This window comes from Manacus vitellinus, unplaced genomic scaffold, assembly GCF_001715985.3.
Source record: "Manacus vitellinus isolate BGI_N305 unplaced genomic scaffold, ASM171598v3 scaffold_4_pilon, whole genome shotgun sequence".
NCBI classification, from domain to species: Eukaryota; Metazoa; Chordata; class Aves; order Passeriformes; family Pipridae; genus Manacus; species Manacus vitellinus.
In genome coordinates, this window is record NW_021940604.1 from 17072998 (window position 1) to 17217176 (window position 144179).

At 36.5% G+C, this 144179-nt stretch overlaps 1 protein-coding gene across 1 annotated transcript; it reads left to right on the forward strand.

Annotated features, from left to right (window-relative positions):
- The first annotated feature begins 29256 nt into the window (after positions 1-29256).
- Positions 29257-109214, forward strand: TBC1D32 (TBC1 domain family member 32). Its single transcript, XM_018078247.2, has 34 exons — positions 29257-29335; positions 31477-31631; positions 34514-34675; positions 35861-36038; positions 36631-36702; positions 37852-37977; positions 38851-38929; positions 39054-39154; positions 39241-39302; positions 39787-39931; positions 40643-40702; positions 42459-42558; positions 42830-42967; positions 44334-44426; positions 44677-44819; positions 48869-48993; positions 50118-50319; positions 53646-53728; positions 55794-55932; positions 56641-56728; positions 58216-58334; positions 58959-59075; positions 62429-62517; positions 72456-72578; positions 73862-73970; positions 74798-74891; positions 85026-85151; positions 92011-92094; positions 100647-100716; positions 101512-101627; positions 102553-102707; positions 104114-104254; positions 106067-106255; positions 108519-109214. The coding sequence occupies exons 1-34, from the start codon at positions 29267-29269 to the stop codon at positions 108636-108638; spliced, it is 3972 nt and encodes a 1323-aa protein (XP_017933736.2). The 5' UTR covers positions 29257-29266; the 3' UTR covers positions 108639-109214.
- The last annotated feature ends 34965 nt before the right edge of the window (positions 109215-144179 follow it).

The following is a 144179-nucleotide window of genomic DNA, read 5'->3' on the forward strand; positions in this document are numbered from 1 at the left end:
ACCAGTATCAAAGAAGCAGATGAAAGACCTGGAAATACTTTTAGATTTGTTCAAAGGCAATGCAGCTATTCAATTATTACGGTGAGTTGAATCCATTACCCTCTTGTTATGAAAAAAAATCTCTTATTTTAATGTTCAGTGTGCTCAGTAGAGACAGGCTGTGGTCTGTGTGTGTATACATAAGAAAAAGCAAGAGGAAGACTTGCTAACCACAGGAAAATTAAGGCCCATATGTTCTCAACAGCTGCACAAGCTGAAAAACTGTCAGCAGCTGGGCAAAATCAGTCTAGCAATGTCTCCTGCCTGAGCACCTAGGGTGCATGGTTTTAATGTCACAGTCAAATTGCTGCATATGCTGCTGTCTCAATGATAGTTGTGGAGATGAAGCCTGTTCCACAAGTACCCTTCATCTTCTAAATTATTTTAGTGAAAAGAATAGCATTTTTCTGCCCAGGAACTCCTACAGAGTTTTAGTGAGGTGACTTCCAAGACGAAAGATTCTCTGCTGAAAAAAGCCGTCAGTCTTTGCTATGGAGAATGAATCAGGAGCAAAAAGGTGAGGAAAAACTGAGGGATAAGCTAATACTTCTTTACAAATAACAGTTTCTTTGTCTTTCTGATAATTTGACATCAGCAAGGATTATAATTTCTATCTGGACACCAGGAATGTTAGGAGCTCCACTGAAGAAGTTTGTCACCAAAGCACTATGACTTTGTATTGGAGCTGTCCTTCCAGCCACCACTATCTCTTCTGATTGGACCTACCTCTTCTGTGGCAGCAGCTGCAGGGCATGGATTTATTCTTGTGGAATGCCTCTTGTGGACCACCCCACAGCTCTGGGACCTCGATGGAAGCAGCGTGGTGCGCAGTTATCAAGCACCAGTCACTTGATGGTGCAGAGTAATAATCAAATTTACATAAGTACTACATGGAACTAAATTACTTCCCAATTTGTCACTCGAATATTAGAAAATGGTTTCCATTGACACATCCTAAAGATGTTGCTCATTTTGTCTTTGAGAAGCTTGGAACTAAGTTTCCACTGTGAAACTCCCACCATTTTGATGTGCACTGAACTGGAGCTCTTCCTAGAGCTGGGTAAAGCATTTTTCAAAATGAACTGAACTGTGCAGCTTCAAAGTATGTTTTTGTATCAGGAACTTGACAAGTATCACATCTCTGCCTTGTGCATTCATATTTTGAAATATAACTACAATCAAATGCTCATGTGCCAAACATTCAAGCCTCCTTTTCCTGTCACGTATGAAGGAGTATTTTCTTGATATAGAAAATTAGCTTTTTGTTTGTTTTTTGCCTTTTCTTCCCTGGAAAACAAAAAATACAAGTTCTAATTTGAGTAATATCACCTCAAAATGATGAATCATCACTTTACCTGGGAAAATTCAAAATTTCTAAGACTAACAGACTATAGTAGAGACGTAAATTTGAAAACAAAAATTCTATGACAATAGAGTTTTTTTCTGTGCTAGAAAGCACATTAAAATAAGATGCTCCCAAGGCTAAACTGACCCTCCCATCAGAAATCATAAGCCTTGTATTTTATTTAAAACATAAAGAAAAGGAGTTCACAGAACCATGCAATATGCTGAGTTGGAAGGAACCCACAAGGACCATCAAGTCCAAATCAGCCCTGCACAGGACCATCCCCAGGAGTCACACCATGTGCCTGAGAGTATTGTCAAAACACTTCTTGAACTTCATCAGGCTTGGTGCTCTGATCACTTCCCTGGGAAGCCTGTTCTACTGCCTAGCCACCCTTTGGGTGAAGAACCTTTTTCTAATATCCAAACTAAACCTCCCCTGACACAACTTCAAGCCATTCCCTTGGGTCCTGTCACTGGTCATCACAGAGAAGAGATCAGTGCCTGCCCCTCCTCTTCCCCTCACAAGGAAGTTGTAGACTATGATGAGGTTTCCCCTCAGTCTCCTCTTCTCCAGGCTGAACAGACCAAGTGACCTCAGCTGCTCCTCATATGACTTCCTCTTAAGGCCCTTCACCATCTTCACTGCCCTCCTGTAGATGCTCTCTAAGAGCTTAATATCTTTCTTATACTGAGGTGCCCAAAACTACACACAATATTCAAGGTGAGGCTGCACCAGTGCAGAGCAGAGCGGGACAATCCCCTCCCTCGACTGGCTGGTGATGCTTTGCCTGATGCCCCCCAGGACACGGTTGGCCCTCCTGGCTGCCAGGGCACTGCTGACTCATATTCAACTTGCTGTTGACCAGGACCCCCAGTTCCTTTTCTATGGCAGTGCTTTCCAGCATCTCATTCCCCAGTGTGTATGTACATCCAGGGTTGCCCAGTTCAAAGTGCAGAATCTGGCACTTTCCCTTGTTGAACTTCCTATGGTTGGTGATTGCCCAGTCCTCGAATTTGTCGAGGTCTTTCTGCAGGGCCTCCCTGCCTTTGACGGAGTCCACAGCTCCTCCCAGTTTTGTGTCATCTGCAAACTTGCTTAGTCATCTACAAACTTGCTTAGTATCCCTTGCAGTCCTGCATCCAAGTCATTTATGAAGATGCTGAAGAGAACAGGACCTAAGATGGAGCCCTGTAGAACCCCACCAGTGACAGTTGATTGCCTCTAATTTTCATTTGCTTAACTTCTGTGTTCTCCCCTCTGATCCCATGCTGTAATTAATTTATGCATTAAGTGCCTCAAAGTTAAGGGAGATGAGTGTATTAGTGAAAAGAAAATAGACTGAACTTATCTGTTGGACTTCAGTGAGAAGTATGATTTCATACACAGGATGAAGGAGCCTAAACAGGAATTAAACAGATGTTAAGGATAAAATCTAGTTGCATGAATTACACATGGTGAAACTGTCTATATTTGCAGGTGCCTAGGGCTATTTGGAGCATGTAGGATATCCATTAGACTAAGAGAAAGATAGACTAGATATATAGGATATATGCTCAGCCCTCTGACAAGAATTGTCTTTTAAGTTCACCTGAATTTTTTTTTAAGTTCCTCTTAAACCCAGCTTCAATTTAAGCTCACCTAAAAGAAATACAGAAAGGTTGATTCAGCAGACTAAAACAGGTATGTAGTGCCATTTGGGATGCCTGAGGGCAAATCACACCCGCACATGCATCTGGCATATGTGACACAGGACAAACAGGATGCCTACACTGTTCTGGAGCATCTGGATACCACACAGCATGCCTGAGGACATCTCAAACTAAATGCCATTTTTAGACAACTGAATTTGATGTTTATTGCCCCAAAAAAGCTTTCAAAACCATTATCCACAATAATGTATTGCAGTATAGCAGAAGAAGGCCCCACTTAATCTGGGAATTTTCACATGAATTGCACCACAGTAAAAACTGGACTTTGTTAACAGATGGATTGTTTTCCCATTGATATCTTTACGTGGTTCCAAATCATGTTCAGTACATCTGCAGGGTATTTTACAGTCCTCATTGCCAATGACAACTCACAAATACCAAGCAAGATGGTTCTGCACTGCTCAGTTCTGCCCAGCAGTGTGTTTCATATAGCCAACAGATCAACATTGCCTGTATGCCACCACTAAGAGCCCAGATAGGGACAGAAACAATTTTATGAGATTCCTTTGAGTTCACTAAATGTTTTCATCAACTGTCAATTGTACTTTCATTCTTAGCACAGACGATGTAGAAATTAATGACCCAGATGCAGACAGAGCTGAAGCAAAGGCTAGTGGTTGCTGCAGGAGCCCCTGAACACTTGAGCACTTCTGTCACAGGCAGTCTGTCAAGGAAAAGGGCTAAGCAGTTACATTACAGAAGAGGTCTCACAGAAAAGCTCTTTAACGTGAAGTCTATGAGTCCATGTCTTCATATGGACCTCGCCCTGGGTAATTCAGTTTGTGTTTCCTTCAGGCTCCTGGTTATGTGATTCATACTTACAAAGATTTTGAAAGTTTATTTCAGACAGATTCTCCCATCAGTTACAATATTATAAATGAGGCATGACTTCCAGTGGACTAATGTATTTGTGTAACATAAGCAAAGACAAGGAGAGAAAGCAAATAATTTTAGATTGCCTACATGCCTTCTATCCATTTACTGGTATGCCACTAAATCCCTTCTGAGGTTGTTTCATTTATTCTTCTAGTTAGCAGCCTCTCAATTAAAGAATTTATTTTTGCCTTGTTTGCTATTCTTTGGCCCCTGGAATAATCTAAAAGAACTGACTTCAGTATTTTATAAACTACCTGGTTTATAATCCACTTCCACTGAGGAATTTTCATTAATGTAAATACTTTAAAGAACTTAGGTGTTCTGCCTTTATCAGGTTTGAGATTTACAGTTCTAAATTCCTTTAGATTTACCCAGCAGAATACTTTATAGTAACACGAGAGGGATACAAATCAGTGAGTTTAAAGAGTTAAAAGAGGTAAATTAAAGAATTTTGAAGGTTGAGAAAGTCATAGGAAAATATTAAACTGAAAAAAATAAATATCAGAGGTGTGACACTTTTGAAAATAGGTGCTAAACTTATGCAAACGTTTAAAGGGTAAAATATCTGCTATGGAGAAAGCTGTTTTATAGCTGTACCAAGCTGAAAAGCACAGGACAAAGCTTGTGAGAGTATGGAAACAAAGTATTCCTCACTGAGAAAATCCTGTTACAGTGAAAGAAAAAAAATTAGAAGATATTTTAATCTGACTTTCCTTAGAAAACAGCAAAGCCTTAAACAGAAGGTCCATCCAAATATTGTGATAATAAATTGAGTATAAAACTATATGTACATTGGGAGTTATTTTTAAAACAGTAGCAGTAAGTCTGGCTAAACAAAATGTAAATCTGATTATCTGAACTCTCATGAAGGTTTGTTTTTTTCCTGCCACATCAAAAAGAAAACAAAACAAGACAAGCTTGCACTAGAAAACCCTCTTCAAATATTTTGAAGGCGAAAAATCCTTGACGGACTTTAGGACAGAGGGTATGACCTTAAGGGACAGCTTTCAAAGGGCTTTCAGCTTTGGCTGTAAATTGAGTACACTGCCTGCAGGCACAAACAGGATCTATGCTTGTGGATAAGATTTTGCTATGTTCTCAGATCACTGCTCGGTCAGTCACTCGCATGCAGTAGATCTGCAAGGGCTGGTAAGGACTCTTACAAGGTTGGTATGAGAGGTCATTTCCCTCTCTAATTCAAGCATTTCTGTGACAGACCGTGCTGATCTAAAAACAGTTTAGTGGCACAGAACAGATGCCATTAGTTGGAGAGAAAGGGCGTACAAACAGTGGCTGGAGTGTTTTATTCACAAAAGATATTTCTTGTGATGCTGCAGTGGCTCTTTTAATTAGTTAGTTTTGGGAGGTTTCTCATCATCTAGAATTGATGCAAGTATGCAGCCTGAGATTTTCAGCAGCGACTGGTGAAGGAGATATGAAGGGAGCTGCAGGGTATGAAGACACAATGCTTCCTAAAAAGCATGCCCCACCAAAGTTTCCTGAAAATACTTAAAACACTCCAAAAATCAACTATCTTTTCTGAAAATCCTTGTCTGCACCTTTTATCATGCTCACACTATGTCACCCTGAACAAGCGCTTGGAGGGAGCTCTGAACACCCATCCCCTTTCTCCTTGTAGTGGAGCCTTCTTCCATACACTACCTTACTGAAGTTAGTCAAGTCACTTATACAGTGATCAAAATTAACAGGAGAACCACACTGTGGTTTGTTGCATTAAAGAAGCTGCCACTATCACTTTAAATAACGAATTTAAGTGTTTTGTTTCAAGCCTCCAGCAACCACTGCAAAATCCAAGTGGCAGAAATAACCTCATCAGTCAAGCACAAATCCAGCTTCCTGCCTTTCCTGTGTCCTTGATATGACCACTTATTTCTTGTCACTCGGGCCACAGATTCTGCTTTCTTTGTATCCAGTCTTGTACAAAATGCATGGAGAAATCACTGTGTAGCTATAATTCATTTTTTGTTCTCCCTGCCCTCCGAAGACATTCTTAGGTTGCAGTGAGCGCTGACTGTTCCTTTAGTGTTACAATTGCATTAACAATGCCAAAGCTCAGAATTAAGAGAAAGTATTAGCTAGAAGTACATGAAAAAATGAGGTTAGTGTAGAAAAGACCACCAAGGATCTGTGTTGGAGCAGACCAATCAGTACCTGCAGTATCTCTACAGCTTTTTTTAATTAGCAAAGAAAAATCTTTTTCTCACATTTCATTGTATTCTTCATAACATATATCTATAATGTGCTAATGGTTTCTAAAGCAAACACACAGCCCCATCAACTTTTCATGCTTCCCATGGTTTTTGTATCATTACAATGGAAGTTGTACTATGGCACAGAAAAGTCTTCTCAGTAGACTGAGGGGAATGAGAGGATGGTGTGACTTTTTACTAAATTGCCTACACAGACAAGGTATACCTGGCAAAGTGTACCACCAGCACTGGCCAAACACTGGTGAAAAAAGTGGGAGCTTTATGGCTGGCTTGCATGCTCAGTCTCTCTGATCTGTCAGAGGTTCATATAGCTCACAGGACCCAGTACAGCTGCCTGCTTGTTTGTTCAGTGGACTGTGGTTTTCTGTTCTACACACTAGTCAGGCACAAGCTGAATGTTTGTTTTGGCACAAGCAGGAAAGGTTATATTGTTATACATTAATGGTCTAAACTTTATTTCTGACACACATAATAGAAAATTAAAATGTTTGCCATACACTTGTACAGTGTGTGACTAGGAATATGAGTCAGTATGATGCTGTGCTGAAAGAAAAGCCTAAACCAATGGAAACACCTATTTCTTCTTAAGTATTTCTGCTACCATCACATCAATATACCGCCAGATAAAGCAGCTGTTGTTAATCTCCTACTCAGTACATGCATAATCAGGGTGGGCCTAATGACTACTATTTGCTACCAAATCAGTGGGCACAGGCATTGGCATATAGACAACTGTATGATATTTGCTGTACTGTGCACATTGTTAGGCAGACCTTATTACCAAAGGAAAAAATGCTCCAGCCCTGCTGGGTAGGCAGGGATCCTATCCTGGTTTCCTGGGACCAGTTTTCTATTGCAGGCACCTTCCATCTAAAGAGCACAACCAGGATTTAGATTGTGAATGGTTTAATTTCTGTGAATAATGTTCTTTATCCTTTGGGTAAACAATAATGTTTTGCAGTTTAAGACTTACATTGCTGACTCTGGGCTTTTCCACATTGAAAAAAAATATCAAGGAAAGGAATCCACTGTGCTCAGCCCCATTGACTGTACTGAAAAGCAGCTCAGCTAACACTGCAGCACCATCTCCCCAGGCACATTAGGCTTGCTAAGTGCTAGCTGCAGATCTGCTCAGGAGCACTGAGAGCAGAAGCTTTTACAACTAAGAAAAGATTTTGCAGCCTAGAAAAAAAAAAAGTAGGGATATGAACGAAATAAACTCCAACTTGTCCAGTAGTCATCTAGTAATTCTTAAGAATAAGAATTTCTTTTAGAATTGTTCTCCATTGTCCCCCCAAAATCTGAATCAAATATTCATTAGCTAAAAAACTGCTTTAGATTTTGTGTTTTGTCCTGAAGGTTTAGGCAAATAAAGATTTTGTTGTTTTTCACCCTTCCAACTTTGTGCAGCCTAATTCAGTTCAGTAATCTTCAGTTCAATTCTATCTTCAAAATAGATTTAATAACTTAATTTAATAACTTATATTTTCATGTAAAATTAGCTTAATTTTCCTTACTGTCAATAAAGCCACTTAAAGCATCCTTCAGTAACATAGTGAAAACAGGTCTATTGATTGACTCTTCCCATAACACAAGTTATCAATTGTCACACATGTGGAGAGGGAAGAACAGTTCAGTGAAGCAAAATGTCTGTTCAGGAGGAGTACATCTATGATTCAACAAGCAGGGTATCACTTTTACAAAGCACACCCATCCTTCATTCGTCAAATGTCTGCAAAGAATTAATAAAATTTTTTTTCAATGCAGTTTCAGCTTTTTAAGAAAGATTACAGTCAGTGAGGCATTGTGTCTGATTTCATGCTTCTCTCTTCTCCCTCATTTCAGCAGACCACCAGACCACAACCACAGGCACAGTATAGAAATATTCCTGTGATGTGGTTTCTGAAATTTGTTTGTTTTTCTTCACTTGGTAAAGGCTTATTCATTTCCATGCTCTAAGCCAATCCTGTTCCCAGTCAATGACAGCTGTGTGAATGCATTTGAATGCTGAATTTGGCTTTTTGTGTTCAGCTGGTTTCATAATACCTTTTTCTGACTCAGTGCTCATCCTGGCAAATAAGTCCAATCTTTAGGAAGTAGAGTTACCAGTTAGCAGGTCTTTTTAATAGTAAATAGATCTATTCCTACTACTTTGATTCTATTTTCTTTTTTTTCTTAAATTTAAAATCAAAATCTTATTTTTAAGAACTGTTTAGAGTCCGCACTAGATTAAATTTTCAGGTGTAAATAACATATTGTTCAACCTTAACAGAGCTCAGTCATGCCGGGTGCCTCCTGTAAGCAATTGACAAAGCTACTTACAGAATAAGAACAGGCTTTCAGAAGGAAAAACTTAGCATAATTTCTAAACATATCCTTTACAGAATGCAGACATCGACAGTTTAACAAAGGCTAAAACATAAAAATGCTTGGGAGGTCCTTGGTCCAGCTCTGCTACAGGAGGCTCCATTCTGAGGTCAGACTGGGGTGCTCCTGTGACATTAAACAGGTGCTGAGGCAGACACACTCATGGTACTCCACTGTCACCAGACTCCTGGTAAACACAATCCTTTACTCACTATCCTTTGAGCACACCCATCCAACTGCTATTTAACCAACTAGCTGTTCACCCATCCACAATGTAATGACAACTTAGTTACAGGAATTTTTTAGGAAACTCTGTTGGAAGCCTTGCTAAAGTCATGGTAAATGACATCCACTTCCGTCAGCTTGGTCAGGTATGATCACTCCCTGGAAAATCCATGCTGTCTGTTGCCAAAGACATCTTTCTTCACCTGCCCCAAAAAGTCCTTCAAGAGGACTTGCTCCATGGTTTTCCTTGGGATCAGTGTTTTGGAGACTACTCTATGTGTAGAAATTGTTCCAACATCCATGTAAAATAAATCATATTGCGTTTCCTTCTATGCTACTGGATGGATTTGAAACCTTCAGAGTGGATACAACATTTGGTTAATCACTGAACTTCATTTAAGTTGGTATCTTCAGGAACCCCATTCATTAAATTCCATTTCTTTCATGAGATCTTTTGTCCATTGCTTGACAGCTGAATTTAAGGCTTATGTTACAAAATTCCATCAAAGCTGCTGAAATCTGTGAATATAGGCGAGGGAAGCTTTTTTTTCCAGAAGACAAGTGATGACCATAATTCATTCATTTAAATTCATTGTTAAAACAATGCCTTCTTTTAATTTATTATTAGAATTGTACATATACATTTATTTGCATACTTTTAACTGTCTATTGCTAAAGAAACCTGAGTTATGCTTCGAAATAACTCAGTTATGCTTTGTGATAACAAAAGAGTTAGAAAATACATTGTTTTGCGTATTATACCTGTGTTTGGGATAAATGCTCAACCCTAGTATGAGTGTCCACTGAGATGTCTGAAAGCTGGTTTTGCAGGAAAAGTTCACTTGATATTTCCAAATTCCAAGTCAAAAAGTACATTTTTTTTTTAGCATATAGCTTCTCGCTTGCTCCTGTTATTTTTATTCTGTGATTGGAAAGTCTGTAGTCAAAAACCTCCTCATAAGAGGAAGAGGAGGGGCAGATGCTGATCTTGTCTATGGGGTGACCACTGACAGGACCTGAGGGAATAGCCTGAAGTCCTGTTAGGGGAGGTTTAGTTTGGATATTAGAAAGAGGCTCTTCTCTCAGAGGGTGGTTGGGCACTGGAACTTTATTTTCTTTCTTCCTTTCTCCATACCCTTGTAGTTTCATATGATGAAATAGGGATTGAAATTATCCTGTCTGTCTGGGAGACCATTAACAAGAACTCAGATTTTCTTCTCCCCCCCCCCTCAATCTCTATGTCATACTGCAGGGAAATACGTAGATTTTGAGGGTCCTGCAGTAGATTTGGAGATAGATCTAATTCCAGTCTTAACTGTGTATTTTGGGATTGCACGTGGATTCCATTAGAAAGAAAAACTGTTTTCTGCTTTGGCTTCTGAATCAGACCAGCCACCAACCTTCATGGTCTGTGAATATTTCAGCTCACTGTCATAGTCTTTTCTTGTGGTGCATGTGTTAAAGAGGGAAAATGACAATATCAGGCATTTACATCTCACCAGAAGCTTGCCAGAGTTTAACAGGACAAAGAAGAAATATTTCATTAAGTACTCTTACTTCTCAAAATCATCCTGCAAATTATACATATGTATATTAAAAAAGAGTCTTGTAGAAAAAGTTTCAAAAATGTTATTAGTAGAAAGTGTATCAAAGCCAAGATATATCCTCCCTACTATCTCTTTCTAGTGATAAGGGTAGACAACATCCTAATACTTTGCAGTTAGGAAGATTTAGTTCAGTCTCAAGATACTAAAAGGAGAGTAACTCTTAATTAAATATTTGAAGGCTATCTGTAACTGTGCCATTAGCCAACAAAAATGAGGATGTGCTTCATCAACTGTGTCCAGCTTTCATCTTCGCAATTCAAAAAAGACATGCACAGGTTGGAGAGGGTCCAAAGGAGGGCCACAAAGATGATCTACAAGACCTACAAGAAAAACTGAAGGAGTTAGATTTTTCTGTCATGGAAAGAAAAGGTTCAGGAGTGACTTCATCACAATTTTCTAGTACTTAAAGGGCAGCTACAAAGAGGACAGAAAAGTCACTCTTCACAAGGACCCACATGGAGAGAACAAGGGACAACGGGCACAAGTTACATGAGGGCAGGTTTCATCTTGATATAAGGAAGAAATTTTTCACAGTGAGAACAATCAGTCAATGGAACAATCTCCCGAGGCGTGTAGTGGAGTCTTCATCAGTGGAGAGGGTGCTGATATCATCAGGGCTCCCTTTCACATGAAAGTTTGGACCAGATGAACTTCCTATGTCTCTTCCGACTTAGGCTGTTCAATTATTCTGTGATGCAATCTACACAAAGGTTTTTGTTAACACTTAGCCATGAGTTTGTGCTGGTTTTGGTTTTTTTGTTGGGGTTTGTTTGGTTGGTTGATTTTTGTTTGGGATTTTTTTTGGCAGTGGGTTGGTGTTTGGGTGGGGTTGTTTTGTTTTGTTGGGGTTTTTGTTGGTTTTTGTTTTTAATGCAGGAATTCCATCCAGCCTGAAACTGAGAAGCACATGGGACAATTTACCATTTGCTTGCCTGAACAGAAAACATCAGAGATCTCTCCGAAATGTTTTATTATCTCCTTTATCTCATCCTCTTTACAATTCTCTTGGACTCTAAATCAGAGTGGATAAACTATTTGAGGATTTGGTTCTGACATGAATGATTGGTTCTGTCTTGGCTCCAACTCATAGTCAGTGCTGAAAAAGAGGCTTTTGTGCCACACATTACCATTCTTCATGTGACTTCTGGCTGTCTAAAATAGCAAAATTATCAATGTTCCAGTGACCTCTTTTTTCCTTGATGAAGGATCATGCTTATTTTCTAAACTAAATTACTTTGAACATTTAAGTTGGCAGGGATAAAGTAGGGGGAAAATTCCACAGTTGAGAAATCACAGTAAAATGAGAGGAAAGGATTATAAATATCAACCAACAAAATGTAATTTGTGTATTAAACTTGGATAGATTGTTTACTATCTTCATTTGACGTAACTTTAAAGCACATTTCCAGCACATGACCCACAAGGATTTAAAACCATATGAAATTCTAGTTATCAGAAAAAAATAGATGACCCCAGAGGATATTCTGATTTAGTTTTAAAGGCTGGAAAAATTGCAAAATTGCATCTTGAGGTCAGAAGTAGCTGGAAATACCCCCAACATTTACAGAGGAAAGATCTTGTGAAAATTTAGCCAAAACCTCATGAATACCTGGGTGTACATAGTCAGAAGATACATGCTAAGAAGAAAATTAGGAGTTCCAAGCTTTGCAAATTAATGTCTTCAATAGCTCATTAAAATTAATGATGCATGATGCCCACCTTGTTACACAAATTTACCAGTCAAATATTGAAATCTGAATAGGACAATTTGGCTAATAGGCTGAGAATTTTTAAATTACTTTTAATAAGCAGAAAACATTAGTAAATGAAGAAGAAGTTCAGTGAAGAGTAACAGAAATGTTCAGAAGGTTGGGACAAATTATAAGCTAAAATTAAAAGTGCTGAACATAAAACTTAGCAAAGGTTTACTGAGGGGCAATGTAACCAGTCTCAGATATTTTTTAAAAAAGATTAATTTCAATATGATATGGATAAAGTAATGCTGGAAACATCAGTGTAAAAGTGCAGATGAATTATATGAATCAGTTGGCCTCTGACTTAAAAAAAAAAAAGAGTTTTTTGTGAAAAGGGAGGGAAAATTCATAATATTACCATCACTGGGAAGGTAATTACATTTCAAATAGCTAAAGAAACAAGTCAGAAAGAGTTTCTCACTGTTGCTGTAGTTACCACTGACTATAACAGTGAGCAAGTGTTTCAGGGAATGAGGGTGAGCCATGGTGTTCCCTTGACTTGCTGGATAAGATTGCTACAGAAAGACATTCTGACCAACACAACTGTGGTCTCACAGCCATTATCCAAACCTCTCTAAATTTACTGGAGTCTTTCCACTGACTTAAATAGACTCTGACATTCTCTCATAGTGAAATGAACTTATGGCTAGCACCCAAAGTTCAAGAAAGCCCAGGGGACAAAGTCTTGACCTCTCTCTGTCTAACAAGGGGAAGAAAAAAAAAAGAACAGTAGGGGAAGAGGGCAGGGCAGGCAGAACTTATAAAGGAGAATAGCAACTTTGGGGCCATCTCCACCATGGATAAAATTATAAGGAAGGGAAGAGTGATCATAGGAACCTGGGTCAAGGAAGAGTGAGGAAGAATAGCCTGGCACAGAGAGGGAATAATACAGTTGGCAGCCCTGTCATGGAGCTCTGATAAGAGCTGCAGGGATTTAAGGTCCTTCAAGTACCTCTCCCACTTTCCTATTCCCATTGCAAATTCAAATAAAACTGAAAGCAAAAAAGCAAAGGATACAAAGATGAAAGGTTTTGCATTGATGGCAAGAGAAAATAAGTAGGCCAATTATGAGAAAAAAAAGTAATGCAAATCACAGACATATAAAATGCAGTGTCCTGTATTCATAAGTCAACACTGAAGAGAACGTTTTTGCTCAGAAAAACACTTTCTGGTTAAAGTGAAGGATAGATAATCAGAAAAGATGATTAGCTTATGGGAATGGTATAAATGGTCCTATATTACTCAAGGGATTCCACCAGCTTGGATGAAGCAGAATGGATGTCCTTAGAAAGAGATTATGAGAAGAGATGGGAAGAAACAGAACACCCACATCAGAAAACTGGTGAAATCCATATTAACAATAAGCTTTCATTAACAATATTTTAGCCTAAAACTGCACTAAGAGAGCCTTAAAATTTGTCTTCCTTGGAGATGGCAAGCAGATCAGCTCTAACCATTTCTGAGGGCACAGTCCCTCACCCAGGCAAGTGTCATGGTCCAGATGGAAGGTGCTAGTCAGGGCTTTCACCAGCAGTGACTTCAGTGGAAGAGTTTTGCCTCCATCCCCATGCCAGCCAGTCCAAGCACTAATATTTATTCAAATAGGATAAACAGCAGAAACAATTTTTGAAGAAACAGAAATTCAGTTTATTAGGACTGTGGAAACTCAATGCCAGATATTTGAAAATATAATCAAACCACTTAAGTCCAGCCATAACATTTAGATTTTGTTTAATCCTAATGTATTTTTGTAACTGATTTTTGATGAATCAGCCTTTTAAAAATCTTTACATAAACTGTTCTTTGAATTTATATGCAAATATTATCCTTTATAAAGCTAAATATTGGCATATATTCCTACAACAGTTTACAAGTATGATTGGTAACTACCTTTCAGATTATTCCTAGATTTTTTGATGGTAAATACCATCCAAAGAGAGGAAAATGCTACCTTTTGGGATATCACTAGAATAAACAGCCTTGGAGATCACAAAATTCCCTCTGCTAACATGTTGGCAAGAAGCTAATCTGGACATGGTGGGTTAGCTCGATTTTGTTCAGATTGTTTGCTTAGCATATGCAATGAGAACAGCTTGGGAAATAACCTACATTACAAATGAGGTACATCAAAGACTGCTAGAGTGTCACATTTTGATGTTCCTAGTTGGCCAAAATGGCCACTCTTACCTGAAATTGAAGTGAGATACTCGATTAGCACCAAATTCAAAACAAGCAACAATGCAATTTCTTAAAGACTTACTGAGCCTTCATACCAGGTCAAGTACATTTAGGATAAGACCAGGAAAGGGACTGTGGACATCCTTCTGCTTATGAAACAAGGATTTCCTACTCTTTTCTGTTCTATGGAGAAGATTATTCTGGGAAGTATTGGAAAACATCTGATAGACAACACAGTCATCAGTCACAGTCAGCACAGCTTCATGAGAGGAAAGTCCTCCTTATCCAACCTGATTTCCTTTTATGACAAGGTAACCCACCAGGTTGATCAAGGGAAGCCAGTTGATGTAATCTTTTTGGACTTTAGTAAAGCTTTTAATATGGCCTATCATAGTATCCTTCTGGACAAAATGTCCAGCACACAGCTGGATAAACGTATCATGTGGTGGGTGAGGAATGGCTCACGGGTCGAGCACAGAGGGTAATAGTGAATGGGGTGACATCAGACTGGTGACCTGTCACTAGTGGGGTTCCACAGGGCTCCCTCCATCTTAGGCCCTGTTCTCTTCAGCATCTTCATAAATGACTTGGATGCAGTCTGGAAGGGATACTAAGCAGGTTTGCAGATGACACAAAACTGGGAGGAGCTGTTGACTCCCTCAAAGGCAGGGAGGCCCTGCAGAGAGACCTCACCAAATTCGAGGACTGGGCAATCACCAACCATAGGAAGTTCAACAAGGGAAAGTGCTGGATACTGCACCTGAGATGGGGCAACCTCAGATGTTCATACAGACTGGGGAATGAGATGCTGGAAAGCAGTGACATGGAAAGGGCCCCGGAGATCCTGGTCGATGGCAAGTTGAATATGAGTCAGCAGTGCCCTGGCAGCCAGGAGGGCCAACTGTGTCCTGGGGGGCATCAGGCAAAGCATCACCAGCCAGTCGAGGGAGGGGATTGTCCCACTCTGCTCTGCACTGGTGCAGCCTCACCTTGAATATTGTGTGTAGTTTTGGGCACCTCAATATAAGAAAGATATTAAGCTCTTAGAGTGCCTCCAAAGGAGGGCAATGAAGATGGTGAAGGGCCTTAAGGCCTTAAGTCATATGAGGAGCAGCTGAGGTCACTTGGTCTGTTCAGCCTGGAGAAGAGGAGACTGAGGGGAAACCTCATCATAGTCTACAACTTCCTTGTGAGGGGAAGAGGAGGGGCAGGCACTGATCTCTTCTCTGTGGTGACCATAATAGAGCCCGAAGGAATGGCTTGAAGTTGTGTCAGGGGAGGTTTAGTTTGAATATTTGAAAAAGGTTCTTCACCCAAAGGGTAGCTGGGTACTGGAACAGGCTCCCCATGTGAGTGATCAGAGCACCAAGCCTGATGAAGTTCAAGAAGTGTTTTGACAATACTGTCAGGCACATGGTGTGACTCCTGGGGATGGTGCTGTGCAGGGCTGATTTGGACTTGATGGTCCTTGTGGGTTCCTTCAAACTCAGCATAATCTGTGATTGTTAAAAAAAGGAAAGAACCTTTCATCTTCTTATGTGCCACGTGTTGCTCCTACTGCAATGTATGCTTCTTAAACTTCCTAAGAAACTTGCTTCTACCTACTCACATGGAAGCTTCCATACTTACATAATTTCTCTTGTGCTGCAGGCATCTTCATCCCTGTCCAGTAGTCTGGAGCAGTCAAAAAAGTCAGAGAGACTACAGTGCAAAAGTCACAGTCTGAGTTAACAGGATGAGCAAAGAGACAAAGATTTGACATAGCTAGCCTTACACATGGTAAAGGGCCCAAAGATGGCTTGTTAGACCAAAAAGTCTCTAATCTCACCTTTTAAGAAGAGCAGAGATTCAAACTTCATCTTGTGTCACCTCAGATTTCCAACAGGTCTTCCCAACCAGTTAAAGCTATCATTTTACTGAAACATCTATAATATTCATGCTGTATTTTGGTGCAGTCTATAATTACCTGCTCATACAGAAGCTGTCAGGTCTCTTCAACTTTGTTTATATATTTCTCATAGTAAAGTATCACAAAACACTCCCTCTGAGTAAAACATCCTGCTTAACATACAGAAACATATAAAACCCCTCCAACAACATATTGCTATTTTATATACAATACTGCAGCTCTAACATCAGCTCACACCATTTTCAGTTAGTACATCCTATATAAACACCCTCAAACGTCGCATTTGAAATGCAAACATATAGGATAAGACATAATGAAATAATTTACTATGTATCTATTCAGCACAATGTAACATAAAGACAAAGCAATATTAAGTGTTGCTTAAATAGGCACTATAAATAGTTGGGATTTAAGGAGTCAGACATTTTAAAGAGTTCAGACGATACTAAAAATTAGACAGTAAATGTAACAAGGTTTACCTGGGGAGACTTTTAGTTCTTTCTACATATGTTCTTTAAATGTACTTTGTCCCTTGGTGGTGCAGAAGCGAATTAGCAACATGTGAAAACTACTAAGGAAAACAGAAGGTATACATTAATTTCATACCTAATTATTAATTAATTTGCTCAGGTTCTACCAGAATAATCAGTACTTGAACAGCTTCACTTGTTCCCAATGATCTGCTGCAGTGCCTCTGCTTAAAATTCCAGGGGGCACAGTTGCAGCAGGCTGAAGAGTAATGATTGCAGGGAGCTGGAGCCTGGCCTGGGCCCTCCTTTAATGGGACCTGCACCATATGCTCTTATAGTACCAGGAATGACTAGGTTACTAATGCTAGGGTAGACAAATGTGATTTCTTTCTGATAAGTTCCATTACACTAGCATAAAACTGAAGTGGAGAATGATGCAGGTGAAATAGCTCCACTGATCTTGTATTGCTGTAAGACTGTAACAGTGTTAAGAGAGTCTGTGTTATTCATACTGGAAAAATTATTCAGGACAAATTAATCTGCATAATGTATTATGAACCAAAACTTTGGTGCCCTGATACAAACAATATGTAGTGTTGGGAGATGACAGGTTCAACTAACTTATTAAATAAAACACAAATTACCTTTGACAGACAAATGATATGAAAGGCTGACAGAAATTTTTCTTCATACTGCCTCTCTTTCAGATAAAACTTCTAAAACACAACATATATAAACACTTCCTTGTACATTTGATCCAGATTGCCTTTCACTCCCTTCTGTACCCCATGCAGGTTCTAATTTGCTGTAATATTTGTCTGACAAAAAGTCTTAAAATTATACAAAATAAGAGACAATTTGAATACTTCTATGAAGATACAAACATTTTCTACTTCCTAACCCTATGACGTTATCCTAGGTATCAGAAACTGATGTAAGAACCATCACTGACCCAGAGAAAAAGGCACATGTGAAAAATGGAAAACTATTCGGACGAGATTCAGCAGGAACTCTGGTATAAACAGAACTTGGTAAACTTTATACCCCAAAGTGAAAATTAGGGTGCAGCCTCCTTGGGATTTGAAGATCCCAAATGCCTGCACACCTCTTCACACTTCAGTCTGGTAGTGCTCACTGACACTATCTAGCTCAACCCTAGAAACTGGGAACTCAAAACAAACCCTCTCCTAGGAGAATTTTATAATTGGTGAGAAGAAGGCTAGGCTGAGCAGGACTTTCCTCTTCTGCTGAGAATTTGCGAAGGTCAGAGGGAGAAAAAGCCCACAAGGGGGAGCTTGGCTCTGTAGAAACACTAGGACACTTGGATAGGAGTGAGTTGTGGGACTGTATCTACTGTCAGAAATTATCATGCATTTTATACTAAACAGTTACTGGACTTAATAAAAAGAAAAGTACCAACACTCCCACATCAGTACATAACCACAGTGCTCCAGTCAAGCTTCATCCCTGTATAAGATTTTCAGCTACAGGAATTAGCAATTCTTTTGGGAAAGGAATGCATTCCTTCCCTTCCCTGTGGAGCTCACAATATGGATTGCTGAAGAAGGAAGGTTTGGGGTCCCTCAGGCTGGAGGATGTCTAATATGCAGATCTACTATTGCTAATCTCTCCTAAGGCAGAGACAGGGCACACGCTGAAAAGACACGAGGAGCTTTGCCTAGCTTATTCAAGCAGTCTTGATGGGCACTTACCCTCAGGAGAGAATATGGACTCTGGATACCAAAAGTAGAGAGGCATGTACCCACACCCCCGAACAAGGCACCTAAGATCCAGAGAATGATTTGAAGGACAATCCTTCATTTTTTATCTTCTACCTGAAGCTTCCTTGTTCAGTATATCAGGGAAGGCAAAAAATGACCAGATTGGTCAAAGACCCATCCAGTGTGGCCTTGAACACTTCCAGGGATGGGGCATCACCACCTTCCCATTGAATAATTTCTATCTAATTTAAATTTACCTAATGTAAATGCAAATTTATTTAGTCTCTAAATTTCCCCTTTTATATAACTATATCAGTCCATGATGGATAGGAATTGGAATGTCCTGGTTAAAATGAAAAAAAAATCTGCATAGGGGTGAATAAGAGAAAGAATAAATGGTTCAGTTCTGCAAAGTGAAATTCTTGGCATCCATTGCCTTCAGAAACAACTGAGAATGTGCAATAACCCTCAGGAGTGATCTTCAAATAACCTCTGCAGCAAAGCACTACAAACACAAGCTAATTTTAAAAAAACAAGTGTAAAAGCCATAAAATTCTAGCAGAGCTTATTTACTGCTTTATACCAAGATCTATGCTTGTATAAAATTTCATGAAATTGCACCTAATTTACCATGGATTATTTCTTGAATAAAAAGTAGGAAGAAAGTGACTAATAATTTCCCTATATTTTTATATTATTTTCATCACCATAGGTAACCCACCTATAATAAAAAATGCAGCAGCTCTGTTTTGTAATGCTATGTTTATTGTATTGAGTTATGTGCAATACAATACATATCAATACTGTATGGTGCATAAGCAATAAAATAAAGAGTATAAAGCACAATGGCATTACAATTATTTAGTGTTATAAACACTATAAAGCATCAGAGTAGCTAGCAAAATTATGCTGAAAACTAAGCAGGAATGTATTTTTAAAGTTTTTAGAGAACTTTGCCAAGTACTACTGAGCTGTGAATATATCCTCCTTAAAACTTAAAACCACCTCCACTGGTGTAATTTGAGATAGATCCATTAGCATAAATCAAATTTATCAACATACACCAGCCTAGAGTCTACATCCACAAGGATTCTTCCCTTCAGCTACTTCATTATTCTCCAGTGCAAGCCCAGGAACCTGAGTTAAGCAAAAAAAAGTGCATCAAAGGCAGAAAGAATTTAAAATAGTAATTATCACATTATTAGCACACTTTGCATGCTACAGGAGTGCTCCAAGGATTCAGAACAGAGTAATGTCTCCAATCAAGCCATTACAAATTCACAAAATCCATTTGACAGATGAGAAAGGGATGAGGATTACACTCAGCCATATCAAAACAGGATATACTCCCATTTTCTTTGACCGTAAAGCCAAGTTATGAGGTTCCAACACCCATCATCAAGAACTGACTTCTCCCACTTCAGAATCACAGCTCTTTCCCCTTCAGCAGCACTGACTTGCACACTGCAGGTCTAGTGTAGTAAATAAGACTATTTACAAGTCTGGAAAAAAGATACCTTCTGAATCAAGGGACCGAAGTCTTACCTTGTGGATATAATAAGCTTCTGACTCAGGAGAACAGGGACTCACTGTGTGTTTTTTCTGGCAGTTGCCCCAAACAGGTATTTATAAATGCAATTATCTGGATGGAGAAGGTGGTTCTCTGGAAAAAAAGAATGGAAGAGATGAGTTTTCTGAACTGAAGAAGGGAACAGGGATCTGGACAGGCCAGTAGTATGAGGTTCAACAAGGTCAACTGCTGACTCCTACACTTGGGTCAGAACAACCCCATGCAGTGGTACAGGCTGGGGTAAGACTGGCTGGAAAGGTGCCTGGCAGAAAAGGCCTTGGAGTGCTGGTCAACAGCTGCTGAATATGAGCCAGCAGTGTGCCCAGGTGGCCAAGAAGGCCAATAACATCCTGGTTGGTATCAAAAATAGTGTGACCAGCAGGATTATAGGAGTGATTGTCCCTCCGTATTCGGCACTGGTGAGGCCACATCTCAAGTACTGTGTCCAGTTCTGGGCCCCCTCAATTCAGGAAGGACATTGAGGTGCTGCAGCTGGTCCAGAGAAGGGCAATGAAGCTGGTGAAGGGTGCAGAGCACATGTCCTATGAGGAACAGCTGAGGGAGCTGGGGTTATTTAGCCTGGAGAAAAGAAGGCTCAGAAGAGACCTTGTCACTCTCTACAACTATGTGAAAGGAGATTGTAGCCAGGTGGGTGTCGGCCTCTTCTCCTAGACAACTAGCAACAGGACAAGAGGACAGAGTCTCAAGCTGCGCCAGGGGAGGTTCAGGCTGGACATCAGAAGGAATTTCTTCACAGTAAGAGATGCTAAAGATTGTAATGAGTTGCCCAGGGAGGCAGTGGAGTCACCATCCTTAGAGTGTTCAAGAAATGACTTAGTGCCATGGTCTAGTTGCCAAAGTGATGACGGGTCAAAGGCTGAACGTGATGGTCTTAGAGGTCTTTTCCAACATAAATGATTCTGTGATTCATGTCAGATAAATGTATTTGCAGATTTCCAGAATCACATTCATCCTTATCATTAAAATTCACTGAATTATACTGAGATGAGGGTGACATATTGACTGTAATAACGCAAAATTGTAACATATATTTTTTTACTACTCCAAAGAAATTAGATTCATTATCTTAAGAAATGTCTGTTTGTTACCAATAGGATTCCATGGTACGACAGATTCTGTTACACAACAATCTTAAATTCAGTTTTCGTTAAAAGACCGTTCTTCGTGGATGAAGACATTCAGGACTCTGTTTTTCTTCACCCAGTTTTCTTTATGTCAGAAATCATATTTGTTCAGAGAAGCTCCAAAAACTTTTCTTGGATGTAAAATTCTCTTAGGATCACAGACATTATCTAAGCAAAATAAAAGAAAAAGTAAAAACAAATGTTTTCTGGAGTTTAAATAAACAGTGTTGTTACCAAGCAATGCTTTTACTATTTCTTTAAAACATCACTTTGATGTTTGAGGAGGTCACAGTTTGCTAGGACACAAAATATTTGAAAAACAAAGCACACAGTTCATGTTGCTGAAAGTACACAGAGGAATAAAGCACTGCAAAGGATGGGCCAAATTCTGTCTTACAAAGAGGACAGTTTTAAATAAGCAGCAAAGAGCATGATTTGCTTACTTTTCAAGCATTTTACAACATACCAAAAATGAACAGAACAAAGTTTTCTGTGCGTCACATCTGGCTAGATTAATCAGTACTTCTAGAAGAAACTCTTACAAGCAGAGTATAACTTATATTAACAAGAGAATATAAAGCAACAGCTTACATAGCAAATGTCTCAAGTATTTGACTCCCTGCAAATACTAAGATTACAGACAGCGCTTGGTTGATGATGCAGGAAGGAAATTGTATTGTGTTTGATGCTGGGATTCAGAACTATAGCAGGATAAGCCATTGTGTAAGGAAAGCTGTAGTATATCTGGATGGATACAATTTTCAGAAGACAGATGGGAAACAGAGGTTAGAGAAGGTATGACGGCTTAACACAAAAGCACTTACACAGGCTTTGTGATATATATGGTGTAATAAAGGAAGCGATAACAATGACATATTTTAGGGAAATCCAAGAGGGACAAAAATGCAAAAAAGGAATAGCAGTCAGTATTTGCAACAGAATACCACATCAGCAGCTCAGAGGAGCTGATTAATGAATTCTGAAATGTCAACGTGGCAGGTGCAGGAATTAACGCTAATCCTGGGAGGAAATCTGAAGGAAGTGTCCTCAGCGATACTGTACAAAAGATGAACATAAAACTGAGCAATTATAAAGATATTCAACCTCAGGATATCAAAGTACTGGTTTTCAAGGTGTGGTGGTTTCAGAGCCCCAAAAATCCAATTTCTAATCTCCAAGTCCCAAATCCCCCCTTCCCCCCACAATTTGTTTCAGTGTGAGAGGGTTTTCCAGACATAACACAACTCACTATGGGGGGAAGGGAATTATATTCCAATTTATTACTGCACAACAAATACTATAATACATTATATACAACAATTCTAGTTATCTCTCCTATGGTAAAAACAATATATATGTACAGATCAAATCCCTCCTTTCCCTCCAAATATAAGTTCAGAAGAAAAGAAGAGAATCACTTTCAAGACAGCACAGTCTTTCCCAAGCAGCAGGTTCACTCCATTGTAGTTGGAAAATATCTCTCTCTCTCTCTCTTCATTACCACACAGGGGTTTCCTCTCCCCTTGGCCCTTCGGCTCCAGCCAAAGGTCTCTCTCTCATGGACTGAAATAGCAGGGACAGGCTTGCCTCACCACGTCACATCATGAAGTGTAGGGCATCTTCGTGACAGTCCCTTCCTTAGGGGATTCAAGTTCCTCCTGAGTCAAAACATTCAGGGCTGTTCAGTTCAGGTTTTGCCCCAAGCGTTCTAACAGAGCTCCTTTGCTCCATCTCAAACTGCCAGCATGGCAAACAGGGGAAAGGAAAGCCTCTTCCACCTGCATTCCTCCTGGCCAGCCCAGTCCAGCTCCAGGACAACTCTGCATTTCAGGACTCCCTTCAAGTGGAAGTCCACCTCCTCCTCTTCCAAAAAAAGGGTCTCCAAAGGTTTGGGAAAAGTAAAGTCAGGTCTCACCCCAAACAGTCTCTGTTGAGCTTAGTCCTCTCTCTCTCTGTCGGATAGCTCTGTGTCTCTCAGCTTGGTTCCGTGCCTTCTCTGCTGCTTTTTATCTTTTTTGGCTTTCAGCCACAACTCTGTTCAGTGCTGCTCTGCTGAACACTGTTCCGAGTTACTGCAGCCCCTAGCCGGGGCTAGGGGGCCTCAGCCCCCAGTGGGGCTCCTGGCCTCTCTCTCCTCGTGGCCTAAAACATGGCTACTTCTCTTCCAACTACCTCATCTCCATTCTTTTCCAGCTTGTTGCAATATGTTGATTTTCACAGGAGTGAAAACACAGCTCTGATTGGCTCCACACCAAGAACACCACCCCCCTGGAGCTGACCACTTCCCAACTCCAGGGGAAAACTCTTTCACTCATGACACAAGGTAGCACAGAAAGTCATTGGTAAGGACAAGAACAAAGACTGACAATCCTAAGGCACAGGAATATTAATGTACAACTACTAAAAAGGCCGCCAGGTTTGCCGAGCAAACTCCTTAGGAAGCACAGTGCAATAAATTCTGTCAGCATAATTTAAAATTATAGCTTTTGTATTCCATACATATTTGGGAGGGGAGATTACTTTTTTAAAAACTGCAGTTCCTTCCTTACTTTTCTCTAAGGATGAGACATTCAGGTCTGAAAGTATGAGAGGATTTGGGAAGTCCATTTGAATCAGTGAAGACTCACAGGGAAGCCTCTGCCTAAGTTTTGCACCTCCTTTGGCAGCATGGCCATTGGCAGCAATGCAATTCACAGAATTGCAGAATGGGTAAGGTTAGAAGTGATCACTGAAAGTCATCTGGTCCAACCTCCCTGCTCAAGTAGGGACCCCTAGAGCACATTTCACAGGGTTGCATCCAGACAGTTCTTGAATATCTCCAGTGAGGGAGACTCCACAACTTCTGAGCAACCTGTTCCAGTGTGTGGTCACCTGCACAGTAAAGACGTTCTTCCTCATATGCAGGTGAAAATTCTGTGTTTCCATTTCTTCTCATTGCCTGTTATCCTATTGCTTGGCAGCACTGAGAAGAGCATGGTTGCCTTCTCTTGACACTCTCCCTTCAGATATTTTTCTATATTGATGAGTTTCTCTCTCAGATATCTTTTCTCTATGATGAACAGGCCCAACTTCATCAGCCTTTCTTCATAAGTGAGGTGCTCCCATCCTCTAATCACCTTCATCACCCTCTGCTGGACCTGCTACAGGAGCTCCATGTCTCTTTTACTGAGAAGCCCTTTCTCAGAGTGGTGTTTCTGGGGCAGCAGTACCAGTACTTGGGCCCTTGTCCTGGATGCACTGTGGGAGCAGACCTGGAGCTGACAGAAGGCTTGCAGGCATGAGAGTCTGGAGTGCAAGACAAAGGGAAGGAGAGCCCTGCTGCAGAGATGTCTTTGCATGCTTACATGATCGTCCATTCAGATTGCATCTGGGATCTGCAAATCCCTGTGCAGACAACTGCTAGCAAAATGAAAGGAGAAGAGAGTTCTCCAAATTGTTCCTATTTCTAATGTCGTAGCTGCCTTACCTCAGTAGCAAAAAACATTTCACAATAGTGCAGTGTACTACATCTAAGGCAAAAGGAGAGATGTTATAGATTCTCTTTCAATTAAAACCCTGCAATGCTGGTTAGAGATAGTTGTCCTGAGTGACTCCAGCAGTGATTTTAAATGATTAAGATTAAATGGAGGAATGGAACTGAAAGGAACCCTACAGATAGACTATAATCTTCCTTCAGTGATCACACATACTATTTGCAGTGTTTTGAAGTGCTAATGTAATGCCTACAAATGAGCTAACAGTTCACTTCAGAAAATGTGTATGATACAGACTTCACTAAAGCTAATGAAATGGATAATTTTAACTGCAAGCAATGGTAAATTGTCAATTAAAAACATTTAATACTTTTGGAATATTCCTTTAGCTTCTGATTTTTTACTGGGCAAAAGAATAAGCAATTCTATCACCCCAGGTCAACATAATTTCTTTCATATTCTTTCATACGTACAATATCACATGTCTACAACCACAATATCTATGTCATCAAAGTTTGATTTTAGCATAATGGTCATAAATACAAATATATTTACATTGAAATAAATGCTGTATTACAGGTCAATAGGTTCAAAAGTCAGACATCCACACAACTTCTGAATATTGCTGCCACCTTCAGGAAACACATGATAAAAAAAGGCCAAAATATTATGTAGAAAAGAAATGGCAAATAAATTGGAGATTTATGATACCAATTGGTTATTGTATTGTACTTCTGTAAAGTTAATTTTCATAATAGTATATAAAGATAATTGTACTATTCTCAATTACCAATAAAGACATAAGTCCAGTGTTAAGAGATTTGCCTAAGAACAGTCAGAGCCAGTGACACATATGTCCTTATCTCCTTGAAGTTTCACTGAGAGAGAGCTGTGGATAAGAAAATTACATTACTGGCATTTGGATATATTGTCAATGAAGCTTATTTTGTCTTTGATTCTTTGAGGGAGTTACTTAGCATTACAGTAAAGATTTTATTACTTGCACTGAACCTCAGTTCCAGTGGTTACTTTTCCAACCACAAGCAGAGCATCTATTGAAAACTGCATCATAAAATACAGATGGAAAAATCAGTGCCTATATATTCACTAAGTTAAATTTTTAATCAATAACATTCCTGATTGTTAGTGGACAGGCTGTTATCAAGTGGGTGCTTTACAATGTTATGTGAGAGTCCGATCGATTTCCTGCCAGTTTCTCACTTCTCAGAAAAAAGAGATCAGGAATAGCAATGTAAGCTCTTCAGTCTTTTTGAAATGCCAGCATAACTGAAGTTTAATTATGAAATAAGCAAACTGACCAAATTTTATTTTTTGATTCCTGTTAGAGCTTACACGCATCTCATATCAGTTGAGCTCTTAATAGGAACATACCAAGTCATCTGATGTAACTTTAGACTAAAGTCATGACACTTTTTTCCTTGTTACAGAACTGATATAAATTCTCTATGGATGTGTTTTAACACAAGTCTTCCAAGTGCAGCTGATAGTATGAAGTGATCCAGCCTGCAAACCTCATGACGATTTACTCACCAATTCCTTAGTGTTTGTTTAAACAGAAACATCTAACAATGGGCTAGTATTTCCCCAGAGTGCACAGGGAGGAAAGGACAGATGGTCTCCAAAACAGAAAATTTCCTTTGGAGATTATTTAAAAAGATTTTCCCATCAGCAGTAATATTTTAAGCAGTTTCCTTTTGGATATTTATGATTAGATTATGATCTAGTAAAGTCTCAAAACATGTTCACTGTTCCTCCAGATTTGAGAAACTCCCATGAATGTGATGTGAGAGGGCAACAAATGCCACAGTGGTCATAAAAGGGTTGATAAATTGTCTTCATCTTTTACTTGGAGGCTTAAGAACTGCTTAAGGGATGTCAGAGGGTGCAGAAAGGTGGTATAGAGTTCTTATGCTACCTCCAGAACTAGAATTCACATTTACTTCTCCTTTCTGAACATTAATTTTAGTCCTAGTTTGTGAAACTCTAAAGTGAGGATACCTTGGCTCCTTCTGGTCTTGATTTAGCTCTGAAATGGGAGTAGAGAAAGTTGATTTTGTTTTGTTTTGGGGTTTTTTTGGTCAAGTGTACTTTGCCCTCCTCTTTAGTTGATATACACTCCTTTGAAAACTGTATCAGCCAAGGCAAGGCTTCAAGTGGGATTTCAATACATACTGCTTATGCTAAATTATTCTATTAGATACTAGAACCCAATTCCTTTAGTAGGTCCTACATATGGAGTTGTTGAAAGTCTTAGATAAACATTCTTGGAGAAACCAATGGCTGTCCACTAACTACATAAAATCAAAATCTCTCCAGACCTTTTAGTGTAATCCAAAAAAGGGTGGGTTTGTAGGCAATTACAATGAAGAAAAAGAGAAGAGTCAGAACAGAGCAGATGGAGAGAAGAGAAATTATATCCCTGGTGTAATGACATGAGCACCAAGACCAGCTGTTTCCACCACTACCATTAGCTGTAAAGAAGATTCCTTTATTTTCCACAGTTTTCTCCTCTCTGATCTGCCACATTGGAGACATTGCAGGAACATTTTAAATTTACAGAAATTTGTAATAAACTGGTAATTCAAATACTGGCATATGTTCAAGGTATGGGGAGAGAATCTTTTAAATTAAATTAAACTTCTCTATAACACTTTAATTACATTCCTATAATGTTTCAGTTTGGAACTTTGCTTATGTCATATGCTACACATTCTAAGAACTTGTGCATTTCTTGTTTCCTCTAAGTTTCTAAAATTATGGAAGTCAGCACTAAGACTTTCTAGCAATGTTGAAATCTTAAGAAGACTTATTTTTATCTCATGCCTTCCTGAGCTGGGGTTAGGAGCCAGGTTTTCCTGTTTGGACAACTGGGAGTGAACATTTGGAATATTTTTACCAATGCGAAGGATGTCTTAGTGTAAGAGAGAGTGGAATTTCACCAGTGTGAAATCCACATGAGCAATTTTACAGTGGCTGAAACCTCTCTCATATGACTGACCTCCATCTGTGTAAACATAATGCATTTCAGAATAGTGTTGTTCACTCTGCAGTATCACCCTCACAGAGTATCTGCCTTGATGCATTGTAATGGTCATGGCAAATGGCATCTGAGCCAGCTTTGCTCATGAGAAAGGGCCCCAGCTTACAACTGCTGCAAACATGTGGCTAATGAATCTGGCTGAAATACAGAAGGTGAAAGAGGGTAGAAAGGAATGGAAGGATTTCAGAAACACCACAGGTACCATGAGGACATCTTGCTGTGATGCCTCTACAAGTGCAATTTTTCTTATAGGGTGTTTTATAAGATAGGAAGGGCATGTTAAACTAAAGGCTCTTTGATTAAGGACTGAACACTATGTACATTGCATTTCTTTATTCCATATCAGCTATGAAACCGAGATGTTATGGCTTGAATCAGCACTTGCGAAGTGATAGAGAAATTAACAGTGTTGTACCACAGCACCCGTAAGTAGGTATGAGGACAGACAAGAAGCAAACCACACTGTGTCTTGGGAAAGAAGCACCTGGTATGGATGAGGAATAAGATGCTGTCACTTGTAGCCCACTCCAAACAGTGAATTTATAGAAGATGGAGAGACTGCATGGCCAAGCTAACAGGACTCTGGTGAGTGTACTGAAGATCTTGCAAGCAGCAGTCAGCAGACATTTTTTCCAGTTTTGTTTCATGGGTACCTGAGGGCCCTGGCCACTTCAAAGCACTGAAGAGATCAGTGTTAAAGGTACCACAACAATTCTGTTGTAAGTAATCAAAATCTTGTTGATGAGGAACAAGCAGTAAGACAGGTTTATGTTGCAATTCCTGAATCATCACTTTTTGGCGGAAATACTGCCGTTTACATGCTTGGCCCCAACATACCAGTAGTTCTACTGTGCAAGTGGATCCCCACACTGAGGTAGAGCTCTGTTAACTGAAGGGGCTACAGATCCATTTAGAGGAACATATCACCATGGAGGATTAGCATTACGTGGAAGATTAACATTAAAGGAATATGTCATCATGGAGGCATTATCTGAATCATTAGAAAAATGCAGGAGTCAAGGATAATAATGTACAATGTGTCACCTTACATGAAAGCACTGAGAAACATCATTATGAATTTTTATTATAACTAAATTCTGGATTTTTGTATCTGAACTAATAGGAAATGATTCCAAATAAAACTGCTGTTGCTGTTTTGTGTTATGCATTTATTTGTTGAACAGAAAAAAATACTATTTGCTCTTTTTTTGGCAATATTTCCTTCGTCACAGGAGGAGATGAAGAGTTATAGAGCACCGAAAAATACCTCGCCATTCATTATTTTATTTATTGTTACAATCTGCTTCCCTGCTGATAAAAACTGGGAATAACAGCATGACTGTATTCCTTCGATTTCAGCGGAAAACCCGGGGGCCACCACGGGCTGGACAGACAGGAGCCCTGACACACCAGCCTGAAGACAGGGAGGTCCATGTTATCAGCAACTGAGTGTGTGGGGAGACCCTTACGGATAAACGTATCGCAGATCCACAACTTTACCGAGACCCTCAAAGCGCCGCGCCGCGGCAGCAGCGCCCTCCCGGCCCGGCGGGCGGGAGCAGGCGGGCTGCGGCCTCATCGCGATGTTACCAGGGGCCTGCGAGACTCGGAAGCGGCGCGCCGCCGTTGCCAAGGGCTGCCGCCGCCGCGAGGTGATTCCCGCCGGGAAGGGGGCAGGGAGCCGGGCAGAGCCAGGGAGCCGGGCAGGGGCGCGCAAGGCGATACCTCGGAGTCTGGGCGGAACCAGGAGTGCGGGGCTCCCGGGGCGGGGGCAGCGCGGCGCGGACGGCGGACAGCCGAGGCGCCCTGACAGAGCCCGACCGCGCCGTCAGCGACGGCGTGACAGGAGCACCTGGCCAGGTTTAGCTTGTGCCGGCGCTTTTGAAAGAGACCAGCTGCTCTGCTCGTACGTGGGTTGCGCTGAGAATGCTGGTTGCTGCCCAGAAGTGGTGCGCAGCTGAGTGACCGGCGATAAAGCTCGAGAGGGGGTAGGAATTCTCTCGCACTGCTCGTATTCTGGGAACTGCTGTCCTTGGTTTGTTGCTAAAATTGCCACTCCTTATTTTTCGTTGCCCTACTCAAGCAAAGGCTTGTGTAAGGATAAACGGGCCGCTTCTGGATCGTCCCGTGGGCTGGAGGGCGGGATTTGCAGTTGTGCGGCAGTGCCGGCAAAATGAGTTTGACCTTGAAAAGACTACCTAAGCTGGGTTTTGGATAAGGTTTTTTTAGGGAGAAAACCATCATTTAAACGTTGCCAGGAAACTGAATGGGGGATATGCCTGCTGGGGAAAAAAAAAAAAAAAAGCAAAGCAAACACCAGAAAACCAAACCCAACAAACCACAAACCTTTACGAATGTAAGATAAGTATCTCTGCTAGTGATTACATAAGTCAAGAGTTTTTAAAGAAGATATTCTCTTGATTTGTCTCTGTGAAACAATTTCAGTGGGGCTTTGCACCGGCTGCTTTCCAGTATCTGGATAATTTGTGCTTTTAAAAATGCCTATTTATACCAGAATACTAAGTAATTTTTTTACCCCAGGGGATTAGGATATTATCCAATATTAAGGTTTATATAGACTATATCCTGAGATTCTAATTTATAAGAGGACAGCAAATCAAGGGGGTAAGTATATTACAAGGGATTTGCAGTCCTTTGTTTGTTTGTTCTGAATTTAGTTTAATGCTATTTCTGGTAAGATGATTGAGTTAATATTGAATTATGTTTGAACAAAATAAAATGTTCAGCAACTCCACTACTTATTACAGAGAACTGCTAACTTGGTGAACTATTACTTTTCATAAGAGGTAACTCCACCAGCTGGTGCTATATGGCTTTGGGTTGGTGGTTTTTTTTTTTGGGGGGGGGGGTTTTGTGTGTTAATAGTGTTTAAGTTTGAAGCTGTGATTGACTGTATTGTCTCTTCCAAGTGTGTATATTGTTTATTCACAGGTGCTTAGAAAGTCTTTGATTGTTTAATTAAAAAAAAGTCAAAGGTCTCTACTAGAAACATATAAGTTAGAACTCCCACCGAGGGTTGAAAGTATTCATTGGCATATAATGATGTTTAAGCCCTTAATTTTGGTTAATTAATTAATCAAGATCAAAATCGAGCTTTTGTCTTTTTTTTTTGCAACCCTTGAGAATTTAACTGATTGTCTTCTGGACTTGACAGATGTTTCCATTTTCTCACTGCTTCTGCTCCTCCCAGTTTTTCCCAGTAGATGAAGTTTAATTTGACAGAACTCTGTCAGGTCACTGCAGATGATTACCACAGGGAAGTTAAACAGGTCTGATAATTCCACCTGCCCTTCCAGAAGCTGACAGCACTTTCAGTCATGGACACGGCAACAGCTCTGAATAGAGGGATCCAAAAATCAGAACTGGATGAGAAGCAGCTGAGAGACTTGTAGAGTTTTCTTATTAGGATACAGTCATTACTCCTGTAAAACTCTCCCTCCTTTTTATTTTTTTAGCCTACAATGTAGCCTTGTGACTATTAAATGGGCAAGTCCTCAAGCAACTACAAATAGGAGCATTCAGACTTTTCTTAATGTGATATTTCTTTTAAGAATATTGTGCTACAATTTCAGGAGTTTCATTAAAACTGATTTGATTATTTTGTTTTGTGTGAAGTTTTCCTCTCTGATCGTGTCTTTTGGTAGAAAATCTTATGTTGTTGGTAACAGGAAAAAATTGGTAGTTTAAGGGAATTGTGCTTTTCTTAGCATCTTGAGGGGAGGAAAAACTATAAACTATGAGCGCTTGTTATTCTTCTATTTGTTTTCTACAGATGTCTCACTTTACAAGTGAAGATGAAGCTCTATTACAGTCTATGCTTAGACAGTTGCTGCAGAGCGTAAAGGAAAAAATCACTGGAGCCCCATCAGTAGAATGTGCAGAAGAGATTCTCCTGCATTTGGAGGAAACAGATGAGAATTTTCACAAGTAAAATATTTTTGCTCTTTTTAGTTTTTTGAAGAAGGTGATATGTGCTAAACTGTATTGTTCGTGGGAAACGTCTGCATTTCATATTGCTTTGCAAATATGTATATATTTATATATACAGATATTCCTGTCAATAATCAACTCTCAGATGATGCTAATTTAGAGAATAAAATTAATTTTGCCATTTTTCTGGTTTGCATTTTTTTCCTCCACTCTTGGTAATATATGTTAACTGTAACAGTAATTTATGAGCTGTTTATGAGAGAGGAATTTACAAAACTACCAAGCAGTCAACTGATGCATGTACACATGTAATCTATTAAATGTGCACATGAAGAGGAGCAAGAAGAAATCCTCACTGAAGGCTGTCAGTGTTTTTGACACTTGCTAGACAATATAATCTTGTTTTTCAAAATAAAGTAAATTTTCAGGAGACTGTTTGGCTTTCATATTTGATTGTTCCGTCTGGCCTATATTACTGAACATGTTAATTTTATCATGTATATCATGAACATGTTTGTCTTATCTTGAACTTATCATGAACTGAACATGTTTATCTTATCTTGTTATTCTTTTAATTTATGTCTTAAATAAAGCAGAAATAAATGTATCCTCATCACACTTCTGTTAAATCAGACTTGACAGTATGACGTCACTTACATGGGATCTAGATTTCTGGAGCGCACACTCCTCTTTCTGTGATGTTCTAACTTGATTATTTTTTTACTACATCGGAGGTTTTCAGTATGCATTTTATGACAAGCCAAGAGACTATCGAGCTGAAATGATGTTGAAGACATTTTAATAAGGCCCAGAGCTCTGCGATGTGACGGCTTCTGAAAAAGCTCGTTCCCTGACAGTTTTTTCAGAAGTGGCACTACCTTCATTCTCTTAAATTTATGTAGTTTTTAACATTGCTTTGTCAGTGGTAGAAGTTAGGTAAAAGTAAATAAATGAAATAGAACTAGGGATTATCTAAAATTTCACTATAATTTTAAACCTTTGAAACTTGTGTGCATTCTGAAGATTCTTTAAAACGTATTTTAGCTCAATTTTAATTTGTATTACAAATTGTATTGGGTGATGCTTTTGTTGGCACTCTTGTGAATTTTGAGCACCAGCTTCCTGAGTGAGAAGCATGAGAGTAAAAGGACTTGGTTATAAACACATCAAAGATAATGCTAATTGAAAGTTACGTGTAATTTTGAAAGAAAAACATTTTTCCTTAAAAGAAGATATGTAAAATAAAAAAGCTCAAACAACAAAAAACCTATGAAATTACTTCTGTCAATATTTCTTCTGAGAACATAATAGAATAGCCAGGTTGAGGGAGTAAATTCTACAGCTGGTGGAAACAATGCCTACATAGCTTTTTACTTTAGAACAGTGAAACCGTGACATCCATTACTTTTTTCTTATATGTTTATATTCTTATATGGAGGTCCTAAAGATATTTTCTTTTCATGAGAATGGTTTTATGTTACATTTAATGGAAAATCAAATGATGCTTTAAATGCAGACCATGAGCATTACTCTTTGGTGCTGGAATATTTCTGGGGCTATTCTTGTCTCGTTCATCACCCACAGCAGTGCAGATTGGTTTTCACGGAAGGTCAGTGAAGTTCTATGGTGCTTTCTTAGTGAGGCCATTAAGAAATTTTCTCCTTGACCCTTAACCCATCCACCAAGTCTGCAAGCTCCTTGTTAGTACTGTGTGCTTTTGGTCTGTCCAATACTCTATTTCAGCTTAGCATTTGGATCAGCACTGTTTCTGCTTCATGCTTATTTTGACTCAGTAATTTTACCAGATTTTGAGGCCTTACTGTATCCTTTGTTCCCAGTTCGATGTAGAAAAGACAGAAATTCAAGATCCTCAGAAAACTAATAAAAAGGAACATTGAATTGAGGATTTTAAACTATATAAGTAGCATATTTTCTGTTAGATTAGAGGGTTTTTAACACCAACCCTCATCATACCTCCTTTGTAAGCCCCACCAGATAAGTCTGACTTGATTCTGCACGTGAAGAAGTAGATCTGTCATTGCTGTAACACTGAATTGTTACAAAATATTTTTAAGGAGGAAGAACGATACAGAAGATCTAGACTAGGACATCAAGAAAACATAAACTTAGTGGCATGAATAATGATGTGATTGCTCTGTATTTCAGAGTGAAGCAGTCACTGCAAAAACATATACCCTGTTGCAATACCTATGGCTGATACTGAGATGGAGGACTCAGGGAGAGTCTTTAGTTGGAAATCCCATTCTGATTATTCATTCTTGTTTTCACGAGTTTCTGTGAGCATCTGATCATAAGAGTCCATAAGAGTGCTAATTTCCTCACGTAATCACAGATGGCAGTTTTGTAAGTTTGACTGAGATCTTTTGCATACTGTTAAGACATGTAGAATTTCATAAGCCTTAGATATGCTTATCTGCTCTGATTTATAAACTGAGTTTTCTGTGTTTCTTTTAATCTTGTGTGCGTAACACATAAATAATAATACCGTAGAGTTATACTGAAGGACAGTGATATGTTCAGGATGCGCCAAGTAATGTTTCCTTTGGAATTTTAAATTTGAAATTTCTTGATATTCTGTGATTTTTGTCTACAAAACCTTACTCTTTTTTCTGAGTGGACTTTTACTATTTGGTATTGTTTCTTCCTGCAATATGCTGGTAATTACCATATTGAAGAAAATCAGACTTTAATGTGTTTTTGTTCACTGTTGAAGTGTAGTTCTATGCAAGCCATAACCTTTGCCTTGAAGTAACAGGTCTGCCTTAGCAGGAGATAATGAATGTTGGTATCATGTTGAAAATCTTTCACAGTAAAGTCAAGGATACCTGTTACATTATAATTTTGTGTATTTCTTGCAGCTATGAGTTTGTGAAATACCTTAGACAATATATAAAAAGTACCGTGGGACCTGTGATTGAAGAAGAAACAGAAAAATATACTTCTGCTCAAAATCAGAGTGAAATATCTGGCTATGACACGCTTGTCCAACATCTTACTAAGAAGACCCGTGAATCAAAAGAGTGAGTATATACATGTAATTCACAACTCTCTTTCTTCTTGGTCCTAGTCATCCTTTATCTTTTCCATAACTCATTTTGAAAAAATAAAATCTGAACCAGTAATGATTCTGAACCTGTAACAAAAGTCAGTGCCAAGCAGTTCAGATATTCCCACCTTACACTGCAATTTGTCACACTTAGTCTCACGCTGGAATTAAGGTTATGAACTATTTCATAAAAACACTGATAGCAAATATGTGAAGTTTTTGTAGCATTTAAGATTTTAACATCAGTGGTCGTTTTTATGTGTTGCAGAGGAAGAAAACAAAAAACCAAGGCTTTTACTTTCACCTGGAAAATAGATCTTAGGGTGACTGTTTTTCAAATTATGCTGTTTGTATCATTTTGTTTCAAGGATCAGGACCTTAGAGTTCTTGTTCTCATTAAAACTGGTAGAAGAAAGTCCAGTGAACTAAATATGTCTGTATCTCATATTTTTAATTTGACAGGAGGATATTAAAGCACAATATGATAATTCATATTTTTGATGACTGGAATAAGTAAAAGTAGCCTTAAAGTAAACAAATAATTTGAAATAAAATATCAACATTTTACAACAGGATGTTTTCCTGAAGCATTTTTTATTTTGAATTGTTTCCCTGTGGATATTATTCAATTTATGTAAGTTAGAAAACCCCTGGTTTTGTTGAAAGAAAATTATTTTGTGTGCGTGTCCTGTACTCAAGATCTTGAATCAGGATGATGAGTTGTCTTCTACTGAGTCTGCTTGGGGCTTATAGCAGAAGAAAAATTGGATGTTGAAACTAGAAGAAACATAAACAGTAACAAAAATGAGAACTGTCCTGTTTTCTCAGGGACAGATCCTCCCTTTTGGTGGATTTACATTGTTCTTTCTTAACATCCCAGAACAGAATTATATTAGTGGTATTTCATTGAATGGTTTTAGAAGGACAAAAAAAGGAATTTTATTATAATTTTAAGATACAGTTATCTGAAACATTTAAGGTACATACATATTTTGTTGCGCATTTTGGATTTGCAGTTGTTATTCATTAATTTCTGCAAATTCAGTGAGTTTAGGTCCAATTAGCTTTATGTCATATTCAGTTATTTATGATTTTGCAATTTTTTTTTTACATAGTGATTTTTATGTTCTTTAATATTAAAATCATCTTTGCTTTGAAGATACCGAGAAATGATGCATGCTTTGAAGAATGTCATGATGATTGTGGTAGAATCTTTGATTAACAAATTTGAAGAAGATCGGATGCATAATAAAGAGCTGGATAGTAAAACAAAGAAAGAACGTCAGAGTGGCTATTTTACAGACAACTGTTCTGACAGTGACTCCTCGTTAAACCAAGTACAGTGTGTTTTCTCTCTTTGTTATGAAATAAGCATGGTACTGCTAAACTGAGTGGAGATTGAGAACAGCCCTAGAAAAAGATTCATTCTTCCTATCTTCCAAGTTACCTTTCTTTCACTTGCCAACTAACCTTTAGGCAGCATATGCTAGATAAGGTTAATATGATGGCCATCTGCTTTGCAGTACCTATCCAAGTATTGTATAGCAAAAGATAAATTAATGGTAAATGCACTGTTATCTAACTTTTTGTTCTTTTAGTTTAGGAACCAAATTACATGCAGGTCATTTCCAGATTACTGCACTATGCTATATTGCTTATTGAATAAATTATTGTAAGGGATTTTATGAAGATACAGGAAACTTCGAGTAAAGCAAAGCAAAATGTGTATACCGATTTCACTGTGGTAAATTTAAGTTTGGGCAAACAGCAGAAAACATTTTGAATGTTGACTTTATTGTTAAGTTACTAAAAATGTTGAAGTTCTAATTATTACAAGTAAATTAGGTATCAGGAAGACTGATGATTTTAATCTTCTGCTGTTCAGTTTAATAAAATATACTGATGATCATTTTATAATGTGTGTTGCAGAGTTATACGTTCATGAGTCAAGAACAATTGCAGCTGCTCACAGAAAGGCTTGACCCTATTCAGCCTAAGGAAGTGAGTTTAAAAGCAAAATGAAATGTTAATACAAATGAATGTTTATGGCATATTGGAGAACAGACTGTATGTACATAAGAGTTGCTGTGTTAATGAGTGGAAACTTTGTTGGTTCATGTATCTTGGCTTCAGTGCAGCAATTGCTCTGCAGTGCAGTATTTCATTGTTTGTAGCTGTGTGGTTCAAAAAGTAGTGTTGCAGCAGGTATCTATTTTTTTTAGAAGTTCATGTACTATAGATTTGCATTTTTAATTTTAAAAAAGTTGTTCTGTGAGAAATAAAGTTTGTCCTGTATATGTGTCCCTTGCCCTTCTTGGTAACTTCCATACTGCCCTTTGAGTTACCCCTGTCACAAGAGAGAGATGCCTGCTGATTTGCCAACGAGCTACTGCCAGATGGAATGTATTAAGTCCAAGTTAGGTTTGCTTTCCTGTCAGTGGCAGTATTAATTTGTGTCTCTAACCAGCAATCAGCACCAGCTGCTGCTACTTTAGAAGCTTGGAGAGATACCAGTTTGAGCATGCTGTCTCAGTACCGTTTGTTTGGGATTGTCTGGCAGTTGAAAAAAGCATAGTAGGTAGGAACTGGTATAAACATTGTGATTGAGTTTTATTAGAAAGCCAGGTGAAAAGTCTGATGCTATTAAATATTGTTAAAATTTCCTGTAGTTTGTTTTAGTAAGATGAAATAAATTACTAGAGATTACAGTTGTCTGTGAATAGAACCGTGAAAAGTTACTTAAAAATATTTAGAATACAATACTGATGAAAATTCAGCAGTAAAAAGTAATGTCTAATAAGGGGAAGTGTCCACTTCCCTTAACTGACAGATTTAGACAGCTATATCCCCTGATAACAAAATATTTGATTACAAGAAGAAAGTGGAACATAAACCTTGCATCCAGTATTGAAAACCTATTTAAACTGGTTTTGTTGCTTCTCCAAATACATGTTTTTTCCCCTCAGTGATGTAGTGTTTTGTCTAAATGACCACAAAAAGTATAGCAGAAGATAAGTATTCTAGAATTCCTTATCTATTCTACAGCCAGGTTCTGTTCCTTCTTTCGTTCCTATAAATTATATTGTAAATTATGTATTTGAGAGGTTGCTCTGAATGGATTTGTCGTGTTTGTCTTTTTGACCACTTCAGGTTCGAGAAGAAGCATTGCAGATGCTGTGCTTTGCCCCCCCCTCTGATATACTGAGCTCTGAGAATTGGCCAAATCTGCGTAAGCATCTGACGATTTCTCTGTCGGATCCTGATGCAACGTTCAGTGTAAGCAAATGTTTTCTATATAGTTATCAGATATGTACCCATAGTAAAGAGTAATGAAGAGGTGTAAGAAGCTACATATGTATTACAAGTAGTCCAGCAGGGTCCCAAGACATTTTATTATTTGTGTATGGGTCACATAAACTACTTTTTTAAGTGAAAGAACTACATGATTCCAGTAAGTCTTGGTTTAAAGGATTGTAGCAGGTTTTCGATAGAATATTTAGGCACTCATTTCCATATCTTTTAATGGGAATGAAGAGGTTTGATTTTCTTATAGCAAAAAGACATGTAAAAATGGATAAAACTATTCTGTAAAACAGTTCATGTTAATATTTTCTGTTTAAGTCAGGCTTATGCTCTATGATGATGAGAAAATGATACATAGTAATATTACACAGGCACTGATAACGAAAAAAATGGCAGCTGCTTAAGCTGCTTTTAGATTATTTATTATGTCAATTAAAATTAGTTTCTTCTCTTTGAATTTTAAAATAATTACAAAATAGATAGGAAAGTTGCCCCAGCTGCTGTCATATATTTCTCTTTCAGCTTAGTTCTGCAGTTTCTTTTAAAACAGTGCTAATTACAAGTTTCTGAGGCGTAATGAAAAAGTAGAATAGCGTTCCTTGAGCTACTTCTTTGTATCTCAGCGAGGCTTTGCATTGGTGCTGTCAGTTAAAGTATTTGAGTAAAATTTCCTTTGGACTGTGGATATTTCTGTGATGTATATTTTTATAAAACATATTTAACATCTCTACAGATGTCTGAGTCATATGTAATATTAAGAACGATGAAAATGCATATTAATTATTTTGCAATTGTAGTACACAGTTACATGAATATTTAATACATTACTTGCTTTTTCACCCTTAGGAGAAAATTCTTAGGTTCTATGCAAAAACCTTTTCTTCTTCGCCATTTAATATGACAAGAGAAGTCTATACAAGTTTAGGTATGTGCATTTAATTATATTTCAGACTTCATGACTCATGTAATTCCTGAAAATCAGTATAATACAGTCTGCTTTGTCACTGTTGTCATGGAGGTAAAGTGTTTTTTTCTTTTTTCTTTTTTAGCAAGACACTTGGAGTTGTACTTTCTTTCTGGAGAACACTCTCTTCGTATTTCAGCTGGTCTGGATGTATCTAACACAGATATAAATCGTTTACTTAAAAAGGTATAAATGAACTTTCTGTACCTTTTTTATCATTACTGAAACATCATTCAATACTTATGTTTTAATTTTAATAATTATGTTTTCAGGTTCGCCTTTTAAATGAGTACCAAAAGGAAGCACCATCTTCCTGGATTCGGCATCCAGAAAAGTATGTTACCTTCAAAACCATGTAACTGTTCCTTAATTTAATCATTTTTGACATATAATTAGACGCATGTAATTTTAGCAAAGTGTTGATTACAGGATGCGCAATGGCTGGTCAGTGACAACAGGGGAAATAAAAATAGAGAGTGGGAAAATTAGAATAGGGAAGTTGCATAGTAATCATATTAAGCTGCTTACTTAGCTTTTGAAGTGTTCTGCGTACTTCTGAGCAAAAAAATAATGTGGATGTTTTAAAAGTAACCAGAGTAATATTTAGCACTTACAAAAGATGTAATAATTTAGGAGATTATACATGCATGTTAGTTTTATTTATGGTACTACAAAGAGTTAATATCCCTACAAGATAAAGTTAATATTGTTGATATTTATGATTTATCTGAACAAGGTTTTACAAGAAGTTTGTCCTGAATATTACTGGTGGAAAGACTTAAATTTTTGGTTTCATTTTTTCCTATTTGTGTCATAAGGTACATGGAAGATGTAGTGGAGAGTACCTTGTCACTTTTGTCAGTAAAACACGAGCCTAATCATCCTGCCTGTCCAGATTTTTTGGGTCCCATGTACTTCTTGGCTCTGCTAGATATCAAAGCAGTATGGTTTAAAAAGTGGACGGTAAGCAAAAAATCCCCAACTCAACAACTTGTTCATGTCTAACATATATTTTGACTAGTCTGAGTTATGACATCACAGACCTATTGTGTCCTAAAATAACTTATACCAAGAACTGTAATTAAGAAATTCTAAGGTTTTTTTAGAAATTTATTTCCACTGCTTTTTAATATTACTCTGTCCCTCAATTTTTGTTCAGTTACCAGTTTGCACAGAATTTCTGAGTATTTCTTGTGCTTTCAGTCTCTTTAGTATAATTGACTGACAACCATCAAAGGATACAAGTAGTTTTCTGGAAGAAGTGATGAGCAGGAAAGTACAGTTATATATGACACACTGCACACAACTTGCTAACTTCCAGTGGACACTGGAGCTTTTTGCAGCCTACCATGTGTAAACTTATAATTTAGGATTTACATGGGAATGTCAAAACACGTAGTTTAGCATTTCAGTAGTTATTGGTTTTCTGTTTTACTGAATGTTCTACTACACTTTTTTCTAATGTTGTAATTTTTTTTGTCATCTGAAACGAACTGCAAACAAAAGTCTCAGTTGAGTATAATACTGATTTACATGAGCTGGAGTTCAATACGTTGAGTATGTATTGTGCACAGGATCCCTAATAGAAAAGAATCAGAGATCAAAATGTCTGCTTTTTTGTTTAAAAAGCAAAACATGTTTGCAGTTGACATTACATCTTCTTTGTCATTTAAGCATGCATATTACAGCAGAAGAGTGGTACTTAGGCTTTTGGAAAAGAAATATAAATCCTTGGTAAGTACTTCTCTTAATATACTTTATTGATAATATATTCTATATATATTTTATTAATAAAATTTATTGATAGAACAAGGAGTAATGGCTTCAAACTGTAAGAGGGTAGATTTAAATTAGTTATTAGGAAGAACTTCTTTGCTGTGATGGTGAGGAGGTACTGGAACAGGTTACCCAGAGAAGCTGTAAATGTCCCATCCCTAGCAGTGTTCAAGGGCAGGTTGGATGGGGCTTTGAGCAACCTGGTCTAGTGAAGTGTCCCTGTCCCTGCTCATGTGACAGTTTGGAACTAGATGATTTTTATCATCCCTTCTGTCCCAGACCATTCAATGATTCTATGATTTAGCAAGACAAATTTACTTGCAACTTACTCTTCTTTTACACAATGTGGTTGGAACAAACGTTTTTCCTTTTATTCTGTCCCATATTTGTCTTTCCTTAAATGAATGAGAAGGGTATGTGAGCAGCATATTTATATCAGGTGTTTAAGTAGGATTATTATTTATTTGTTTGTTATGTTGTATTCATATTTAGAATTATTAGAATTAGAGTTATTTCCAAAAATGCATAAAAATGGGAAATGGTGCATGAAAAAATATCATAAATACTCTGCTCTATTCGGATTTTTGATGGAAAGAGACTAAAAAAACCACAGTTGTGTTCTTTGAGTTGTGATATGAAGCACTAAGGATTCAAAATGTCAGCAAGATAAATCAAAATGGGAAAATATATTCAGTAGTATAGATGTTAATCCTGTGAAATATTTTGTATGGGCAGATCTCTACACTGGGATGGAAATGACTTTTTTTTTCAATAAGACAAAAATGGATACGAGATCTGTTCATATAGGCAGGACTTTACCTATGTTTTGTAAAATCTTTTAATAGAAATGAAATATAATGTAAAACATATGGGACTGATAAAACCTTAAGATGGGAGAAAAGGATACAGACAACTGTAAAAGATCTTTATTTTGTTTATCTGTATGCATAGAACAGAGCATAGAATAAAGCATGTTCCATGCAACAAAGAGTTTATAATAGATAGTCTATGAGCAGAGTAGTCTAATCTAATATATAAGCACAAGGTAAACATCTGATTAAGTTTGGGTTTTTTTCTTATTGTGCTTGTCTGTATATTTTACTTACACTTGTGAATAAATCTTGGCAGCTGGAAACTAATAAATTTAAGTGTTCTTCTCAGATCATAAGAAAACAGAAAAAATGAGCTTAATGCCAGCTGGAACTAGAACAATATGCTTTGTGTTTCCTTGCTAAAACCATGCTTATAATTTTTAAACTTTTATATACCTTGGTAAGATTATAATGGTATGATAATGATACGCCACTTCTGCAAAGATAAGTAATATCACTGTCAGCACCCAGCAACCAAACTTACAGTTTAGTAAGTGTATTCAAGACAGAGTTTTTCTCTGTGGAAAATGAAAATCTTCCATAGTAATGACAATATGGAAATCACAGATTACCGTTGGCTTCTCAAACCACTTGCATATTCTCTGTACTCTTTTTCATAGATTATCTTAATGCTTGTCATGTGATGATAATAATAATGTTAGTGTATTTTAATACCCTTTAAAATTTTACCTCCTGGTGGCTAATCCATCCAAAGCACTGAAATATGAGGTCATTAAAGTAGATATTTAAGTTCTTGTCTTAAAGGACAGTGCTTGCGTAAAGAGAGAATGAGTTTATTGTAAAATATCAAGTAGTTTATTATTTTGTGCTTTATTCCACAGATTAATGCAGCTGTCCAGCAATGTTTTGATTATTTTGAATTTTGCAAGGCAGAAGTTAATAAAAGTTCCAAAGTCAGTGGCTTCTTCCAGCAGCACTGCAGTGAGTATCTTTGTACGTCTCGCATAATATGCATATATATCCACATTCTTTAGGTCTTTGAGCGTGCTCCCTCGAGAGGAAGACATTGCGTCCATTGTTTTTCTTCCCAAAATCTTGTATGACTGTCTTTTGAGAGGACACTAGTAGCAGTGGTTAGTTGCTTAAGCTGTCTTTATATACGAAATGATCCACTTGTGTTGCAGGTAGTAGCTAGGTACTGTGAAGGAAACTAAAAGAGTAAATTTCTAATTTTTTTGCTTTATTGTTAAAGGTGATAAGCAGAATTTTTCTTACACTGGACAAGAATTGCAGTACATCTATTTTGTTCATTCACTGTGCCTCTTAGGAAGATTGTTGATCTATAAGGAAGGCCAGAATCTCTTTCCAGTACAGCTGAAAAATAGAAAAGGTAAGGGGAGGGTTGAGGAAAATGGAATCTGTTGAGAAACACTTCATCCATACTTGATATATGTTTTCATTCCAATGTTGTGGACATTGTAGAACAACATTCTGTTCAATTTTGTGCCTGGAAACTTTATGAAAGTTGGTATAGGTAATTTTGAGCACCTATGTAGTTTTTTAATCTTTGATGGATGTGGTTGAGTAGATCATTTCTGTATTCAGTTTTAATTTATTTATATTAATATATTTAATATATTAATTTCATGTTGAAGGGCAGTTGAATCAGCGTGTAAGTGTGCATAATATTTCTGTCAAACCAGTTGATGTAATTGGTTGGAAGAGAGACATGTCCAGGGACCAAAACTGTTTTTCAGGTGTCAAACAAAATCAGTATTTCAAGCTAATGGCAAATTGAAAACAAGTGCTCTGAGTTTAACCTATTAATTAAGATAAAATAATGGTAGAAGAATAGTTTGGTACCCATGGAGCAGAGGTGTTAATAAGGACAGAAGATATGAGATGGAAGAGCCCTCAGACATCCAAAAAGTCTACATAGAGTAATACGTTGTGCAAGTGTGTGAGGGCACCTGTAGTATTCCATTACTTTAGTATCTCTATTACTTCAGTGTAGAATTCAAAACTTTACTGGATACTAATTCTGAGCCTTCCCTTTTGTCCCGCTGGTTTGAGGATCAGGACTTGATACATCCAGTGTAGAGCACTTATAAGAAACATCTGCTCATATAGTGCTTTTGTCGTTTATGGATTATCTGTATAACGCCATTCAAGCAGGGGTCCGTGGATGGTGGTTGCTGCTTTTCTCTCCTCTACGAACGTAACAATCTTGCTATCTGTTTTCTTAATAGTGTCCTTCTCAGCTTTATAGATAGCAACTGTTTATTCACAAGTTGTCTGATTTATTAGCATTATTAGATTAAACCTGGAGCAATAGTTCCCAGCTTGCGTTTAGCTGCATTTGTTGGGTTTGTTTCAGACCTGAGAAGGAGTTGTCTCTCAGCCTGTCTTTTTTCCAGTTGTTTCAGCTAATCTAAAAGTAAGATAATGCTTTTTTTCTACAGCCACCTATATTGACCATTCTCAAATATTGGCTGACATTTGTTTCAGTGAAAGACATTGTAAAATTTCACTTGGCTAAACTGAGAGCCAAGATCAAGGCTTGTAAGTTGATCATGAAATACAATAGAGTCCCAGGGACATGCATGTCCTTTGCTTTATTACCTGTACATAGCTGATTTCCTCAATACAGCAAAGCATTCTTTACATATATTCACAAAATCCATTTTATTTGGAAAATTAAAGTTATACTTTAATTTGCAGATTAATTTCCTGTGATTTGTTTTTTTTTTTAATAGATAGTGTATCCATAACCGATATGTTGGTATTATTTACTCAGCTTATTTATTACTCTCCAAGTTACCCAAAGGCAGCTTTGACAGCACATACAGGTAAATGCTTTTTTTTTCATTATATGCTAATATATGTAATTATAATGAGCCATGGGATAACTTATTTTGCAATTTTTAATTTGTGTCTGTTATTTGTACAGATTTTTCTTTTCCTTTCCTTTCTTACCCTTCCTTCCTCCCTCTGTGTTAAATCAGTGCTTAACGAAATTGTAGTTCAGAAACAACTACATAAACCATATAGATATTTGTATAAGTTATAATATAAATAAATATTTCTTGTGTTCACCAGACAGTTATTCTCCAGAAGGTCTTGTTATGGAGATTCTTCAGGTTTTTTGTGATCAAACAGGATGTGTGACTGAATGTTTATATACAGATGCAGTGATAGATGCCCTACTTCATCCTGTTCAAAGTTTGCTGAGTGGCACAGAGGTTTGTAGTAATCTTCCAAGAAATTTTTACATCTATAGAATATTACCATTTTTCTGTGTAGATTTATTTACTCACATGGTATGGTAGCTTCTGTGGTATTTTTTGCATTAGCTATTGTGGTATTCATTAACTAGCTTAAGCTGTCATTATGATTGATCTGACAAACTTGGTTTTCTTCAAATCTTGTGAATGGTAGCAAAAATTATACTGTAGTGAGACTGTACAAAAATATTGCTTAATTTTTTTTATTGGTTTTGGTTTTTCTTCTGTCATTTGCAATATTTCTTGGATAAATATTTGCTTTACCTGCTATTTGAAAGGCAACCGATTTTTATTTTTAAATTCAGTTGGCAATTTGAAGTTAAGTGTTCTCAGTGAGTATTATATGTAAAATATTTAATTCTTTATGGGAAACTACTATTTTCTGAATTGATAAAAGGAAGAGGGTTTTTTTTTTGTTCTTTTTTTTAAACTCTTCTGTAAGAATTACAAAAATATTGGGAAACACTGTCTGTCTGTAGGTGGTTGAAAATCTAGTTATAGTCTCAGTCTCTCCTGTTGCTTTTGTTTTGACTGAGATGATTTAATTGATCTAGGTGACTGTAAGTCTCAAGACAGGCTGTGGGTCTGAAATGCCCATGGAGGAGCCTGAGCTGTCTTACATGAAGAGACTTTAACAGAAATTATTGGCTAAGAAGTTTTGAGTTTACGTCCTAAAACTCAGTTTGGGTCCTGAACTTAAATATCTCATCTAGGTTCTTAAAGTTGAATTTTGTCAGTATCCTTCTGCTGACTTTTTCAGTACAGTTTATTTTCCAGAACAGATTCTTCATATTAAATCCTGAAAATATTTTTACCCATATAGAAATATTCCAGTGCTCTTTCAAAAGTGTAAACAACCAGTTACAAGTACATATTTTAGAGTATGTATTTCTCTAAATCTTAAAACCATAGTCCTGTAAAAACTTGATCGTGCCAATAACGTAACTCTTCTATGGGCTCTTCTGTACTGAATACAGTAGCATTACTTATACGTTTTATATAAGGCTAACTGTGGATGCTTTTGCAAGACTAACACTTAATGTTGTGTAGTTTTTACTGTACATAGCAAAAACGTAGTGGAAATTTTTTTAAGTACAAAACATGACCAAGTCTGCATATGCTTTAAACATTGATATCTAAATCTGAAAACAGTACTAAGGCAATGCTTTATTGATTTGCTGTCATGGAGGCCTGTGTAATACCCCAGGCAATCTTTGTGGTCACATGATATTCTAAAGTGTATACAACTCTTTTCTTCTTTGTTATACATTAGTAGTTAAAAATAAATTATCTCAACAGTTAACATCTTCCCTTTTTTTTTTTGTTTCTGCTGTGCTCAACTATCTCTCTTAAGTAGCTGAACTCTTAACAAATTGTAAGCCCTCCTATGACTTTGTAACTGGTCTAATAAAAAAACAGCTCATGTCCAGGAATATTTAATGCAATGTAGCTGCAGGAGGCTGTGTATGTGTTGTGAATCTGGAACATGTCATATTTGTTCTAGTGAAAGTGCAAATTGTTTGTATTGCATCTGGCAAACCAATAGTTAAAAAAGATAGAAAAAGAGAGAATTACCCTGTTTCTCTTTTACAAGAATTTGAACTGGTTTTGTTTCCCAGCAAAGCCATTGGCACTTCTTAGACACCCAGTAATCCTAGTTCTGGACCATGCCTGTCTCAAAGGGAAGGCTAAGGCCATGCACGCTTCTTTCTTCAGCTGGAGTTGGGGAGTGGGTAGCTCTGGACTTGCATGTGGGGCTCCTTGGTTGTACGGTGGACCTAATGAGCAACCACAATGCTGTTATTTTAGATTTGGGTTCTGAGTTCACTTGGATAAGTGCAAGCCTTACTTGCCTTTTAAGCAGAGTTGTATTATATGTCTGTAGGAGGGAGGGGAGGAGAAGCTCAGTGAACAGGAGTTGTCAGAAGGATCAGTTTGTGGGCAGCAATATTGACCTTTTGGACTCTGCAACCTCTGAGTTGCTGCTGAAGTATACCTGGTGCAGAAGACTGCATTCACATTTTAAATAAACAAAGTATGGTAGTTTTGGTAGGGGTTGGTTTGTTTGTTTGTTTGTTTGTTTGTTTTTTGGGGGGGTTGTGGTTTTTTGTTTGTTTGTTTTTTTATTATTTACAGATTTTTTTTGGTGTTTCACGGAGAAAGTAAAATAATAACAGACTTGAAGAAACAGTGACAACCCAATATGTTCTTTTCTTAGGATCCTGAAGAATTATACCCACTGACCTGAAAATAAAAGGTCAGGGAGATTTTTAACTGTCTGTCATTGAAAATTTGAACGGAAAAGAACAAACCAAAATTGTATCTTTCTCTTGGGTTACCCTGACCCACCAGGATTAATAGTACATTCCTTAGATTTTAAAGTAGGAAGGCTATTTATTTTTCTTCTGTGCACTATATAAAATATAAAGCTATCTATAAGAGAAGAAGTAGGAGCTGGATTGAATGGTATTTTAAAATAATTTCTCTTGTGAGTCCAGCTGTCATTCATGATTAACAGAAGAGTGGAAAAGATTTAAGCAGTGGACTTTAACTTCAGCAGAGTTGTGCTTTATTGCCTATTCTGACATACTAAATATTTAACAAGTGTTACTGGAAACAGTAGTCTCACCTAGCTCTCTATTGCCTAAAATTCATCTCACTGTTGACTTCACGCTGTTGTCCTGGGTGTCGATAGGGGAAAGCTACCACACAGGACTTCTCACTTTGCAAACTGTCCTCCTCCTTTTTTAGCATGTTTATGCATAAATGCTAGGAATTTGTAGTGTTTCTCAGTCCCTGAGTGAGAAGGGATGCTCTGGGTATCTTGATTGTATTACTGAGGCGTATGGACAGGAACAGTTTTGCCCAGCACCTTTAGGACGCTGCATTAAGTCATACAGAACTACAGCTGCTGTCAGGCCCTTGGCACATCTCTGTCCTGTTCTCATTCCCTGCCTGTACTATGTCGTGGCAGCAGTGAAGCCCGCTGTCCCATTGGTCTGAATCTTGACCTTCAGACATGGTTTGCTTCACCTCAGTCCTACCTTTTCACTATAAATCCAGTTACATGGTGATCACTGGGCTGTGTTTGATCCTGGTCACTGTGTCTGGAATTGACTCTAACTCACCAGCTTGTTTTCCTGACTTAACCTTGGATCTCCCCCATCACTGTACAGGGAATCTGAACTGGTAGGTGCACCAGGTTACTATCACTGGACCTTGATTGGGTATGGTGGGACTGCCTGCCCATCTGATGGCGAACAGGGCCTTTGCCTGCCTTCTTACCATGTTCAGCTCCTGGCTTCTTGTCCCTTGCAGAGCTTCCTGACAGGTTCTTCATGGAGCACCCACTTCTGCTTGTGTACCTATGGAGTGTTGACATCACTTATTAATAAGCAATGGCAAATTTAACATTAATTTGGGCAGTGTATTCATTAGTCATGATAACCGTACCAATTAGTCTGAATACCAGTGTTAAATGTTCAAGTCTGCTTGATTACAGCGTAATTGTTTGTTATACAGTGCTGTGAAGTGAATAAGAAATTGATGAGGACTATTTCTTTACCCCAGTGAGGAGGCTTTCCTCAAGCAAGGTGGACGTAGAAGATCTTTTTGGGAACTGGAATTCCATTTCTAGCCAAAGAGTTGCCAATGCATCGAGGAGGGAGTTAGCATGTTTCTCACCTTGATTCCACTATTGTTCTTTCACCTTTAAATGGCATACCAAGAGCCTTTCCACATTCATGGTGGTGGGAAGGGAGAAAAAGTTTAGAAATGCCTGTTCTTTGTATCTGTACAGTCATTGAACTTCTGCTGAAATAATTAAAAGTGGCATTTGGGATGCAGATTTCTATGATGGCATTTGAACCTAGACTGTTTACTTACTATGTTTAAGCCATTAAGAAATCATTAGAAAGGTGACCTTCAGATGCCTAAGACAGACTTGAAAAAACGGCTTTCACAAAAACATTAAAATTAAAACTTCCTTTTTTCTCTCTTCCAAATAGGTGTGTATAAATTGTCTTGAAGCCACTTTGTTTGATGTAGCTGATATTTTGGCAAGGATTACTGCTTCAGAAGATGGTCTTTCTCTTCTTCTGTATGGAGAAAATGAAAAAAATTCCAAAGATAGGTAAGAGAGCATTAATGAATGGCATTAGTGAGCACTTCTATGAATTACATTATTCTTATAGACACATTTTCTCTTCTTTCATTTATCTATAATGTGATACATTTTGTTTATGTTTGGAGTAACGTATCTGATTATAAAGTAAAGTACTAAGTGTTTTGGAGAATGTATTATGAGGGTATTTTTGTGTAGAACTAGATGAAATGACAATGTAAAGAAATATGTATAATAAGGGAGATTTCCATGTTTTAGTTATTTTTCTAATTCATGTGAGAACTTTCGTTTTTCTGAATGTAATTCCAGTAAATTCATGGTGCTACTGTTCAGACCAATGGCCTCTCTTTTCCATTTTTCTTTGATTTTAGAATAAATATTAAAATAAACCAAATTTATTGAAAGGATAGATTTAATGTAGCATTCACTTCTCAATATAGCTGGTAGAGACCGATCCTTTATAAGAAGCTCCCATGTGTAGTGTTGTGCCTCATTTAGGATCAGTGTGATCCTATGGGTTGTATATTGTTGGCTGATGCTAACATTTGAAACGGCAATAAAATTGAGATGAGCCTTGAAAATAGCTAAGCTGCAGGTCCTGAAAATGTTTGGACTGTATGTCTTCTAAGTGGAGAAGTCTCAGAATTATGTTTTTAAGGGGGTGGTAGTAAGATAGCATTTTGGAGAAAGTGTTGTCCTTGGCTTTACAAATGTAGAATACTTGAAAAGGACATCTTGAATAGGAAAAAATAATAAGAAGGACAAATTTTATCTTGTAGTGATATACTTAACACTGATTAAGCAGGAGGAAAAATGATTATCTGGTTACTCTTCAGAATTGGACTCCTCTAAAACACAGTCTGTGTAGTTCATGGTCATGTGGGCTGGATGGAAGACAATGGATGTATTTTTGCATTGTGTAGACCTGTTAGCCAAAGTAAAATCACTTACTGTACATTTCTTCTGACTGGTGTAGCAAGTTACATATAGCTTGTCTCTCCATAGTGGGTTTTAGTCTTTTTCTGTATTTTCTTTTGCCATAGAAAAATTTAAAGTAGTTTAGTCAGAGGATTTGCTTTGAGGCTTATTGATTACTGCAAAACAACATTTTAAATGTGTTATTTTATTTCTAGTCCTACAGCTGCTCATGTAATTGTTCAGTTCACAACGAAACTTCTTCATGATGACCTTTCTCTTTTATCTGGATCCGAGTTTTTGCCAGTTGTTAAAGGAGCTTTCATTTTTATATGTCGTCAAATGTACAGAACTTGTGAAGGCCTGCAGATGTTAATTCCTTATGGCTTGCATGAATCTATTGCAGAGGCCTGGAGAAAGGTAAATCTTGCTTTTGGATTGGGGAAACTAGAAAAAATCTTACACTAAGAGGTTCGACTTGTGTAATAGTTATTCTTTGCTTCAGGTTGAGTATATTTAAGTAGTGAGATAGTACTTGAAAATGTAAAAATTAAGTTCTACTTTTCAAACTTTCCTTCTGTATGTAAACCTAACAGAAGCTTGATTTGAGAATTCTATGTCTTAAGACTAAAAGAGGAATTCTAAAGATGCATCAGTAGACCTGTCATTCACTGTACTTGGTGCTTGAGGTCACTTGATGTCATTATAACCACTGTCCACCAGAGATCATGTTGTCACTCTTGGTTTGGGATATTTTGAAAGGAAAGACTACTGAGATGTGCTCTTACTAATTTTTGGTAAACTAGTTGGTTACAGTGAGAATTATGGAGAAGAAAATATAGATTCCAAATATTTGATTTAAACAGTTAGGCACCATAGAATTATCCTCAAAAGAGACCATAATGTGAAGTGCCAGGCAGGAGTTCTTGTCTTACCTGTGTACAGATATCTTATGAAGTGTAGACTCTGTCTTTCAGCTTTGGTTTGATTGCTAGTCCAGTGCTTTTTCTGCAGGCAAGAAAGAACTTGGATCGAACAGTTCTGTGTATTCTGCTTTCTGTTATCACAGAATCACAGAATGGGTAATATTGGAAGGGACTACAGGGGTTATCTTGTCCACCCTTCCTGCTCAAGCAGGGTCATCCTAGAGCATATGACACAGGATTCTGTCCAGATATTTCTTGAATAGTGACAGAAATTCCATGACCACTCTCTGTTCCAGTGTATGGTCACCTGCACAGTAAAGAAGTTCATCCCCATATTCAGGTGGAACTACTGTACATCAGTTTCTACCCGTTGCCTCTTGTCCTGTTGCTTGGCACCACTGAGAAGAGCCTGGTTCCATCCTCTTGGCACCCTCCCTTCAGATACTTATGTACAACCTCTTCTTGAGGCTGAACAGGCCCAACTCCCTCATCCTTTCCTCATAAGAGAGATACTTCAGTCCCCGTATCATCTTCAGTTCAGTTATGAATTTACTGAACAAGGTATACGGATCTCTCCCTTATTCATTATACTTTTCTATTTTCATTCTTCCAATAGTTGTATGCAGTGTGAAAATTCTTATGTATTATAAAAGTTTACTTCAGATGAAGAAATGATAGCAGTTCCTTCAAATGCAGTTTTCAAAAAGTTCACAGTGAAGCAAATTTAACAAAAACGTTTGAATCTAAAATAACACTGGCACCATTTAGGTAAAAGTAGCAAACAAATCTTCAGCTTTGGCTTCCAGCTAAACTGAAAGCATATTTAAGCTATAGGTATTAGGACTCTTAGTGGAAGACCACTGCATTGTTCATACTGAAAAATGGAACCATGTTTTTTTTTTTTCCTCTGGTGACTCTAAAATATTTTCTTAGAGAAGGATCAGACCAAGCTGGGACAAAGAATTGGCTAAAAGACTAAGGTTTTTTTTTTTTTTTTCTGGAAGCAAGGAAGCAGGAGGGAAAATGAATGCAAGGTAAAGAGAATGGAACAGCTATTTTTCCTGTCAAATGTTGTATGCTTTTATTATGATTAGACATTTAAAAAGTACAGTCACAGTGTAAACTGAAGCAGAAAATATCAGAAAGATAGAACATAAATAGAAGAGACTTAAATCACCAGCTTGTGGGTATTTCTCACTGCTTCAAATACGAATATTGTCACAAAGGCATACATTTTTATTGCAAATAAATATATATTATTAATTAGAATCGTAATTATATCGCAGTAGACTATGTTTTTCATCAAAGAATGTTGGTTTTGAAACTTATATTCTTCCTTACATTGAAAACTGGAGGTTTTTTTCTTGAATTAAGGAATTTAGTTCACTTGAATCATGCTGTAATTTACATAACTCATCAATCTGTTCATCTTTTTATGCTTTCCTATTGTGTAACTAGTCAGTCTTACTTGAACTAAACTGTTGCTCTATTTAGTGTTTATCGCAGGCAGACTGTTAAAAGCTTTTCATGGGCATTTCCAGTTATCTGCTCTAAAACGCATTTACACATATACAAAAGACTTCTTTGCACATTAAAATCCTTTATTATGGTATAGAACATTATTTAGAGGAATTGTCTTGACACATACAAGATATGTAGACTGAATGTGTTGAATTAAAAAAAAAAGAATCATTTAACTGACAAAGTGCCATTTCTATCCATCACTTTGGTGGTCAAATTGAGACTGAAGTATCAACATAGTCAGGACTTCAGGAATCAACAAGATAGTTCAGGAAAGTTCCATTTGCAACTCCATTATGCTAAAGTTATTTTCTGTCATTGTTCAATTTTAAAACACCTGCAGTTTATAAAATATTCTACCATTTATAAGGTAGCAAAAATGGTGGACTTTGATGGACTCTTTCCAAGCAGTAGTGTCAATTTTTAAATGGCTAGACTGGTAATTTGTTTTCTTTTCATTTACGTGTCTCTTGAAGTTTTAAGACTGACAGAGAAACAATTTTTTCCTTGGCAGATTCTGATGAAATTCTGGGACAGAATTTATACAGATGATAATAAAAGGGGAACAACAGATCTAGTACACTGACTAGTTTAATAGAGGAATCTTTTGTGGATTTATTATGTCATGTTTATAAGACAGTAAATTAAGGACTGCTGACTTTCATTTGAATTGTGCAATTTGCTTTTTATCCCTAGAAACATAAAACAACTTAAATAATTAATTTAAAATATACAATGTCTTTCACACCAGGTATTTTCAAGTATTATTTAAACCATAAACTCCATCAAAATAAATATATATATATATATTTATGTCTGTAGCTCTATCTCCATACCAATATAGATAAATTTTTATAATTTATAAATAAATAAAAAGTGGCAGAATCAATAAATTTGATGTTGCATTGTTGACTCCAGAGACTGTTATTTCCATTTCCTGTGACAGAAATGGAGTCAGGAGTTGTGTTTGATTTTTTTTTTCTTTTTTTCTTTTAAATACCAGTTTTTGCTTTGGGAATCTCCAGGTGGGAAGTAAAGAGGTTTTATTTAAAAATTCTAATAACAATTTAAAAAATGTACTAGCTTTAAAATTGTTTATACCCAAGGAAGAAGGAGAAAATAAGCTTGTCTGGAATAAAAAATGTAGTGGAATAGTGTATTCTGTGCCAAAGACTAAACTAAAACCTGATCACTGTTATTTTTTTCTTTAATATATAACACGAGAATTAGCAAGATCTGGAGTTTAAAAATAGTGTAAATAAACAGTAAGGAGGTACTTATTTATTTTTTATTTTACAGACAAATTTGCTTTCAGAAAGAGTATCTACTCCTGTAGCTGGTGCAGACTCGACTTCATCAATAAGTCTGGAGTCAAAAAACATGTAAGTTTATGCTTAAATTATGTACAGGTACAAGTGTGAACAGACACTGCTTCTTTAACCACAATTGAGACATCTTGTAACCCCATGTCTTTGTTTTAGTTTGATCCCAGATGGCAATTAAATACCACACAGCTTCTCACATCCCAGTGGGATGGGGAAGAGAATCAGGGGAAAAAAAAAGGAAATTAAAATTCATGGATTGAGTGATATGAACAGTCTAATAATTGAAACAAAGTAAAATTTGGTAATACTAATAATAGCAATACTACTAATGATAATAATAACAATAATAGTAATGAAAAGGAGAAATAACATACAAGAGAAACAAGTGACGCGTAATACAATTGCTCACCGCTCTCCGACTGATACTCAGCTCATCACTGAACAGTGATTGTCCCCTCCTGGCCAAATCCCCCCAGCTTATATACTGAGCATGATGTCCTGTGGTATGGAATATCCCTTTGGCCAATTCAGTTCAGCTGTTCTGTACTCTCTCATGACTTCTTGTGCACCTGCTCACCTGCAGAGCATGGGAAACTGGAAACTCTGTGACTTGGATAAGACTACTCGGCAACAACTAAAAACATCAGTTTTAACAACATCATTCTCATCCTAAATCCAAAACACAGCACTGTACCAACTACTAAGAAGGAAATGCACTCTTTCCCAGCCAAAACCAGGACAGTCTTTTTGCGAAAATGATAGTGGTAGGTAGAGGGATTGAAATCGTCCCAGCATAGGTCTCAGTAGAGTTACAAAATTGTTCCTGACCTTTGAGGAATTTCTTAGCTTAGAGAGTGGTATAAAATTGACTTATAGTTGATTCTCTTTAACTACAGAATTTGGTTTGAGGAAAATGTGAATTGGAAAGCATAGAACAGAACAGCTGTCAGTTTATCTTAGGGCTTTGATGTGCTACTAATTTAAAATGCTGTTCTGCTGAATCATATTTACACCTTCGAAGTATTACGTAGTAAGATTGGCCAATGTTGGTATTAGTGCAGAAACTAGTTAGTTATGTAGATTCTTACATATACTTCACCATAGATTTAATGTATAATTTGTAAAGACACCTCAACAGTTAGTAGCCTGCAGTGGTAGCATGTGGACTGGTTATAGCAATTCAAATCTAGTAGCAAAAAGAGATCTATGGATGCAGAGCTCTGACTCTACCATTAACATAAGCAACAATGTCTTCCTAGCATCTAAGTTTTTCATTTAACTGTGGAACAAGACATGCTGATAATTTTCTGGGTGTAATCTTTGCTTCTGAACATGACACAGAGGAATTCTGCAGAAGTAGTGATTAAATTTTGAGGTGATGGGTCACTGCTATTGGAGAAGGTGCATGCTGCTTGCTGATGTGTATCTCAGAAATGGAAATGAGAATCCAGTAAGCAAATGCTTTAAAAAAAACAGGATTACAACAGTCTGGTGATACCTGCAGGAGTGGTACCTAGTCATAGGTGATGTAATTGCTTCACTTTTCTTTGTAGGGCAGAAGGTATCATCGTAGTTTATTCTTGCAGTTGCTATTCTTCCTACCATATGTGTAGAAAATATTTTCCATGTACTGCGCTTAATACATGAAGCTATTATGTAAATATAACACCTTTCTTCATAATTCTGTACTAATCTCTAGCAGGAACCTTTAGCTCCTCAAATGTGAGTTTCTCATGATGTTTTTACATTGCTGAGAAATTCTGTGCCTGCTTTGCCAACTTGTAACTCCACATTAATACCTGAAGACTGTATAGAGTCAGTAAGTCATACATATGTTTAAGGATGGCATAGGTCTTTTGGGTTCCCCATTACATCATCTTTCTATTCTGTATTCCTACCTAATAGTTTTGCCAAGATGAGTTTGAGTGTTTGCACAAAATACAGTCTCATATATATTATCTATTTTACAAATTTTTTTTAAAAATAACATAAATTTATAAAATAACCATAGAGTTCAGTGAGTGAAGTACTGTTGTTTTTCAAAGTTAGAAATTGTATGTTTTCTTTTTTTCCCATGCTTTTATACATATAATTTTTAATTACTATTTTGTTACTCTTGCAGTTTGTTATGGGAAGAGACTTTGTTAGATGCCTTGCTAAATTTTTCTATGACACCCAAAGGATTATTTCTGCTTCGTAGTACAGGTGCCATGAATGACTGTGTGAACTTTATGTTTAGCAGTTTATTAAAAAAAATCCAGGTAAGCATTACCGAGTGTGCGTGGTTTTTCTTTATGTTTTAATTGCTACAGTAAAAGAAAGAAGAAAGAAAATAAATCCAGAAACCATGTTGTTACTTACTTTTTGCAAAAATGAATGTAAAATGTAACTTATAATCTTTGATATTGGTGGCACACTGAATCTAAGTTTGTTGGATGTTGCTCATCTTCACAATTCTGGGCATATATTTAGTTTCTTAGACTTTTTACTGCAAAGTTTGAAATGCTAGGAAAGATATTTTTTCTTTTTTTTTTTTTCTTCTAAGTGCAGATTTTTCTAGACGAAGCTGGCAGGTGATGCTGAAATCTAGATATGCTAGACAATACTTAAAATATAACAAAAAAATCAAATAATATGCATTTTTAGGGCAAAAAAGTAATGTCACAGACATCCTACTGAATGTGTGCAAAAACCATTATAATGCTAATGGTTTTATTTGCTGGTGTTACATGTCTCTAACCAGAGTCTTTGCGTTTAAATTTTTAAAAGATACTTGATAAAGATGTTTGGTTTGGAGTCTGACCCTGGTAGGTGTGCAGAGGGTAATATCTATGAGCCGTTCAAGTCTAATCATGAAATGGATTAAATTCTGTAAACAAGTGTAGGAAAGATCAATATTTAAGAGATCATTTCAGAGTTTCATGTCTTCTGAGTAACTAACACTGTACTTCTATATTTATTATCAACAGACAAATGAATATGAAGACCTTGGTAATCAGGTGATTGTTACACAAATGGCAACAACACCAATGGGTGCAGTAGCTCTACAGAGTTCAGGTAAATTGAAGAATGATGTTATTATGAATAGTTACATGCTGTAGTCTTGTATATTAGAAAAGTGAGAAAGATGTTAAAAAAGATAAACTGAGTGGAATAATTACACAGTATTAACAAAGACTGCTTAAATGTCTGTTAATTTCTTCTTAATTGAAATTTATTCTCTCCAGCTTTCAAGTCATTCATTAATCTTGATGCCACATTTGGGAGTTTGTTTTATTTTTTCTTCTGAAATGATGCAAGATCTTTACTTCATTGGTTTGGATTTCCAGAAATTTCCTGTATGTGTGTGAAGACATTTATACTGCTTAAAAATAAGTTAGGAACAATTTGCAAGTACTTCTTATTGATCTGCAGATCAGAATTAATAATTGTTGATATCTTTAATTTGTGTGTACATTTCCATGGTCATTGACTGCTCAGAGAGTGAGGAACTTCAAAGGCCTGAATGTCATTGGTGCACTTATACAGTAGTGAGATGTAAATGAAAATGTCTGAATTGGCAATTATTATATGTCAACCCATAGCACAAAGTCCCTTCAGGTTCAATCTCAGATTACTCAACTGTTACCATATCAGCAGTCCAAGTAGTCATTTTATTAAAAATAGAATCTCATCAATAAAATAAAGGTACTGTCTTAAGTTGCTAAGGAAGTTCATGGGGTACAAAAGTTGAAAATCTTCTCTCCGAGTGTGTAGAAGTGACTAGTGTGTAACTAAGATGACTTGACTGAAAGACTGTCAGAAAGGCAGGCAGATTCTGCTAGTCAAGGAAACTGATTGTTAGTTGCTTATTATTTATGCCTCTGGGATTTTTCAGAAAGCAGGGAGCTTGAGGAGTTACCCATCTGCCCTGTTTAAGGTTCTCAGCCAAATTGCTTCTTACAGGCCTTGGCATCAAAGACAAATGATAGACCAAACAGCATTGATTTTCAGCCCTGAGAGGTTGTGTGATGTATGTAAAGTTTCTGTTAAGCCTGTAACTTACCTTTGAAGATTTCAGAGTTAGATGGCTGTCTTTCCTCTTCTCTTTAAATATTTAATATTTTAAATTCAACTAGTAGTGCTTCTCCTAAATTATTTTTTTGTCCTTTTCTTTGTGGTATGTTTTAATTTATTAATGAATTATAGTAAATCAGTATTTTTAGAACCATGGAGAGAGTACTAGCTAGGCCTTGATCTGTTGCAGTTAACTTGTTAAAGAAGGTCAGCAGCTCATTTATATGGACGATATATAAATATCGTCCTAATCTAATGTAATAGTCTTTGGAAACTGTTGCTGTAGATTTTAGGTTGGATATAAGCAGACCACTGTAGAAAAGTAGTTTTAACTAAAGGATTGAGACTAGCAGGGAGGGTAACCCTCAGGCAGTCTGTCTTATGAAATTTTAGTTTGCAGTGTAGAGAATTTTGAGAATCTGAGTTAGAAGTGTAGTGTAAAATGTTTTTAATATGAAATTGATAATTAGAACAAAAATTTTCTTTAGGCTTTATAAAGGCACTTGTAACTGAATTGTGGTCTCTTTTGGAGTGTGGAAAAGATGATTTGAGGATTACGCAACCCAAATCTGCTCCAGTTGACCCTATTGACCAAAGCTGTCAGAAGGTGAGAAATTATTTAATCTTATTATTTAGTCTTATTTAATCATAGAAAAAAAAACAATGCTGTGTTTCAGATAGGATGATACATATCTTTCTGTAAATTTTTATTGCATCTAATCTTACTTCTTGGCACATGTGTCAAAGCTGGTGTAATACACTAATCAAATGATGATTGAAAGGATACTTGTGTTGCTTGGCAGGTCACAATGCCAAGCATTCACTGTAAATTAATGAATAACAATCGTGACAAAACTGAAAGTCTTAAATACTGACCATCAGTTCATGTATCTGATTACTGTAGTACAATCAGGAAGAGTGATGTGTTTTAGCGTATTCTGTGTGATTTTAGAATTATGTGATGAAATACTGTAATTTTCAAAATTGCTCTACAACGTCATAAATAATACATATATGTCACATATAATACATATTTCACTGACACTGCTGCCCTTTTAGATTATGCAGATGCCTGCCAGGGTACACAGTCTTATTTTGAGCAGCTTTGTTTATGTCAAGTTCAGCCTGTAAAGGATAAAAACAAACAATCTGAATGGGAAATAATTGGTAATATATACTTAATTATACTTAACTGGTTAATATTCTCTTTTGTCCCTCCTTTTTTCTTTAGTCTTTTTTGTCTCTGATAAACTTGCTCACTTACCCTGCAGTTTTTGAGCTCCTGAGTAAACAAAATATGCCAAATAAACCAGTGTATTCATTCCGTGAAGTACCCTCAGATGTTATTGTAAGTATTTTGAAAGAAAAATAAATACTTCTGTGAAGACCTATATCCTAAAAAAATGTTATTTTTTTTGTAATAGAATAAGTTATTTTCTCTTCTTATTGAGAGATTTTGAATTTTTCTGCATTTTGTATTGTATACAGCATGAGGGCAGTATATGCACATATCACTTCATGTTAACTTAAATTTTCATTTTGAAATCCTAAAGATAATATAAAATTTGATGCCTAATTTAAAGGTCATCTTTTCTGGCTTGTACTAGAATTGTGTTTTTCCGTGGGAAAAAAAGTGGTATACATAAACCCCTCTGTATGTGCATGCAGTTACATGCTGGAAAATGTGTATACTTGTATTTCATACAGTATTGCTCTATCACACTATCTGTGGATTTAAACAGAATTTAAAAAACCTACAAAACCAAAATATAAAACCACCATACCTTCAGCTTTTTTTAATAACACATGATTCACATACACACACACACAAAATCAGTAATTGGAAAGCTAGTGATAAAGGCATATTTCAGAAAAATAGTTTCACCACTTCTGTATTTATCATTATTTTGTATTTGATCATCCAACCAGTCCATTAGGTTTTTTTTTCTCATATACAAAGCACGGACAAGTTTAATTTGTGACCTTGAGTAGCAATTAAAATCAGATTTTTTTTCTAATGAGCTAGCACTTCAAATTGCTGTTATGCTGAAGTGTGTTTAGCACAAACTCTGGATTGGTGGTAGCTTAGATTGTTTAGACAGAGTATATCATAATAGTGTATGTTATGTTTGGAAGGGATTTTGAGTTCTTCTTTGTAATGTTGTTTTGATGATTTCAGGAGGAAATGGGATGATAAATTTCATTTTTCTACTCTACTCAATTGGAATGAGTAGTATGTCCACCAATGGATAGTTCTATGCAGTCATGAAGCTTTTTGAGCTACTGGGATCAAGGGAGATAGATGTATATTGAAGGTGATAAATATTTGAGAGATTTCAAATTGTGGTAGATCTTAAGTAATGATTTTTGTGACTTTTGAAAGCCACTGTTGTTTTCATTTCTGAGGCACTTCAGTATTTTTATGGAAATCTCTAGTTTCCAGACATACCAATACCAATACAATTGCTCAAAGTTCCCTGAGCAGTTACAGATGTTTTTGATGGGGTTTGTCTCAACTACTGTGCAGCAATGGGTTTTGTAAGTCTAAGATAGACATCCAAGATTATATAGTTAACAAAAAATAAATTGTCAGATTGTCTAATGTTACTTGAACGTGTAATGGCTAAGTAGACTAAGTACTCAGAAAACTTCTGCAGTTAAGCAGAAATAGAGGTTTGCTAGAACCATGTTTTTGGGCAGTGATTGCAGAAAGTGAAAGATAAAAGATTTTGACCGGATATAACTATGATTAGAAAGCAAAGTAAAAACAATTTCTATGCTACTAAAAGATTTGATTGGAAGACCTAATTACTCTGTGGGCTTCATTTTTTCCTCTGTTTCTGAATCATGTCACATTGCCACAGAATCTGACTTGTTTATGCTGCACTATATGTGATAATGCACAGAACTTAATCATCTTTGTATGCCCTTTATTTCTTAAATGCACAGGATTTAAACATTTGTTCCTCCTTTATGTTTTTATCTGACTAGTTGCATCATTAACTGAACACATTATTAGTTGGGCTTTTACTATTTTCAGCTATTGACTAAAACCAGGTTTTTATTTTGTGCCCTTTAGAAAATTTTTCCTAATACATTCAAGATCTCTCTTTACTGTATTTGGCATGTAAAGATATTTTAGAAAATGGAGTACATAAATCAGAGTCCTGCCTGCCTCCAGTCTTGCTTTGAGGGTATCTACTGTAATGTATTCAAGGGAATCTAGCTTGGAAGGTACCCTCCAGATCTGTAGCTTTGAAAGACATTAAAACAGGTGATCTTTTTTTTTCACTGATTATGGAGAATCTTGTATTTAGAATAGTTTATTTTAGATGTTCAAAGTAGATGACATCTGACCTGTGATATTTAATAACTACTCTGTAGCTAAGCAGTGCAGATCTATCTGCGCATTTTTCTGGTGGGACAGTGTGTTAGATCTCATTCATAATCTTTCTTCCTAAAATCTCAAAACAGAGTTTGGTCTCCTTTCTTAGTAGTCCTCTCACTGTGCTTGATCTTTCCACTCTTTTGCAGGCTCCAAGCTTTGATGTATAAATGAGAGAAGGAGGTTGTTGCTAGAGAAATATCCCTTAGCATTTAAGGCTTTGTATGTGCAAATATCTAAAAAAGTCTTAAACCCCAAACAAATCAATTGCTTACATTACCAATTTTATGAACAGCCTTGGGGGCCAAGTTGAATTACTTTAGTGTGAATGATATATGTGGAAAAATCTGTCTCCCTCACCGCCCCAAAAAATCTAATAGGAGAAATATGCTTTCACCATATTTTAAATGAGAATGCATTTTATGAAGCCAGTTTACTTGGACAAGTTCTAGACCTGTTTTTCTACTATTTTCAGTTTTACTTGTGATTTTTAGTTTTCTCTGTTGAAAAGCAGAGCTTTGGTTGATTTCATGAAAGTATGGATCTTAACTTTTCTCTCATATTATATTGAAATAACTCATTGAGCTAACTAGTTGAATAATAACTCTCTCTGCTGTCTCTGAAACTGTACTTAAATATGGAGGAAATAAATGTTTTGATTTAATCCAGATTAAATAAAGCTCATAAAGGGCTTGTCGTTTGTGTCTCCTGAGCATAGCACAGCAATCTGTTTCTGAGGTAACATCAGTGAATGTTTTTGTGCATTTCTTAGTCTTTTAATGAAATTATTTCTTAGAAGCAGTTTGGATATGCAGTGAACCAGAGGGGAAGATAATTAGGTTGGATTTGTGGAAGAAGTGGGAAGCAGCCACAGGTCACTGTCTGTTACATGAGATGCTCTAGGATAAGGGGTGTAAGCCTCGACATCTGAGCCAAGCCTTGCTACATCGAGAATAAATGGCTGTGTCTTGCAGCATGTAGTACTAACCAGTGTTAGAAAGGGTATTATATTAAAGAATTTGCTGATCAACATTTTTGTTGTGGTTTAATACTAAAGAACTAGGATAGTTGATATGCAACGATCTTTTTGTATGCTTAGTGAATTATATTTTTTAACAGACTTCTTTTTTTCCTAACCTTCTGCATAGTTTCTTTTGGCCATTGACTTTTGAGTGGAAAACACCTCTTGTTACATAAATAATTTCAATGGGTATTTCAATAATGGTTTTCATTTAACAGTAAACATCCCTATGAAACTATTATATGCATAAAATATAAAATTATACTGTTTTTTCTCCTTTCTCTTCCTTTGGCAGGATATCATTGACAGGCTTATAATTTTAAATTCAGAAGCTAAAATTCATTCCTTATTCAGTTATGAACAATCCCATATATTTGGTCTGAGGTAAGTTGCTTGGCTTTTTTTATTCTCTGGTCACATTAACTAAATAGGATATAACATGCTTGGATGTGTTACTTCTGACAAGATAATATTGTTTGGGTTTTATTATGTATGAAGGTGAAATTCCCCTCTTTTTTTAGCATAAGATTAAATGAAAAATGACCTGCAAAATGAGAACAGTGATGAATTCAATGTTATTACCTGTAAATGGTTATATTGTAATATGAGAAGCAGTGGTAGAAATTGCATGTTATTTTGCCTACTTGATTATAAAAAGCGTGTTGTACATCACTGTAGTGTATAAAACAAAAATCATACCAAAATGCTAAAATAAACAAATTACTGTGTTTATATCAGAGTTTGGTTTATGTAGTCTCCCTGTACTTAAAATTATTTTTTTAAGTCTTGGTTTAATTATCACCAATTTTATCAAAACTTATTTTGAGGAGAGTACCATTTGATCCCAAATATTTCTAGAACCTGAAGGCACACTGTCATGCTCATGTTTTGTAATATTAAGTGCTTTATAATATTTTAACATTGTGTTGCCTTAAGAGACCACAGAAAACAGGACTCCAAGCCAACTTAGGGTATAAGATAAGATAAAATGAGTAGGTCCTTTAATTTCAGGCCTGAGGCCCACAGGAATACACGTGACACATCTCCCGTATCCATGGGATTCCACAATTTAAGTTATTGTCCCATACAATCCCAGATTTATCCGCCCCCCCAGCATCTGCCCCTGACACACCCCTCTGGAAATTGAGGCAGGGGGCTCTGGGACCCCCTCTTCCTCATCCTCCTCTTCATCAAAGCATGATCAGTCCTTGGAGCTTCTCCAAAGTTCTGGGTTTGAAGGTCACTTTGCCTGTGTGATATCTTATTGTCCAGGCCAGGGTGCAGATGTTGTTAAACAGAATAAAGGCCTACCTTGAAGGAAGTCTAAACAACCTAACAGAATTTTGAGAGAGTGAAATGGAATGGGGTAACAGTGTTGGGTAAATGTGTAAACTACTGTGCTAAGGGTAATAATACAGCTACTTCTAAAATCTACAAAAAGCTAAAAATCCAAAAATCCGTAGGCATCAGTTGAAATTACTTTCTGCATTTTTATTCTGTTTTCCAAAGATGAATATATAAATCCTTGCATTCATGTTTTTTTTTAGGAACATATTTTGTGCAACTGAAAGAAATGATCATATTGGAGTGTACTTCATAGTATGGAAAACTTTGATAACCTTGCTTGAGCAGTTGATTAAGTCCTGCAACATTAGCTTTCTGCAGCTGTATTTGTACTTTGATATCACAGTAAAATTATTTCATACTATGTATGAATAGCCATAAGATACAGTATAATTCGCTGATAAGGATGAGCATGGAGGAGATGAACAATGGCAGAGTTTGGAGTTGGGAGATAAATGATTTTGCCATATGAATCAGAATTTATAAATGCTGCTTTGGAGGAAATCATTAGTTTATAGAGGAATGAGAAGTACTAAAATGAAATTTGAAAAATAAAATACTGTTTTTCATTTAGAATTAGACTGGCTCCATAAAAAGATTGACAGAACTTCCATTGATTTAATTAGGATTAAGAGAAAGTGAGATGGTTTTCAGTTTAAAATAACAGGTGGTTGAGCAGCACCAAGCCTGACAGAGTTCAAGAGGCGTTTGGACATTGCTCTCAGGTACATGGTGTGATTATTGGGGTTATCCTGTGCAGGGCCAGGAGTTGGACTCAGTGATTCTTGTGAGTCCCTTCCAACTCAGGATTTACAGTATTAAGACTTACAAAAAACCCTAACCTATATTATCTGAACATGAGAGATACACAGTTCATTTTACAATTCCGTGATCTTTCGTGTGGACACTACTGACTGCAGACATCTGTAAAACAAACCTTCCCTTGTGTAGTTGGTTTACTCCTTGACCAAATTCCATCAAGAATACCAAGTTCAGCAGCAGTTAGATCGAATAATTTTAGATGCTAATGCTCTGAAAATTTAGAAATTAGAAAGAACAAAAGATCTACATTTCTCTTTGCTGCTATGTAGAAATAAAATATATAGGTGTTTTTGGTAACTGCAGCATTGAAAAACAGAATGTTTTTGTGAAATATTTGTCTAGAAAAATTTCTTCTAGACTTATTACCAATAGTACAACCAAAGCCATGTTCCTTTAATTGTTCACAGATTTACACAGCCATATACTTTCTGTTTGTACATGTTCCTCACCCAGAGCTGAGTGCTTAACTTCATATCTGTTTAACTTACAGGTTATATTCCAAAGGTCCTGCTTTTCTTGTTCAAAACAATTACAGATTTAGCTTTGTGAATGTCAAACAACTTCTTCAATTCAAAACTACATTTTTCTTCATGTGCATGCTGAGCTTTAGTGACTTAAAATTATTTTATTAGTTCTTTAATTACATATAAAACTTAAAATATATAGATATTTCCACAGTCTGTTTAATCCAGAATGCACAGGTGTATCTATTTATGTTTGTAGTGTTAATGCTGCATTTTCAAAGGGAAACATAGGGAAGCTAGATATGGTTTGCAAAGCCAGTGTCTCTCAGTGCATTCATACAGACTAGAACCTGTGTGCTCAAGGTAAAATACTCAGTTCCACAATAATTTGTGTATAGAAAGATTTTCAAACTGTCAGTTCAACTTTCAACTGCAAAGCAGATTTATGGTATTTAGAACAGAGAAGTCTCACAGTCGGCTTGTATTGGTTGATAAAAGAATGCTGAAAGCTGTCTCAACCACTGTTTTGTACAGGCTGAAAATCTGGATGCACAGGAACTAATGCAAAAATTCTCAGTGCTTTTTCTGTTTTAGAAGATTGTGAACTTAAATTGCCATCAGAGCACAAATCCTAGAGAAAGGAAAATGACAGCAGTAATGAAAGTAAATTTTTAACATACTAAACACAGAGATTTTTCTTAATTTAATGATCTGTTTTATTTCTTTGCCACAAGTGTTCCCATTGATCTGATCTTAGAAGGTATTGCATGTGAGAAATAACAATTTTCTTAAAATCTGACAATAGAAGTCTTAACCACTTCCCTTTCAAGACCAAGTTCTTTGAATTTCTGTAACTTATATTAACAAAGGAATTAAGAAAACAGCAGTAACATACTTTTTCTTTCAGATTTATGGTTTATATGTCATCAAGGCAACTTAGCTAGTATTGCAGTACAGTGAATACGAGTTTTGAGTTTTTACAACCTGCCAAGAAACTATATGCATAATATATATATTTTCAAAGCTTCTGCCTAAAGCCTGATTCAGGCATTTGCATACTGCTGTTCTTTCTATTCAGAAAATGAGTTTTCTGTGAACGTTCGTGACACCGTGTTGTTGGCAGGATTGAAGTGTGGCAGAGTAACAGATTTGTACCTTTGATAATCAACCTTCTGTCTCTAAAAAATATCAATACTCCAAAATAAATTCAAAGATAATCTTTCAGTGTCGACTTGAATAAAAAGCAGAAGGAGAAACAGTGTTATTGGGAATATGCATGGACTGTGGGCAGTGGGAGGGGATCAGAGTAGGCAGCTTTGCAAAAATTTTGTTTATTTAACAGAGTGCTTTCTTAACATACACTGTTCCTGGAAATTATTTTTTCTTTTTTTTCTTTTTTTTTCATGCATATGTGATAATATGACAGTAATAGGCATCAGAATACTTTGAAGAGGAAGACCAGACAATTTTTCTTTGCCTATCTTATATACATACATATACCACTATTGAATTTGTGTTTTTCTTTTTCTTTCTCCCAGTGGCTTACTTTGGCCATAAATCAGTAAAACTTCTAAATATTGTGAGATCAAATTTTGTATGTACATTCTGAATTGGAAGAATCTTTGTTAGCCACACCCTTGTTCACTGAGACACCACGTGCTAGTGGGTGTCAAGCAGCCAGGACAGCACTCTGTTCAAGAATTTGGCTTTCTGCAGGGAGATACTTGGAAGACTCTGAGGGTAAATCCTGTTCTTTCAGATATGCAAATTGCAACTGTTTTCTTTGTCATACAAAATACCATGGTGAATATATTTTTTATTTATAATGCTAGTTTTCTTGCTTACTGAATGGGTGCAGAGGATGATAAAAATGCATTTTGTCTATTTCTGTTGCTCTACAAAACTACTAGAGAAAGATTTAGGAAAGAAAGTTTAAATAGCTTATATTAAACTGACATAAAAATCAATCAGTCTCTTGAAATTTGCCTCAAAGCAGTATGTCTTAGTAAAAATTTCATCTAGTGCACTCCAATGAAATCCAGATGAATGAATTAAATCCTGCAGGAGCTGGGAAATGAAAAAGAGTGTGATAGGCCAAAGATAACTTTGTGGGTTTAGGAAATTCAGATAACAAACACCCTTGTGTTCTTTTCCTTTCTTTTTTTCAATTGCATTTTAAACACCACGCCTTATATATAATTGAATTTTAATAATTAGGTATATTCAGGGTATATAAGTAGTTTGTTCCCTTAACTGTACTTATATATATTGTTAATTAAGAGACAGTGCGATTTTAATGATTGTAACACAATGGGAGAGCATTAATTGTCTTGTTTTCTAAAGGTAGAAGACACGAATCCTGATCATTCTTTTTCTTCAGGTCAACATACTGTTTAGATTTAATCTCTCTTTCCCTTTCTCTTTATTAAAAAGCATTCTGAGTAGCAGAATCTAAAGGTAAAAGAGGACAGAGTCTGTATTGCTAGTGATTATTGGTGATGGCGTTTTGCAACAGGATTGTGTGGGCATGCTTCCACATCATCTGTGATCATTTTTTTGTGAGTTTATATGTTAATAGTAGTTTGTTGGGTTATTAATTTAAAACAATTTATTATTAATAAAATAGAAACATCAGATTCTGTGATCGGATTATGTCACTTACTTTTCTTAACTTCACTGAGGGAAATCCGAAACACTTTTCTTTGGAGTCCTCTAGGCTGTAAGTGATGCTCATGGAAAACATTTTTGTTTAGCTAGGGAAACTTTTACAGTTGGCAGTCACATTACATGTGATTTCTAGGTACACGGGGTAGCTAAAGTGGTGTGGTGCTCTCTTGAAGATCTTTTCATGTGGAAAACATCTTAAGGAATACATCAGTCCCTGAGTTTTCTCACTGGGAGAAACGTGACTGCCCTGAGGTAGTAGCTTCCAGTGCCCCAGACACTGGAGGTGTAACTTCTATATCCAGAAGATCTCATATTTTTTTGAAAACGGTGCTTTGCCTTCAGTGGAACAATTACAAGTCTTGATCCTTTAGCAAGACCAAGTGTAGAGACATCTTCTCTCTGCTCGTTACTGATACCTTTTGTTCAGTCTGCAAAGGCAGCGTGCAAAGGCCGTTTGCATTCCAATGCTGACTAGGTAGCTTTTACCTTCCTTGGGGTTTTTTTGGTAGCCCTTTGCCTTTCTCTTCGTGTTTGGCACTTGATAGTAGTTGCCACTCACTATTTGGATCCATGTTCTTGTTGAAGCTTAGATTGTTACTCAAAGCAGTATAATAGAGAATAAATCAGTTGGTAATGTAGGCTCTGATGTTAAACATTTTGAGGCTGTCTCCCATGATGGCAATACTGGAATTGTTTAATGAATGTTTTGCTTTGGCTTTCACTGTTGGTATATGTACTTATTTAGGAAGAAGGAGATCCTGCTGCTGCAAAGAAGTTCCAGTCCTTGTTTTATTCCATTTAAGTTTTTAATCTTTATTTCTGCAAGAGAAAAGAAAAATCTTACCTTGTCCCACAGCTGAGGGAGAGCTCTCTACAAATGTCGTGCTGTATATTTTGCACTGGCCTTAATCAGCCATACCTATATCTACAGAAGGCAGTAACTGCAAGCCAAAAGAAAACCTTTCACTAAGGACCAATTTAACATTTCAGGATCACATCACAGGAACACCTTGCAGGCAGCATAGACATAAGAATTTCGTGTTTAGTTAGCCATTGCGTGCTTTATGAACACATACATTACAGAGATTGTAGTATAGTTTATTTTGGATGTGCTAGTTTATTTTTTTCCATATGGTAGATGGACTGCTGATTATAGCATGAAATTTTATCTTCTTTTGGTGGACAGTGTACTGGCTGTGAATGAGTTAATTTTTTTAATAGCACTCTACATAGGTGCTGTGTTTTGAATTTGTGACTAAAACAGTATTGATACTACACTGGTGTTTCCACTGACACTGTGCAAGGAACTGCTCAGGACTTACTTTTTTTTCCCACTCCCCAGCAAGTAGGCTAGGGGTCTGCAAGAGGTTGGGAACAAACATGGCTGGGACAGCTGACCTGAGCTGACCAGATGGATGTTCTATGCCATATTATATCCCCCTCAGTAATAAAAACCGGGGGTTTAGGGTTTGAAGGTAACCGTTGCTCAGAGAGTGTCTAGACACTGGTCTGCTTGTGGAAAGTGAGGAGTGAAAGAGCAGCTGGGTGAGTGCTTAGTTGCTGACTGGTGTCAACCCACTGCAGACTTATTCAGGAGCAGTATCTTGCATCTTTCACCTCCAGCTGAGCATTTGCTGATATCCTTGAAGTGAGAACAGAGCATCAGATTGACTTTGGAAAGAACTTATATTATGGAAGTAAGGAAGATTGGTGTATTGGAGTCTAGTGGGAACTGGAGAAAAATAAAATTGGGTTTACCATAATAAAAGTGGTGTTTGAGAGAGACATGATTTGATATTAGGAGAAAAAAAAGACAGCTTGAGAAAATGGGAATTCTTTAAAAGGAACTCACAGAAAAAATACTGAGAAGTTTGATAATAAGCTTTCCTCATAATATGTGTTTGTAGCAACTCGGAGAAAATCATGGGCAGTTTAATTATATTATTTTCAGATGAAAAATTTTAAAAGAGGCAACATAAAAAGTGGCAAGGTTTATATACTAGCTGGTTTATAACCCATGAAGGACTTCTGTTCTGTTGTAATTAAAGGGGTCATTATGATTCCACCTACCAAAACCATGGAGATAGTTGGTTTGTGGAGGTACACAACTACTAGCTAGAATGCCTTTTTTTTAGATTAGGCGTTTCTACAGTGATGTATAAGTTGTGAAATTGTAGTTGATGTAGTAGAATGCAGGGAGCACCTTCCAAGAAAGACATGGATAGGGCAGGAAATGCAGAATTCAGAACAAAATTACTTTTTGCTACCATATATGATATGTATTTTAATATTTTTTAATTTATTTAAAATTACAATTCTATAAAAGACTGCTTCCAGATAGTCTTTTGGTTTATCTGCATTACACTTTGTTCCTGGCAATATGGTATATCTTATTGGTAGTGTTCCCAGAAGTATATAATCAGATTTGAAAGGGAGAGGAAAGATTGTGTGGTACAACTGTAGTGCAACTGTTCTGCTCAGAGTGAGTTCAACTAGAGAGCATGACTCAGGGCTCTGTCCAGTCTGGTTTCGAATACTGCCAAGGCTGGTGATCCTGCAGCATCTCTGGGCAGTTTGTTCCAATATTTCACCATTGTCACAGTATGTTAAAATGGAATTTCCTGTCTTTCAGTTCATGCCCATTGCATCTAGTCCTTTCACTGGCTATCACTGAAAAGTCTGACTCCATTTTCAAACTTTCCTGTCAGATACTTATACACATTGAAAGGATCTCCCCTGAGGATCCTCTTCTCCAGGCTGAGCAGTCACAGCTCTCTCAGCCCCTATGTCAAATGGCTCAAACCCTTTATCATCTTCTTGACCTTTTGCTGGACCGTCTCCATTACATTGATGCTTTTACTGGGGAGCCCAGAACTGGACCCAGCACTCCAAGCTGTAACCTTACATGTACCAACAGGTGCAGGGTCACCTCCCTCACATGACCTTTTGGCAACACTCTTTGTTACACAGCGCAGGATGCCACTGGAGATGTTTTCTAACTGATCAGTCCCAGCCTGTACTGTTGCTTGGGGTCCTTCCGAGATACAAGACCTTGTATGAAAGCCTGTCTTCCAATTTTTAGCAGTATTCAAGTTGAGAATTCTATCTTCTGCATCCAAACAAAATTTTAAAATAAGCTGAAAAAGATATGCTTTGATTTTATTGTATTATATGTGTAAAGGTTTTATACATTTTCATAAGCATGCACTCTGTATAGGTGGAATATTGAGATGAGGAGTCTGATCCAATTCTCAAGTTTCAAATGTAATGAAAAAGAACCAAAAAAGAAAAAACTCCACAGCCATATTCAAGTATGTTTACAAATATACACACAATATGACATTTTTTTTTAGTTGCAAACTTTAGTCTATTCATTTATGACTTTAGAAGGCACAATAATGGAATATTACCTTTAACTAAATATATGTACTTCAGTGATAGCATTTTTAACTGGATTTTTTTGCGTAGGTGAAAATTTCATTTGAATTCCTAAGCAGCAGCTGCTCATGTTAGATGTTGTGTATTTTGCCATTTATCCTACCACTATCCCATCTACCTAGTTTTATTTGCTCATGTTTGGTTGGGTTGGGTTTTTTTTGCTCTGCCTTGTCTACCAGAGGAGATGTTATAAGGCATTCTCAACCACCAGTCTTCTTCCAAGTGGTTTTTAACTGCTGGAAACACATCTTTGCCATTTATTATACTTAAGAAGTTATCTATCTTCATAATGGTTTCAGTGCTATTTTCTGGATTTTTTCCTCTATATAATAATAAAAATTATAGTTGAGCTGTCATTTCTTCTGTGATTTAGAAAAGTACTGGAAACAAATCAATGTCACAAAATAGTTAATGTATAATAAATAAAACCTGAAGAGGACTGAAACTGAGCAGGTCAAGTTGTATTAAAAAACAACAGGAAAAAAAAAAGACATATTTTCATCTTGACTTTATCCTTGGCCACAAGTGTCTGAATTTGCAGGTGTTAAATTATTGAGAGAATGGCTTGTGAATTTTTACTGTTGTTAGGAGAAGCATATTGGAATTACAGGGAAGAAAATAAGCACGGACTAACAGACTACAAATTTAAAATAGTATGTATTTTCCAGTTCATATCAAGTCTTATGTGAATGCAAAATATAACGCTGATCAGACTTAATTTGTTGTGTGTTATGACTGTGATAAAACAGGAAATAAAACAGTAAAAAGAATGTTTAGTCATAGTATTTTTCTTGAACAGGAAGCCCTCAATGAAATTATTCTGTTGTGGTCTTAGAGTGAATAGATTAGTTAAAAAAAATTGCATGATTTGGATTGCTCTGTGTCAGATTTATATGAAAATATTTTGGAGTACTTTCACCATTAAGTTGTCCTGAAGTAAAAGAAAATTGTATATACTATACTGTCATGTGCTCTTGTGATTATTAATTTAATTCACCATTGTTTTACTTTCTCTGGAAAAAAAATGAACACAGAAGATTTGTTGGTTTTGTTACACATTAAATCTTTTATTGCTTTTGAACTGTGTTAAATTGGATTATACAGAGGGGCTTAAAAACCCATTTTCTCAAGGAAAGATTTTTTTTTTTTTTCTGCCTTCCTTCCCCTTCAGACAACCTGATTCTAAGTTGCCTTACCAGCCTATTATTATATAATTTCCTTACGTTTCACATGGAATATCTTACTAAGTCTGCATCACTTTTGTTACTCTGTGATATAAAATCAAAAGCAGACTGAACTGACCAGTGGATATTTTCTCTGGTTGTTCAATGCACACAAAAAATCTGTTGGAAACCATTCCCTGCTTGCTTACGGTCGTGCCACTTGAGTGGCTAAAAAGGATATAAAATAGTGTTCCTGACCTAGTTCTGTCTGGGTGTTTTTCAGATACTTCAGGTTGGTTTTTTTGTTGATTTTTTTCCCCCTCCCTTTCTATTGTGAGATCTCATAAACACGTTCACCTTTGTCTTATTGTGCATTACTGGATTCCTGACTGATGTGCTGTTGTTTCAATGTGTCCTTCTGCAGGTTGTTAAATGTGCTGTGCTGTGAGCTCAATACCCTTTTACTCTTGGAGACTCAGTATAACGTGTCACAAGTTTTACTAACTGCTCAGGAGGAAAATGTCACAGAAACTTCAGAAGGACCAGGGTAAGAACTGACTGATGTAAATGTTATTTTAACTGTCAAACTCTTCTCCTGAGAACAAATACATGGATGCCTTAGTGGCTTCAAACATACAAATGCTTTCACTTAAACTGGCTATTAATGTGCACAGGTTTCCTTGTGCAGGTTTGTCAGCAGTCTTAAATTATGAAAAGATACAATGGTCTTCTCTTTCTCCCATGTCCACACCAAAAATATAAGAAATAAAAAAGCAATTATTTTTCTGCTTTTGATTTGTATTAATCTTAGTTGTTTCTTAAACAAAAAGTGTGCATAACTTGCGTATGTAAATATACCTTCTAATTCTGTATTGTTTTTTAATGTTATGTATTTATTATAAAATTAGAGTATTGCTTTAATGTTTATGAATTAAAGGCATCATCTGTACTTTGGGTTTTTTTGAGAGGGTGGTTTTTTTTTGTTGTTGTGGTTTGGTTTTGGCTTTCTTATTTATTTATAACTTAGTTGACTTTCCAACTTCTGTGACTTTCCATTTGCTGTCTTCTAAGTAAAATTACACAGCACATCCTTTCAAAAGGAAAAGTATATTTTTGGGTCAGAAGTGGACAGTCATTTAGTTACAGACATTTTTTCCTTTCTCACAGCATGCTGAGTGTTAAGAATTTTCCTCTTGCTGTTTGTTGTATGTGACCGTTACAGAATATAAATCAATCAGTATAGGTGAAGTCTCCACAGATATAGATCATAGTTATTTACCATTTGAGGATGAAACCTACTATTTCTGTACTGAGGCAAAAGTTTTATTAAGAACCCTGGTGTATAAAAACTGGATATTATAGCTTTTAAAAAATTTGTGTCTTGACCTACACAATGACTTCAGACAGCAAGATGGCTGTCTTTTAAGTTGTGAATAACTCTACATATTTGCGACAGCAGAAGTATATTGGTAGGCCAAATAAGGAACAAATTTCGATGGTCCATTAACTATCTTTACTCTAATTACTGAACACGTGGACATAACAAAGCTTGTAAATTTTCTAATCTTATGTGTCCAGTAATTGCTCAAATGTTTCTAATCAGTAATACGTAGCGAATACAAAGTTAGAATAATGCTCAGAGACAAAATACTTCATGTTTCTGTTTATTTCCTTATGTCTGTGTGTATTCCTGGTTGCCTTTAAGTCCAGTGTCTTTCTCAAAGTATTCTTTCATATAAAAGTTTTTGAATTAAATAGTCAGTAAATCAAATTCTAATTTTTGGAGTTTTTTATGTTTCTCTTAGTTTTGTTTGTTTTTTTTTTCCACAGAGTTTTTATAATTGATGGTCTGTCAGTGGAGAGAAACCACATTCTTGTAAGGATAAATCTGATTGGAGGACCACAGGAAAGGATTTTGCCTTTGAGAGCACTAGATAAGGTTAGAACCTAAAGTTTAGCAGTTTCTCTTTACTTAACTCCTGACTTCATTGATTGAACATTTTTGCTGATAATTCAGCATGTGAAAAACTACTTAAATTAAGAAATACTAGACCACCTTTAGCTTTATAAAGTGCTAACGTTTAAAGAAGTGATATACTGAAAAAATTGTTCCCACTATCTGGGGATTGGCATGTACCTAGGACATACTGCATTCAGATGACAAGCGTATTTTGCTCCATTTTGATGTTACTTTTAAGCAAATACAGCTTATATTTTTTTTGCTTTCATATTTCTGTGGATTTTTTTATTAGCTTTCCATTTGTCTTCCTTTTATTTTATATTTTTTTGATGCTTGGGTTTTCATATGCAGTATACGTGGAGCTTTCATCAATGCTCTAACTTGGAGTGTTTGTTAAGCAACACCTTTAAGTGTTCTAGTTCTCACTGGCTGTCAGTCTCATAAAGATGAAATGAAAATTACTATCAGCACAACCAAGACACCTAGATCAGTGTATGAAATTGGAAATACAGTTTTGTGTTTTGTGGGTTTTTTTAAAATTTTTATAAAACTTGCAATTTCCTCTGTGTTTGAAATAAAAGCTGTAAAATCAAAACTGTCATTGGTATATATCATAAAAAACTCTGGCTCAAATACTTTTTGGATTTTGTATCTTTTCTTTAAGTTATGACACATCTCGTTGCAAATTGTAATATCAAGTGTCATTTTGATGCATAGGTAGTAATTCTGGGAACTGCACCTTTGTGTGTTAAGTGCACAAAAGCTATCAATTCTTTTCCTAAATTAATTTTTGGTCCTGTTTCTAGGGCAGTGATCCATATCCTTGGCCAATGTTTTCATCGTTCCCTTTGCCAAAGTGCTATCTTGCAGGAATTCCTAGGAAAGCTGAATTCAGACAAGGTACATACAAAGCATGTAAGCAGTGTAGATGTCACACAAGCATCTTGGTCAATTTTAAAATTTCCTTTTCCTTCCTCCTTGCCCCTCCACTCCCCCCTCACATCCCATGGATTATGATCTATTTAAGTACTTAAGTATATTTTATTGCTGGCTGCATTTCGAGCTAAATAAATTGGTTTGGTTTTGCTTGTCTGGTTTTGTGCAACTGTCAGTCTGCAAAGCTCTGTTTAGTAATCTAGTTCTTATGCAAACGTCAAGATTAACCTTTTGGCTAGTGTCAGGTGGGTGACTCATAAGGTACATTTGTATCATCCCTCTAGTAACTGAAGCAAGACAGTATGGTTAAGCTACAGATTTTTTTTACACTGTTTTCTTGATTCACTTCCCCATGTTTACAAAGCTTGGTGGTGTGTGAAATAGACAGCTTTTAGGATAGTTGGTTTCCACATTGAACATCAATTTGGAATGTGAGCAGACTGAAGAATCCTTTGAAGAAGTGACTAGTCACAGCAGTTTAATTCACACAGAGAAACCTGTTTAAGGTTTTAGTTTGCATAGACAATGCAAAAGAATCTGATGAATAGTTTAGTAAATAAATAATTCATTATATTTGTTCATGTTTACTATATCCTTGAGATGCACTTATTGGAGATTATTTGCTAATTTCCTTAGCAGAGACAGATTTTCAGAAGTGGTAGAAATTCTATATTAACTGTAGAAGACAAAACAGTCTGTTTGTAAATCTCTAGGAAAAAATAACTTGAGAAGGTGATTCCCTGCTCCCACAAGAGGAAAGGCTATGTAATTATAAAAGAAGGGAGTTTTCTATATCTTTTCTAGGCTTCCCAAGGCAATATGCATAAGACAACGATCAGATAAAAAGTGGGTGCCCAGTTGTTTTAAATATGTCTTCAGGGAGGCAGTAGTATCTCTCTTGGGTTGGAAAAGCATATCGTATTGTATCCCTCAGAACTTCTCTGTTCTCTTGTTCAGAGGAATTCTCTTGCTCATCATTACATAGTGGCATAGTGGAATAACGATTACAATTGTCCTTTTTGCAGATTCAACCAGCTAGGAAAACTTGGGTAAAACTTTGATTAACAGTAAGTTTGCTGAAATAAAGTTTCAAGGGTTTGCAAATGAATTTGATGAATAATTGAAATAATGGTATCAAAGAAGTATTTCAATTTGAAGTGGCATTTTTGGTATTAACAGTATCTTAAGTAAAAGATTATATAACTGCAAAATGAACAGAACATTTGGTTTCAGAGTCAAAATATTTTGTGTTTGTCATTTGAAAAAAGGAAAACAAACATTGAAAGTGTTCTGTTTCAGTACTCCAAAATCACGAAACTGTGAACATATGATTTGCCAGACTGAAGCTTTCGGTATGCGTAAGTTATTTTGAAAGAAAGTGTTGGAATAAATAGACCTAAAATGAAAAGAATAAAATTCATAAATCACTATTCCACTGCTTGGGAAAACAGACATCAAGAGCAAGAGTAGAAAATGGAGAATATCTGAACTGTATTCTTCAGCACTACAATATGGCAGTGATAGAAGTGCTCTTTCACAAGAGAGGTTAAAAATATGATTATGATAAAGATGTGTATGTTACTTTTATACAAGATAGAAGAGCGCCTTTACACAACTTCTTTGGGGTTTTCAGTATTCAGAATTCATATTGTGTGTTACTTGCACAGCTTACTCAGAGGTTTAAAAACAGGTTAGAAAAACACTTGTTAAATTTTAATTCTGCCTCAGTGCAAGGAGATGGACAGGATTCACACGGACTTACGCAAGAATTCTGCAGCCATGAAAAAACACTTGTACATCATATGAGGAGGAATGCCTGACTGCTTCTTCGTATCTGTCATCAAGGATGGAAAGCCAGCACAATGTTTCTGCGGTTCCCTGAACCTGTCTGTGTTCAGATTTAATGCTGCAGTGTTCCATTATGTAACCTGTGTGATATCATTCCTGTCCTCTTTTTTGGGCTTTTCTAGGACGTGAATAATTAAGTGTACTAGATTCTTATTACTATTAAAGAATATAAAGGGTTTTTTTGGCTGAAAAAGCTGTAACTGTAGGTTTTATTCTGTCTGTCCTGACCTCTTACTTGCCTCCTCTCTTATTGCCCATGTGACAAGGACACCTAAAGAGAAGCTTACCTTTTCTTTCTGCTTTGAAAATACGTCCTGTATCCATCATACAGTTGTGATATCAGGTGTAAAAACATAACCTGAGTTGATATTTTTTTAATGTATCTATAGAATAGATATTGGAAATGGCCAGGGGAGAGTTAAAAAAATAATAATAAAGTTTACAGATGTAATATAACACCGCTGATACTGCTGGTTTTGACCCTCCTTTTAGATAGAGTTGAAGGACAGGTGCAAACAGAACCTTTGTTTCCCAGAAGTGTCTCAACTAATGGAAGGTGTCTTTCTGAGTGTAAGCTGAAATTGCTTACTGAATATTTTGGAACTAGTGAGCTGAATTGAGGTCAGGGAACAGGAAGCTTCATTTCCACAGCTCTAGACCTCATGTAGCCTGTGACTGTGTCTAGTATAACACAAGCCATGGAAACCACTTTCACTCTTATGCTGAAAGTAATGTAAAAGGGGTTGATACTAAAAAGGACTTATTCACACTGAGTTTTCAGTAAAGAAAACCTAAGAAATGGGTGGATTTTTTTATTCTCTCTCTAAATTCTTTTGAAGGGGGATCAGAATGGGCTGCCCAAGGTGGTGGTAGAGTCATCATCCCTGGAGGTATTTAAGAATAGACTGGATGTGGCACTTACTACCGCGGTCTGGTTGACAGGGGGATGCTAGGTCAAAGGTTAGACTCAATCTAAGAGGTTTTTTCCAATCTAGTTGATTCTGTGATTCTATGACAGTGGTAAACGTGTAACATTGGCACCTTTTTGGGTGTTCAGTTTGGGGTGGAAAGGGAGGAGAACTAATGAGCTGTAAGAAAAAGCAGAGCAGTGCTAACTCACATTATTCTGATAGAACATGTGTTTCCCAGCACGAAGGCCTGAAGGCTGAAACTAAGAGAACACTTCTTTAACACTCTTGCTATTACTCTGTGCAATTGTAGTGCTCAGAGACTCTAGCAAGTGGATATTTGGACTCATTGCGTCAAAAATTAATTTATTGTAATTTATGTTGGTAAAATTAGTATTGGAGTAATTCCTTCATTTCATGATGACACTTTGAGTAAGTAGACTCACCCCAAAAGTATATTTGTACTTGGGAAAAATCTGTAGTGCTTCACTGTTTACAACCATCTGCACTGGTTTTGCAGATGTTAGGTATTTGTCCATGTGGTATATGTGTCTGTCGGGAAGGATTTATAGAAAAATAAACTTGCTTGGTTGTGTATTAATATGCACAAATTCTTTCAGCCAGTACTCAGAGCTTGAAAAGTATTGGTTAGCAGTATATTAATGATGCACTTCTGTCTAAGATAATTTATAGTGAAGCTTCAAATGATTTATGTGAATCATTATTTACGTGTGGAAATTAATTATGCCATTTCCACTTGTTTACACTGCAGCAAGACACCTGTTGCTTTTCTTTTGTTTTAATTGTTCAATTATTATTTCATTAAGATAATTTGAGGAAGAACTATCAAGTGGTTTTCAAAGAATGATAGTTCTTTATCATTCAGGAAACAACTATGAAAAAGTTATTTTTTTTACTTGTAATTTTAACTATAGTGTAGATTTTTAAAAGTTGAACTCTTTAGAACTCTATTAAACTGTAATATTCACTGTCCTATTTGCCCACACGATGTTTTCCTTTTCTACTTCTAGCTCTGCAGTTATGACAGTTGGTAATGAGTGTGGCTGAAGAAGTGTCCATAAATGTTCTGCATTGATGCATTCACTTCTTGGCATTTCCCTAAACTTAGGTATCCCACCATACATTAATCTTACTTCCTTCTGGACTCGTACAGTCCAGAATTGCTGCCGAAAATCTTTGGTAATGTTCTTAAAGTATTTTGATAATTTATCTCAACCACTGTTCTCTGAGTTCTTTACTTTGTACTTCTAACTTAAATGGGAACATGCTGCCGTGTTTCTGTGTTGGTTTTTTTGGGGGGCTTTTTTGTTTTTTTTTGTTTGTTTTGGTTTGTTTGTTTTTGTTTTGGGTGTTGTTTTGGGTTTTGTTTTTAAATCTGATCTCAGCACTGTTTTTTTAATACCTGTTTGAAACTAGCAGTTGCTTCTTAATTTTTATTCTAAATTTTCTCTGTCAAAGAATCAACTCTATTAGCTTTCCTGTTATCCCTTGTAATTTCACATAAACGTCTTTATCACCTGCACTTCTTTGACTTGTCCTCCTTTTTATATTTCTCTCAATATTCATGTATGAGACTCTTGTCTTTTGCTTTTAAGTCCACTAAGTTAATGAAAGATAAAAGAGCAGTGAGTAAACAGGTCTATGAGAACTGTACCTGGGGCTTCCTAAATTATATATCCTTATATGGATTTGTTTTCATGTAGTAGTCAAATACAATATCGTCAGGTTATTCATTATCTCTCAATTTAGATTTTGAATAAGAGACACATGGATTTAGAGATCTTAGTTTCTTTGTCACAGAAAAGCACTTCTGTCGCAATGCATAATCAGATGAGAAAGGGCTTGTTGCATTTCTTATGTTTTCTAAAACATTGATGAATTTTCCTAGGTCTTACTTGCTTTAGACACAAAAGCTAGCTGAAGAATCATTTGAAGAATTATAAAGCAACATCTTTCAGGGAAGGAGGTCAATTTAAACTTGCAGTTATGGTGTGGTGGCTCAGATTTCATACATGTAGGTAACTGTAGATTATTTATAGTGCAGTTTCATAGCTTCATAAACTGGTAAATGTGATGGTTTTTTTTTTTTCACATGACTACACAGAGCAACCAATGCTAGCACAAAGCAAGGGATGGGATGGCAAAATATAACCGCATATGAGGAAGAAAGCAGAAGTGCAGCAGATTAATTAAATTTACATTAGTTTCTTTTCACTCATGGTATATTTAAAAGCTCACTAGCATCAGTAGAGGAAGGTCTTACTCCTTTTCTTCCTCACTTTTTCTTTCTATTGACTTTTTTTCCTTTCCTTCTGCTGTTCCCTCACCTTCTGTCCTTTACCCCATTCAGCAGTTCTGATATTTCTTCCAGAAAAAAAAAAAGTAAAGTCATTAATTTAGGATAACTAGTGAACTCATTTAATGACATACCAGAAAAGAGAATAAAGAAAAGCAAAACTTCTTTTTTTTTGGCATTGCTGTGTGCTTAGAACACCTCTAGTGGTAGTGTGAAAGCCCACGCTCAGTAACAAGTAGTACGGGTAGCCCAGGACTGTGTGTTGTTTGAGTTCCAGCTCTGTGATAATACTGTTGGACAAGTTATAGTTGCATTCTAAATTGCGAAAGTGAGCTGGTGTTTATTTGCTATCGTGAGGTTTTTCGAAGCAATTTTCATTCAAAAAACCTCCCAAGATTTTCTCTCTTTTTTTTTTTTCTTTTTCTTTCTTTCCTTTGTACTGTGATGACCTACTGGCAGAAGTGGTAGTCCACATTTAATGACAAGTTAGGGGAGCAAGTGGTTTACCTGGAAGAAAATGAGAAGCAGCAAGTTTCCACAATATAATGCCAGTTACAGAATGTAATGGATGTATTAAATACATGACCACTACATGGTTGCATGGATCTTAAGTTTGTTTCTCTGTCATTTGAGTTTGAACATTCTTGTGTTCTCTCTGAGGATCCTAAGTCTTGCATCCTCCTTGACTGAGAGAGAGGAAGTCCACTGGTTATATAAAAATGATTTCCTATTTTCAGTAGGTTGCTTACCACTCACTGTTCTAATGACAGGCAGAACACATCTGTCAATGCAGATAACCTATCTGCATTGGTTATCTTCCAAGTTGCTTAAGATCCTTTTGTATTAAATATTACCTTCCCTGCCTTGAGGAACCTCAAGGCAAGTACAGTGGTCCATGGTATTTAGCAAAAGTTCAGAAAATACTGTTAATCCTGCAACTTTTGTTTCCTTATCCTGTTGTTGGAGCATAAATGAACATTGTAGAAGGTTACATGTTTAAACAGTACAATTTTGGATTCATTGACCCTGCTGGATAGTAGCAAGTGCACATTTCAGCAATCACAAAGATTTAAGCTTGTAAAACCTATAGGAGAGGAAGAATATTAGAGACACAAACTGTGCAAAGAAAAATCTAGGGATCATACCAAGAAGCCAGGAGGAGGCAGCAGAGATGCCATGAGCTTGAAATCCTGCTTTCTTGAGAGGATACTTTTTAGTAGTTTTATTTCCTTCAGAGGATTCAAAGTTTCACCCTTGTCTCTGGTGAGTTAACTGATTAAATCTTAGCTTGTAGTTTCTGGTCCTTGTCTGCCAAACTGATTTAATGCAATCCATTAGGAAGTAAAATAACTATTTGACTTGTACAGAGGAGTGTTGCTTTGCAGTTGTAAGATTTTCTTCAATATCCACCTGTTACAGAAGTAACAGAAAAGGGCGGAAAAAGAACTAGAAATCCTACTGACAATACTGTAAGAGTTAAATTCTTTTTCACATTAAATTTTGATAAATAGGCTGTTCTAAGCGTCAGTGCATGTTATTTGGAAAGAGACTGAGGACTAGTTATTTGAGGATAACAGAGACATTTCAGGTTAATTAATTTGGAATCGTTATTAATTATAATAATTACTATAATAAACTTATTTTGAAATGTTATGTATTGTATAATAATTTTCAATAACAGGGATACAATTTACTAATTATAAATCATTAGGGTCTTAGATGAGCTTAAAATAAATTATATGCAAAATTAGAATTCTATTGAAAATATTCCAGTAATTTTTAAAGAATAAGATAGTTTGAAAATAGTTTTTCGAAACTGAAATGCTACAAAGAAGAAAGTAACAGCAAATATTTTAAATAGCCATAGACTGGCTCAAACAATTGTTACGTTTCATGACAGAATTCATTTCTGTAGTGCCCAAAATGTAGAAACAAAGAACAAAGAAGAACTTGCAAGGTCTGAAGAACCTTCATTCCTTAGTTAGTAGTAGTGTCGGCTACAATCCTTTCATAATGATGGGAACTGCATGGTCCCACAGCAGAGGGAGTGTGTACAACTGGAGCAAGTGCATGTGGATTTACCTTCTCACAGATACTATCTTTTTATTTTTCCCCTCAAGTTGACCAGAAAGTATTTCATAGCAGTGTCAAGTACTCTGGGAACCAAGCTGCCTAACTAGAGGCAGTCTAATTGACTGTTTCCATTTGGTAGGATTTTGATCAGTTTTATCTTGCATAAAATTACTTTATAAAATTACTTGGCATTTGAACTTGAAATTTGGTCTGGCTTCAGAAAAACAATTTAAAAAGTCAACCGTTCCCAAAATATTAAAATTTTTAAGCAAATGTTGCTTATGGTAAGAAATTATGTCCTCTTTGATTTCCCAAAGCATATGTATACATTATTTTAATTGCTATCTTGCATATAATTTTCAGTGCTCAGCGTCATCACACTTAATGGTAGCTTGCTAGTGTTCGTTGTTCAGTGTGAATTCCAAGATAGACATTTTGGTTACATAAGATTTTTTATTTAAAGAAAGAATTCTTAAGGCTTTAAGTACAGACATCATACTGTTGAAAGCCAACTTAATATTGTCTTGTATGATTACACATGGTAGTTCTGCATTTGTCACTATGGTTCTGTTTTCAAACTTCTGTGAGCATCAGCTCTTTGTGAAATTGAGTTCCAGAGACTGAGATTTTATTCTAGAAAATTGGTAAAGTATGTGTAATTTGCTCCAACTCAGTAGAACATAGAAGCGAAAAAAATCACTTCTAGCCAAGAGAGAATAGAACATACTTTCCTTTTGTCATGGCATCAATGACAATTTTAACTTTGAAGTCATGTCTCCCTATTGTAAAGAGGTAATGTGTCTTTAGTAGCAAGGTAAGAGTAACACTAAGGAGCAATCTTTTAAATTCTTTCTTTTCATTAAAAATAAATATTTCATTAAAATCTTTTTCATAAACTGTCTCACAAATTTCTTTAATAATCAAGCTGAACATGTAATGAAAAACATTATATTTGTGCCTCATATATAACAATTATACCAAAGACTGGGTTTTAATAATGCTCAGGGAAAAAAGTCAACCATTCAGAAGTTAAAAAGAATGCTTAAATTGTATTGTTTCAACCTCTGACAGGACCAGCAAAAAACCTGTGGCTCTGGGCTGGAGCATGTTGGGTACACCTAGATTCTTCAGAAAACTTAATTAAAATTTCTGAGTTTCTCTAAAAGTTAACACAAAACTTGCAAGGGGACATTTCAGCAACAGCAGAAGTATACTTTTAGTCTAATGTTTTGTCCCAAATTTAAGTCCTTATACTAATGTTGAGAAACACTGGAGATTATCAGCAAAGCCATTGCAAGAATTCTCATAACACAAGGAGCCCAATATATTTTTGGCAAATTTACTTGATAGGTGTCCTAGCAGCCTGAAGGCATACACATCCAAAGCAGCAGCATCTGAGGGAAACCTTCTTACAGAAAGAAGCAGAAATTTTCTGTGGAACACTGTTGTGTTGCTATCTTATCATGCTTCATTTCATGTTCTAAAAACTGTGCTGCCATCTCACTAGGGAATGCGGGGCTAGAGAGTAGTGCCATAGAAAAGGACCTGAGGGTCCTGGTCAACAGCAAGTTGAATATGAATCGGCAGTACCCTGGCAGGCAGGAGGGCCAACCCTGAGGGGCATCAGGCAAAGCATCGCCAGCCAGTCAAGAGAGGGGATTGTCCCTCTCTGCACTGGGGTGACCTCACCTTGAATATTGCGTGCAGTTTGGGCATCACAATATAAGAAAGATACTAAGCTATTAGTGTCCAAAGGAGGGCAATGAAGATGGTGAAGGGCCTTGAGGAGCAGCTGAGGTCACTTGGTCTGTTCAGCCTGGAGAAGATGAGACTGAGACTTCCTTGTGAGGAGAAGAGGGGGGTCAGGCACTGATCTCTTCTCTGTGGTGACCAGCAACAGGACCCAAGGGAATGGCCTGAAGTTGTGTCGGGGAGGTTTAGTTTGGATATTAGAAAGAGGTTGTTCACCCAGAGGGTGGTTGGGCACTAGAACAGGCTCCCCAGGGAAGTGGTCACAGCAACAGGCCTGCCAGAGTTCAAGAAGTGTTTGGACACTGCTCTCAGACATATGGTGTGACTCTTGGGGTGTCCTGTGCAGGGCCAGGAGTTGGACTCAATGATCCTTGTCGGTCCAACTCAGTATATTCTATGATTTTGTAATAGGGAAAGCAAAAGCCACCCACACAAGCAAAGCAAAGCAAGAAATTAATTCCCTGATTCCCACGGGCAGGCACGTCTTTAGCCATCTCCAGGAGAGCAGGGCCCTATAACATGTAACAGCTACTTGGGAAGACAAATGCAATCGCAGAATCAATTAGGTTGGAAAAGATCTCAGAGATCATCCAGTCCAACCTTTGACTTAATACCACCATATCAACTATAATCATGTCAACATCACTCCTTTCCTTTTTCTTCCCCCCACTTCATATACTGATGGTGTCATATCATGTGAAATATCCCTTTGTCCAGCTGTCCCAGCTGTGTCTCCTCCCAGTTTCCAATGCACCCTCAGCCTCCTTGCCAGCATGGCATTATGAAAGCAGAAGAGTCATTGACTCTGTCTAAGCACTGCTCAGCAGTAACAAAAATGTCTCTATATTATCATTGCTGTGTTCAGCACAAATCCAAGACATACTCCCATCCTAGCCACTGTGAAGAAAATTAACTTTACCCCAGCCAAAATAAGAACAAAAAGCCATCAGTAGGTAAAATGAATATTTCTGTTTTGTATAAAGCAGAATGTCATCAGCTTTAGGACTGCTTCTCCAGTTTAAAAATTCTCTTAGGATAAGGCATATTTATGTCATTTCTTTTTCAAAAAGTATGAGGTCTGCCAAAACTACCCATGGCAATGGGGTTGGAACTAGATGACCTTTAAGGTCCCATTAAACCCAAACCATTCTATTGTTCTATGATCATTGCAGAATAACACTAATTTTTAATTTCTTCTAGATAATGATCTTGACAAGCTCTTGACACTCTTGAAAAGTCCAGAGAAGCCAACCGGGTGGACAGAAAATTATAGAAAACAGTTCTGCAAAGTCATGAAAGCCAGATCGGATAGTATCAGTGGACCAGGTGAGTATAACTCAATAAGTTTAACAAAGGAAGCAAACAGAAGACCACTAGTAAGCAACTGTTCTTTAAAATTTCTTTGAGGATTACATTATCAGTACAAGTAGCCAAAAATTTTGTATTGATTTTAGAAACTGTTTCAGTGGGATTTTCCCAAGAAAATAGGGTTTGTGCTTTATGTCCTATTTTTCTCTCTTTGTGTCTTTATGATCATAATCCCTCTGTGTTTTAAGTGAAATTTGTCACAGAAAGAGGACTCAAATGTGAGTTTTTGTTTTAGATCTCTAAAGGGTTTATTATTGACATGCTGAGAAAATGAAAAAGAGAGCCTGAAAGAAAACACGCGTTTCTCAGAGATCAGTGAATGGCTTAAAATGGGTTGGGAAATTATATTAAAAGCCAATTTCACTAAAAAAATTCATAATTAAGGCATACTAACTATCAAAAAACTCACTCATTCACATTTTTCTTAATTTTCACGTTATTTTCTAGTGACCAGTGTGGTCATGCAGGAGCATTGGTACAGATCAGTTAAAAAAACAAACCAGCCAACGCAAAAACACTGATCATCCATATGACATAAATTGTCAGTGATCAGACATAAGAATTGACTTGCAATACCGTATAAACTTGTGCAGCAAAAAAGAAGCTAGGTGTTTTCAGAAATTGCTGGCTTCCATTTCCTTAAGAATTACAGGCTTCATCTATCTAGCAAGGGCAAAAGGACTCTAGCCGATAAGTTGTCAGGACTGATCGGGAGGGCTTTAAACTAAGTTTGAAGGGGGAAGGGGTTGAAACCAGGCTCTCCAGAGATGAGCCTAAGGGTGGAAAGCCAGAGTTAGAAGCGATACCAGCAGCCCAGCTGAAGTGCATGTACACCAATGCACACAGTGTGGGTAACAAACGAGGAGGTGGAAGCCATCGTGCAGCAGGAAAGCTGTGACACAGTAACCATCACAGAAATGTGGTGGGATGACTTGCATGACTAGAGTGCTGCCGTGGATGGCTACAAGCTCTTCAGAAGGGAAAGGCAAGGTAGGAGAGGTGGAGGGGTGGCTCTGTATGTTAGAGAGTCTCTTGACTCTGTAGAACTTGAAGTCAGTAACAATAAGGCTGAGTGCCTGTGGATCAAAATCAAGGGGAAGGCCAAGAAGGCCAACATCCTGGTGGGAGTCTGTTATAGACCACCCAGCCAGGATGATGAGGGTGATGATTTATTCTACGAGCAGTTGGCAGTTGTCTCAAAATCACCAGCCCTTGTTCTTGTGGGCGACTTTAACCGGCTGGATGTCTGCTGGGAACTCAACACAGCGGAGAAGAGGCAGTCTAGGAGATTCCTAGAGTGTATGGAGGATAATTTCCTGCTCCAGCTGGTAAATGAGCCTACCAGGGTTGGGGCCCCGCTAGACCTGCTGTTCACAAACAGAGATGCGCAGGTGGCAGATGTGGTGGTCAGAGGCCATCTGGGGCACAGTGACCATGAAATGATAGAGTTTTCAATACTCAGGGATGCAAAGAGGACTATCAATAAAACTTCTGCCCTGGACTTCCGGAGGGCAAATTTTAGCAAATTCAGAAGACCGGTTCAGAGGATACCTTGGGAAACAGCCCTTGAAAACAAAGAGGTCCAGGAGGGATGGACTTGCTTCAAGAAGGAAGTCTTGAACGCACAGGAGCAGGCTGTCCCAATGTGCCAAAAGGCGAGCTGGGAATTTAAAGGAAATTAGGGGAGAAAAGAGAGCTTACATTCTATGGAAAAAAGGGCTGGCTACTCATGAAGAGTTTAGGAATATGGTTAGGTCATGTAGAAAGAAAATTAGACAAAGGCACAATTTGAACTCAATCTAGCCACTTCTGTTAGGGATAACAAGAAGTGCTTCTGCAAATATATCAATAGCAAAAGGAGGGGCAAGGAGAACCTCCATTCTTTGTTGAACATGGGGGGAACATAGTCAACAAAGATGAGGAAAAGGCTGAGGACTTAACACCTTCTTTGTCTCAGTTTTCAACAGTAAGACAGGTTGTCCTCAGGGACTCCTGGCTTCCAGAACTGGTAGACAGAGACAGGAAGGCAAATAGCTCCCCCTGTAATCCAGGAGGAAACAGTGACCTGCTGAGCCACTTGGATCCTCACAAGTCTATGGGACCAGAGGGGATCCATCATAGGGTGATGAAGGAGCTGGTGGAAGAGCTTGCCAGGCCACTCTCCATCATCTACCAACAGTCTTGGCTCGCTGGGGAGGTCCCAGATGATTGGAAGTTGGCAAATGTCACGTCAATCCACAAAAAGGGCTGCAAGGAGGACCTGGGAAACTACAGGCCTGTCAGCCTGACCTCAGTGCCTGACAAGGCTTATTGTTGCCTTTCAGTACTTGAAAGGGGTCTTATTAAAAAGATTGGGACAAATATTTTAGCAGCACCTGTTGCAATAGGAGAAGGGGTAATGGTTTTAAACTAAAAGGGGCTAGAGGTAGATTAGGCAGAAGGAAGACATTTTTTGTAATGAGGGTAGTGAACCACTGGATCGGGTTGTCCCGAATGATGGTAGATGTCCCATCCCTGGAAATGTTCAAGGTCAGGTTGGATTGGTCTGTGAGCAACCTGATCTAGTTGAGTATGTCCCTGCTCATTGCAGAGGCATTGGACTAGATGACCTTTAAAAGTCCCTTCCAACCCAAAGCATTCGATGATGCTGTTCCTTTTTTTAAGAAAAGTATTTAATTTCAGTCTTTATTATGTCTAGCTAAAGAAGATTTGACTAACTTCGTTCTTGCATTCTAGTCTTCCATAGTCTTACCTTGTTAAGTATGAGAGAGAATTCTCTATGTTGTGATTTCAAAAAAAAACACATCAGGGTAACTGCATTAGATTTCAATTCTGAATTGATCCTCAGAGGAGCCTGTTCTTCTCTGTAAGAAGAACACAGATTCTCTGAGCTCAGTTAGGTGCTTTTTAATGTGGACCAAATCTTCTACCTTGAAGATCACTGAGATCTTGACTCTGCCTCTGGTCTGTTCTTGTTTTTCAGTATGACCGCTTTAAAAATACTGTATTTGCAAAAGAATTTTTTAGAATAATACAAAAGAGTTGTTTACCTTTTTATGTCCTTGATTTTTCAAGGAAACTTGTGTCAGAATTAAGGTGGAACAGTGGGTCTTTCATGTTACAGAGGAAGAACAATTGCAGATCAAAACTTCTTTCTTCTGTCCCCCAAACCAGTTTGGAGCCATTTCCAAATTAATATCCTGTAAGCCATGTGAGTGCATGTGAATGTACATGCAGGTGTGTAAAGATTATGGCATTTGGGTAGGATTTGAACGGTTGTTTTTTCCATTAGTAAAGAAGATTTGCAAGCTGTATCTCTAATGGAATCACTGACAGAATTCTTATTATCTTGTTTTCTTCTTTTCAAAGAAAATGCAGGTTGTTCCTTTGTCATTTTAATGTACAGTAATTGAAAGTCCTCCTTGGTTTTGCCTTTAAGAGTGGAATTGTTAACTGTGTTTTTCATACATTCATTATATGGAAGCATGGTTGATGGAGTTGAAAATTTCTGACACTACTCAAAAAAGTCATCGGTCCAAGATTTTCACTCTTGAATTTTTAACCTCTAACACAAGTCAAGCAGAACTACTGTTAACTCTTAAGAGAGGGTTTTTTGCATTTTCCCTCAAACTCCTTTGAAGCATCTGGATCATACATAGAATATGATCCAGTATAGATCATGGAATATGATCATAGAATATGATCCAGTAACACTAATTACATTAGAGAATTGAAAAAAATCTGATGCTTTTTGCAGTTTTTGATCTTTTTGACTTAAAACTTTCAGAGTAGGGATCAGATAACCTCTCATGGTCGTTACCTATTAAAAGTTTTAATCGCATCGGTTTTTTCAATCAGTGTTCTAACGCAGTTTTAAAGCCATTTCAATTACCTTCCTTTCATACCAAAGGAAAAAAAAAATCCTTTAGGAATTTGGATATTTTATGAGCATAGTGGAATGATTTGAAACTCTTTCATTTATTTTGTATATGATTATACATTCCTATATTAAAATTCTCTTTATTTTGTGTGTGAATTAAATTTGCATTAGGTGATTGCCAGTCTCCTAAAAAGTTCAACACTAATACAGCAAAGCTACCATAATTTAAGAAAATCAACATTTTCACCGAGTTGGTAGGCCACATAAACTCTACATGAGAATTTGGGCTTTTACAGCAGTACTGACTGTACTGTACAATGAACCTGCTGAAATTTCTTTTGTCTACTTTTCCAGTTATGTGAAGAATCAGTGAAACAGTTTCCATGATAGTGTCCAAATGGTAGCTAAATGATTTAGTATTAGAAGACAAAAATTAAAATAGCTACTTGTCATTTCACATGGACATTCCTTTGGGAGAGACAGTGTCTTGTGAAAACGCTCTATTTATGCATGAACCATATGTGTTTTGATAAATTCTTATTTGTGTCTTCCTCTCTCAAACTTGATTAAAAGTTTTTCAAAGATCCTGACAGGCACTTAGATAAATACTTTCAGATGTTGGAAATCAGTTTAGTGCTTGAGTTTCAAAAAATTGCTTAGCAGTTGTGCTGCCGCTTCTCTTATTAACTTAAGGGCTAAACTGAAGTATTCAAGTACTAGGTCAAGCTTGTGGATATCTTCCAACAAAAAGGGAAGAAATGTACAATGTCCTGACTTGGTTTTACATTTTCTGAATTATGGGGTATTTTAGTCTTAACATAGTTCCCATTTATTATCATAGTATGGCATATTTCAGTAATCACCATACTAATAGTCATACAGTAAACATATAGCTAGTTAAAAATTTTAAATTTAATTTCTGCTTTTTACTATCTACAGCTCCAGGAATAGACACATTTGCTCATTTTACACAAATATTTGGTATATTATTTGTGGGCCAAATTCCACTAAGCATATTAGTGGAGATTAGTGAGCTTGTTTATTCTCCCAAAATGAATAAATTGTTACTCTTCTGTAAAATAAATTGCTTTTCCTAGCCCTATGTGGTTTATTAACCATGATTAAAAATAGCTATGTTATATTTAATTAGCAGTTTCTTTTCACTATAAGATTGCTTAGGAATATAGATTACATGTGTAATTTTTTTTTTGTTTTGATTAATAGTCCTTTGCAATGCAAAATTAATTTTGTTACTGTTGGGTTGGTAACTCTAACTGTAAATTCATGTTTAGCTGTTGTAGTGAAACTTCTTTAGTATTACCAAAAGTCAGGCTTTTAAAAACTTTTTATGGAGTCATTCGCTCTGAATTAATTTCTGTAAATGTTTTAGACAACTAATCAAAACAAAAAAAATCATGATTAAATGTCAGTATGTTAGTTAGAAATGGTTGGAAGAAGAGTTAATTATCTTTATGATATCTTTTTTTTTATTGTTTTTCTGGCATAACAAGCATCAAACTGTGGGTAGAGGTTCTGTCTTTCTCCTCCTCCTCATTCCTGAAAGAACTTGCTCTGCAGTCTCCTGTGATAGTTTTCCTGACAGCGAGGCAAATTCAAGAGTTTTCTAGTTTTCTCCATTGCACCTCCACCACAGATTGTTATGCCTTACTTGTGCTGCTACAGCTGCTCATACAGTTATTTGCTTAGTAGTAGTGGAACTAGGTGATCTTTAAAGTCCCTTCCAACCCAGGCCGTTCTATGATTCTATGAATTATTTAAGACCAGCAAAACCACCTGTGGGTGCATGGAGTTATGTGCAGGAACAGGGGAACAGGAGCTGAAACTTCATTGCTATTAAATTGAGGTGCTGCCAAGGAAATGGTAACATGCAGCCTGTAAACAGGAAATCCCATAAGTAGCAACACTTGTTGCATTCTAAATACACTCCCTTGCTTTGCATTATTGTGTAAAGAAGGTTATATCACTAAAATTTAAATCCCGTTTGTCTAGATAACAGCTGTTCATTGTTCTTATCTTAAATTCTTAATAAAGCTTACCTTCTACAGGACCCCTCCACTCAGTATGAGTAAAGGCTCCTTGTATCCTTTGTTTAAACTTGTATGATGTCATGTGCTCAGTTGCCATAGCCTCAGACTTGCAGAATTGAGGTATCAGGAACAGTTTTGATAATGATTTGTCATTGAGAGTTCTTGTTAACTTCCTGGCTCACTTCCTCTCAAAGTGGGAGATAAGATTTCCTCCCATAGTGAACAGATCTGCATCTCACTCATCTATGCAGTATCTGCAGACTCAAAAGTTCCATAGCAAGAACTGAATAAGAACCTTCACGGTCATCGCTAAATACAGAATTCCCCAAAGGAAGTGCTCCCGTTGCATAATTTTAAGTGAATAATTTTTATCTTGTGATGGTTTATCTTGAGGGGGTTTTATATTGGGTTTTTGTGTAAACATCCCTTAAAACTTCATGTACTTCGTTAGCATAATTTTGTGGTGGTGTCAGGTTTTTGTTGTTTGTGAGTTGGTTTTATTTGAGGTTTTGTTTATTTTCTGTCTACATACAGAGACAAATATGGTAAAATATTATAGTTTAATTATAGTTAATTTTCATTTCATATTGAAACCATGTGACAAATTCTGAAGTAATCCTTGGAGGATATAAAGATAATATGGGATTCTCTTTCTGTTTACACTGAATATATTTTGAGTGAAGCTATTAAAATTTAATTTAAGTTAGGAATGGTGTTAGGAATGCGAAAGCACAATGCGTGCTTTGAGTTGTTGCCCCATAGAAACATGAATAAATATGCAGGAATTTAAATAGCTTTACTTGCTCACATATTGTCATTTTTTTAAGTAATGTAGTTCCACATTTTGTTCATTACCTCTGATGTTTTAATGGGTTTTTACATTTTGCAGTTTTGGCAGAATTAATTGAAAAGTTCGTGTCACATCTTTCTGAAAGCCGAACAGACTGTTATTTCAGCACGGGAAACTATAAAGGTCAGTTTCCTAATAATTTATTGCCATGCAGCCTCTTCATATTTAAATTACTTTCCTTCTAAATGTAACTGTAGCGTTTTGGGAGTTGTTTAAAATGTTCTTTCACAGTTCAGAAATTCATTACTTAACTGGTGGGAAATATCTCACTTTGGACCAAAAGGTAATGTGCTTGAGTAAAGAGTACAGGTAATTATTAGTGATGGGCTTTCATTTAAGATGGTGTAAGCAATCTGGCACACCTTTTGAAAGCCCCACAATATATAATCAACTAATAGGTATGCAATTTATATAGCATTAAAGGATATGTGTTAAAGAACTGTTATTGTTGTCAGAGTAATCTGAGTGTTAGTTTTTTACAGATGTCATGCTTACAACCAAGAACAAAGGATGAATGATAAAGTTGATTTATTCTGAGTGTAAAGTAATGCATTTTAATGCTTTGAAGCACTGGCAAAATTAGAAGATTTAGAAGCAATGTTAATATCTGCTGGAAAATGCACTTTTCATTCTTCACTGTTTGTCCAGGACTCCTCTTAGGTTGTAGTTCAGCCATTTAGAGTACTTACTGTGCAACTAACTGTGGAGAACTAAGCCTGCTTTGGGGAGAGTCTGTTATTTATACTGATATTTTATTTTCCTATCCATAGGAGACTTCAGGCTTGCCTTTGAAGTTTCAAAGCATAAAACCCCTTTAGTAATTCAGAGGCTCTCTTTCATTTATGTAGTGGCCTTTACCATCTGAAAGCTTGGAAACAGAATACCCTCAATTTTGTTTGAGAATGTCTCTTTGCTTAATGAAGAGAGTTACTGAAGTGACACATTTTATCACGATTTTATTTTTCTTAGAAGATCCTGTAAGTGTTTTGTGTTGTCCTGCATTAGATTGTCATTTACTTTTCAATTTCTTTTGAGTCAGAATGATCAATAAAATAATTTCATGGACTCATAAGGCTTACTAATTACATATTTCTGACACATCCTAATTCAAGCAATTATTTTGATTTTTCCTTTAAAAGCTCACACAGTGTCTTTATGTTGTAAATTATTTATCTGACACGTAGACTGCCCATCTTGCTCCTTGACTTGCATCTCTTTCTTTAGTTCCAAGTACCACACATTCTCCAGTCAAATTGAAGGCCCAGGCGGGATTTTCTTTTCTGCCTTGGGGAATGCGTATCTCTCATTTCTTTGGAGAGAAGTATAGCCTGCAGACCTAACTTTGCAAGATTATCTTAGTGTTTCCTGTTAAAAAAACAGGAAAACCCATGTGGTTTGAATAAGGGAAAAACTAACCTTCTAGAGGAAGAACAAACATCTGCGCAGCCTCCAAATGGATGCCTTGCCCAGCAAATACAGCAATTCTGCTCTTTCTTAATCATGATAGCTAAGTGCTTCCATACAATGTGAAAAAACTCTAAGGAAAAGAAGCAGCAGGCCTTACTCTGTTCACTTAGTTGTTGGATACCTTAGTTTTAATCCACTCTTCTTAACATTTTGGTCAAAGCTAGGATTTAAAACACGTTCAGGAAGGTTGAACCTAGATCTTCTACTTAACTGATTTCACCATAAACCACTTATTAGGTGCATTATTTATCTAAAATTTAATGTCAACTTTGAAGAAAGACCACATTTGAAAATCCCGTGACAGTTGCATACATTGAATTAATATTTTAGGATGAAATATCCCAAAAAATAGATACAGAGACAGAGATAACATAGTGAAAACCTCAGTTCTTGCTTTTCTTGAGCTTGACAGATTTTCTTTTCTTTTCATGATAAACAACTCAGTCTGTCTGATACTGCTTTTTGTGTTTTCTGAATGGGCATTATTCAGGTACTATTGGACACTAATTCTGGATAAGTCTGCCTATTCAAATATCAAATAAAGGCTGCAACATTTAAAGGGTTGTCTGATGAACAGTTTTCATGTGCAAATGCTTTTCATATTGTATGTGCTTTAATGAAGACAGGCTTGGAAATAGGAGAGTGAGAAGTCCTCTCAAGGATAGTCAGTCATCTGGTGGTAAGAAACTGATGTGAAATGTGGGCAAAGGGTTCATGGTGTCTTATTGTGTTCTTTCCCTGTCAGCAGCACCATTAGCACAGACTTTTTTGTGTAGAGTTCTCCAGTCCAGCAGAGAATGTTACTCAGTCAAACAGCACTTGTTTCATCAAGGGTTTCTTTTAAGTTTTATAGGAAAATATTTATTAAGATTTCATAGCACCTTTTTCAGAGAGGTGTAGCAATAAGGGTTGACCAGGGAAGCTAGTTTAGGCCAATAAATTAATGCTGATTGACATGAAACAAAAGTCTGGCTCTAAAATTGAAATTATGATCGTACTCCACTCTGAAATAGTAAAAGGACTTGATTGTAAAATTGGTTGTAAAGTAGCTAAATTCACACTCATTTCAGGTTCTCTTTTACATCATAAAATATACAGGGTGGCATTCCTATGAAGGTAGGGTAATGCACTTTGAGTACTCAAGCCTGCATTATGCTTCCTATATTTGTACTGGAGAGACAAACAAAACACACTCAAATTTTTATCAGACCTTATTTGTTTAAAATTAGGTTTATCACTGATTGAATAACGAGTGATCAAATTTCTGTGCGTTTCCCACAGTTTTCTGCCAATCTTCATGAAGCGTTGCAATTTCTTCATAGAGAATTATTGAATGACATATTATTTCACAGTATCTTTTTTGTATGCTCATGTGTAAGAGCTGTCTAAGCTAAATCTTAAAACTACTGTTACAGTAGAGACATTTTTCTGTATTAGGTAAAGTTAATAAGGAAGAAGGTAACATCTTCCTAGCTCCACATCTAAGTAAGCCAAACATGCACTTGGCAATTGCACATGTCCACCATTCTCTGAAATAAATTTGGGTCTGAGGAACTGAAAACAGTTTCTGATAGTTGTTTAATGAAGACAAGTCACATTTTTCATGAAAGTGGATTCAGTACAGCACAAAGATATTCAGTGTTTATCATATTTCTTGGCATGAGAAATTGATTATCTTAAAAAATGACAGCTTTGTAAACGTGTAGCTAGTTGTAATTAGAATAACACAGTCATCCATCTGCTGTGGAACCCCTCAGGATTTCAGTCTATTCTAAAATTGCAAATATGGAAAAATCAAATTAGTTTGGGTTGTTATCATTTTCAAGATGAGAGAAGGAAAAATCTGATAAACCACTATGCAGTTGCAATTTTTAATTATAAACCAACAAAAATCTTACATGAAGTTTACTTGCTGCTAGCAGCAATGACACTGCTGTGATGTGGATTGATGACTGAATCTGTGTGTTATATGTTAATGATCTCTGTCTGTTCCCTTTCCTAGAATTAATACTTTCTAGTTTGCTTTCATTTTTCGTTCTTCTTAATAAAACCCAAAATACTGAAAACTAAATCATTGATGCGTAGCTGTAATAGGCAAGAGAATGGCAAGAAACTGAAATTTGCTATAGTATAAAATACTGTGCATTATGCCTTAGGGATATGAAGTTCCTGAAACAGCCTCTTGCTCTTTCTGTTAGCAAATTCCAGTTCAATGCAGAAGAAATCTTTTGTGGAAATGTCTAAGTTTTCTCAAGGTTTCAACAAACCCATTTATCAGAGAAATTCCATGTACAGAGTCATTTAATATGCTGATGTCTGTGCTTTTTAATTGATCTCTACCATATGTTGCAGACTGCCCAAACTTGGGAATGCTGCAACCTTTTTTGATTGGCAGGTTTTTTTGGTAGCTCTGCTTTTGCAGATGCCCTTGCAGTTGAGTCTTCTTTTTCCCCTGGACTTTGTGAAGCAGCTCCTCCATGTACTGCCAAAGGGACAGAACCTCAGGGATTTCAGGCCTTGGCCATAACACCCAAATGTCACGGTGTGTTCCTTCTTCTAGATTAGGCTTAGTTCTCCAGCTGAACAAAATCTCATATGAATTTCCTACCATTTAATGAGTTCTTAATCTTTGAAGGGTCAGGTGGGTTGGGTAACGAACTAAGAAATTTTAAAAACACCAGTGGGAAGGTATCAGTATAGAGCTGTTCAGAAGGAGTAGCAAATGAGAAATACAGGTTTTCAACCCCAAATTGGTCTTAAAGGGAAGGAAAAGGAAGGGCATTCTTACATTCTTCCTGCGTCATTTGATTAATCCACTTTTTTAAAGACTGTTCTCCACTTTAAAGATGCTGTCAGCAGAAAGCATTTTTCCCACTACCAGTTTAGGTAATGGATTGAAAGTGTGGGTCATTCTTAATGAGGCTGTTGCCAAAAATAGCTTGAGTATTTGTTATGATCAATACATAAAGAAGCTCTAATATGAATATTTTGATTTTGTACTGTTATGACAAGCGTACTGATGACATAACATATACGTTCAATGCTCAGGGTGGAATAGCACATGAGATTACCTATCTCTGAGAAACCAACAACATTCTCCAACAAGTACTCTTGGATGTTGTTTATATTCTCCATTCACAGTTCAAATCCAACATAGTAATACTTTTCTTTGAAATAAGATTTTTTTATAGACAATTATATATTCTAACAAGGAATATGAGATTCAGACTGTCAGAAGTACTCTACATGAGTAGCCTGGTGGAGGAGGTGACACCATCAAAAAATTGTAGCAAATGACAGAGCAGAACATAGAGAAACTCATGACTTTTGCTGTGTCCCAAGTGCAAATAATGTTTTAAAATAGAAAACTTTCATAAGAACATCAGAGAGAGGATGGATACTGACAGAACATAAAGATTTATATTGACTGCTTGGGTACCTGTCCATGGGCAATGTTTAGGTACCTGTTGAAGAATAAGAAAAAACCTGCTCTTTTTTAACAAAAAAAAAAATTATGAGTTCCACAATTTCAGTTTATATGGACCAAGCCAAGGACTAGAGATCTGATAGCAAACGTACCTACTACATACCTGTAAGATTTTTGAAGCATCTGCAGGAATAATGCAGGTGACCCTGGTTATCATGGGATTTTCAGAATCCAGAATGCTTGCAGAATAGTTACTTGCATAGTTCCTTTGAATCAAAAGTCTTTTCCATCCATACAAAGAAAACTAATCTTTCTGAACATCACTGAAGTTAAAATTCAGCATGCATTAACATTTTCCAAAGATCATTTATGTAGACATAAACACATTTGGCCAGGGCATCAGGGAGTGAAAAAGCTAAATCAATAATGTGAGAGCTTTAATAATCTTCTTCACTTAACACAAAAGGAAGCCAGTGGTTTCTTTGGGGTAATAGCACTTTAAACAGGGAAATAAATTAAATATTATCTAAAGACTATACAAGTTCTCTGAAATATGCTGTAAGCTGTTTCAGCTTGGCATCCTGTCATTTCAGTATGAATGCAGTGTAGCCCGTTTTCTGATTTAAACACATAAAAGATTCATCATGGTAAGAGGGAAAATGAATAAGAAAGCAGTCTTCCATATAAGTTGTAAAGTTGATTGAAGTCTAGTCTGATAGAGAGAATACTCCAGGACTGTGCATACCAGTTAACTTACTCTGAAATGTTTATAGCTATACATCAAGTTCAATAATTATATGTAGTTGCCTTTGGAAATCATGCCTTATGGTGGTTTGGTTTTATGCTCCTGAATGCTACAAAACATTCTGAAAAGTACTGCCCATTGAGGTGCTTTCTATTATAACAATTTTTTAAAATTGTACATCAACTCCCAGAGAATTCTGGTATCCTTCAAGTCGCTCGTTTGGCTCAATTTCTAGTTTACAGTGGTTTACATTTTTAAAGAAAGAAGTGTAAGATATCTGTTCAACATAGATTTTTTTGTTTTATTAGATAAATAAAAAGGTAGCTGCTAAAGAATGTTTTTCATTCCATTTAATAATAGCCAGAGTGCTGTATCATGTTGTTATTAATTCACAGTTCAGAGAGGTGTTCTGGCCTTTGAGGGTAAATGGCATTCTTATTTAGAAAACTGATATGTCTATGCCTTTTGTTATGAAGCCTATTGTGTTTCAAGGCAGTTATATCTGGTGTATTAAAAAATATCCGTCAAATAAGTTTTGTAGAAAATTAACTGAGTGTATTGATTCAGAGGTATGGGCATCATTACAATAGTACAGTCACAACATATTCCTCCAAGCTTACTAATCAGCTTTTTAATCATAGATTGCAATATGCAGTATTTAAATATTCCACTTGTTTTTAATAACATTTTTCTAAGTTTAATGGGGAATTTAAGGTTTCTGGGTCCAGTTTTTAATCAGTGGGAAGTTGTCCTTTGTGTATTCTAAATGACTTTATAGTTTTCTAAAACCTAGTCTTCCCACTCTTTTAAGTGGTAAACAAAATGGAAAATAAAAACTTTTTACACAGGACAAAGAACCATAGTGTGCATGTTCCCATCGTGAGTTGTGGGTTAGCAGAGTACAGAGCTATGATTATGTCAAATACAGTGGTGTCTGAAAGCAAGAGTTTTTGCCTTGATAAGATACCGTGTGATAGAAAATTATTATTCAGTCCAAACTCTATGTTAATTTTATCTTCTTTCACGATACAGGGGAAAATATCAAAAGGAAAACTGATAGGGAGAAAACCCTTTTCAGCAACTAACAAATTATTACAACAGAGAAGAAAAGGCAATGAGAATCAGTGAAGTCAGTTGTGTTTTTTTAATGTTAATGGGAAATAAGCATTCAGTACTTGTAAACTGTTACAAAATGGAAAGTGGGCTCAGACTGTGCATTGAGCTATTCCTCACTACACCCTTGCTGGACTGGAATCCGAGCTCCTGCATTGCCACCTGCAAGAGGATCCATCTCAGAATGGAGGGAGAGCTGTATTGTGGCTTAGAGGTTGTTGTACCCTTTGCATCTGTCCTGCCATTAAATAAATGGTGGTGTTAGGACTGAATTAGCCATTAGCCATCACCAACTCATTCAAATTCCCCCTATTTTCCAAGATGTAAGTATGCCTCTTGCCTTCATGGTTGCACACAGGAACTTGAAAATGAATTGACTTAGTATGGTAATTGCAGACTGAGTAAACAGGTAACTTGGAACAGGAGCTGTAAAAAGTTAAGAACTGTTTCAGTTATCTGCGGGTTTTTAACTGAAAGGCCCTGTAATTTTATAAGTATTCTTCCAAATATTGCATTGCTGGTATGCTATACGAAAGGTATTGGAGCTTCTGTTCTTTGGGTAAAAAAACCCTCTCTGATGTGGGTTTATATTTCAATCCCATCAGATTATTGAATAAATTCATTTTACTAGAAGATCAGTTGATTTTTCTTATGCATAAATGTATTTGTCAAAAGTACAAGGTAATTTCTCATTACTCTTAACACTTCAAATTATTGTCCTCTGTGAAAGCTGTAAAACAGAGTGAGGTTTTTTTTCTTGCCGTACTTCCTCTGCTGAATTTTACTGCTTCATTGTTAAGTGTAATTTGTAATTTTGTTGTATTATTTTCTTCATAAAAATTTCGACTTACCTCAACTCGTTTGATCAGAGTGCCTTTTTTGGTGGGGGGTTGGTGGGGCTTTCCTTCCTGAACCTATTTCATTTTTAATCCCTTAGTCCCTGTTTGCTTACCAGGAACATAGAATGTTTACCTGAATGAGAAGCAAGGCAATCCTTCCATTTGATTTCTCTGTCTGTCTGAGGATATAGAAAAAATACATATTAAGTTACTCTGTGATCTGCTTAATCAGATTTTTACATTTATCATTTACAGGAATATATTTTAACTTCTGCTACCATATCTATTACATTTTTAACAAATGTTGTCAGTTATTAGGGTTTTTTATTTGTTTCATTTGTTGCTGTTTTTTAAGTAGCGCTTTCAAAGAATTATATTAAAGGTTTAAGCCCTCAGTTTTGTAACTTGTAATATTATTAGACTGTATTGTTTGTCTGAAGTATAGTTAGACAATACATGTTCATGATAGAAAAAATACCCATTTTTAATTGAATTTAGAATTTAAAATTTAAGAAAATACTTCAGCTGAGGTTTCTTTAATTTTTCTAACTTGGATTTTTAATTTAAACAAATACAGAAAATGGAGCATGTGTTACTGTGTGAAAAAAATGCATAGAGGTACAGGACTTTTAAAATCCATGAGTTATAAAGTTTTCTGTGATTCATATAAAAATAGAACATTCTTTAATAAAGTTGGAATTACAGCTAAGAGACTTTAAGGCCACTGGAATGGAAGAAAGTAGATCAGAATATGTTGCCTTGTCTGATTTCTAGGCAAAAAATGATAAAGTGCTACTAAGAAATGGGACTGAAAAAGGCGTTGCTCGCTTACATCATGCTGTTAAGCTAATGATAACCATACTAACTGTGAGGAATTTTTTATAAAGAAGGTGATTTTCATAAAAAACAATATATGAAGAATGCAGTTTCTTGATGCATCCTTTCCAAACTCTGCTAAACTAATTTCGAATAAGAAACAGTTCTGGAGAATTGGTATGCATACGTAAAAGAAGCTTTTCATTCGTATTCAGTTAAAATCCTATTTCCCGTAATACTTTATTTAATTTATTTCCTTTTGTTTTAGCCATGGAAATAGATGTGAAGAAAGAAAGCCTTTCATCTGTGCAGCAGCTCGGTGTTGAAATGACAGTCAGGTACGTGGTATTAAAATATTTCCTTAGAGTATTTCTAAATTTGTTTGATTTTCATGGAATGACTTTAATGATGCTTAATCCATCAACTCATTGCTTTATACTATCTAAATCCAAGATAAACTTCAAGAAAATGAATTCTAACTGTAAATTAAAAAAGGTATTAGCACATAATTAAATTATCTTTACAGATTATATATGTTATTATCCTGCATTTTTGTAAAGACTAATTGTAACTTGCTAGTAAGATTTACTATAAAATTGCATTATCCTGAATTAAGTGTCTTTTTTTCCCTTGCATTACTTCTCTAAATGGTTCTGTTTAGCTAAGCTTGGTTATATGCCATTTAAACATTTTATTTGGCTGGTAATTTTCAGAGCTGTGATGAAGAAAAAGCTAAGATGTCTGTACTTTCACAGGTTGCTATCTTTAGCATTAATATTTGAATTCTGATTATAATAATTACGTGTACAGTATAGTTATATCAAATTCTAAATATTGTATGTGAAGAAACTGAGTCCTATCTGAGTGTTTGCTCCTCCCCATGATAGTCTCCAAAACTGAACTAAAAGGAGTTTAGGTAAGGAACTGTAACACTGAGTAGGAGATGTCTGGTGTGTATCCTTCCTAGGTGGAGCATAATAGGTTTTCTTTAATCATTTATATGTACATATACAACACAGTAATTAACAATGCTATGACAGATTTACTGTTACAGGCTTATTAAATATGAGTTGTTGCTTTTAGGTATTAAAAAAAGTATTTAAACAGTTTTGGTTTTGAACTTTTTGTGCCAGATATGGAAAGTATTTAAACTTGCTAAAAGAAGATGCTGAAAATGGGCTGTGTTTCGTGTTAATGAATTGTGAGAAATTCCTGAAACAACAGCAAAGAACTGTGGTATCTTCGCTTTGTATCCTTTGTTGATGGTATAAATTATAATGCCTAAAAATGCCAATGGAATTTGAAGTCTTGCTTTGGGCTTTTGATAGTGGCATAGATGTGTAATATTTACAGAAAACAATTTTTAAAAAGCAGCACTTTTACTTTGAAAATCTGATAAGTTAAAATGCACACACAGTGCACCCAAGAAAATGTTCACCCTTTTGTTCCCATACTTTTTTAGAAGTGCGAGTCTCATTCATTTTTGTCATTAACTGTTTTGGAGTGGGATCACATCTTTGTATGTTATAAAGAGTGTGCAGCAATACAGCTTTGAACATTAATGAGTATTTTTGGTACTTCCACAATATCAGCACTGTTAATGGTTTTGCCTTCAGCAGGAATGTTTTGACTTCTGACTCTTTTAGATCTAATGTGGAACTTTTTTTTTTTTAACAAAACAGATACACCTTTCCAACAAGCTTTGCTCTATTCTTCATGTATTAGACTTGCGTATCACTGTTAAATACACTTAAGATATATTAGTCATAATATGCTTAATCTCGTTTTTAAAGCTTTTCTTTTACTTTCTTTTTTTTTTTCCTATAATTTTAACAACTCATGTTCTCCACTGTTCTCCTTTCTTGTACTCTATAAGCACACTTGTTTTGGTGCAGGGTTTTTTGTATTTGCTTGGGTTTTGTTTACTTTTGTTGGTTTAGCTTGACTACTTATGGACTGAAAGAAAATTAGTGTATGGGGAAAACAAATTATTTCTCTTAATTCAGTTTGAGAGACAATTGTGTCTCAAGATGCTGCCTTCTGTGCAGCTATATTCCCCTTGGCCCATCTCTAAAAAACCTCTGTGAGCACAGCCTGGGGAGGAGAAGGGCTGTAGTTCCTGGAGGGCAGTGAGGAGGAGATCTCTGCCTGAGTTCCTTAACCTTCTCATTCAGGCTGCTTGCAGGAGCGCTATGCTGGCTATGACTGGTTTGCATCTTCCATCTTCCTCATAATGTCAGGGGACAGGGAGAGGACGCTGACGTTTCTTCAGCAGTTTTCATGTCTTCTTGTTTCAGCATTTCTCTGGCTACCAAGACTGCATTTATCTGTAAGAATTTAAAATCTGTATCTTTCTGAAAGGCAGCTTTGAAAGTTTATAAAGGAGACTTGATTAATTTCCTTACTTTTGGTGTGGGTTTTTTTGGGTTTTTTTAATGCATTAGGTTTACATTAAAGCCCCCTAACTAAATATGTAACCCTGGAAAATTATCTCAGAAAAATATAATTTTGACAGTTGCTCAAATTGTTGTTTAAAAGGAGTGAAAGAGCAAGTGGACTGATAGTAAAGACAATGTTATTGAATCTTTAAGCTGGCAGTAAAGCAGTTAGTGCCATTAAATTCTGTGCGAAGGCTGCAGTACGGTTGAATGACCTTTTTTTAATTATTATAGTGTGCAGGTCCATCCATCTGATTTTTTTTTAGTAAAAGTGTCAGTTTTGAAATTTACTTAATGCATTAGAATATATTTAGTAAATTTTAAACATTCTTACTGCAAAAATACTATGTGATTGACAATTTTCAATTATCAGTGTTTTGGATCGAGTTTGTAGTATAGAAAATGTCATTTCTATCTTTCATTAGGCTGTTTCCATCTATTTAAAATAAAACCCTTTGTACACTGTCAAGTTGCCTTGAATGTCTTGAACATAAACTCTAAACCAACTGTAGTCTCTCCTAGAGAACTCTGGGGTATAAGATGCATGGAGTAGATTCCACACCTCTTGTGCATGTGGAATAATGTATGCATTAATATCAGTAGATCTGTCTTGTCACTAGAACGGATGACCGTATTGGTCCATGCACAGCACTGAGTTTGGCCCTGAGGTTGTTCCAGCCTAATGAAATTCATGCTGAAATTTGCTCCATTGTGTGAATATAATTGTGCTGAAAACCATTGGTGCCAAGGACTCATTACCTAGAAGCCGGGCATTAATATCCAGAGCCTTCCATAGGGATAAAACCTCTGCTGCTTTTGCTGCACAAAATAGAATTTCACTCATACACTTCACACGTCCTACAAAGAAATGTGCTTACAGAAAAAAACTTCAAATACCATAGAAGTTCCATTCCACCAGTAAATGGGGAAAAAAAATCCAACAGAAATTGGTCTTTTTTTTCTTTCTGTTCCTTTGTTTAAAATATAGCAGTGGTTTCTCCAACCCTTCGACAGTTAAAGCCTATATACAATAAAGAACTAGACTCTAATTAAAAGGAATAATCAGAATATGTTATCAACACTTTTATTTAGTTTTACTACAAGTTTTTATTGATGGTAGTATGACCTTTTTTGTTTATTCTGTTTCCTGTCTCTAAAATAATCGGAATGATTAATCTTACATGTAAAAGTGTATATTTTTATATATTGTTCTCAGCAAAGTATTATAAAAAACAAATTTTTGTAGTCTGTGATCCTATTCCTCAATTTTTTTGTTGATGATTATGTTGTTAACCAGATTCACCTGCCTATTACAACAGTGGAATATGGCATCCATCCAGTCTATTTTTGCAGTGCTCACCACATTGAAATGTTGCTGAAAGCTGAGTTGCCACTTGTCTGTTCAGCCTTCCACATGTCTGGCTTCACTCCATCCCAGGTAACTGATCAAAGTGTATTGAAGTGTCATCAACCTTTTGACTTAAATGCACAAAATCAAGAATGCTGAGGAACTGCTGTGGTTTCTTTTTTGTGCAGCACTTGTATAGTGTTATGTATAGTGTTATAGTTTCATATAGGGTTATGAAACTGGGGGTAGGAGATGGTATTGACCACATAATGACTTAGAGCATCTGAAAATAGAAAGCACCTGACTGGTAGAATAATGACAGTGTACTGAAGCTGATGACCTTCTATTACATATTCATGCGGAAAACTTGATAAAAATAATATATACTAAATGCTCAGATTTAGCATTAAAACTAAACTAAGTATCTGGAATAATTCTCTAAATTTTCTATAGGTGGGAAATGAGTAATTTGGAATAGTTATATAATAGGAAGCGGTTCCGGTGATATTAGAGCAAAATTCATTTTATATGAGCTACCATATCTGTTACATTCAGGTAACACAATATTCTTTTATAGTAAAGAGATGTTACTAAAGAAGAATAGTTATCTATAATGATAGCTTTCATTTTGTGTACTTGCAACAGTTCTTTGGTATGAAACATTACTTATAAAGACTGCAATCATGATGAGGTATAAAGAGCTTCATGCAGTAATGAGTTAGAAGGCCAGTGCAGAAGACATCACACCACAGAAAGAAAGCTTATTGCTGTGCCGAGGCAAGGAAAATGTTGTTCATCTTATGCCTTCAAAATTCCTTTTTGCTGCAAGATTTGCAGCTGAAGAGACTTCTTAATGGGGGCAGATGCCAGTGTGGTTCAGACATTGCTTAAAATAGCTTGGGGTTGGTCTTTGAGAAGATTGGCAGATGAGGAAATTTATCTCAGCATAGGAATGAGGGGCTTATTATAAGGTTCCTTCTTTTGGGGTGTGAAAACACATGGGGAGAGTCACTTCTTCTTCACCTACTCTTGTGCAAATTACACTTTTTTTAATTGTGTGCACTCAGTAATAGACTAGTTACTGTTCTAAACTGCTGGCAAGGATTTTTTCATTTATTTATCGCTCTACTGAAATGCCGCTGGTGGGTGCCACTGTATCTTTTGTGTGATTTTGCAGTTCTACTGCAGCATTAAAAAGAAACAAACTCTGAACTGTGGAAACAGTTCTGATGTATTTAAGTGATTGTGTGCACCAATAAATACCTCAAAACAGATTTACTGCCAGAGTACGGCTGTTGTCATCTAATTAGAATCCTGGTATCTCTCCTGCTGCATATTTTTAAACACTTTAAGGACTGATTAGCAGAAGATTTGTGGTCTAGAACTAAATGAAGTGTCCAGTATACATCTTAATACATTGTAATTTAGAACAGGAAAAAGGAGTCACTAACTGTGTTCCATACCCACTTCATTAAATGAAAATGTGTCTTAAGGAAGGGCCTAATATTCATTTATAAGGCAAAGAACTAATGTAAAGGAAAAACCACATTGAACACACCTTCATCACTGTCATTGCCCTTTAGGCCACATTTAAAACAAAGTCTTGAAAAAAATGACTTTTGTTTTCCTTGGACTTTGATTTTTATGTCTCAACCACTGGAGTTGCTGGAATATACTCAAATAAGTGAGATGCATGGATACAGGGTGGTAAGTTTAGCTGAACTCACTAGAAGCCTGTTCAGAGGCTGTGCTTTACAAATGGTGATTCTTGGCTTCTTTTGTACATCATCCCTTTAATTGCTATAGGAAAAGGGTTTTGTCTTATAGAAAAGAGATAAAGCTGATCAGTTATGACTGAATGTCTACAATGATTTAATTATATATAATTTCATTCTCATCTAGATTTGTCTGCAGTGGATAACTCAGTGTTTCTGGAATTACATGGACTGGAGTGAGATCTGTCACTACATTGCTATCTGTATTTTACTTGGTCCTGATTATCAAATATATATGTGTATTTCTGTGTTCAGACACCTACAGCAAGACATTCTGAAGCACACTGAAGCCCAAGATCTTCAGGTTTTTCTTAAAGTAATGGGTTTTTTTTAAATTTTTCAGTTGCTGAGGAGAAGCAAGGCTCTCAATACTGAAAACATACTTAATCTGGAACTCTTACTGAGTTTCACTTAGTTATTTTAAGTGAGTGGGATAATACTTCAATTTGATTCATTCCCTGGCAGGAAACTGTGGCATAGTATTTTCTAGAGAATAGCTTTCTTGTGGTTTGTCCTAATCACTTCCCTTCATAAGCAAAGTAAATAGCCACATTAAGTCATGTATGTGGACCCAATCTCATTAAAATAGATGCTTTCCAGAAAAGGTGAGTTTACACAGTGGTCTCTTACTGAAGCTTGAAGAGATGTGCCAACAAGCTCAGCGAGCTTTCATATTGATGAGATGGCAATTACTGTACAACCAGCCACACAATTTCGTATTCTTTCGATATTATAAATTATGTTTGGGTTTTTTTGATTTTTTGCAGGGTACTGCTTAGCTGTAGCTGCAGTCACAAATGGATACAATATTTTACTCTTCTTCACAGAGACATTTTTGCCATTTTCTCTGGTCTTTTTTCTCCTGTCAAAATTCTTCCGAGAACTTCATCTTAGTCTGTCCTAAGAATAGTAGTTTTCTGACTAGTTTGCATCCAACTTAGATATTCTTAAATGTGAATAATATGTCAGTTCAGTCAGTTTCCTTGAAAATGTTTGGTACACAGTCTATTGAATGTATTGTTTAGTTTTCCCTGGTTTTGGATGATGTGGCTTAAAAGCTACGTCTTTATGGCATTACTGGATAGTATATGTAAATTATAGAAGAGAGAATTTGTATGTTGCCACTTACAGTATAAACAGGCCAAAGATTTGACATGGTACTGTTAAATTAATGAGAAAAAATGTATATTAATGCAGTAGTGGAATATCTACAATTAATTGAGTGACCATTGCTGTAAAAAAGTTTATAGCATAGTCTTGCTTCTGATAGCTCTTAATTAATAGAAATTTTAAAAAAAGGAAAAATATAACCATAGAATGGTTTGGGTTGGAAGGGACCCTAAAGACCATCCAGTTTCAACCTCCTGCCGTAGGCAGGGATACCTTCAGCTAGCCCAAGTTGCTGAAAGCCCCGTCCAGTCTGGCCTTCAGCACTTCCAGGGGGAGCATGCTCAGGCTCTGCTCTGAGCAACCTGTGCCAGTGCTTCACCATCCTCACAGTCAGGTTCTTCCTAATATCTAATCTTAACCTACTCTGAGTTTGAAGCCATTCCCCCAGCCTGTCACTACATGCCATTCAATTTCAGCTATATATATGATATATATATTTTATATTCCACTGTAGTCAGCCTTCTCACAGTGCATGAAGAACAACTTGAAAGTTAAAATTGCCTGTGTGTAGGGGAGGAGAAACACAAAGACCATTTTGAATTCCTGTTCAGATGCCAAAGTGCAGCCTTCCAAGCCTGAATATATGTTCTCAGGAGAATTCCACTTAGGAGAGATGCACAGTCAATACACCAGAGGTACAACATGTGTCCACAGGGACTGTCTGGCTGCAGAGAATTTTTTACAGCACATGGTGCCAGCAGTGGTAATACTGATTAGCAGATGAGGGGTACACGACAGCAACGAATTCACCCATTTCACGTAACTGTTCTTCAGGATCCCGCTTTCCATGGTGCATCCATCTTCTCCATCTAATATAGTAGCCATTACAAGGAACATGGTCTGTTTGGTTTTTTTTTTCCTCAGGGCAACTTCTTTTACTCTGTGTTTTGGAATTGCTAAGAATTACTCACTTGTGGTGATGCAGAAATACTTTGTCTGGATAAAGGTCTTCCTTTATCACTGATTCTTAAAATATGCATCTACTATTAATCTCTTGAGATTGGTTTTCTTGAGAATCTAGCTGGATATAAAAGCCACACTTATCATGCCCTGTGTTGGTGTAGAAATCTTTTTTTCAAAAGAATATTTTAGTACCTGGCTTTCCCTTCTTAAAGCTTACTTTGTTTTTCTTAAAAATCTTCAATGTTATGTTCTCCAAAAATGAGATAAACAATGTCCACATGAAATAAAACTATCTGATACCAAGTCTGCGATTAGAAATAACTGTCTGGAAGCAGATATTACCAAGTATGTATTTCTAAATAAAATGTAATAAAATCTATTTTACACATCCAGTCTATGACAAGTAGAACAAAATAGGCTATCTTTAGAAGCTTAGAATTCATTAAATTTGAGTTGTGCATCTTTTTTTCCTAGCTAATAAATGTTTTTTGTGTGTATTTGTTCAGGAAGAAGCACTCCATGGATTTCGAGTGAGTGATTATTTAGACTACATGGAAAAGTTGGAGGCAATCTACAGACCTATGCTGCTGAAAGACATGAGGACCATAAGAGTGCAGAATACATAGATGAAGCAAACAAGCACTTTATTTTCCAGTTTTGGTTACATCCTTTAGAAGGATGCTGATTGATTGATTGATTGATTGATTGATACATCAGTCTCACCTAAAATCAGCCAGGCTGTTTAAATGTACGTACTGTAAAAAAAATAGCAAGGGTTTTCAGAATATAGTTTTTCAAAATGAAGTACCTTAAGTTTGATGACCAAATTTTCCCAATACAGGCTATGTGCACAGTCTCATTTTCAGTTAGCAGAAGGCAGCTTCAGAACCCACGTGTAGGATGCTCGATCTTATAAAGCCTTGAACCTCTTCCCAAGTCATTGTATCATTGTCATCTCCTTGTAGCACAGTCCTGAAACCTTCATGTTTTGTTAGGGTCTGACAAAGGGAAATTTTTTTCTATTTAGGAACAACTGTGTGTTCATGTACATGAGAAGTCAACAAATGAAAAACAAATTCTCTGTTCTGACTTTGTGGATAATGTTGAGAAAATGGGATGTTCAAATATATGCAATGAAAAAAACACTTTATATTCCTGTCTTTTTAAAAATAAAATAAATAATTTTATGTTATAAAACATAATTAGTTTTCCTGTCTTAATGAAATTATAATCTTTAAAAATTATTGTTGTTTTTCAGAGATATGAATAGCAGGTCACTCAAGGGTTTCTCGTTCACTTATGCGGAGAGCATATGTCACATGGAAAAAAAATCTCAAATTAGAACAGTTATTAAAATTTATTCTTAAATTTCATTTATTAATGTATTTATATGGAAAAATGGAGAAAAACTGTGATCTGTTTTGCTTCATCCTTACCATCACTAGACATGTCTTCTCTCTCCCTCATACCCACTCTATATTATTTTTAGATTGTTTGTTCTTTTAATTTTGCAAGATTTTTTTTCTCTCCTCATTTTTGTATTTTGTTGACTTCTTCTGTTCAGGGCTTTTCAACTGTACTTAAAGGTATTCTCTCAGTAGATGCAATAATTCCCATTTCTCTCTACCCTGTATTTTTCATTCTCTGCTACAAGAGGCATTATGGTGAAGTGGACTTTGGTCTGTTTCTCATATACCGCCTCACCTGTAGAACTTTCTGTTTCAAAGCTGTCTCATGAGTTACTCGCAAGTTCACTGCCTGAGTATTGGGAAGGTTGAAGGAATTCAGACAGTGGGATTAGCTTGGTTTACAAGGCCAACAGGTTAGGTGTCAGGAAAAGGTTTTTCACCCAGAGCGTGGTTGAGCACTAGAACATGCTTCCCGGGGAAGTGATCACAGCACTAAGCCTGTCTGAGTTAAGAAGCATTTGGACAACACTCTCAGGCACATGGAGTGATTCTTGGGGTGTCCCGTGCAGGGCCAGGAGTTGGACTTGATGATCCCCGTGGGTTCCTCCCAGTTTAGCATATTCTGTAAGGTTCAAAAACTCTCTTGGAGCAAAACTTTTAGGAAAATTTCAGAACAGAGGCATCCACGCATGAAGTGAGACACGCTTGTCTGCTTTTTTCTCCTGTAATACACTACATACAGAACAGGCATTTGTTGTGTTCTGACCCACAGCCTTCCCCTCAGAGTAACTGTACTGATCTTTTGTAATACTCATTCATTCATACAGATAGTTTTGACTGATGATCTCTGACTTCAGTGTGAGGGTTGAGCTTGTGTTTTTGCTTGCCTATCCTCAATCAAAACTTACAAGCTCCTGGATTTACAAAGTCTTTCCATAAAACTGCCTAGTGATTCTTTAGCGACATCAATATCAAGTTCTTAAACAGTTTTTTGTAAACAGGATTATTTTTGGGTTGGTCTTGAACATTATACCTGTTCTTATCACAAGATACTCATTTTCCCTGAGTAAATTTACAACAATTATTCTGAAGTTTCTTGACATTTGTGCTTCCTCCTTCAACTACCCAGAGTTTCTAAAAAACAAATACTGAATATATATTTTTATTATTAGATCTATGCATTCTTAGGATTTCAGTTTCATTTCAGCCCAAGTAATAGTTGCACCACTTTAAATTGAAGTGAAAGGCCCTGTTTCTGCAGTTACCTTTAAAGAGATTTTTGGTCTTGGTAATTATTTAGCATAAAAAGTTGGTAAATTGACCCATACCTTGTAATATCAGACCTCCTTAGTACCTTGATGCTTCCAATTGTTTCTTTATCAAAGAAACAAGATTTAGCTTCTCTAGCAAAAAGTTACTTACTAGCTGTATTTTTAGATGAAGTCAGCTTTATACTGTGAAGCATAAGTAATCAGCATAATTGATCATGTGTCTGCTGTAGCTTGTTTAGTAAGTAAGCAGTATAAATTCTTCAAATGCATCCTAGTTATGTAGGTAACATTTCCAGATGGTGTTACATAGTGCAAGTTAGGCATTAAGTAATTCTTTATTTGATTAGAAAAGTAGGGAAAATGCTATGTTTTGTCAACACCTGCAATACTATTTTCTTTACAGAATGTCTGGAATCCCAAAATATTTTTATTAGAATGCATGATAGAATAAATATTTCCAAAGTCTAACAGAAGCCACAAATGTTGAATTTAGACTTATTCAATATTGTTACCACATTCCTGTGAGATAAACTAAACATTACTGTAGAATTCTTGAAAAACAACTTTGTTAGATAAAAAGAATATCCATACAGAAATTGAGCAGATATACGAATTCAGATTATAAAACACATTAGAACACGCGGAAACATTTTGGAAATTATATGCGACCTAAGAGTGAACACTGACTAAGGTTTTGCCACTAATATCTATTTTACTGACTGTGCATTTCATAAGTTCAGGAGTTTAGCTTTTTTCGCTGTCTAGCAAAAATATGTTTTAAGTATTTTTGGACTTTTGTGAACTCTGTTATCTCACCTACATTAATAAAAGAAGCTGGCAAGGATGAGGAAAGAATTATGACAAGAACTGATGGAACCAAGTATTTACCTGACACAGAGGCCAAAGAATGTTATGACTTCCATAATATCTGTTCTTTTAACCTTAATAGCAGTCTCTCTTTTTTCAAGGTAACATTTTTTGGAATATATCTCAAAACAGCCAAATAACAAATATCTGGATGGTGACTAACACTAGAACACTAATATATATCTGTTTCTAGAAATGCCATGCACTTTTCTAAAGAGACCATGGTTGATTACCAATTACGAAGTCATCAGTTCCTTTAGCAGCAGCAGAAGTTTGTCAAGAAAATTGGCTCTTGTGCTTATGAGTAACCCAGGGACTCCTGCCACCCAAATAGCTACCATTTTGTATTCCTTGTCCTCCAGCAAAGAAGAGAGAGGCGCTGCAGAGCTGACCCTTCATATTAACAACTTTCATCAATATTGCATCAAATTAATCCAAAGAGGTACAGTACACAATAACAGGGAAGAGGAGTCAAATACAAATAAATCGAAAGCAAACAGCCTGACTACCAAGTGCTGGCATTGATAAAAGCACTTTTTGAATTGCCTCCAGCAATTCAATCAGCTGCAGTTTCCCCATCTGCAAAATAGCTGCATTTTCATACAGTTTATGTAGGTGCTGAGATGATTAATTAGAGAACATCGTAAAACATTTAGTGCATAAAAATTCTATGCAAATGCTAAATCTTAATACCTGCTAATAATATAAAGTCCCATTGTGCCCCATGACAGAAACAGGACACTGACACATGTTACAAGTAGACTGAAATAGAGCTTGAAGTGATAGTAGTCAGGGAAACCAATCTCATCTTCTTTGGATCAATGACAGCCTAAAAACAAATGACCATTTTAACAACAGATACCTGAAGACATGTTCATTATGTTGTATTACCCCCAGTTTGAGGACTCCCTCATCCTGCTTTGTGCATTTATATATAAATTTCTCCATTCATCTCCCTATTTTCTTTCAGGGAACTATTTAACTGACATGTAGACAGTTTCTATCTCTAAATCTATTTTTATTTTCCTGGTTACCTCTTCCAGTTTCTTTTCCCCTGCTTTCCATCTTGATTGTATCTGTCTCAGACTTTTTCTCTCTCTTATTTTTAGCTGTCTCATTGTTCCCAATCCCCAGTGAGAGTCCAAGCACTAAAGGATAAGAAGTGTTTCCTTGCTTGTCCCTAAAATGTGTAATTAAACATGAGGTAAAATAAACATAATCATACAACCCCCCCAGACACTAAATATGTCCCCAGCTTGGAAAAACTGAGAAGCCAGTTATAGGAAGATGACACTTCCAAATAAGCTGTCAGCAGTCCTGACCCAGGCTCCTACTGGAGGCAGCTAAGCACTGCTGCCTCTGCCTGTCTGTCATATCGCCCTGACCATAAGATGGGATGCCATACTGGATAGAAACACCTGTGTTATTTCCAAAAGATGTGCATTTTCCAGACTACTTCCTTCAGCTAGCCTCTGCAGCATGACTCAGCCTTTTCGGATAAACAGCAGGAATATAGAAAAATATTTTTCACCTGATGATGTCTGCCCTGTTGTCTTTTGACAAGTTATTTTACTTCTGGAAACTTTGAGCACCTGTCTAAAAAAAAAGCCAAAAACAATAATTCTTACTTGTTTTTGTAAAAATGACTTCTGCAGATGTAAATGATTTCCCCATTACTATATATAGTGTTCATGCAACAAGAGAAATACTGGTAGTGGAAGCAACTAAAGCAACTAAGCTCTAAAACAAAATATTATAGGTGTGTTAAGAAAAAGAATAGATCAGTGGTAAATATTTATACTCTAAACTCTGGGTTTAGCTGGTTGAAGATGTCCAACTCAATCATTAGGTCAATAGATAAACAGTCTCAGCTTCTCTAATCCATTTTGTGTTGTCTTAAAGTACTTTCTAGATAATCCATAGCAATAGTCCATAGATTTCTAGAGTAGCTATGTTTGAATAACATTAAAAGATCCCAGTAAATAGGCTGAATTTCAGTATAGCATGCTATCATTAATGACAAGAGATCACAATACAGAATAAAAGCAGAATGGCTGAGTTGACATTCAGAAAGAAGTTGGGAAATGCCAGACTATAACAAAGCTATGGTGTCATATAATGCACAGTACTGACACTGCTTTATGGCCAATCTGCATTTCATCACCTCCACCGTGAGAATCATCCTTTATTGCTTGTCTGGATAAGTAGTGGTGAACATGTACTCCTTTCAATTATTTACATTTTTGTTACAGGGATGAGGCTTCAAGGATGGCAAGAAATTTGGCAAGCAGAATGGAGTTAGCATCATACAGTTTCAGGATACATGTTCTCTCTGTCCCTACTAAGAGCAATGCTCAGATTACTGCAGGTCCCTCACTCACTAGTGAGTTACAGCAGCAGCTTCCCAGGGAAGGAAATTATGAGCCTGTAAACATTTGAGAAAAAAGGTACATTATTAGCCGTTGTTACTGAAAACCAACAACTGCAAGCAATTCCTTTCTTGAGAAAAGAGAGCTGGTTCATCAGGCTTTTCCACACCAGTGCAAGAACATATAACAGGAGTTGCAGTGCAAAAGGATCAGAAACTGCAACAAATCCAGTGAAGCGGGTGAAATTATAACACTCTCAGAACATTTCCAGATGACTGCAAAACTGATGGATACTAGGAAACTGTTATACAGTTCAGGTCCTATGAGATACATTGTAATTAAGTCCATTGGAGAGAGGATTGCTAGGTTAGACTATTAGAAGGGGATTTAGTGACTGTCTGATGTGGAGATTTCTGACAACATCTTTTTAATCTAGCCTGACATTTTCCCCCTCACCCCACCGACCAAACAAGAAAATCATATCACCAATAAGAATGTGGGAGATTCGGAATGAGGAGCTACAGTAACAAACTGGAAGAGGTTGTTGTTTTACAGTGAAGATAACTAACCAGTAGAACACAGTTTCTTTTTAAATAATAAATCAGCAGATCAATGTATTCAGTCATGATCTGATTTTATGAGGTAACAGGCAATTCTAGAAGATGTCATTCTAAAATATGTAGTCTGTTCCAAGTTTCACAGCCCAAGTTATACAGTGAGTTTACTCTGCTATCTTATCTTTCGGTCCCTAAAATATATTTTAAAAAAATAATAATTCAGTTAGTATCAATGGGATATGATCTCTTGCAGTTCTCTTTGATATATTTTAGGCAAATCATAAAAAATAATTCCCCCCAAAACCAACACCAGGAAGTAGAAATGGAGCAATCTCATGAAGAACAGCGAAAAAAAGGTATTTGAAGAATTTAAGAATGGTAATGACAGCACACATTTTCCCATTTAAAGTACAGTATATACCTATATACCATACTGGACTAGCTATCTTGCACTGGCCTCTGTAGCCACCAGCGCGCTTGTAGCAAATGTGGGTAGAGTCCTTCCCAAATCTTCGTTCGCGAAGCCCAGCCATGACGTTGGACTAGAACCGAAGATACAATTTTGACTATTTTAAGCAGATAAAAATTCAAAATTTGTTTGAAATGTAACATTGTGCCTATGCCAGAAGAAGTGACTGGTATTTATTTCCTGCAAAGAAATTGTTTGGAGAGCTGCAGTGTTTGCACTGTTTCTGCAAATCAGTGGACTATATTCATGACACCTCTTCTGGCAGTTTGCATATTAACTAATCACACATAAGTAGACAGAGGTACAGGTCTTCAAAACTAAATTACTCAGTGTAGTTTCCAATAATTTAAAATGCCATTTTTGTATACACAGATCATGTCCTTTCGGATTTCACTTTTGTTCAAAATCTGACCTAAAGGAGAACAATATTTTAAAGTTCAGATCATGAATGAGGTACCAGTTTTATTACTTCATCTAACAGATTCAGAAAGTTTTGTATACTCAGCAAAGTATCAGGGAAAAAACATCTTCCCTGTGCCTCCAATACCAAACCACCACTAAATTAAAAAACCCCACAGCTCCAGAGCATAATGCTGTTTGATTTTGTTTCACCACAAAAAACCAAAAGACCTTAAAGCATAATATACAGTGCAGTGGTGCATAGGGAGGTATCAATATGGTTTGAAAAATTAGTTTAGATGGGGTTAAATTGGGAACTGACACTTGACTAATATTTCATCAAGTCAGTTTCCTGCTCAACAACAGGAGGAAAGAAGAATACATGAAATTCGCTTGGAATGATGAATGGGGAAAGCAGGCTTTTTTGGAGTAGGTTTTTAAGGAAACAAACACCACAGAAATAAAACCTCCAGGGGAAATTAACAATTTCAAAGAAATTGGTGTTTCTCTCTCAAAAGATTTCATCTGCTCTTGGTATGTCCTGTGCTCTAACTCAAAGCCTATCCTGGTATCAGATTCATCCATGTTGTGGGAATTAGTTTAAAATGGACTCAGCCTTTAAAATGCTGCTTGAGTTTAATACAGACATTCATAAGCCAACACAACACTCCATTTGAACCTCCCTCTCCTCAAAATTCTTGATGATAAGGTAAATTTTCTGGAGTTATCAAGGCTACCTCCTTCAGCACAGTTTTCACTTAGAAGGCAAATTACAAGTATTTTTTTTTCTTGATTTGTAAAATCCACTGTTGTGAACAATGCCATAATGTGTATACTATCACAATTTCTGTCATGGACTTTCTAGGCAAAGATTTCCGGTCCAAAAGAACTTATTCCCCATGTTGATTCAGGATGGTGTTTAGTTATAATGTTATTTTTCCTCTAGCTCTAAATCAACAGAGAAAAGCCTCCTGCTAGAAAATAGAAACCCAAAGTTTGGAACAAATACAATTTTGGCAAGGAATTCCTTATGAGGGAAATTATAGATCCATGAAGCCAGTTAGACCATCTGTCTAAATCACTTTGGAGTCATTCAGATATTTGTAGGAAATTAATTTTGTACAGAACCTGGAAGTGAGGGGAAACCATGGTCTCTAGATACACCAACCCTTTCAGACTCCTGTGAAAATTAATGAATTTTCAGCAAATCACTTGGAGTCTTGCAGCTTTTTCCTTTAGAGAAACTAATTTTATATCCTGAGTAATTACCTTCACCATCAACATGCAGTAGATTTGAAGCTTCCAAAGCATCCAGAACTGTGGCAGTGGGAGAAACTCAGTGTAGTGTTTAACAACATTGTTCTGTTTTTATGCTGCAACACTGCTGCAGCCTACCACTTGGCTGTTCTTAGTGTCAGTTGTTCTTCTTCTGTCAGCATAGAGTTTCAAACAGCTATTAACCTCGTGCAATACTAACACACTATGCAAAGGAAAGCAATAAGATCTTCCACCCTGAAGTTGCTAGCTCTTTCTCTGTTTGAATAATAATGAGACTGTTTTCCTCAATAAAATTTTGACAACAAATTTCATCAAGCGTTTTCCAAAAGTACAATGATTCTTTTCAGAGTAGCAAACCCTTTTAAATGTCTCCCATAAAAATTGTCCCCCTCTCTATCAGCACTGCCCCCCAAAACAACAAGGAATTATTTAAAATATACTCACTGCAGAAAGGCGTAATAAGGACTCCAAGGACATGCTTTTATGTATAGCTAAAACAACTTAACAAGCTGCTATCTTCTATAATCCCTGCCCCTATGTTAAATACTCCCATTGCTTGCACCACTTTGATTCTTACCAGATCCTTCCACTACCTGGTTTATATCATTAAAGCAGTAGAGAGACATCATTTTATTTTGTGGAGGTTGTTTTCTAGATGCTCAGGTGGGGAGTGAGAGCCCCATCAAGGTTGCAAGGTGAACCTGTAACATGAGTAAAAGTGTACACATGGAAAAATCACTCCTCCACTTGTGTTACGAGCAGTTAAACTGTCATTTGTTACAGTAGAGAAGATGAAACTGTCAAAACCCCAATGTAAGAATAGTTTATTTTCCCCCCACATGAACGTATCCCACTATAAATTTCAGCTACTGAAGAAGTTTGAAAGATTTAAAGAAATACATTAACATTCTTTATGGTATAGCGTGGTCTGGGTTGTAAGCAGACAGTCTGACTTGACTTTAAAGGTAAATGTCAGAACTGGTCTTCCAACTATCTACCAGTTGCCAGTGTCTATCTCTAAGGTTCTCATATACTCATATCACTTACATCTTTTTAAAAAAACCCTCAGAATTACACAATTACTGCAACAGTATAAGATTACAAATTTATTTTAAAGGGTTTGTTATCTTCAAGTAGAAGGATGCACTCAAACCAGTAACTTTAAAGGGGTACTTGAACCACTACTTGCAAATTCCAGGTTGAAGACGATACAGTCATTAGAGCACTTCCATTTTCTAAGAACGTGTTTGGAGCTTGCATTTTCTCAGTGAGATTGGAAATGGCCTCCTGACACTAGGCATAGGCTCCTTGCACAATGCTTTTCTCAGCCTGCTACTGTTTAGAAGTTGTCACAGCTCCTAATAGAAATCTGTCTGAAAGCTTGTCCCAAACAGAATACTCTAAATATAATGTCTGAGTGTTACTTAAAAGTATGAACAGTGTAGAAAACACATATATGTCTCCAAAGGTCTTTTGTCTGCAGAGTTGTGCTTAGTTCCTTACTTCACATCCCTGCTCATGGGCAATGGCATGCAAATCACAAGTTCTCCATGCTGCAGATCCACAACTGTACAACATGGAGAAGAATGTTTGTCCCCCTCCACCTTAGCTCCTGCAAGATCTGCAGGAAAGAGCCTTCTCCTTAGTATTTGTCCTAGCAGTTTCTATTGCAATTTCAAGACATGGGATAGAATGTATGAAGAATCCCTTGAAATACAGTAGTGGTCTCATAGTTTGTGTTTATGAAAAAGTCAGCCACAAAAAGAATGTGCTGCTCACAAAGACCAAGAGACCGAGCTGCACTTTCCGCTCCTCCATATGGTAAAGGTCAGTGCTGACATATTTTTGTTTTATTCAATCCAAATGATAATTTCACTAAGATTAGATTAAGCTATTTGAAAATTCAACCTCAAAAGTTTCATCTATAAATAGAGAAAACCATGCTAAGACTTGATAAGTCTTTTCTACATAAAGGTACATTGAGGAATTTAGGCTAGATGTGATGGTTAAGTTATTATGTAACTTTAGAGTTATTTAATCTGGTTGAAGAAATTAAAGCTTTGGGTGTTCTGCTTGCAAAGAAAATTTTAGCATTATAAGCTCAGTGAACAGCAAGGCAAGGCACTTAATTTAAACTATAGCTTGGAAAAGTACATATTTTTGTCTGTTGGCCTCAAATTATCATTTTATTAAGATAAATCATTATTGTTAACAAAAAACAGGTTTGGTTTGTTGAGGTTTTTTTAGAAATATTTTGCTTTTATTAATTCCAGAGCAACTGACCTAATAAGTTCCCAATTTTTCTTCTGATAAACTTTCTAATTGGCTGTCAATATGGAGAATGAGAGCTCATAATATTCATTACAACTTTTAGCAAACATACTTTGATAATTTGTGGGGTGACCAGTTTGATAGATTGCAATTATTATCAGTTAAATGTTTAATTCTTTCCACAAAGTAAACAGCCAACAAAGATTAACTCATTATGCAAATACAGGCAATGAACACTGTGTGCACAGTGGTGTAGCAGAGATGCACTGGCAGCGAGCTACTTAAGGTACACAGAGAAATCAGAACTTAAAACAGTAAATGTAATAATAAAAAACAATTAGGAGTGTAAACATTAGGTCTGAGACTAAGAAATTAGAAAAGAAGTAACTATCAAATTAGTATGCCAGCATGGAGTTGGAATGCAAGGCCCTTCATAAAATAATCAGAGCACAACAGAGACCATCTGAATTTAAAACTGCAGTTTCAATGGATATGAAAGCATCCTCCACTTGCAACAATAATCAGCCCCTAGGGGTATATGAAATCAGCAGAGTTCTTACCCTACTGTAGAATGGTGTTTTCTGTGCAATGCTTCACTGTGTTTACACAGCCAACAATTTCTTGACAGGGCCCTTTTGTTAAAACTACCAGGGTATTGGCTTCAGGCAGCTCTTTTTAAATTTCTTACAGTGAGGAGTTTTCCATAAAGGCACAGCAGGTATTTTGAAAACCCTACTTGCGTTACCTGAAACCAAGCTCTTCCTACTCTTACAGTCTGGCTGCTGTGAAAGTGGTGGCAACCTTATCAAGAACAAAGAAGAAGATATTCATCTGGTTACACCAGACAAGTTGCCCAGGCTGTAAGCTAACAAGGCACAGCCCAGTCCAGGTTGGGAAGCCTTTCAGAGATATGAATGGACACGTGCCCATGTTATATCCATACAACTTTCAGGCAAGGGTGATCAGCTTTGAATTACCACATCATTGCACATCTCCATGTCAGCCTAGCCAGTTCCAATCTCACTGAGAAACTGCAAGCTCTGAACACCTTCTTATAAAATAGAAGTGCTCAAATAGTTCCAGATTTTTAAATCAGGAAAAAAAAATCAACTGGAAGTTCCAACTGTACGCATTTGTTTAGGTAAAGTTATTCCAACAGCACTACAAGAGCTAGTAAATCCTGGAAACTAGCTTAAAGAAACATACTTGTTTCAAAGTTTGGGGTACTTAACACCTGGCATCCAATTCTTTGTGTAGGCATTCTAATTGCCGTGTGTACTCACATCCTTCTGAAGGTGTTTTTTATACCTTTAGAAGGATCTAAGCCTTTAAAAATGGTGTTTGGATGTTTCACTGTCAGCTATGGGTGTGTTTCCTAAGAATTTGCTCAGTTTCTTTGCAATATTTTGGTCATTCACAGTCAGCTGCAGATATACATCACTGATATACTACCATCCAATATCTAGCTGCTTTACAATATGATCTTCTTCAGGCTTTATCCACAAGCCACCAATAATCTATATCTCAACTACTTGTGTTAATTCAGGAGACCACTTTCTTTCTGACTCTCTTCAAATTGTGACTTACCCCCTCGCCTCACCCTGCAAGAGCCATTTACTTCTTTGTGAATAAAGAAAACTCTCAGAAAAAGTTTGTTCTGAAATGCAGCCATGCAGCATTCTACTTGGCCCAGAGATGAAAAGTACAAAAGCTCTTCAGCAGCAAAAGCATCAAAGAGGAGTTCAGACTGGGATAAAAATTAACCCCCTTCACTAACAAAAGTGTAAGGACTAAGTCCATGCCCAGTTTGACAGGGAACATGTTCCTTGCTGTATGTTAGACTGAAAGTGAAACACCAGTCTTAGAACCTGATATAGATAAGATGTTTGCAAAAAAAACAAATACAGAGGAATTAATTACAAAATATCTTGGTTTCTCAAATTTCCAAGTAAACACCAAAAGCTGATTGGAGAAGCAAGGAGTAAAAGAAAAGAACCCCAAAAAAGTCCTCGAACTACTACAAATAAATAAAAATGGGGATAGACAGTGACCTTTTGCTCACTCTCTTCTGCTCCACACATCTGTCTAATGTCAATAGGAGAAAGGTATTTACACTTTATGATTGTGATAACATTATAATACAGGCCATTTCCCATAATACCAAAAGAATTAAGACCCAAATACCTATCAATATTTTAGTTAATCTGCCTTTGATTTTTTTACAAATTACTGCTGATCCCTGATATAACTCTGTAGACATTTCAGCCTGTGAAACTTCAGATAGGGAGAACTCCAAACTGAACCCAAACTCTAAAATTTACACCTAGTTCCTCTATAATTCCTAGATCTGTATCATATAATACCTAAGTCTTTGGTATAATCTCAGCCTGCCTCCCTGTGCACAAAAGAGGTCAGTAAAAGAAATTTATACCAACTACTACTGCTACATGTATAACATTTCTAAAGAAACTCTAAGGATCTGTTATTTCACAACCTAAGGCCACTGTGCTTACTAGGAACAGTTTCTCAACTTCACTTCTTTCTCTGTATTGCTTGTGCATATGACAGTGATCCTAATATGTACTGCTCCAGTTTCCCCTGAGCCCTGTTTGCCCATAACACCAGGGCTGCAGCAAGCTCATAAATACCTGCAGTTTAAAGCAGTAGAGATTAATTAATTTCAGGCCAGAGTTCTCTGACATAAGCTTTATAACTGATGGCCCACCCAAAATCATATTAGCACTTAGACAAACACTTATTTGAGTAGCATTTCTCCCCATCCTCTTTCTGCTTTATCTCCAGGAGCCAGGTGGGAGCATGTTAAGACAGAGGCTGTGTGAGGCCCAACTTGTAAGGGGCTCCATGATGGCATATGCCACTTCCAACATGGGTTCAAACCTGCTGAGTTTCTAGCAGATCATTTGAAACACATAAGTCCTTAGTTTTTTGATAAAATGTCTTTCTGAATCTTTGCCAAAACTGAGCTTGGTATTTTTCATTCAAAGCTAATATTTTGAAAATCAAAAAGCAGCAAGAAAAGTGCTCCAGCAGCCTGCAGTGGGAACCACACCAAGAACAAAGCAGAGAGAATATTTTGGCCATCCCTTCCAGGTGTCTGTATAAATGAATGCTATAATTTCTTTCTGCCTGCTTTTTTCCTCCCCTCTTTCCATAGCATATGCTAAAAGTTATTTTTTGTTCCTTCTAATGTCCCTTTTCTGTGGGAGTGAGAGACCAGCAGTGCAGCTGTCTGGCAGCTGACCAAGGTCAACCTGACACAACCTGTTTTTTTCTGATATTGCCAATCATCTCTTTCCTGTGCTTTAAGAGGAAATCAAATACTTCGTCTTTAATTATTACAGCTTCTTCGCTTTTCTTCCACTCACAAAAAAGGAACAACTATTTCTGGTATTTTGCACATTTTTGTAACACTGGAGTAAATAATGTAATTGTTTTGGTTTTTTTTTTTTTAATAGATAACATTTACCTCATTCCCATGCTTTCAGATGGTTACTTTCCCAGTATACTGATGAATGGTGTGATGCAACTTTCACCCTTTTTGTGGCATCATCCATGGCTGCATTCAGCTTCAGGCAATTTAAGAATTCAACTGTGGAAAATCTCATTTATTCTAAGCCACTTGAAAGGATAAACCAAATTGTAATGCTTGACCAGCTGAACAGATAACTAGTAGGATTTGCCACAGTGGCTATATTAAGAGGGCATATTTCCAAACATAGAAAGAAAAATATATCTATGACAGTGAATACAGACTGACATTTTGAAGCCTTTCCCAAAGTCCTGTTGCATTCAGGTTTAATACCCAGTTCTCAAAGGCATACAATCAAACTAATGGATCAAAACATAATCAACTAAACCTTAACCAAATACCCAGGAAGAATTTTCTTCAGTGACAATACTTGTGCGTATATTAGTACAGTAGAGGCTACCACACTGATCAATTCTGCATGTTCATTCCTGAAGTATGGAAACAGTGAACTCAGTTATCTGTCTTCAGACTTGCAGAAACAATCTAAAGATACGCGTATAATGAGTTATGGTAAATTTTCACAGGTGGATCCACAATTCTATTTATGATTAAGGTACCTGAACCCTGTATACAGTACTTGGCAAAAGATTTAATGGAAATTTACTGGTTTTTCTTACCCTTTTTCACAATATAGTTTCTTCCAGCAGGTGGTCTCTGTTTTCAACACTATTTAGAATACACACCTCACCTCAGTTCCACTACTGCCTCTTCAGTCAGCACAGGTAAGCCAAACAAAGTTTTTTATTATGCTCTAAACCCAGTTTGTCTCCAGGTTGCTTCCAGACTCATCAATAAGTATTCATCTGTGTTTGTAGTCTGAGGTCTTCTCATGATCCCACGGCTATACTTTCAAGGCTTTTGTTACCATTCCAGGATTGTCATTAGACATTGTTAATGATTCTAAATTATGTTTGCCCTGAGGTGGAATCTCAGCACACCTTATTGCTGACTAGTATGCATGCTTATTATAGGGCTGCTGAAAATTCATTTGGTATAGCTGTGATTCACTAAAAGAATCTATCAGTACAAAGCAGGCATTTATTATCATTTATAGTGTCATGAAAAAATGTAGTTTCCCAAAAGCAAAAACTTCCCCAGCCCATGAGCAGTAAATAACTTTGAGCAATGTTTGATGTCCCTGAGCAAAGAGTACCTAGAAAGCAGATGTTCCAGTGGAATTTCTGTTTCACAAAACACCCAGCAAAACACCCTGTCCTTATCTTCACCAAAAAGCCTTTTGTTGCATTTTCTCTCCCATGTCCAGCTGAGGGGAGGAGTGATAAAGCGGTTTCTGTGGGCACTTGGAATCCAGCTGGGGTCTATCCAATCACACTAGTCTGGGAAAAACCAGAAGTATCTAACGAATGTTGTCTCATTGGACACCAATTATTCTGTTTTAAAGGTATCTTACTCATGCAAACTCTTTTATCTCAAGCAAAGCAATACTGAGTACGTCACAGAAGATCTTAATTCTGTCCACAAGCAGAGCCCCAGGGGAGTCATTACCACCATCTGTTGCCATAGGCCCCTGATTACTGTTCAGGAGGATTCTTTCCCTGTTGATGCATCAAATGCCAGGTATTGAAATAAGACTGAGTAGCAGGAAATTGAGCTATATACCAGCATGGGGGGAACTTTAATGAGAACAGAAGCTCCTTTGCGTCAGCAATATTCCCAGCAAATTTTATCTTTTTCCATGGATATCAGAGCAGTGGAAAAAATTCCTCAGTTATATTCTTTAATAGAAACAGATAGACTCTTCTCTTAGACCCCGTAAGGAGTCTACCATCAGCCATTAAGCACTATGTACCTTCTTCCCCCTTAGAAAAATCAGAAGGTTTTGATTCCTTCCTTTTTAATTCTGCTTTCCCTTCCCCACTGTCCCCACACAAATAGCAAATGGTTGGGATATACCTCTTCTGGAGCAGATCCTACCCGAGCTCATTACCCTATCTCAACTGTTACCTGAGCTGTGACTAAAAGTTACAGCAAGTGAATAGGCCCTCGTGAGATGGTGAGGTTATTGGCCAGCCAGCTGTGCTTTCAGTACCTACTGTCATAACTGAACTTTGTATGTATCATACATATAGAGTTCATTCTAAGTTCACACTGGCCTCTGATAAAGTCAGGGTAATTTTCCCATTGACTTCAACAGCATCAATAATTCACTCTTTGTTCTTCCACTTTATTTGTATGTAAAAGGTAAGATTTAGTGGCGTATCATTCACATGCTCAGCAGTACTTGCTGTAGGAAAAGCACTGAGAAAATTAACAAAAAGGAACAATCATCTTATTGTTATCACTTTGCTATTTTAGCAGCATGCTAAGAGTTACACATGTAAAAAGAGTACAGAAAGCATTGCAAAGGTCTAACATTTCATTTTGCTTCAGAATATTCAAGTAACCTTTATTAATTGCATTGATTGTTACAAAATACAATCCCTAAATAAGCAATGGAGTATCACCAACAGCTTTTTCACCTTTCCAGGAAAAGCAAAGCACTTGTTATAAAAGATTAATTAAAGGTGCATTAAGCCAAAAGTATGAGAAAGAAAGACTTAAATTATTAACATTCCAGTTCCACTTTCATGCTACTGGCTTTAACAGTATGTCAGTAGCAAATCCAAATTTTTCATTACAAAATAATAAAAAAAACCACCTAGCCAGTCCTTCAATCCTTCCTTATTTAGCAGAAATTTCTTTTGCTTTATTTGTATGCCGCTGTTTGTTCTCACTGTCCTGCAATGCTGCCTGCAATGTTTAGCTCTAATTCAATCCTAAGCTCTGAACCAGACAGACATTAACATGCCATACCCACACCCAGGACAAGGTCAGCTCTGCCAAGGGTTGGATTTTTGAAGATCCCAGATTGTTAATTCATTCCAGGTTTTTTAATATTATCCCACATAAGTTTGCTACACACTATGATGTGGAATAAAATGGTTTATTCTTCTGTGAGGGTGCCTGGTAATCTAATAGCTGCAATGAGGAAGAAGGGAGATTTTATGAGCAATATATCAATGTTGTATGTGCAGTGTGTCGGGGAAAACTGACATTTGGTTCCTGTTGGTCCCAAGAATTGATCACTCTTCAACTGATAGAGACTGACTTGATGCTTTAGCCTCGTTAAGGTATTTAGGATCATTCTCCAGGCTTTCAGAAATATCTGAAACTTAATCCCTTTTAAGAAAGTAACAGCCACTGTCAAAAGCTCACACTTTGAGAAAAGGGGAAAATAGAATATGGCCATTTTGCCTGACACTGTGGTCCTGAACAATAGCTTTCTTTGTGCATGACTGACAAGCAAAGAGGCTCTTCTTACAGAATCTCACTGCTGATAAATTGATTTGGTATTGCAAAACTAACACAGACAGCTAAAGAGGCAAACAAGGAAAACAAGGAACTGTTCCTATTGCTTTCCTGTCTGTGTAAGAACATGGCATGTGATGCCATGCTTCATGGACCTTTCATTTACAAGTAGCACAACATTATTTGTTGTGCACACAACTGACTCTCATTTGATCAACCATCCTTATCCTCACTCAGAATAAGATTGGTCTTTACTAAATATATAGAAAGATTACATTTCTGTAAATAGAAGTTATGATTCTGGACACGATCAGTGCATGCAGATCAGTCCATTACAGTATATGGCTAAAAGTATCAAAAATTTTAAAATTTCCCACCCTCCTCAATTCTAACAGAAGTTACAAGTGAAAATTTCTATACACTTTTAGCGTTTTAGGAAGAATGAGAAATCATACCTTTTTCCATTATTTTTAAGTAAGTTCTGATTTATTTTTGTAATAACAATGAAGCTTAATTATGGCTTCATGTTTATCTCATTAGAAGAGCTGATACTATGCAAAACTATAAAGACTCCCAGGCACTTAAAAATTCTTATGAATCACCATTTAAGGATCCAGATTTTATTGCTGAGACATTTCCTGAGCAATGCTCCATCCACCTGACCTATGCAAAGGTGACACTCCACAGCAGCCCAGCATTATGAGGTGACTGTGGGTTTCAAATGAGACTGTTGTACTCATAGAAACTAGTCAGAGGTATAAGCAGACCTAATGAAAAAAGTGCCTTGCTATGCTTCTTCTTCCAAGAAACCAGGCAGATTTCTACATGACTCATTTTGTTCTGTAACTGTCATGAGTCTTAACTGAACTACATAAAACTGTTTCTCTTTCATATTTTTTTATTTATTCCTTCATGCATGATGACTGGAAGTGTCGATTCCCTCGTTATTCACTCAGCAGAGACTGGAAAGTAGGACGTTTATAAGGCCCTCTCAAAGACCTTTTACTGGGTAATATTTCCTTTAATTTTTTTCTTTTCTTTCTTTAGTTTCAGTCAAATCAAGAGCAACCCTCAAAATAGAGCCTATTGGGTATCCTGGAGTCCATTTAAAAGCCTTCCCTAAGGCTGTTTAAGTTGTTGTTTCCTGCTGTAGGCATTACAGTATGCGGACACCTTCAACAATTTCTCTTAGAAAATATTACTATACTAAAACTTCTCCCATTTCCTCAGATAAGTATGAAAAAATAAAAAAGAAACTTTTTTATTTTTTTTCTCCAAGTATTACAACTTTTTGTAATGCACAAAGCACAGATATGAAGTTCTATTTCAACAGAGCCTTTTGGGACAATGTAATTTCTATTCTTCAGCAGCAGACAAGGAATGATGCGTCTATGCTGTCTCCTGGCAGCACTGATTATACTACATCTTTTAAACCTGTTATCAGCTCGTTCTGAATACTGATGCCTTCCTGTTCAGACTAGCACAATTTGATGCAGAAATCATCCTTTCCTGACTTTAATTCACATCATTGGCATTTTCTAGCGCGTTGAGCTCCCACTGTCCTCCCAGGGCGACATTTGTGGGCAGAATACAGGTGGCAGATATGTCTAAGTGAAACTCCTCCTCACAGTTTCCTCGCCCACTGCAGTACATGTAGGCTGGATATTTACCAGCTCTTACAGATACCACCTTTGTGTGAGAAAGATCTTTCCTGAAAGAAGCAATATATGGTACTGCACTGCAATGAATTCCCATTTTGTTTGCCTATTATGGCCAAATATCTCACCTCTTATACCCATCTCCTCCTCCCTCCAAAATCAATCCTACAATGATTTACAGTTACGGAGGATATTGTCTCTTTCCTATAACTCCATTTTTCCTTCAAGGAAAGATGAGAAAACTCCCAGTAAGATGGATGAAACATTAAATCTAAGCAGAGACAGTGCTCTGCTGACATAAAGTGGTCGGTGCTTCATGAAAATATCTGGCAACTACAAAAATTAACCCATATGAGGATCTGCTCCTAGGACTGCAGTGAGGATTGAACTTGAACACTGGTTTTAGCAATAAACAATTTGAAGATACATAAACAAGTAAATGCTATGGCATTCTAATAAAAAATGTGAAGCTTTAGGTAAAAGAAAAGAAAAGAAAAGAAAACAAAACAAAAACACACAAAGCAAAATAGATATTTTATCTACCTTGCCCTGAAACACACATATATAATGTAGACAGTTTCTGCCTATCACAATGTAGTTAGGAGTAAAGGAAGAAGTGCTAGATAAAAGCTGAAATAAGCTACAACTTCAAAACCACACAGAATATGTTTTTTTAAAAGCCCATTAAGAAGAATAGGCTATTTAAAAAATCCTGAAGTGCTGTTCTGCACCTTTATAAAATTTCAGACTTCACATTTCAGTCCCAGAAATGAGTAGCAAAAGGAGCAAAGGACTTTTCTGTTCTTACTCTCACTACAAGCCTTATAAGTAAAAACCTAGTCTCCATTCTAGAACCACAAATTGAATTCAGCTGAAAAGATGTAATGCATTTGGCCTCTAGTTCCCTTACTCTCAATAAATAGACACTTTAACCACTATGAAAATTGTTTCACTCCGCATCTAGAAAGCACAGCCCACATCACAAATTTTATTTCATTATAAAAGCAAGTGATTTCCTACTGTTTTTAGGGGAAACAATGTCACGGCTTCAGAGTTATGTGGTATTTCTGATTTAGCTAATGAGGCCACTATATGTTGCTAGCATTGTAAGGAAGTGAAGCTGACTTGCTCATTGCTTTTGGTTTCCTTTGGAACTGATATTCGGCTTCTGGATGTATAATGAATAGATCTGCCACAAATTAATCTTACTAGGGTGAGGAAAGATGGCACAGACTGTTTTGTTCTTACCACTTCAAAAATCATTCTTCCCTGCTGAGTTTTTCTGGCAGAAACAAAGTGAGTAGTTTTCTTCTAATCGAAGTGTGGTTAACCAAGATTTTCACCTTGGAATGAAATGAAAACTTGCAAAATCTCATCATTTGGAAGCTAAATGAAATGATAAAGGAGACCATGCCTTTTCACTGTCACTATATCTGTGACCCACACTGACTCCATTGATGGACAGACACATACCATCTGTGTAAAGAAATGTGACAATGTCCTTGCTAAGATGAAACCCTAGATACTGGGTATGAAACAAAAACACTTTCACAGAAAACTTTGTCTGCAGTCACCTTTTTTATTGTTGCAGTTGGATAATAAATATATCAATAGAAGGACATCTTCTTGTCCTATTTAGTCACTGACAGACATGTATCTGTATCATCTACATGGACAAAATGTGGTATAAAAGGACAACATCTACTCTGTCAGCATTGCTTGTCAGTCCTTATGCTCTGCATAGCGATTACATAGTCCCACCATCCATAACGTTCCCCTTCTATTCCATGTTGATAGCAAAGAGATGGGCTATGATACATTTACTTTCACATCTCACCAACAAAATTTAACATGCATAATAAGAAAAGATCTACTTACTGCTGCCTAAGATCAAAGTAGTAGACGTGACATCAAATACTTCAACCGCAAACATCTGCACAGGGAAAATGCTCTGATTCTGGACATTCAGGCAACAGTTTACTTGTCTGTTTACTGCTCTGTGGGGGCCTTTCATCATCTCTGCCCCAAAACCCAAACCACTGTGTAGTCAGAGCCATGCAACTCGATCCCCAACCCATCCACTGATACACACCATATAGTCCCACCTTCAAAAGTGCGAATGAGGTGGATGGATGATTTTGAGGGAATTAAAATGTAAGCATTCAAGTATTCCTAAAAGGACAACACAAATGCTCTGAACAAACCTAGCTGTAGGTTAAATTGGGGATTAAGGGACATTTGGTAGTATGGGTTAAAACACCAATAAGAAAACAGCTTTTACAGAAAAGCCACAAATCTTTAGGCTAAACAAGTGATTTATGATCAAGTACTTGACCATAGCACAGACCACACACCTCACCCCATTTGATCTAAATCTAAATCTTAACATTAGGCTCAAGCATTACAGAGTCGTCATGCTGAAAATATGGAAATATATTTGTTTGAACTCTGCCTTTCTTTAGTAGTTTGCATTTTTCTGATACTTTAATAAGCTACTCACTTTTAGAAATCTCAATTGCTAGGTACTTCTGCACTGTAATCGATTTACCTTTAATGTCACTTTAAATTAAAATAAACACTAAGTTGACTGTTTTGTTACATCTCTCACTAAAGTGGGATTTTTAGTTGTTTTTTCTTATTGCTGAGTTTTTCTTTTCCTATTTTTTTCTTTTCTCTTTCTCCAAGAGCTAAAATTTCCTAATTTCTTTATTAAACCATTTCCAAGTTTTCAGTGTGGTCCACTGTGGACATTTAAGTTCTAAATAGATTCCTGCTCTTGCACTCACAGACCATGCTTGTTCTAGCACAGGAGGGAGCCAATGGTTCACAGTGGACTGCTAACCTACTATAACTTCTTGTCATCTCAAGATACATTTCACAGCTGCAACATGGAGGGTTTTTTAAATTTATTTCTAAATACACAAACTTACAAGAGGAGGGCTTTAACACTGATCTGTGAAATGTACACACATAAATGGAAATCATTGCCCAAACTGCAGCCCTTTTTTTAACTCAAACGCTATCAGAAATTCTCCTTCAGAAGAACACTTGTTGTACACATATCTTATTCTTATTCCTACTCATGCCTCAGAAAGCTTGGACTATGCTTCTAGGTTCCTTTTGTTTGTTTGTTTGTTTTTGTTTTGGTTTCATTTTTTGTTGTTGTATTATTTTCTTTCATGAAAAGAAAACTGTCTTATACAAATGCTTGGTGGTTTTAATTACTCATAGGATTCCTCCTATGCCAAACATTTTGTTTTGTTGCTCTGAAGGGCAGAAATCTAATCTTCCTCTTTTAATCCTTCACAGTGAAGCAAAATGCCCCGCTTGATACATATTTTTCAAAATTTTATCTACCACTTATAAGACAATAAAGCTTCCCACTGATATATCTGTCTCCATGATCCCTGGGGGCAATGTCTGTATGTGAGAGTAGGCACAATAGATGAAGAGAAAAGAGTATGTTCAGCAATCTTGCATCATGGTGACTCTGAAGTGACTCCATATATGACCTGATAGAAGTTACTTAAACTTAATGGTTACATTTTGTCCATGACAGAAGAATAATACCCTTCTGCCTTATAAGAGAATTATGAGACTAAATTAATGTAAAGGCCTTTCAGATAAGTGCAAAGATATTATTTCAGCTAATCTCTCTTAGAAAGAAATAAAATATTAGCTATTACTCCTCTTTCCTTGGTGCATGAAATGTTCTAGAGTGAATTTCTATATGTTGTTTAACAGATCAAAATCTTAGGGAGCAATGTTTCTTGCAGAAGGTTTTGTCAGGAGAAAAGTCCTTTAACTGTACTACATAAAATACCTCTTAGCTTTCAAATATTTTTATTTTTTTTCTTTTCCGGAAATAATATCTTTGCACTTATCTGAAAGGCCTTTACATTAATTTAGTCAGGACCCATCAGACTATTTTTTTTTCCTCAGCTCCTGCAGGCAACACACCATGATTATATTAATTCACTCTGTCATGTTTTCTGAATAATACTTTCATTAATTCCCATTCTTTCAACCCCAAGATTCCTTATAAAAATTTCTTCCTAAAGCTCAATATTCCTGAACTTCAGGACATATGAATCTTTTATACAGCACCTGCCCTATTTTAAAGACACTATCATGTCATTTAGATGAACCCTTGTGTACTAAAAGAATTTTGGTATTTCCAACCCAAGAAAGCCCGCAACATTCCTATTCATCCAAATGGTGTGGGCACAAGAACAATCTTAAAGTTCTATACCATTTTCACTTGTTTACTTAAAGTATGTAGAGGAGGAAAAAGGAACAAAAACATCTTCAGAAAGAAAAAAAACCACAACAAACAAACATTAAAGAGGTTATAAGTATTTCACCTGGAATACTAGTGACTTCTGAAAAGCAAGTATGTCATCCATATCTAACCTTAAAAACCTGAGAGATTTAACAAGATAGTTTTTTTTCCCAGTGAGATCTGTTCTCAGTTGCTGCAGTGGAGCACTCTAGTGTGGTGCACAGGGGTGTGTCCTGATCTAGGGGAACCTCAGGGGAGCAAAGAGACCTACCAGCAGTCCACAGATCATGCCACAGTAGCTGATGAGACCCGGGTGAGGCCAGAAGCAATGTCAACCAAGCATCCCAACACCTATAAAAGAAGTCCCTGGAGAGCACCAGTAGCCAGGGGAGTGGCTGCAGAATGTTTTATTTTAGTTGGGCCTGGATTTGGTGTTTCCTTAGAGAGGGGGCGCTGAACTTTAAGCCCTGCCCATGACCAGTTCAAAATGTTCCTGCACTGCACTGGCCCAGCAGCCAGTGAGCTCTGTCTTCCTCATGGCCAAGCTCTACTCTCCTGTAGAAACCTCCCCTTTGCTTGAGCCAACTTTTGGGACAAGGTTTCGACCTTGAAACTCTGGGTATGAAGGAATGGCTTTGAAATTAGTCTGGACATTGATGAATCCCCAGCTTTCTCTTGACATTCTGTGAAAAGTCAATACACACATAAAAAAGCTGGTGTGATGTGCACTCTAAGGGCTAACTCCTTAACAAACATAAAAGCTATTACCTCAGCTGGTATTTTTGGTGGGAAGAGGTGGGGGCCATTACAGAAGAATCAAGACAGAAAACATGAAATGCTATCTTACAATATCTGCTACCAGATTCAATTACTATAATTGTTCTGAAATGCCCCATACTGGAAAAACTAAACGCACTGTCTCTCGTGTTAGAATGAGGTAGGGAAGAGAGATATGCTAATGTCACTGTGCCTGTTTTCTGCCCAGCCTTTTCATAAGTAATTTATCAAAATACCCTGTGTCCCAGGGTAAGGGCCAGGGCTATGAATGTAAGGGTCTACTGACAAGGTAGATAATGCAATACCTTTTATTGGGTCAACAAATAAAATATTATGCTTTAGCTTTCAGGCCAAAAAGGCTATGTCTTTTATATGTTGTCATAATGTCCTGAGTATGGCATTTAAATGAGACAGCTATTTAAATTATTTCAACTGTCCAACATGAATCACATTTAGGGTTGCAGCAAAAAGAAAAGCCTTCTAGGAGAAAATGACAGGCAAGGTGCCCATGAGCCCTATTTCCTGTTTTAGAGAACCTGTCCTGATATGTCTAACTCTAAAATTATTCTATACTTTTCTTCAAAGGTATTGCACAGGCTGTGTAAAAATTGTCAAAATGAGAATTGGATGTTGAGATACACAAGGGGAAATTACACTGCCTTATTAGTGTGCAAGTGACTCAGGAAACCTTAAAAAGAAGCAGAAATTTCTTAGAACATCCTCTGATGAAACTGATGAACATTGAGAGAAACAAAATAGAGACAGAAAAAAGCATTAGGGTTCCACTTAATTTAATGTAAACTAAACTAGCTAGAGGAAAACTAAAAAACTTCAGCAGAGAAAAAAAAATAAACCAACCCGAAAATTCCAGCAGGCCCTGATCTAAGGAATCAGTTCTCTGAGTAACATGACAAATTTTTTATGCATGACTAATTTTTTAGGTGAAGGCAGGTGAAAGACTAAATCATATTGTCAGTAAAGGTTCAAGGATGGGAAATGCAAGAGTAAAATTTTAAAATTTCTGAAATGGTTCTAAAGACATCTTGTTTGCTGCCTTTGATTGAAACTTTGAAAACTATAACCACAAGTGTAGATGAAGTTTTTACTTGTCTTATTCAAAAGGGTGATATAAAACATTAAACTACCTCCTGAAATGGTATATATGAATGGCAGAACCTGTCATTCATATAGAGACCTTCTTAGCTCTAGGCTTCTGTCAAGGAGCAGATACGGGGAAAGAAGCATAGACAAAATGCTGATAGGTGTCTCTCTCTAACCTGTCAGCAAAGAAGGAGTAGCTGGCCAGGGAAACTAGTGCAAGGGCATACATTGCTCCTTTGTCTGAAATGACTCATCTTGCGAAAAAACATGTTTCCTTAGGAAAGGATTGCTCTTAGACCTTCAGCTAGTAAAATATCTCAGGCCTCTTTTACAGCTATTTTCTTTCACTGATTTATCTTTGGGGAGTTAAGGCACCATTTCATTAACTGATGCTACATGTGAAAATAATTATTCTTATCCTCCTTTACAGCAACCAGTAAGTCCCGTATATGGCTACCACTGTCGGTTGCTTTATGACCCATTTAGTGCTTTTACATCTCTTGCAGAAGTGTCCCCAAATCCCTGTCTCTTCTCATAAGATATAATTTCACTGTAGACCCCAAGATGATGACAAATCTCTGTACTTTTTAGTCTTTTTTCAATGGCACATTAGTACTCTCTATGCTAAAAGAAGCAGTAAGCATTCTTTAAGCAAACTTCTTTATAGTCTTTAGTTCCCAGAGTAGTGGAAGAACACAGCTAGCAATGGGCAGTCACTTTGAAACAATCATGTAAGAGCACTAGCTCACCAGTACCTTGGCTTGAATGTTTTATGAAACCCTCAAAATCATGAAACTGCTTAACCTATACTATACAAAGGGTTATTGAATGCATGAGAACATTCTGTTTCTTTATCATGAAAGCAGATGTAATTGTCTAACATCTCAGACTCAAAAGTCTGTCACTAAATTAGAACAAATTAAGAAATGTAATGCATATGAAGAATAGTCAGTATGTTATTTTTTGTAATTCGTAGATTAACCTTTTCTATTATTTGTAATAAGTTATAAAGTCCTTTCCAAGTAGTGAACTAGCAGTTATTTTTTCCTTTTTTCTTATAATAGTTCCTTTGGTATTACCTAAACATTTTCTAATATATTACTCATGTTGTCAAAGTGTTGATAATAATTACCTGAGTAGCATATTTAGAAACACAGCTTTCTCTCTAGATGTAGAATCAAATGCCATCTGTGAATTCATACAGAATTTTACATTTTCAGAACTCTTTGTACACTCTGAATAATTATTTCTCCAAGCAACATTATTAAAAACTCAATTGTGTCATATTGCACCCATTAGGAATTACATGACTTTACTTCTCACCCAGAGTTCATCTGCTTATTTGCAGAACTTTGGAGTCTATAGTACAAGCCTAGGAACTACAGTTAGGCAGAGAATGACTTTTTGAGGTCCAGATGTATATCCCTTCCCCCATTCATATAGACATCCTAGGTGGCAAATGTCTGTTTATTTTTAAAATGGACTATTAAAAGCACAAGCAAATTTTGAGATCAGATCCTCTTCTTTATCACAACTACATCTGAGCTCAGCTTTACAAAACTGCTGCTCTATCTCCTTTACCCAGAGCTTAGCAACAGTTTTCATTTTTGGTGAAAAGGAAGCTTTGATAGCAGCATATTTCACGTATTGATCTGGTCACACAATCACAAGACTCACTCCAGTCTTGTTTCAAAGACCACCCCACTCCTCTTGATGGAAACACCCAAGCATCTGGATTTTCAGGTTGGTGAGGCACATTTCCTTTCGAAGATTGCTTTTGAAACGTAAATGCCTTACCAGTGTTGCCATAGTGGATTAACCCTCCTATGCCTGCCTGGTCCCTTTGGAAAGTCTTAAAGTGTGGTGACAGCAGAGGAGTACAGCACCACAAGGACTTCCAGGATACAAAGTTCAGCTTGGAAAACAAACTGCAGCAGAACTGCAAATGCTGGTTATTATGCTTGCCCTGAGTACATGGGTCACAAGCAGGTAATGATTCTGTATAGGGGAGTAAACTAAGCCCTGCAAGAATCCTGCTCAAATCCTGCCTGCATCTCGTCCTTGATTCACACACTGATTATAAAACAAATGGAGGTATATAGATGTATATATACATTCACAGGCACTACAATAAAATGTAAATACAAAATAATAAATTTTCAGTTTTAACAGAGGCCAAAACATTGCCTACTAATATATTTTACTTGTATTTCCTTCTGTGTTACTTTGTTCTTTGTTGTCTCAGGTAAATAATAACTTATACAACTTCCATGAACTTTTCTGGATCATGGACTTCTACAAAACAGAGAAGCTCTACATGAAGTCCAGTCGCAGATAGTTTCCAAAATGCCTGAATACTCAGACTCTTAAAAATGGGGATAGGCTATTTTTGAAAGGTTGCCTGATTCACTGCATTAAAAGAGCCCTTTAGGACCATGCAAAAAAATGTCCCGGAGGCACACGTATTTAACTTCATATTAGTGAAAGAAAAAAAAAGAAAGAAAAAATTAGTTAAGAAGAACTGATTTTGAATTAATCATTAGTCATTCACAACAAGATTTCACTGTGCTCTTTGCTGATCTAAACAACACGGCAATATAACAAGGGATCTTTCTAGTGCTACTGCAAATATTATTTTGAAATATTTAACTCTTTTTCTTTCCCTAGTTACATTGCTAATTACCTAATTGAATATCCTTGAAGTATTAGATCATTGCCAATTGTGATACACAATTTTTTTGACTCCAGCACAACATTAGAGCAAAAATATGTTTCAGTAAAATCATGTAGCCCTAGATGAAACTTATTCCAGGCTATATATTTGGCATGCACAAATACATCCATGTTTACCAACACTGGGGAGGAAATCTGGAGCAGGAAGTAGGTACCATAGAAAGAATATTGTATTTTTCTTGATCATGATTTCTGTATCAATGAAATTATATATGTCTATGGTATAAATACTAGTTCTGTAAATAAAACACCTTGTAATGCTTCATATTTGATTGTTTATCACATAAAAGAATAGGCTTTAAACATCTTGTGAAGGGTGATCTCACATCATCAATGGATTACAAACAGATAATTTGTCAAATCTCTAAAATATTGAGTGCTAGTAAGAATTTTCTGCCAGTAGCACATGTTAAGCTCATGCTGGAAAAAATGGTCACACCAGTTGCACACTTTCAAATATCAATTCACTCTAGTAAAGCTCATTTCCTCCATTGATTCATGTTATGGTTTAGTCCTCTCCTGTTTGACTTGCACAGCATCAATAAAAGCAAAAGACCTTTTCTACTCAGAACTTTTGATGAAGCCTGGCTTCAAGAAACCTTTACTACATTTCTTTTCTTTACTGGTTGAGCACTTGTGCCTCCCTTTCAAATAGCTCTATGACATAAAGATACATTCAACCAAATTAAATCACTTGTCCCCTCTGCCACATGAGTGTTATCATCATGAAAAGTAAAGGACACTAAGTCACTGTAGAAAATCAATTTGAACAAAAAGGTATTTTCTTATAAACAGTGTTGATTTGTTTGTTTTGTTGTTTATTTGTTTTCCCCAGAGGTTCTGAATCAGTTAACAGACAGGATAGACATAAAACATAGTCGGATAAAAATGGAAGTCTCAAAAAAAGAAAAAGAAGAAACATCTTCAGGTTATACACTCAGCCAGATTTTCAAATAGAGCAGCTAGCTCTCTGGGAGATCAGATGATACCAATGATTTTGGTAAGGTTGCCTTTGATCTAACTGAAAATCTGCCCCACTTTTTTAGCACTGATTAAAACATTAGGACAGGCAACATTCTGTTGTAACTAGAGGCAAAATATTTCTTAGTCCACACACAGAAAAAGTGAACCTACATTAAAATAAAAAGGGTTTTTAACGTGATATCTTCTAAAGACTGCATAAAAACGTTTCTAAACTTCTTCAGAAAACAACATGATTATGTACTTGCACATGATTTAAGTGCCAGAATTTAAGGTCAAGTTTTGATGCCCTGCAAAGATACAATACACCCATGCAGATTTAGCTCTGAAAATTTCCCTTCTCTGTCCAAATATCCACCTCTCTTTTTTCTAGGGTTGACTTTGAGAAAGATCATCCTTTACTTCCTCAGTGCTTTAAGCATTCAGTGTTATTACAGTCTGGAAGAACATATCAAAGTATTCCAATTTAAAAGTAAGCATATTTTAAATTAGAAATGGATAGTATTTGAAACAAGCTAACCAAATAAGTGGTAAATGATGATCTTCACATCAATAATTAATGCCTTCTTGATCAGACATGCCTATCAAATACTGATTATGGAGTTCAGTGAATTTCTGTCAGTCAGTGACCTGTGAAATGTGAATGAACAGACAGGATCCTGTCATCTGATGTTACGCACCATGAATCTCATTATCGCTTATGTTTCATGTTCTATCTTTAGATGGCTACAAAAGTGTGTTTAAGGCTTATCATCAGGGTTCACATTTGAATCTTTTTCTGTATACATAAAAATATCAACTGTATTCAGTTACCCTTTCTCAAAGTCTAACTTTCGTTGTTAACAGTGAAGGACAGAAGTTTAGAAAAAAGCAAGACTTAAAGCCAGTATGAAAGTTCTCAAGGAACAATAGAGTTTTGCACCAAATGCTGTAGTTGCTTAAATTCAAGCACATTATATTTGGAGAATAAAGATTTTCATATTCAGTGGTTTAGATTCAGATTATACGAGTCTGTAAAATTCAATAAATGTTACTATTTCCTATCAAACTATTTAAAAAAATTTCAATCTACTCCAAATATTAAGATAAAGTGGCAAAAATTTGCATTTCTTAAAATAAATTTAATAAATACTTAGCTTCACTGAAAGCTTTATCTGCCATAATAGCAACACAGAATTTTCTGCAAGGTATTTGACAGCTTATTAAAATTACTGAAACTCCTCTTGGACACATAGGTATTTTTATATGACTGCTTGGTCCTTGACTAGTAAAACACTTGAGAAAGGAAAACAAAATAATAGATGTTCCAATCTGCTGATTTGGCTTCAGATTTGGCTGATGAACTGATCTACTAGCACTGTCTTCTTCTGAACAGCTGTTCCCGGGTTATTAATGAAGTTGTATGCTTCCATGCACAGATTCAAAAGGTCATGCAAAATTACTTTTGCCTGTACAGTACTCCAAATCCTCTATGCTTTACATCTGTCCCGTGTGCCTATCACTCACACTTCTGAACTTTGCTTAACTTTAGCACCTGGTGAACATAACAGTCTGTTTGATGAAAGCAGAGACATAGCTCTTGGCCTTCATGTGTGACAGCAGCTTTCAAGACAAGGCAACATGGCTCACTTGACAGGCTTTAGAGTTGTAGTACTAACATTAAAAAGTGATTTAGTTTCTACATCTTCAAAGAGCAAACATACACTTCCAGTCTGAACAAAATTAAGTTTACATTAAAAGAAACATTTGACAAGAGTGAAGATTCTAGTGGTTATCCAAACCCTCTTGAGACATTGCTGGGGATGCTGAAAAGAGAGGAGAGAGGGAAATACTCTGCCCTGTAGTGTGAGCTGTGTCACTTGGTTCTTCCTGAGACAAGAAACTCTTCAATTTTTTAGAGATATAGTTGTAAATAAAGCTGTCTTTCTCATGCAACTAAGTATCCTACCTAAGAGAAGTCTGGAGATCACTCATTCATGCAACATTCATAAAAACAATGGGGGTGCCATGTGTTTCAAGACACAGTTTGTCAGTACTGAGAACAGAATAAGAAAAAAACCAAAATAGCTGGGGAAAATATTTATCTGCTTAGCTAATAAGCTGTATCTCCACAGAAATGATTTCTGGTTGTCTAGACCACTAGACTAGTGTAACCACATTTTATTTCTATAAAGACTACCAGTAAGTGACATGAATACCAAATCCACTTAATCGTTTTAAATTATGGCTATTTTAAAGGGCAGATTATGTATGTGTTTCAGAAATGTTCCTCAAAACAGCACTGTAGTCACAAAGTCTCAGCACACTAACTCTGCTTAGAATAGTACTCTTCTACAACATGTTGAAAATCATTAATGTTAACAAATAGAATATAAAAGTGTCATATTTACTAATATTTATTCTATATGTGTCACTGTTAGGTACATCACATATATGTACCTATCTGTTAAGTACATCTTGGCTGTTTAAGCCTGGCCAGCATTACTTGGTCTTGCTTCAGCTCCTGCAGTCATTCTTTGGTCTACAGTGATCCCAGGCAGCAGAAGGCTGAGGAGCAACTTAATGCAAACTCTGAGTTCAATAACAATTATAGACCTCCTAGCTTTCTTTTTGGCTGCTGCATGAGACCCCCTCATTGTGTTACATTATAAGGACTGTGAATGTGATAAGGCCACATGAAAAGTTTGTCTTCTTCCAGAGGTTAGACTGCATCTCAGAAATCTTTGCCAGTGATGAATACTGCAGTATAGTGTAGGAGGTTGGCCGAAACTCCAGGTATGACGGTTAAGGGAAGTCATGAACAAGCCCCATGCTGGTAATAAAAGCTTGGCAGGTGCATAAGTAGTGATTGTCAGTTTTTTAATGAGAGTTTTTGATATATTAGGCCTGGTTCAAACATGTAAACCCAGCCTCTAGTGATGGTTTCTTATCAGCTTTCTTATATGTTACAATGGCTTTTCAATCAAGACACTCCTGTGCTTTTTCCTTCAGTCTATGTACAACTACATACAGTAATTAGGGAGAAGTTATTAAAAAGTTTAGTCAACTACAGTGTATTCTGTAAGATCATACTAAGGAGCACCGGAAACACCCTTCAAAAGCTCATTCTTCAAACACAGACGGAATCTTTCTGTCGATATTTTTTGAGATAAAAAGCTTTACACATATTTGTTATTCTGTTAAGACTTTCTGGAATAGAGAAAAGTTGGCTGCAGGCATCAAATTTCTTCAAGGATGCAACTATTAATCAACTTGAACACAGGCCAAGAATGTACAGAGGCTTGTGAATTATTATACAGTCTCTCAAAAGAATTATACATTTGAAGATGACAGCAGTACTGTACAGAAACAAAAACACAAAATACTGCATATGTGTTTCAACTGTAAAATGGATTTTTTTAATATTGGATGGGAAACTGAAATTTCTTTGTAACTACTATGTCAGATACCACAAGAGAAATTTTGGCTCTTAATTGAAGGAAATGTGTTCCCTTAATTACAACATGCAGAAATTTAGAATTGTTTAGATTGTTTGTGTTTTCACACTAGAGATAAAGAATATGCACTCATGTATAGGACAAGTACTTTTGAAATGTGTTTAAAACAGACAAATAATATTAATTTAGACCGACGGATCCAGCAGTAAAGCTTCTACTTGGAGAATGATGAACCAAGAAATATAAAAGCACAGATCCATTCTAGGCCTTCTACCTAGAATGGGGGGCCTAGGATTCTACCTAGAATCACCTTCTACCCTTTTCAAAGGGGGAAACACTATTAAAACTTATTATGACTGAGAAGCAAATTTTTCAATCAAAAAATAAAATATAGAGAGTTGATTCTGTAGCATGATGAATTACTACCACGCTTAATATGCAAACATCCTTTACGTAAAAGAATTTTACACATACCGAGTGGTTGCAAAATATGTGAAAAAAATCATTTACTTGTTTTAAATTAAGAAAATCACAGTAAAATTTGAACTCACAGATTTATAAACATTACATAAGTGTTACATTAGCCAGTAGGGCACTTTTTTATTAGTTGATTGTTACGGCAGCTCACAGGTATTAGATTACCTCTAGGGAGAGAAATTCTATTTTCCATGACTTCAATAGAAAAGGAATAAAAATTTCAAAGGAATACTAATAAAGATTCTGAATGTCAATGCTTACACATTTTAAAGCCAGTACTTCCACTAGTTTATTCCCTTAACTAGATTTTTAGATATCCCACAGATTTGTTATGAGATACCTTGCACTCCTCACAAAGAGAAAATGAAGATTAAAAGATTAGCTTTATAAAAATAGGCTTTTCTGCATAATTTAGATTAATTAGGCTTCTGTAAAAAGAAAAATTAAAAGGATCCATCCACCTGTTAATATTGTCTGGATAGTATTGTGGCTTTCCTTACACATGACCTGATGACAATTACCTCAAAGATAAATATCAAAATTCACATTGCCTTCAAGGAAAGGCTGAAAAATAAGAAATCATTTTGTGATTTGTTTTAGAGTTACCATCAAGACGTTGGATATATGCATGGAAATGAAAGAAGGCTAAACACGTGTTTGAGTTACAGGTCAGAGTAAGGTGGGAACAGCTGGTTCAAACCAAAAACCACAGGTATTAAGAAACAAGCAAAGGGCTTGAAACTTTATAAGAATGGTGTGGCATTTTCCCAGTCATTGTAGTATTTTTAACCTCACATTTCAAGATATTAGTGAGAAAAAACATTAAATTACAGTGCCTTAAAAGTCTACAACTAAAGGAGAAAACCGGATGAAATTGAGACTTTGATCCAATTTAAATTTAAATGCTGAAAACTTAAAATACAACAGGGATACATTTTGGTTTTTTTACATTGCTATTAGTTTCTAACATTGAAAGACACTCGTTAAAACATTGAAGTTAGAATGTTAATGAGCATAGGAGATTTTTATTTCAAAATAAACTCTTGAAACTGGTAAGTCAACAACTGGAATGGTATCATAGTCACCAGCTGTGTCATAGTTCCTTCTTTCCCTCTCAAGCCTTCTGACAAGGGAAAACCCAAGCTTTTAAAATTCACTACTGCATCAGGACACCATCACCACACCGAAAGGAAAACCAGTCATCATTTAACTTCAAAATCCTTGCCTTCTAGCATGTGCTGAAAGAAAACAGTGTTCCTATTCTTTAAGCACAGACAGTCCTAAATCTCAAAATCACAGTCTATGTTTTTGTCTGAGGGTGGTATCCAAGTCAAAATCACTTCTTATATCTGTCTTCCTCCAGGGTCTGGAATCTCATCTGCTCAAGCACTTCACTCTCAAGATCTAAATTTCAAATCTCAGTTGTATCTATCTCTGACTAGAGTTTGTCAGAAACTTAAGGTTTCATGTCCCATCCATCCTGAAGTTTTAAAATCTCAACTTCCCATCCAAGGACTGTCATCAGAGATTGCACCAGCAAATGAGATTTGAGAGAATTTAAAACTTCATCATCGTTTTAAATTACTTCCTTCTTCAACACTAACAAGAGTACATTTTAAATCCATGGATAATATTGCTTTTCTTTGCTCAGTTTTGAAATACATATTAAAAAGCAGATTTCTTTCACATACTTGTGCAAGCAATGATGCCTGAATGTAAATGAATGTCTTTTGTTCATAACTGCTTTTATCTTCTGAGTCATAGTTGCTTTCTGCAAAGCAACAGAACACGCTGATTCCTTTTCAAAGAAAACTGTGATGAAGTGGCTTATACATCTGCCAGAGTAATAAAGGATGTTCTTTTGTTAAACAAAAACAGAAGCCCCCCCCATCACAGCAATACCACTGTTAATTGCTGCACTGATTCTAGAAACAAAAACTCACAGTGCAAATAGCAACTGCTTACATAGCACTGTGTGTCTACAAAGTTGTTGGAAGTTAATTGCAAAAAGCTTAAGACAGTTATTCCAGCACTTGTATTTCACAGTACAGAGGCTTCAGGAAAATGAATTCTTTAATTTCTGGTTTTTGAATCTTTGCTTTTCTTATCAGTTTACTTCACATGCAGTCACTGTTGATTTTAAGTAACTACTGCAGAACAAATCATTACTTGAAATAAAAGATTCACTGATTCAGGCAGAAATATATTTCTTGGGGAAACCAGAGTTGCAACAGCATCCACACCGCTGTGGCTTCACACCAGGTGTGCTGCCAGGCATCAGGTGAAGTAGCTTCTCTTCCATCCCTTGATTCATACCACAGTCCCTCTCACTTGTGATTTCTATAAGCAACTGGAATAAACTTCTGCTCATTTATGATTAAATCCATGAGGGGGAGTGGGGGAAAGGTAGGACTTGACAAGATAGAGGACAGGACAGACACATGACCAAAGCAAAAACTTTGAAGTGATGCCCTTAAAGCTGCATTTCAAAATCATGTTCCATCTCATTTTTTTATAGAGCTTATCAAATTTAATGAGCTTTCCTGAAAAGTAAAACTCAAGTGATTGTACTTTTGCTGTCCCCTCAATAGGCTTATTTCGTTCACATTTCAAAGTGGACAAATTTTTAAGGATATTAAAGTATTAATTTTTCCCCCCTTGTTAGAAATTTTCTTCCAGGGAGAAGAAAGATACAATTTATTTCTTTAGTAAAGGAAAATCAGAAAGAGCTTAGTCCAAATCTCTTTCAAGAGGCAGCAGCCAATATACAGAAAAAAAAAATCTATTATCCATTAAGCAGGTGCACAGCTCCAGAAAAATGACACTCATGCTGTGGTAGTTGCATGACAAAATATTCAAATGTGGGCTGGTGTGCAAGGACTGGTGACAATAGGAAAGCAAGTTTCATTAGTTCTGCTACTAATGGAACAGTTTGTTTTAGCTTATAAACATTCTAGAAAAATTTAATGGCT

Bases quoted from the DNA above. Each gene is read 5' to 3' on its own strand.
- TBC1D32 (XM_018078247.2), top strand. From the start codon at position 29,267: ATGTTACCAGGGGCCTGCGAGACTCGGAAGCGGCGCGCCGCCGTTGCC. The intron at 38,930-39,053 runs GTATGTGCATTT...TTTCTTTTTTAG, and splicing joins AGAAGTCTATACAAGTTTAG to CAAGACACTTGGAGTTGTAC. The intron at 92,095-100,646 runs GTCAGTTTCCTA...CTTTTGTTTTAG, and splicing joins CAGCACGGGAAACTATAAAG to CCATGGAAATAGATGTGAAG.